The following is a 144,179-nucleotide window of genomic DNA, read 5'->3' on the forward strand; positions in this document are numbered from 1 at the left end:
ATCCAAAAACTAACCTACCATCAGGAGCAGACCCTTTAGGAAACATTGAACACACAACACCAGTTGAGGAAGTCACCATACAAGAATTAGAGGATAAACAAAAATCAGGGCAAAGACTCACACTCATCGAGAGGCAAATTCTATTAGCACACAAAGCACAAAAGAAACACTTCCCTGGATCCTCTATACAAGGAGAAAGTAGCACAGTGAGTCAACAATCTTTCTTTAATCTTCTCTTTGAAACAAGTGACACTGAACAAGAAACAGAGGAACCTATCAAAATGGCTGAGGAAGGAGATGGATCAGTACCAAATCAAGGTCAAAGAGACGAGGAAGAGTCAACCTTTAAATTTCCTATTCAAGAACCACAAGAAGATCATGAAATAAAAATGAAAAACATACCTCCATCTGTGCTACCAAACTTTTATGGCATGGCTTCAGAGACCCAGATTCATTCTTGTTTGAGTTTTACATTGTATGTCGAACATATGGTTACATAGATGATGCCCATAGGCTTAGACTCTTCCCAGCAACATTAAAAGCATCAGCAATAAGATGGTTCATGGGGCTTGGTGAACATGCGATAACTGATTGGGATGGCATGAGAAGAATATTCCTAAAGAAATACCAACCTTATTGTAGATCGAAAGATTCCAAAGATGATATCTTTAGGATGAACCAACAAGAGGATGAAAATTTAGAGGAATACTTAGAACGGTTTGTTTACAATTTACAAAAATCCAAACACCGAACCATATTCTTGAAAGGCATTCGAAAGGAATACTTAGATGATCTTAACTTGATGGGCAAAGGTGATATTTCTACTTTACCTTTTGAAGAAATTGCTGAGTTATGTGAAAAATATTCAAGGAGCAAAGCCAAAATTGGAAAAAGAACCATATCATCCAAAGCCACAAAATCTGCTTCAGCAAGTGTCACATGGGCTGAAATGGGGAACCTGTTAGAAGAATTCAAAACAGATCTGTTAAGTACCTTAGGAACCCAAATTGACACTCTAAAAGCTAAGAAGAGACAAGAAGAAGAAGATCAGATGATGGCTATCTTTTGCCCAAAATGCCGGAAGAAACATGCCTTAAAAGACTGCCCATTAGAAAACATTCAAGTTTGTGCCTTTTGTACTGAAAATCATGATATATTTCATTGCTCTAAAGTCAAGGTTTTGCAGAATTGTAATGTGGCAGCTAATGCAGATATGGAAAATATGTATTACATGGGCGCAAAGAGACTATGGCAGCCAAAACCAGCACCTCAAGGTATGTTCCCAAATTAGAATTTGCAATTTCTTGTACATGATCAGATGTATGCTCAGAATTCATGGAATGTACCCATGCCATGGCAGCACCAAAATTACCCCCAACAACAATGGAGACCATCTCAACAATACTCTCAACAATATCATTCATATCCTCAATCATACCAACCATACTCGCAGCCATATCAACAATATCATCAGCCATACTCGCCATATCCTCAATCATATCAGCAATATCCTCAGCAGCAAGTTGTTTACCCACATCAACCTCAACCCACTCAACAAGCATTGCCTACTCCTCCACCAATAAATCCACCACAATTAAAAATTCCATCTAACTCACAACCTCCCAGACCTACTCAAATCCCTGCTCAACCTGTACCAAATCCAAATAACAGAGCAAAGAGGCCAGCCTACAATGTAGATGAGGGAACCTCATATCCCACATTACCCTTGCAAAATATCAATTTGAGGTCTGGTAAGGTACTTCACAAAGAATCTCCAACAGCTGATAAACGAGAAGAAAACGAAGAAAATGAAAATGAAACTGCAAATCAAAGAAAACAAAACGATGACACCAAAAATAAACAAATGCAACCATTGCATCCACCACCTTTTCCAGACTGATTGGTCCAAACAAAACTTCCAATGTCTATACCACAGTTTGATGTTTTAGACGAGCTCAAGAATGTCTATATAAAAATTCCACTACTACAAGCCATAAAAGACATTCCCATATATACTAAAGCAATCAAAGAACTGTGCCTTAAGAAGCCCACTAGGAAAAGGGTTGATCCACAAACCATTCATGTTATTGGACATTTAGCTGGCCTTATGAAAAACACCATCTTAATGGAAAAGTATGTTGATCTCGGTATTCCCAGAGTCACTACAATCATTAACAACACACATATTTCAAACACCTTAATAGATCTTGGGGCCACAATAAATGTCATGACTCTTGAAACCATGAAAACACTCTAGCTCACAAATTTGCAACACACAAAAATTGTTCTAGAACTCGCTGATAGGTCTAAAGTGATTCCTGAAGGGATTTTGGAGGACATAATTGTTTCGTTGGACTCTTGGGAGTATCCAGTGGACTTTTTAGTTCTTCAACCCAAATCCAATTTAGGAGGGCACCCTATCATCCTTGGTAGACCATGGTTAGCAACTGCTGATGCATTCATAGGATGTCGATTGGGTAATATGATCATTTCACGAGGAACTGAAAGAAAACAACTCACTCTTTACCCATCAACACAACCACCAGCAGTAGCACACAATTTATGGCTTGACGATAAATACAATGACAAAGAAGAAGTACAATCTGTTTTTAGCATCAACCAAATCTATGATTTTCAAGAACATAATAATGATGATTTGGTAGAATTGTTCCTTTCTCAACCTGATATTTCCGAAAATTTGAGAAATGACCAATATCATGCTGCAGATGAACTTTTAGCCCAAAATTTTTTGGAAACATGCACCATTCAATCTTTGCAAACAACATTCCACAATGTTTTTCCCATTCAATCCATCACAAACACACAGAGTAAGACCATAAAGATTAGTCCAGGAAAAACTCTGAATATTGGCACTCACCTAGACTCATCTCAGCAAGAGAAATTGATTCAATTATTGAGAAAATACCAGAAATCATTTGCTTAGGACTACACCGATATGCACGGGATTCACCCTGAAACATGCACTCACCATATTTATACCGATACTACTATCAAACCAGTGAGGCAACTGCAAAGACGAATGAACCCCATGCTCCAGGATATTGTTAGAGAGGAATTACAAAAACTGTTGAAAGTTAATTTTATCTATCCTATCTCTGACAGTCAGTGGATATCCCCATTAGTAGTAGTGCCCAAGAAAAATGGTAAGTGGTGGATTTGTGTTGATTACAGATAATTGAACAAAGCAACGCTCAAAGATTATTTCCCACTACCATTTATTGACCAAGTGCTAGACACATTAGCTGGGAAATCATCATTCTCTTTTCTTGATGGTTTCAGTGGCTACAACCAGATCAGGATAGCCTTAGAGGACTAGGACAAAACCACTTTTACTTGTCCCTGGGGCACTTATTCTTATAATGTTTTTCCATTTGGACTTTGCAATGCTCCAGCTACATTTCAGAGAGCTGTATTAGCAATTTTTGCTGATTTAGTTCATGATTGCGTTGAAGTTTACATGGATGATTTTTCAGTGTATGGCGATTCATTTGAGCATGCATTAGAGGATCTTGAAAAAGTTTTGAAGAGATGTATTGAAACTAATCTGTCCCTGAGCAATGAAAAGTGCTTTATGATGTTAAATGAGGGGATAGTATTAGGCCACTATATTTCTTTTCAAGGCATTAAAGTTGATCCATCGAAAATCCAGATCATTGTCAATTTGCCAATTCCGAAGACTCAAAAAGAGGTAAGAAGTTTCCTTGGGTATGCAAGCTATTACAGAAGGTTTATTGTACATTTTAGTAAAATAGCTTCACCTTTGTTTAAGCTTCTAGCCAAAGATGTACTTTTCAATTGGAATGAGAATTGCCAGCAAGCATTTGAAACACTCAAAAAGAAGTTGTCAACCACACCAGTATTAAAAGGACCTAACTGGAACCTACAATTTCACATCTTTACAGATGCATCTGATACTGCAGTAGGTGCCTCATTGGGCCAAAAAGAGGAGTCTTGTCATTATGCCATCTATTTCATTAGCAAAAATCTAACACTTGCAGAATTAAACTACACAGTCACAGAAAAAGAAATGCTTGCCATCATATATGCTGTGAATAAATTCCGACATTATAGAACTAGTTATGAAGTTTTTGTACATACTGACCATTCTGCCATTAGGCATTTAATGAATAAACCAGTAACTAGTGGCAGAGTTACCAGATGGTTGTTATTGTTACAGGAATTTAACATCACAGTGTTAGATAGACCAGGTAAAGAGAATCAGGTGGCAGATTTTCTTTCTAGACTGCAAAATCAAGGTGAGGTTGTTCCGGTTGAAGATTCTTTTCTAGATGAAAATCTATTTGCAATTTCAATAGTGAATCCTTGGTATGCTGACTTGGCCAATTATTTGTCTACAGGAAGAACACCTCCATACTTTACTCCAAAGGAAAAGAAGAGGCTAGTCAAACAAAGTGCTCAATATTCATGGATTAATGAGGATTTATTTTACACTGGTTATGATATGATTATTGGACGATGTGTAAGAAATGATGAGATAATTGATATTTTAAAATCTTGCCATGATGAACCGTGTGGTGGGCATTTTGCAGCTAAGTGAACAACATTCAAGATTCTTAGTCTTGGATACTACTGGCCATCCATTTTTAAGGATTCCAAGAAGTACGTGAAGAGTTGTGATAGCTGCCAAAGAATGGGCAGGCCAATAGCTACAGATGAGATGCCACTTCAGCCCCAAGTGCACCTAGAGCCATTTGAAAAATGGGCTCTAGATTTCATAGGACCCATTAATCCAGCCTCCAATGGTAAGAAGTACATCTTAGTATGTACCGATTACGTAACAAAATGGGCTGAAGCAAAAGCACTAGTTAGAGAAACTGAACAAACAGTGGTAAACTTCCTTTTTGAAGAGATTTTTGTAAGGTATGGAGTACCAAGGGAGATAGTGACTGATCAAGGTACTCAGTTTACTTCAAAGTTAGTTAAGGACATCATAGAAAAATATCAAATCAAGCACAGAAAAAGTACACCTTACCATCCACAGGCCAATGGCTAGGTGGAATCCAAAAATAAAACTTCGGAAGGAATTATCACTAAGACGGTGGCAATGAACAGAAAGAATTGGGAAGAGAAGCTCAAAGATGCACTCTGGGCTTATAGAATCACGTGGAAGAATACTACAGGATTTACACCATATCAGTTGGTGTATGGCAAAGAGGTAATGCTTCCTATTGAGTTTCAAATACATACTTTTAAGATGGCTGCAGATTTGGAAATTGATCTGAATGAAGCAAAACAAGAAAGAATTCAGCAGTTGAACCAGCTGGATGAAATGAGGCAACAAGCAGAGGAAACAACAATCCTCATGCAAAAACAAAGGAAGCAGTGGCATGATGAACATATCAAGAAGAAGCAGTTCAAGGAAGGAGACTGGGCTTTACCCTTTGATTCTAAATTCAGAGATCATAAAGCCAAGTTTACCAAACATTGGGTGGGCCCATACGAAATCATTAAAGTTTATGACAATGGATCAGTCAAGCTCATTACTATTGACGGAGAAGGCCACTCCTTTACTGTCAATGGTCATCGCTTGAAACTTTACAATAAGCCCATCAGCGAGCAAAATTTTCTTCAAACTGTATCTCAACAGAGAGGTTTTGAGATATTGCAACCTTCAGCTGTAGTATCTCTGCCTTAGTTCATTTCATTTCAATTTAGAAATCCAAAAGAAATTAAAAAAAAAAATAATAATAATAAAAATGGGTTAGATGTGAAAACCAAACTCTGGCACATTCTAACCCAGAATTCTTACTTGAAAACCAATTCTTTGGCTGGTAAGAATTCCTTTTCTTTTTGTTTCCTGTTTGATTCATCACTTGAATAATGACTTGAGGACAAGTCATCGCTTTAGTGGGGGAGAAGCATCAGCATTTTGTTTTCTTATCTCATCTCCTCATTGTAAATTCTCAAAGATTTCTTATCTCATCTCCTCACTGTAAATTTCCAAAGAGTTTGTTTCAGCACTCCAGATTTCAATAAAGAAGTTGTTTTTGTCTTTGTTCTAATCAGAGGGACTTGTTTAAAAACACTATGCAGTGGGACCTGTTTTGTCCAGAAGACCATGTTACCAGCACCAACTAGTGGGACCTGTTCAACATATATAAAAGGGACCTGTTAAGAGACTGTTATCTCAAGTTACTTCAGCAAAGCTTCAACAAAGTTTCAACAGAGACTCAAAGGTTGCTTGTCATCGAGGCTTCATCAAACACCAAAGATCGAGGAACCTGCACACATATAATTCTTTTCTAGATTTCAAATAAGCTGCACAAACATTTTCCAGATCTCAGAGGGACCTGTTGCATTCATCTCAGAGGGACCTGTCATGAACAACAAAGATTAGTCAAGAACGACTAGTCCTACCTAACATGCCAATTCAACGCTTGATCAACCAATAAAAGTGTAATGTATTCTTTATTTTTAACATTTAAATTCTTAGATTAATTTTTAATGTTAATTATGATGATTATGACTGCTACGATCAATTTCAAAAACACCTACATACCTATCACCCCTTATCATATTCTTAATCGCTATCATCTCCCAACACTCTAGCCTATCCCATATTTATACGATTTTTAAAATCCCCATACTCTCCATACGATTTCTCAATCCCCTCTTATATCACCCTTCCAACCTTTGTTATTAACTCTTTATCGGCCAATCAAACCCTACTGCTGGTCCAACATCTCCCTATTCAACCAGGTACCAATGAACGAGGGACATGTGGTGAACTGTTTGAAAGCCAAATGTTATACGGTTTTGTTCATTATGTTTGAATCGGCCAAATTATAACATAACCACCCTACGAAGTCAAATGATGCCTCTAGCGTTCTCATGATGGTATTCATACGACCCAGTACAGCTACTCCTCTGTCATAAAATATGAATATGCTATGAATTGAGTCGGGTCGGTTATTAAAAAAATTTCATTTCATTCTCAGTTGTTCTATATTAGCAATTCGACTTCTGTGATTTCAACAGCAAAGACTGAGAGTAGCAAGTGATACGAAAGGAAAACACAGTCATTTGGGTTTACAAGTTTCGACCTCCACCATAATTACAAGACAATCATCTGGGCATCGCTTAAGTCACTGAAGGAGCTAGTTTCGAAGAACAGAGGGCGCCACCAGGTCAGTAGTGTGGAGCAAAAGACAAAGGTAACAAACCAAAATACCTTTATTGAATTCATAAGCATAAATGAAGAGGGTTAGAGCAAAATTTCTCTGTCAAAATGACTAATAGGGTAGAGCTAAGCACATTTGACAGTTCTCAGTACCACGATGACTGCATTGCAATTCTAAAAGAAAAATAATGGCTACCCTTCTTGGAGAAGTTTCATGGAAGCAATGAGGAAGTCACTAAACAATTTGCCTTTACATTCAATGGGGAGAAAGCCTTGATAGGTAATTTTTCATTCAGGGTTTCAGAAGACACCATAGCACAGTCCTTAGGGATCAGCCCAGAAGGGGAGAAATACTTCAAGACAAAACAATTCAAAGAAAAATCATGGACCCAATTCATGTCCAGATCGAGGGTCTCATCCGTTAACTGGAAGAAAGGTGTCCCTAGGAGCTGGTTGATGCATCCATGGGACGAAATGGTGTATATCATCCAAAAATTTGTAACTTGTGAGGGCCGCTACAACATCGTTTACTTATACCACATCAAACTATTGTTACATTTGAAAGGGAAGTGCACTATTAGCTTACCATATTTCCTCTTGCAGAGCCTAACCAAAATGTCGAAAACCATCCAAAAGCAAAAAGGTAACGAGGACAAGAGCTTATATCATTTCGGGCTAATTAAAATTCTTATTGAGTATGAATTACAGAGAAGGGGAAGAACGTGGAAGGAATTCTTGGCTGCCAACCAAATCAAAGATGAAGAGGATGAGCGAGAACAGCAAGAGCACTCAGGATTTATGCATGAAATTGATGAAGAGATTCCTGTGCACAAATCAAGAAATGTACCTCCACCCATTAGTAGTGTGAGGACGAGAAAAATGAGAAAAGAGGATGCCCAGAAAGCAGAGCAAGATAAAATTTTTACTACCTATACAAGAAGATCCGGGAGAGCACAAAAGACTCAGCTACAAGAAGACCAACTAGAATCGAATGCACCTGCAATGATGGACATTGAGAGCAGTGCTCACTCATAACCTGGACCAGAAGCTGAGATGGAGGTTGAGAGCAACAATAGGCAAGAAAAAGAGTCACCACCCGCCATTAAGAAACAAAGGAAGCTGGAAAAGCAAATTGAAAAGTTAAAAGAAGAACTGATGGAGGCCAACATGCTGGAAAAAGTCATCAAGAACGAGAATGAAATGCTAAGAGCACAAAGTAAAGAGACTCAACAGAAAAATGAGAAGTTGAGGGAGCAGATCAAGGAATTCAAGGCTGAACAAATTGACATTTGCAAGTGGGCAACCAAATGGTATAACCAAAAGAAAGCCCTCAAGGAGAAGTACAAGAGTTTAAAGCATGAGCTCCACAGTCAGAAAGATGCCCAAGCTAAGAAGAACATGGATGCATTGTTGAAAGCAGCAGAGGTGCAGGCAGGGACAAAGTTTAGAGGCAGCACATCAGGATTAGCATGAGGACATGCTAATTCATTAAGCTTGGGGGAGATGTTGGTACCATTCCATGACCTTCTTTTTCCTCTTGAAACACATCATTTGTCTACCTTTTTCCTCCATAGATCCCTTATATTCCTTGAAATTGATTAGTTAACAGTATTATAGTTGTTAGTTTGCATTAAAGTTAATTTATGAGTTTTTATGTTAGAAATTAGGAATTTTTAATAAAAAGGTTACAGGAAGTCACAACATCCTGTAAATGGTTCATCATCTGACACGTGGCATGACAGGCAAGCTAAAGCAAGGGATAGGAACGAAAACTAGAATGTACAAGCATGGAGAAACATCGATCCTACAGCGAATCCAACACTCCTTGTTATGCGGTCAACGCTGGTCAAAGCCCCAACCTTTTGGTGACAAACGCAGCAACAGCCATAGGTTTCCCAAACCGGTTTCGTTTTGTTTCTTTTTGGAAATCGGTTTAGAATGGAAATGACCCAAAAATCATTCCATAGTAAAAGCGGAAACAGCTGCATAGTGAATGTACATTCAATCCAAATGAAAGCCATGTATTAGTTGTTTTTAAAAACACGGATATAGTTACAGTTACATGGTTGTTGATCTCTGTATATCGTTTTGAGAACAGAGCTTTTGTATGATCTGCAGAACTTAATACCAGAACTCGATTATAGTCACGGTTTTATTATAACATTGTTCATGCATTAATACCTTAGTTGCTTGAGCGTATTCCAGTGTACCATTGAAACGCGGACGGGCCCTGCGTGGACGGGTATACTGTCATTTTCATTTCATTAGCAGCTTTTGAATATTGAATAGCATGCATAGTGATTAGAGTTATGCTTATAATTTTGTTGATTCAATTAGCAATCCTTATGAATGGTGTTTATGGTGATAGCTTAAAGGATTTATCATTAAGATCATTGAACCGTATCTTGTAAGAGATCTGATCCATCGTTATGTTTTTAAAGCATCCTCATAGACCCTGTTTGCATGTATTTAAATTTGTAGTATGCTTTTGATCTTTCATGAATGTTGAGTGTTAAATGCTGAGTGTTAACTAGACAAAGCTTTTACGCACAACATCCTTGTAAGGGGATTAAAATCTCGGTCTAGCAATACACATTGTCTTTAGGACAGTTAGATGAGTTGAGTGACCTGAGTGTTAAAGTGATAGGGAACATATTTTAGCCTTCCATAAAGAAGCACTGTAACCTACCACAATGAACACTTAGTTAGGAATCCTTTATGTCTATAGATTTTAGACGTATGCCTCGAAGTTTACTTACCCTGGTCGATAATAAATTTAGCCTAATCTAGCACCCTAGGTTGGTCACTATAAAAGGGGAGAAATGTATTTTCATTGGATACAGTGAGGAATCCAAGGCTTACAGGTTGTATAACCCATCCACCAAGAAGCTTATTGTGAGTAGAGATGTTCAATTCATTGAGGAGGAAGCTTGGGATGGAAGCATAGAGAAAACAGTGAATGTTAAAAACTCTTTGTCACATGATGAAAATGATGAGAAGATGGCTGAAATACATCCCCAAACAGCAGCACCAATACAAGGATAGCAAGAGACACCCTTGAGGAGAAATGAAAGTGCTTCTCCAAGCACACCACAAGGAAGAAATTCAAGTGCTTCTTCAAGCACTTGTACACGAAATGAAGGAGGTAAGAAATTCATAAATTTAAGTGACATTTATGAACAAGAGGCAGCAAATGAAGATATGGATTCTTTGTTTTCTTTATATTGTCATGTTGATGATCCTGTTCATTTCGAAGAAGCAATTAAGGATAGGAAATGGATAGAAGCTATGGATGAGGAGATCAATTCCATAGAAAGAAAAAAGACATGGGATTTGGTTGAACTACCAAAAGGAAAAGAAGTCATTGGAGTTAAATGGGTCTACAAGACCAAGAGTAATGCTGAAGGCAAAATAGAAAGACACAAGGCAAGACTGGTTGTCAAAGGATACAAGCAGCAGTATGGGAGAGACTATGAGGAAACTTTTGCACCGGTTGCTAGAATGGAAACAATGAGAGCAGTGTTGTCCATAGCAGCACAAAACAAGTGGAAAGTTTACCAAATGGACGTGAAGTCAGCATTCCTAAATGGAGTGTTAATGGAAGAGGTTTACATTGAGCAACCTCTAGGCTATGAAAAGAAAGGCCAAGAGCACAAAGTGTGCAGATTGAAGAAAGCTCTTTATGGGCTGAAGCAAGCACCAAGAGCATGGTACAGTAGGATAGATTCCTATCTATTGGAAAATGGATTTGAAAAATATGAGGGAGAACCCACTCTCTACATCAAAGAAAAGGATGGTAAAATACTAATTGTTGTGTTATATGTTGATGATATTATTTTCACAGGCAATGATGATTATCTTATTGAAAACTTCAAAACAGTCATGAAAGAAGAATTTGAAATGACTGACATGAGTTTGCTGAGATACTTCTTAGGAATAGAAGTAGAACAAAATTTAAATGGGATTTTTATCTCACAGGCGCAATATGTTAATGAAGTGTTGGAAAGATTTAATATGCAGGAGAGCAAAGCAACAATCACTCCCACAGTGATGGGATTAAAACTCAGCAAAGAGGACAGCAGCAAGGATTTTGATCCTAGTTTTTACAAGAGCATAGTTGGTAGCCTCATGTATTTGACTACAAGTAGGCCGGATATAATGCATGCTGTTAATTTGATTTCCAGATTCATGGAAAGGCCAAAAGAAGCAAATTGGCAGGCAACAAAAAGGATTCTGAGGTATGTTAAAGGTACTAAAAGGTTTGGCATTCTATATACTATCTCAGAATGTTTAGATTTAATAGGATACACTGATAGTGATTGGGCTGGAAGTGTAGATGATCGGAAAAGAACATCCGGTTATGTTTTTAATTTTATGGGCTTCTAAAAAATAACCTATTGTAGCATTGTCTACAACAGAGGCAGAATATGTGGTAGCTATAGGGGCAACATCTCAAGAAGTTTGGATGAGAAGGATGCTAAGGAGTTTATGCCAAGAACAAACAAAAGGAACTGTAATTCTTTGTGACAATAGATCAGCTATTGCATTATCTAAGAATGTTGTGTTTCATAAGAGAACGAAACACATTGACACAAAGTTTCATTACATCGGGGAATTGGTAAACAATGGAGAAATTGTTTTACAACACTGTAGAACACAGGAGCAGGTTGCAGACATTCTGACCAAACCATTGGGGCAGAAAAGTTTTGAGTTTTTGAGGAAATGTCTGGATATGACTGATAACCCAGCAGTTGAAATTAAAGGGGAGTGTTGAAATGCTAATTCCAACTGCAGCGCTTGCTGGAATCCACCATCAAACAGTGACTGCGAACAATTTATTTTTTTCCTCGCAATGTGATCTAATCGCAAATCGCACCCATATGTTAACGCTTCGCCCTGTGTTTTATGCCGATTGAAATTCCGCGATGCGATCTGATCGCTATCGCAGATCACACCTTTTTCAAATTGATCTCAGTCGTCCGATTGAAACCAAAGTTGATGTACAAGCTTGCAGGAAATTATGTGACGTGAAGTAAAAGTTTTGTTTGACCGCCAGTTTTCCAGTAAAGTAATTAATGGAATTTACAGCAGTTGGTAGAATGTAGGTAAATGTTTTAATTCTAATGTTTTTATTTTTATTTTACGAGAGTATGGCAACAAGTAAATGTAATGTCATTTTGTTTTTAGTTATGTTGTTCATTGAATATGTAATGAATGAGAAGAAAACAGTGCGCATATGAAATATTACACAACAGTGTAAATGTAATTTTTTCTTCTCAGTAATGCACAGCAGTGCAGAGAAGATTTCTGTTGGTGAAATGAAATATGCAGCAGCGTGAATGAAACGAGAAGATTTTTTTTTACAACAGTAAATGTATTGAAAATTTTACACACAGCAGTGTACTTTTGTGCAAGCTGAGACAAAGAAATTTTCTGGAGAGAGAGAGTAATTTTTTTTGTGGAACTGAAGTGTTCCTGGTGTAATCCCTTTGTTAGAGGAAGAATCTTTTGTAACAATAGTATTTTAATGAATACAAGTTTCTTTTTGTGTGTGGAAAACTCTGTTCTTCAGAAAACAATTTTAGCTCCCTTGTGCAAAAACAGAGCATTATTCTCTGTTCAGTTTTGTTTGGAATTATCAGAAATTCCCAACATGAAGCTCAGCCCAAAGACCAGAATAACTCATGCTCTAATGAAGTGAAGAACTCAATGAAATGAAAGGAGAAATCTCAGCCCTCTTATATGAATGCAACTCGACCCTCTCAGAAAGGGACTTCGACTCTCCAATACCATATAGCTTGAATCTCCTCTACAATTTTGTCAATATTCAGAAAAATGACTGCTGCCAAACTGTATTTCAGAAAAAATTGAGGCTTATGGAAGCGTGAAGGAATCTCTAAGAAATTAAAATTAAATTACACACTGAAAATTTGATATTCAAAAAACTAGCGGCCTATGGCCACTCTTTGAATCTCCTCTATAATTTTGTCAATATTCAACACAAATGTAAGGCTCTCTTAAGAAAACTCAGCCTTGCACTATCGAATTTTGACTCGCTGTAATGATTGGCAGGCTGTGGTCCATATTTGACTATGATTTCAACCTTGAAATTCCCTCACAACGATGATCAGTTGGGAAGTCATTTGACCATCAAACTTTCAAAGGCCATCGAATTTGAAAACACATCTGAAAATTGTGATATCTTTGGGGGCATAGGCGATATATGAAAATTGTGAAATTGAATTTGGCTTCTTTCACTCAACTGCTCAGAAAATACCCCTCATTTGTGAAAGATCCTCTTCTCTTTGAGATGATATTTCTTAATGGTCCCGTACCTTGCTCTGATACCAAATAAAGGAAATTAAAAACTAATAAAAACTAAAATTATGAGAGACAGGAGCCATGGTGAAAAAGAACTGTAGCCTCAATGTATATTGTGTCTCACTCACATAAAAATGATAATCATGCAATATATAAATACATCAAGAGTAAGTCTCAAGATAGTGCATCTATCTTGAACACAATCACTTTGGTGGAGTAAATATCTCAACCATACACTAATCTAGAAGCCTAACTAGCTGGAGAGAATCTCTCAACCAACTAGACCTAAACAAACTCCCAAGTTTGAGGAACAGTCTCATTCTAGAATAGGTAGGAATAAATCCAAGTTATAAATTTAATTATTTTGAATATTTTGGACCTATTGATTGTTTCATGTGAGAGTGTGGCTAACATAAAGTCAGTTAAACTAGTTCCAAAAAATGGAAGAACTAGTAGGAGGTCTAACAGTGGGGTGATGCTTCATGTGTTCACATGTATTCACAACCACTTTTAATATATTTCGTGGCTCATTTAAAAAAACACGCCCAAACATTCACCTATCAATCCACCCTTATACATTCGACTTGGCACACATAATTAAAAAGGTAAAACTATACCATTTTTTAATCACTTATGTCTCCCATAATGTGAACATACATTATCATGTTCCCCTTTTTTTTAACCACTCCCAAAATAAGTTTTTATGTGAAATGATCTTATATATATGGGTTTTATGTGGTAAATTTAATACTCCACTCAAAAGTTATTATAAAAAAATTTGATTATGCAAGAAAGCTCAAGCTATATCTGACTAGTAGAACAAGGCAAAATGAAATCTCGTTTATCTCCATGGATGATTACTCCAGAATGAAACACAACCTCCTCTACCATCCACTAACGTGGAGCCTATTACAAAAACATATTTTACATTCTTTGTATTGAGGGTTTGGAATTTAGTACGGAAACTGCATTTTGAGTGATCGGGTTTATATATTTTACAACCTGAACAAGTGCATTAAGGTCGTTTCTTACTAGGCATAGGTAGGATTCTCGGTTTTCAGTTGCAAGAAATTCATGTGAATTTATATGAAACAAAATATGCCAACTCTTTACCTCGCTCCTCACAACATATGCCTTTCGTCGCATATAAAAACCTTCGGCCGGTCTTCTCACACAAAACGCTCAGTATGGCTCCTCATGCCACATTCAACCAATCCTTCCATTTTGAGCGAGTTGGAAGAACATATCCAATAGTATATGTAAATGTGTTAGAAAACCTGCACAGATGAATCTAGCTAGTAAAGGTTGAACACACAGCTTTGCAGAGCAAAAACACTAAAAGAAAATCGAAAGAAGAAAAGGATGATGCATTCAAAAATATGTTACAATGCTCATGATATAGCATCACTGGGTGAAGATCCCAAGGTAATGCACTATAGTTGTTATAGACATTTTTGTGCCTCGTAACATGGAGCATGAAATGTCGATAATTTCAGGGATCCTCAGTCCCTAAACATGTTGTTCTTACCCCTAGAAGAACAAGGTCAGCAAACCACAGCACTTCCCATCAGTTCTCCACCTGAAAACACTCAAAAACAGGCTATTTTTGGATCATGTCAGCTGCTCCACTGAGCATCTGCGCTGGAATGCAACTGCTCCTCCTTGTACCTGCGCTGAAAGTCAAATCTAATGAAGGCTACCTGCGTTGGGCGAGATTGGCCAAGTGGCACAGTCATTCTGCAAGGTGTCAATTGCCCAGGAAGCTTCCAAACTGACACTTGGTTCATGGGATTCGCCCTGTGATGAGTAAGAGGTACTTGATCTCCATGTGTAAGCAAGGATCTCCAAGTGGACTCAATAACTGAAGTTTAACTGAAGAGGGAGAGGACACAAGGCAGCTTTATGTCAGTCTCAAGCTGACTCATCCTTTCTTCTTCTCTCCTATATATAGAGCTCTTCTATGAGGTCTAGGGAGGCTGGGAATTTTGTGCAAAGCAAGGAAGTGTTGTTGGTTTACAGTTAGAGCTATTGGGTGATTGCTTTTATAGAGGTGAAGAGGAGATTTCTTGCTGCTGGGGAGGTGCTGCTGGATTGGAGCCATTGATGGTTGTAACCTTCTCAGAACCCTGTTACTTTTATCAATAAAGCTTTGAATGTTCTCCTATATACTTGTATTGCATTGATGTATTGTATTTACTTGTATATTTGATTCACTCTAATCCATGCATCAGTTATGAGTACATGTATCTTGTAGTTTTCTTCTCTCTGTTGTGCAGGATCTGTGTGTAGCTGGACCGGCAAAGGGAGCAAGGAGCTGGGAACAAGAGACAAAGAGAGAGGATAAGGATCGACAAAAGCGAAAGACACCGGTTGGTTAATCTTTTCTTCCTTCTCTGTACTTTCATAAAGGAAAATATCAAAGCTTTACTTTCAGTTGTTGCTAAGGACTGTCACCCTTAGAGTAGGGATAGGGTCATCCGAGTCGGATACTTTTCCCCACAACAAACTGGCGACTCCGCTGGGGAGCCTAGTATCTTGTTGGTGTTTGTAGTATCTTTGCTATTCATTTCCTGAAGAAAAGAGTACCAAATCGAAAAGCTTTTGACTATATCAAAAGCGAAGTAGAGGGGCTGCTACTCTTGCTCATTTACTGAGCAGATTCATGATTTGAAGAGCTGATCTACAAAAGAATCTTGTACTCTTTGTGATAGCTTTTCATCCTCTTGATCATCCTTTAGCCTGTACTTGACCTATAGCTTTTTATTTCAGCAAAAACAGTGCATTTTTGAGCTTTTTATGACCCGGAAATCCTTGTAAACGCAACTCTCGTGTCTCAGTGCAGGCTGTCCACAGGCAGTCTGCATTTCAGCGCAGGTACTCCCTTCGGGAACTGCGCTGAGAGTCAATTTGACAGACCAGAGCTTGCGCTGACCCAGTTAGGCTATGTCTTCCTGAGGTTTCCCACTGTGTCTTAGCCCTGTTTTCACTGATTTTTGCTGCTGATTGCTGGTCATTGTACTTGCTGTAAACCAACTTTCCTTGACATTATTCCACCTCAGTTGTGTGATGAAACTGTGATTGTTCTTTCAGTATTTCTTGTTTCAGTTACAGTTTCCCATTGTGAAAAGCAAACCAGTATAGCTGTGACCTCTTAAATCCTGAACTGTAAAAGTGTCTTTGTGATCTTAAGAGCTAGTTTTATTACTGTTCATGGCTGTTTGAGTTTGTTTGTTTTTCATTTTATGGTTTGAATCTATACATTTCCAGTGTCTAAACAAGTCGATCTTAAGGTGTCTTTTGATTTTGGACAAGCTTGTTTATTTTTCGCTTGAAATTAGATTCAAAAGTCATACAACAGTTTTCCTTTCTGTCTTACATCAACATTAAGGATAACGAAAAGAAATACATGCATTGTGCATATTTTCATTTGACTGTGTGCTTGACGATTTAGGAAAATTTGCATTTTAGTGTGTGTTCTATGATCTGTGCGAAAAGTTGTGTCTTTCTTTTCCCTCAGTAGATTAAGGTTTTCAAAGTTGAAAGATTGAAAAGTTTTGCTTCTCATCTTAGATTGCATTTAGGAAGTTGTATATATACATCTCGTGGTGATCCTTAAAGGCAAACTGCTAAGCAAGATCAACATTAAAATAAATCCAATTTACATAACAACGCTTTGTAACATAACGCAAACATCTAGAGGTCTAGGTAGAGACGTGTTCCGGCGTCGTTAAACGTAGTGACTGTCGATCTCTACGAAGGTGGGTGATTCCTCCTGAGAGTCGGTGGCACTAATACGGACTTGTGCTCCCGCGTACCATCGCGTATATTGGGAGACCCCTATAGGCATTTATCCTTTATCCTTAGGAAGCCGTGTCGGCCGCCCTACTGATCGCGATGCAGTGAACACAGCATTCACGAAGATCGACCACCCGTACCGTAAAACGTATTCTGTGGTTTCGCGAAAGGTTTGGCACACCCTCTGCCTAGATCTCCAGAGCAGTTTCTTTTGGCCTTTTTCAAACTCTATAACTGAAAAAGTCCAACCGAGCATTTGTCACTTCGGGCTCGTTAATACATCGAAGTCGACTAGAGTCATCTTTAGCTTTTTCTCGACTCTTAAAACATGAAAAAGCAAGTTTGTGTCTAAAAGTGTCGTTAATAAAATTTATTTTAAGCGGAACATAATCACCTGTTATTCCCACGTTGATCTTTCAGTTGAAAAGTATGGAGCCCACCAACCAAGGAAGTAACCTTGGCGGAAGTCCAAATCCCTTCTCCTCTTGGGGAGATGTTGGTGCGCCTCATATGGCAACATTGTCACTTCCAGGATTGACAATCGGCCTACCTGTATGGCTCTTTTCAACTAATGTAGTCCAGATCGCCACTAATCCTGAGCAGTCGAATCAACAGTCAGAACAATCTAGAACTACCCACCAGCCTTCCACTTCTTACGATACTTCCTCTGATCCTTCATCTTCGCAAGGTAGAGCTGGCAAGAGTCAGCCTCCTAAGGAGAAGAAGGAAAAGAAGAAGAGAGAAAAGAAGCAGAAGGAGCCTCTGGCGAAGGCGGCTGGGGGCAAGCAGAAGAAAGCTGACAAAAACCCACACACTGCACCAACCGGGCCTAAATCGCCATGTGTCATTTGCAAAGGGATCCACTTCCATCGTGATTGTCCTTGTATTCCCCGGATACTAAGGGACTGGTCCCCAAGGTTGCACAATCCGGTAGCATCAACCTTTGGTTGTCATGTTGATTGCAGTCCGTCAACTAACGAGAGTGAAGGACGAAGAAGGGGACCAAGATCACCCTGTCTATTGTGTGAAGGCAATCATGCCATCCACAAATGTCCATTCTTAGATGAGGCAAAGAGAGTTTTGGAAGATCGCCCGGTTTCACCGTTGCGACTTCCTCCTGGATATCAAAAACTCGCGCCTAATCCCTCGATAGTTGAAAATCCAGTTGACCCGCTCAAGTGGTCAGCTGAAGTGTCGGTCATTGAGAATGAACCTACTGAATCCAGACCAGACGAAAGTCTAAAGGTCGAAACGGTAGTTGACCCGGTTCTTCCTTCAGAGGTTTCATCGTCCAATGACTCCGTCATTGAAGACCCGTCTTCAAATGACACTGTCGCCGAAGAGTCAGCTTCATGCGACACCCTCACTGAAGAGAATAAGGATGACACCATCCAGGTTCTTTTCATCAGCACCGACTCTGATGAGCGTCAGGGCAATGCGCCCATTCCTTTATCGCAGGAAGGAACATCATCAGGGTCATACCCGGCCGTATATTCGGTCCCACCACCAAGCAACCTGGTTGTATCCTTTGATTGGAATCAACTAGGCAGACCCCGGTTACCAGCCAGTATACCATTCAGAATCATTGTCCAGATCTATAGAATGATTATGGCTGGTACTATCATTGATGAAGGGGCGTCTGTGAGTATCCTTTCCTCTATTGCTTGGAAAGCACTGGGTTCCCCAGCGCTTTTACCTGAGTTAAGAAATCTCTCAGGTTTTGATAAAGGAACCAGTCGACCATTAGGAATCCTCCCCAATGTACCTGTTACATTGAAAGGGAAGACCGTCAATTTAAACGTGATGGTCGTCCAGGGACCCTTGGATTATAACCTACTCCTTGGACGTGACTATATTTATTGCATGGGAGCGATAGTCTCCTCACTCTTTAGAGTAATGTGTTTTCCACATGAAGGAAGGATGGTCAAGCTCGTAGACCAACTTTCATTTCCGGGATCTCGCATCGCAAATAGTCAAATACCAATCCTAAATGGTCTGTTCACTCAAGATTCGCCTCCACCCCCAGTCCTCCTTCCCGATGAGTGCGAGTGATTCGGAAAGAAAGACTGGAACCCAGGGGGCATGCACCCTGGTCTGCTTCGGGCAGAAGAAACCCTGGGTATAAGGAAGAATTTCCGCAGAAGAATGGACTAGTCCGTACCCCGTCCGGCGGTGGAAGAGGGGTTGTTCTAGAATAATATTCTTTTGTCAAAGTTATGCGAGTGAGATAATCAGCTTCTCGCTCCCCTTGTCTAGATAATCAGGATACCAAGGAAGGGGACCATTTGCGGTAGCAAGTAGTAACCATCTTTGAAGACAAGCCTCACCCATTAAAACATATGTTTTGAAGGATAAGTAGGGGCAGCCTCCAAAGAAAGAGATTCTATTGCTGCAACAGGTGGTCGCCATCTTTAGTAACCTGATGATAGACATCGCCGAAGAAAGAGATTGATTTGCGGCAGCAAATAGAACCCTCTTCGGATAATAAGAAAGAGGCAAGCCTCCCTCAATAATACCATTGTTTTGTCTTTGAGTAGTGTTCTTCTCTTGTCACAAATAGCTGTTCGTTAAAAGTCGGGCCGACGGGAAGCCTGAGTACCGCGTAAGACCCCTTAAAATAATGAGAAGACTAGTATCGTTAACATTAGATTGGCAAGATGACAAGTAGTTGTGAACACCCAAAGAAAAGCAGAGGTAGGGGAGAGGAGGGGCAGCCTCGAAATTCTATCCTATACCTGGGGGCATGCAAACTTTTGGAATGTGAGCGAGGGACGACTATTTATTTTTTTAAATTTTTAGGTCCTCCCTTTAAACCTGTAGGTCTAACCCTTTAAACTCGTAGGATTAGCCGATTCCGACCTTGCATGAAGAAAGTCTGTGGGGCAAAGGTAAAAACTTGCCAAAATTGGAGCATAGCTTCGTGAGATAAAGCTCCTTAAAAAATAGCTATCTCATAGGAGGCGTTCTTATTATGACTGGTATATCGAGCAGTTTTAGCACATAGTTCATGCTCGTTAAAAAATAAACGCAAGATCCGAGCAGTTTTAGCGCATAGTTCATGCTCGTTAAAAAATAAACATAAGTTTATGAGCAGGCTTTCCTTTAGAGTTCAAGCTCATTCAGAAAAAATGAACCGGTAAATACCCTTCTGAGATCGTAAATTCATCAGCCATAAAAGCCTTGGTCGTGTTTGTGCACCGTCACCTCCACCGTCATTTGGCCAATCATTCACTTCCATTTGTGTGTTTACCCTTTTTGAGGAACATCTGCGAAGAGTGATTTCACTTAGCCATCCTTGTGACACTGCCGTGATTGGAATATTCCAACTTGTACCTGGAATTAGTTGCTATCCCTGTTTATCACTCGTTCCTCAAAAGACGAGTCATCTTTGAGCTCTTTTCTGACTCGTAAAATATGAAAAGTTTGCCGAGTTTTGGCCTTCCAGCTCGTTAAAGCGACCGGAAGAGCTATCCCTCCTCTAGATTTTAATCTTTTTGGACTTGAGGGATTATTGCACAAAAAGATCGAGCGCTTGTTTTGTTCGGCTCGTTAAAAGTACCGAACACCCATCCCTTCTGTATTGTTTTATACTTTTTCGGACTTAAGGGATTAGATGACGAAAAAGGAATTTTGGAGTTGACTTTATGTACCTTTTCAGACTCTCTAAAAATGAAAAGGACCGAGTTTTCCTTGTCATTAGACTCGTTAAAATGATTAAATAGCGACAAACTTGTCTTTAGACGAGAACGAGTTTCCCTATCGCTAAGCTCGTTAAATCATAGCGATGGGCTTGCCCGAAGGGCAGGTTATAGAACAAGCATATGTTATCCTCCTCAAGCTTGACAAAAATAAAGAGGTACTGGTCAGAAATGACTGGGGAAAAATTGGGAGAACATCAAAGTTTAATGGTAGCAAGTCGCTCTTGAACATGACACTTTTCCTCCGTTCCACATCAGGTTGGGTTGTTTCATTCACCGGTCTCATCACCATGGTCTTCGCCAAACCATCCACATTTGGGGTAATGCTACCGATCCATCGCATCAGTGTCGTTATATGTTCAAGAGAGGTCATTCTGAAAGTGTCAACCGTGTCCCATCCACTGCCATACATTATCCTTCATCCATTCATGATCGCCACCCTGAATCATATATCACAGTTTGTTTTCACCTCCACTAAAATCATTAGCTCCGTTCCGTGTCATTGATGTGGGATTCATTAAGGCCCTCCTTTGACGGATCGCTTCTTGTCGACTTCGGCTCATTATCCAAGAAGTTGATCTAGGAACAACCCCATCAGTACTTTGAAGCTTGCATGCCTCAATGGAAAGTTTCTCACTTCCGGCGATAGGTATACATCAATGACCTTCGACCAGAAGATTTTGCGTGGCGTTCGACGCCAAGTCCTTTATTCACGCCACGTGAATTGTACTGCAGTACCTTGAGGGTCATTATCATTATCGGTGATTCCTCTCGCGCTTGTTAACGGTTTTCATTATTGGCCGGTAATCAAGCGAGGTCTTTCCATGTTCGACTTCAGCGAAATTCTCACATGGATCGACTTGCACTTAGAGTGAAGATCGAACGAGTTTGAAGACCCCGGATCTAGTTTCATCCATCCGGGATGCGATACATATTCAGGAAATATAAAAGCATTTGTCATGTACATCATTGTAGCAGATGATCATCCTACTCAAAGGATGATAATTTCAGCAGAAAATTATCAGTCTACCATCAGACGATCGTCTGTTCTATGTACCAAAATGTATTTATAAAGCTGAGCATGGGAATGCCCGCCTCAGCTAGATCATGAAAACAGAATGAAAAATAATGTATTGTATTGTATTGTATTACAGGGCACCTCTCAGCACTTGAATGAACTTCGGACCCTCTGGATAAAGCATTTCACCCGATAAACGGCCTCATACTTTAGGGGGCAACTGTTATAGACATTTTTGTGCCTCGTAACATGGAGCATGAAATGTCGATAATTACAGGGATCCTCAGTCCCTAAACATGTTGTTCTTACCCCTAGAAGAACAAGGTCAGCAAACCACAGCACTTCCCATCAGTTCTCCACCTGAAAACACTCAAAAACAGGCTATTTTTGGATCATGTCAGCTGCTCCACTGAGCATCTGCGCTGGAATGCAACTGCTCCTCCTTGTACCTGCGCTGAAAGTCAAATCTAATGAAGGCTACCTGCGCTGGGCGAGATTGGCCAAGTGGCACAGTCATTCTGCAAGGTGTCAATTGCCCAGGAAGCTTCCAAACTGACACTTGGTTCATGGGATTCGCCCTGTGATGAGTAAGAGGTACTTGATCTCCATGTGTAAGCAAGGATCTCCAAGTGGACTCAAGAACTGAAGTTTAACTGAAGAGGGAGAGGACACAAGGCAACTTTATGTCAGTCTCAAGCTGACTCATCCTTTCTTCTTCTCTCCTATATATAGAGCTCTTCTATGAGGTCTAGGGAGGCTGGGAATTTTGTGCAAAGCAAGGAAGTGCTATTGGTTTACAGTTAGAGCTATTGGGTGATTGCTTTTATAGAGGTGAAGAGGAGATTTCTTGCTGCTGGGGAGGTGCTGCTGGATTGGAGCCATTGATGGTTGTAACCTTCTCAGAACCCTGTTACTTTTATCAATAAAGCTTTGAATGTTCTCCTATATACTTGTATTGCATTGATGTATTGTATTTACTTGTATATTTGATTCACTCTAATCCATGCATCAGTTATGAGTACATGTATCTTGTAGTTTTCTTCTCTCTGTTGTGCAGGATCTGTGTGTAGCTGGACCGGCAAAGGGAGCAAGGAGCTGGGAACAAGAGACAAAGAGAGAGGATAAGGATCGACAAAAGCGAAAGACACCGGTTGGTTAATCTTTTCTTCCTTCTCTGTACTTTCATAAAGGAAAATATCAAAGCTTTACTTTCAGTTGTTGCTAAGGACTGTCACCCTTAGAGTAGGGATAGGGTCATCCGAGTCGGATACTTTTCCCCACAACAATAGTGGTGATCAATGAGAAGACTCAACACCTACAACAAGTTCCGGAGATAACTAGTCAGTTGCGGAGTTAAAGAAGGAGCAAATCAAGGAGCAAATCATGCAGAAGGAATCTTGCATGCAATCCCATGCTTTAACTAAGAGTCCGCATGTAGGTGTGTAGTAGTTCCAACATGCAAAAGGAATCTTGCATGCAGTCCTATGCTCTAACTAAGAGTCTGCATGTAGGTGTGTAGTAGTTCCAACACCCCCCCTGAACACCACTATGGGGAAAAATAGAAAATGGGCCTTGGCAACTAAGGCCAAAGGTCACCCAAAATACACTGCAACTTGTACTAAAATTGAGGAAAGAGGGAAAACCTCGTGGGAAAACCCCCCCCTCAAAATACAATGTAATCAAAAGAAAAGAGGAAGAAAAATACAGTTGCTAAGCAATCGTGTCCTTCACTCCAAGACGATCGCGCAAAGAGCGAAACTTCTGCTCAGTGAATGTCTTGGTGAAGATGTCTGCAGTCTGTTCTGCTGAAGGACAGAACTTCAAATCAATGACCCGATCATGTACTAAGTCTCTGATATAGTGCATATGGATCTCTATGTGCTTCGTCCGCTGTCGCTGTATCGGATCCCTGCAAAATTTGAGAGTGCTCTGGTTGTCACACCAGATGACAATGGGTTGGTGGAACTGGACGCCCAACTCAGTGAGGAAGTGCTATAGCCACAGAGCCTGAATGGTGATGTTGACTACTCCTCAGTACTCAGCCTGAGCTGAAGAGAGAGCAATAGCAGCCTGCTTCTTGCTCGACCAACAGATAGGGCCAGATCCTAGACTGAGTGAATATCCGGAGGTGGACTTGCGATTAATGTTGTCTCCCGCCCAATCAGAATCTATGAAGCCAAGGAGATTCAATGAAGTGCCTGCTACATAGTGAATCCCGAAGGTGATGGTGCCCTGCACATATCGGAGGATGCGCTTGGAAGCATTCCAGTGTAGCTCATGCGGCTCCTGCATGTATCTAGAAACTGCCCCTACTGCATATGAGAGATTTGGTCTGGAGTGGGTGAGGTACAATAAGCTCCCCACTAGCTGTCGGTAGGGAGTGCTGTCAACTAATGGAGTGTCACCTCCATCCTCAAGGCGGAACCCAGACAGAAAAGGAGTCGGTGCTGGCTTGCAGTCAGTCATGCAAAATCTCTCGAGGAGATCCCGTGCATACTTAGCCTGAGAGAGTTTGATGCCTGTGGCATTCTGGCTGATCTCAAGACCAAGAAAGAAGTGTAATGGACCCATGTCCGTCATCAAGAACCTACCATGCAAGGCCTTCTTGACTGTAGCAATGGCTGAAGCCGAGCTGCCAATGATTAGGAGATCATCTACATACAAAACTAAGATAAGAAGAGAATCATGTGTCCTAAGCATGTAAACATTCCGATCAGACTTACATCTTTCAAAGTTTTGTGATAAGAGAAAAGAATCCATCTTCGCTACCAAGCTCTCGGGGCTTGCTTAAGGCCGTAGAGAGATTTCTTTAGTCTACAGGCCAAAGATGAATCCTGAATGAAACCATGTGGCTACTCCATGTAGATCTCCTCAGATAGGTCTCCGTGAAGAAAGGCATTCTTCACATCCATCTGATGTACTTCCCACCGCTGGGCAGCCGCAATGGCAAGTGTAAGGCGTATGGAATCCATCTTTGCTACTAGAGCAAAGGTCTCATCATAATCAATGCCATGCACTTGTTGGAAGCCTTTGGCTACTAGCCTTGCTTTACGTATGGTGATTTGCCCATCTGCAGCACTCTTGGTCTTGTAGACCCATTTGCATCGGACAAGTTTCCTTCCTGAAGGAATGGGGACCAGATCCCAAGTCTGGTTCTCGAGGAGGGAGTTATACTCCTCCTCCATGGCGGACTCCCAAGATGGATGCCCAGCAGCCTCAGCATAAGACTGTGGATCAGAAGACTGAACCAAATGACAATGCCAGGAGGGCGATGGTTCAGTGGTAGTGAGGACAAGAGGAGGCTCAATAAACTCTGAGCTAGTCCTTTGTAGATCAGAGTTATCCCCCACAAGACCATTTCCAGCAGCTGGTTGGTCTTGTGCATATATCTCACTTAAGCTCCTTGTTCTCTGATTTATGACAGGGGAATATGATTCATTGCTGGAAGCCCGATCTGGGCTTGGATGTGGATCATCATTTGCATGCACTAGATTTGTATCTGAAGACTCTGTCTTTGCATCTGCATGCTCTTCCTCAGCATCTGCATGATCTGTATCTATATCTGAATGCACTGAGTCATCATCTCGGACATGAGGTAGATAAAAAGTGTCTGCATGCGGCGCTTGAGGTGCATGCGAGAGACTTTCCTCAAATTTGACACTTCGCTCAATGATGAGCTTGTCCGTAGAGGGAATCAGGAGTCAATATCCCTTCACACATCAGGGTATCCAACAAAGATGCACTCAATGCTCTGTGGATCAAGAGCTTTCCTCTTTTCAAAGGGGATCCGGGCCCATGCTCGAGAGCCGAAAACACGGAGGTGAGTGACCTCTGGTTTAGTGCCGCTCCAAGCCTCAAAGGGGGTCTGATCCTTGACAGACCTATGAGGAGATCTGTTCTGGATGTAGTTAGGACAATTAAGTGCTTCGGCCCAGAGCTTATGAGGCAGTGACTTGGCATGCAACATGCAGGAAGCCATCTCTTTGAGAGATCGGTTCTTTCTCTCAGCAACCCCGTTCTGCTGCGGAGTGTATGGAACTGTGTACTGCAACTGTATGTCAGACTGAAGGAAAAGGTTCTGAAGTGTTGTGTTAACATATTCCCCCGCATTGTCTGTACGGAGGGCTTTGATCTTTCTCTCTGACTGTGTCTCAACTAGTGCTTTGAAATCTTCAAAGTGCTCAAAAACTTCAGATTTGTTCCTGAGAAGATACACCCAAGTATACCGTGAGAAATCATCAATAAATGTAAGCACATACCTTGCTTTGTTGATGGAAGGATGAGGAAAAGGCCCCATGAGATCACTATGGATCAGATCTAGAGGAGAGGATGCTTTGTGAGTCTTGCCGGTGTCAAACTTTTCTCTGGGATGTTTGCCAAGAACACACCCTTCACAAACTCCTTTGGAGAAACTGATATTTGGCAAGCCTTCCACCATCTCATTCTTGCTTAGCTGCTGCATATACCTGTAATTTAAGTGACCAAACCTCTCGTGCCAAAGCCTACTACTATCATCAGCATGTGTAAGCAATAAGGGGGATTCAGATTCAATAAATTAAAAAAATGTATACAATCTGGCTCCATTGTTTACCTCACCAGTTGCAATTTTGGCATTGCTATGTAGATCATATATGTTCACTGCATCTGGAGTGAATTCCACTCTATTTCCGGTGCCGGAATGAGTGATCTGATAAACTGAAAGCAGGTTTACCGAAAGTTTTGGAACATGAAGCACATCTTCAAAGCTTCCGTGTAAAAGTTCCACTCTACCTTTTCCGGTGACCTCAATATGTGAGTCATCTCCCATGAGGATGGGAGGTCCTTTGCATGCATCCAAAGAGGAATAGACTTCCTTTATAGTAGCCATATGATGTGATGCACCAGAATCTATAATCCATGCATCAGGAGAAGAATTAATTGCAACTAAAGCATGAAAATTGTTACCTTTCCTGTGTGGCGGATCCTCAGTTTTCTTCTTGGCGCCCTGAGGGATGTGGTCCCCAAGGTTGTGCTTCTGAAGAATTTCTAGCCATTTGGTCAATTTGTTTCTTCATGCAAGAGGATTCTGGATGGAATCCTCTTTGACAGTAGGTGCATCTGTTTCCTTTCTTCCCTTTCTCATTTCTCGAGCCAGAGGAGTCATTGAAGGGCTTAGTGTACCCTTCCTTCTTTGGATGGGAATGTGCTTTTCCTTTGTCTTTTTGCTGCTGATTTTTCTGATTTGAATCAGATCTATGATTTTTATTGTGGTTGCCATCATGCACAGCAAGTGCATGTGCTTTTGGAGGTTTGATTTTCCCCATGCCAATGAGTTTATCTTGCTCAAAAATAAGGGACTCCATAAATTCTTTGAGAGAAGGCATAGTGTAGGATTTACCTGTTGCGAGCCTTACTGAATGAAATGTAGACACAAAGACGGAGTATTCTGGTCCGAGCTTTGACATAATAGAGAGAACTTGGCGACTCTCCTCGGATTTGTCAATTCCACAACCCTTGAGTTGCAGCAATAGATCATTATATTTGGTGAAGAAGTCTTGAATTCTGTCATAGTTCCGTGGATCCAATGATAGCAGCTCCACTTCGAGCAGATGTCCTTTCATCTCATCCTATTTCCCGTAGAGCTCTTCAACCTTTTTCCAAATCTCATTGGGAGTATTGCAGGCAGATAGATGAAACTGCAACTCGGGAGAGATGCACATGCATATGGATCCGTGGGCCTCATCCATACGGTTGAGGTACTTGGATTTCTCTATGGCTGAAGTGGGTTCCACTTCTGTAGCCATGGTAATCCTGTACAACCCTTTATGACGAAGGTATCGAGCCATTTGGTCCTTCCATTCATGATAGTTGTACGGTGTTAGGATCGATGCTTTGGGAAACTCCGTTTTTCTGTCAATCTTCGATCTCCAAGATGTAATACTTGCAAAATAAAGTACTAGTGCGCCTTTTATCTAGCAACCTGTGGGCTCTGATACCATGTAAATGTGTTAGAAAACCTGCATAGATGAATCTAGCTAGTAAAGGTTGAACACACAGCTTTGCAGAGCAAAAACACTAAAAGAAAATCGAAAGAAGAAAAGAATGATGCATTCAAAAATATGTTACAATGCTCATGATATAGCATCACTGGGTGAAGATCCCAAGGTAATGCACTATAGTGGTGATCAATGAGAAGACTCAACACCTACAACAAGTTCCGGAGATAACTAGTTAGTTGCAGAGTTAAAGAAGGAGCAAATCAAGGAGTAAATCATGCAAAAGGAATCTTGCATGCAATCCCATGCTCTAACTAAGAGTCCGCATGTAGGTGTGTAGTAGTTCCAACATGCAAAAGGAATCTTGCATGCAGTCCTATGCTCTAACTAAGAGTCTGCATGTAGGTGTGTAGTAGTTCCAACAGTATAAGCATTCGAAGACTCCATGGTGTATTTGCAAACATCTCCACGATCTCAATACTTATCCATCCAAGCTCCTAGACTGATAATAAGATACCCATTGTGTGCTCCCTTAGAGACTCAATGTAATACATTATCCAAAAGCCTAGAAAATGTCCAGCTTAAGGGTAAATTAACATAGCGAGCAATATCATGAGTTCAACCCTCTTTCAACCAAAGGAAATTCATTCCTTCTTATTTGTGAAGCTCAACCCAAAAACCAGAATAACTCGTGCTCTAATGAAGTGAAGAACTCAACGAGAGGAAAGGAGAAATCTCAGCCCTTTAATATGAATGCAACTCAACCCTTTGAGAAAGGGACTTCGACACTATAATACCATATAGCTTGAATCTCCTCTACGATTTTGTCAATATTTAGAAAAATGACTGCTGCCAAACTGCATTTTAGAAAAACTAGAGGCTTATGGAAGCGTGAAGCAATCTCTAAGAAAATAAAATTAAATTACACACTGAAAATTTGTTATTAAAAAACTAGCGGCCTATGACCACAGTTTGAATCTCCTCTACGATTTTGTCAATATTCAACACAAAATGTATGGCTCTCTTAAGAAAACTCAGCCTTGCACTATCGAATTTCGACTCGCTATAATGATCGGCAAGCTGTGGTCCATATTTGACTATGGTTTTCAACTTTGAAATTCCCTCACAACGATGATCGGTTGGGAAGTAATTTGACCATCAAACTTTCAAAGGCCATCGAATTTGAAAACACATCTGAAAATTGTGATATCTTCTGGGACATAGGCGATATATGAAAATTGCGATATTGAATTTGGCTTCTTTCACTCAACCACTCCGAAAATACCCATCATTTGTGACAGATCCTCTTCTCTTTGAGAGGATATTTCTCAATGGTCCCGTACCTTGCTCTGATACCAAATAAAGGAAATTAAAAACTAATAAAAACTAAAATTATGAGAAATAGGAGCCATGGTGGAAAAGGCCTGTAGCCTCAATGTATATTGTGTCTCACTCACATAAAAAATGATAATCATGCATTATATAAATACATCAAGAGTATGTCTCAAGATAGTGCATCTATCTTGAACACAATCACTTTGGTGGAGTAAATATTTCAACCATACACTAATCTAGAAGCCTAACTAGCTAGAGAGAATCTCTCAACCGACTAGACCTAAACAAACTCCCAAGTTTGAGGAACAGTCGCATTCTAGAATAGGTAGGAATAAATAAAAGTTTTATAATTTTAATTATTTTGAATATTTTGGACCTATTGATTGTTTTATGTGAGATTGTGGCTAACATAAAGTCGTTTAAACTAGTTCCAAATAATGGAGGAACTAGTATGAGGTCTAACAGTGGGGTGATGCTTCATGTGTTCAACCAGTTAACTGATAATTCAACCATAAATAACTCATGCATGTCAGATATGAGAGTTACCCAATTGATATTAGAGTTCAAGAGAAGTGTAATATCAATTGTATAATTATCCGAATTGTACGGATGGTGCATGTAGTCAGAGGAAGAGCCTAAAGGAACTTTGCAATCCAATGGAGGAAAATTCCTATTAAATAGGGGCATAATTCCTCATTGAACAGTGCAAGGAAATAGGAACTTGGGCAAACATAAAATTGGTTAAGTATTGGCTTAGGCTTGTCTAGGAAGCAGTGAGACAGATAGAGATAGTGCAACACTTACTCGGGCTTGAGCAAAGCATTGTAATCTTCTCATATTTTCTTACTAATGCAATATACAGATAGCAGGGGTTTTTAACTATGGATTTCCCCAAGAAATCATTATGTAATGTGTGATTGAATTCTTCCTTTTTTTGCTTCGTGATTTCATCGATCAATTATTGTTTCCACTGATGAGTAGAGTATATTCAAGCCAATTGTTTTAGCATATTACAATATGCAGTTTGAATCTACAAGAAATTTCTACATTGTATCAGATCAGGAATCAATATCGAAGTAGGATTCACATTAGATCAAGAATTTCGAATTGCAGATTGGTGGAGCTCTAGTTCAGGGCAGATCTAGAAGACCCTATGTGCAAAATTCGTAATGGAGCTAGAAGGTTGCTAGTGGGAAGATCAGTGAGCCAATGTTTAATGACACAAAATGGAGTTGTAATCATTGATATTGGTATATTGAGGAGCAGGTAGATTTCCCATAGGGAGATCGTGACTCAGACAGAGCCTAGTTTCCGATGGAGAATCCCTATGGAAGCTAGTACTTCAGGATATGGGGAGATCAAACTCATTATTGAAGTAGTAGTAGTAGCAGTACAGAAGCAGCAACAGAGCAGTAGTAGAAGCAGTATGAGTAGATCAGAGTGCGCTTTGCATACAATTATAACTCCTAGTGTGAGGTGGGGCGATGTGAAGAAATAGCCCCAAGAGTTGTAGAAATCTAATCAGGGTCCATTGACGTGTTTTTTTCCTCATGGATCATTACCTTGCTATGAGGGCCCACTGTATTCAGTAGCAGGAGGATCAATTTCAATCAGATATTGAAGATTGCAGAACAGAGTTGACAGCAGAGCACGAGGCTCAGTAGCAGATTCAACAAAACCACATTTTTCCTGGTAGATAATTGCAGACACAGTTGATTCAGTTTGTTTTTTTTTGTTTTATGCTTTTGAGTTGCATATGTTGCAATAGAAATAATAATAATGAGAATGTTAGGTCCCTATAATACTAGTGTAGCCCCCTTATTTTTTTCCCCTTGGACAAAATCGTAATTTTCATTATATTAAGGAAAATTACATGTTGTAAATGTTGTTCGCATATGCAGAAAATGAGGCCGTATGCATGTCAAGTAAAGAAAAACATAATATATAATTTCTCCATGCAGGGAGACTTTGTCTTCAGATGTGTTCATGTATTTTTTTCAAAAAATAAAATACTCTGAGCAGAGAGTATATGTGTTTGTAGTTGTAGCTGAAAAATATATAAACTTGATAATACTATATAAAAATGGGCACATCATTAAAAACAGGCTCCAGTTGAGCCTATACAGCATGGTCCATAAAAGGGCAATGATAAAATTGATAATGATCTCCATTCCTCTGCTCCTATATCATCCATGATTCACATGGCTTGACCACTGCCTCCTTGGAAAACTTGTCAGCAAGTGTGTTGCATTCCCCGTATATATGACGACAAGCGAAGTTGTCAAAATAAGAAATATTTCTATGGACCTCATCCAAGATAGGACTCAGAGTGTATTCATGATAGAATGATGTTTTATTGATCCAATTGCAAACAATTTTTGAGTCCCCAAACATTTGTAGGTTCCTGCAATGTTTTTCTATAGCAAACTGTATGAGGTGTTTGGCTGTAATGAGCTCTGCAAAATTATTTGTGCCCACTCCTAACCCCATTTGTATTTGAAAGTGATGGGAAGAAGTTAAATATAGTACGACTCCACCCCCACACCCTTCTTCTTGCACTGATCCGTCAAAATAAGCCCATGGCTGGGTGTGATCAATGGTCTTCGGAATGATGTGTTTGGACGGTGGATTTTCGTCATCTTCCGGTATGTTGCTGTAATCTTCTAGGAGTCAGGCATAGATGGTGGGCTAGTGAGGAGTGGTATCCTAAAAGATGAGGCGGTTGCGGGCAATCCAGATTTCCTATCGGATGAGGAGGGGAAGGTTCCTGGCTCTTGGCATGGATGCAGATGTCCACCAAGAGGTTCAAACATCCCTGATAGACTGTCCCCTCCATGTGGACTGAGAAGGAGTGATCGGGAGGTAAATTCTCCAAATATCAGCAGTGATGGGGCATGTGAGGAAAAGGTGGTCCACCGATTCTGAACTGTCTTTGCATAGGCAGCACTAGAAGGGCCCATGTTGTCCTCTCTTGATCAGATTGTCTCCCGTGGGAATCTTGCTTGTCAAAATTGACCACATGAGTAGTCAAGTTCTAGGTGGTTCATTGAGTTTCCACATGCCTTTCCACCATAAATCTATAGGTTGTGGTTTGTGTATGTTTGCAAGACATAGATATCCCTCTTTGGGTGAGTACCGTTGTTTTTTTCATATGCACAAATAATCTAATCCTCCCCTTCAATTATTCTGATATGAGATTCAGTTAAGGCAACAATGTAGTCTTCCCAATGATGATGCCATTGTTGAGGAATGAGCAGGCTATGGGCCGATTTCCATGATTGATGGAGAAAGGTGGATCTCTCCATGTCAGCAATGTGATTGATGTGTTTAATGCCAGAGTTTACAAGGTGGAGCTTGAGTTCTTCAGGTAACTTGTGGGAATTTCCACACCCAATCCAAGGATCAAGCCTGATGTGAACAAATGTGCCAGCTTGAATTCTCCAAGTGAGCACATCTCAAATAAGTGGCAAGGAATTTAGTACTGCTTTCCAAATGACCGAGATCCTAGTTTTGTTCCAGCTTGTCTGTCTCAGCCAGTCCATCATGTTAAGGGGAGCTATGTATTTGGAGGAGGCTACCATGGTCCAGAGGCTATTTGTAGTGATTAGTTTCCAGCCTAGCTTCACTTCCAATGCCGAGGAGAAGTCTTCTAGTTTTTTGATTCCCTAGGCTCCCCACTTCTTTGGGAGGGTGAGAAGATCCCATTTTGTGCATGCAAAATCCTCCCCGCTAGTTTGCCTTTCTAGAGGAACCTGCAGCAGAGGTTTTATATTCTAGAGAGGATTCCTCTATGTATCCGAGCTAGGGACATCCAGTACACCAGAGTGGCTTCGAGAACAGCTTTGATGAGAACTAGTCTTCCTGCCCTGGAAAGATACTTATGATAATAGATATCAAGTCTTCTTTCTAGCTTTGAGATTAACCATGTCCAATCAGCTATTTTGTAGCCATGTGGCTTCAGCCTGTAGCCCAAATATCTGAGGCCCTCTTCCAAATGTAACAGGGTGAAAGGAAACCTATGAAGGGAAAACTATATCTCATGTGGAGAGCAATCAGATACAGTGAGGGTGGATTTTGATTTATTTATGGCCATACCTGTTGCAGTTTGGAAAAGGGTGATAATATTCTGAAGAGCAGTCAAATCCCCAATTCCCCCATTGAAGAAGATCGACACATCATCCACAAAGAGGAGGTGTGTTATTACGCACCTACTAGTGATCCTGATTCCCAATAGTTGACCTCTAAGGTGCATATCTTTGATAAGTCTAGTGAGCCCTTCCATAGCCAGTAAAAAAATCAAGGGAGACAAGGAGCATCCTTGCCTGAGGCCCCTTTTAGAGTGAAATAAAGGAGATGCTGCTCCATTCATCAAGATACTAAAGGATATATTTGTGATCCAACACATTATCCATTTTATAACCCCCTATGGGAATCCTAAATGATTTAGGAGCATTCTGATATATATCCAACTTACCGGATCAAATGCTTTTGATAAATCTTCTTTGAGGATCATACCTTTAATCTTCTTTGTCTGGATAGAGTGCAACACCTCCTGAGCTGTACCAACTGCTTCATGAATCTGACGGTCTTGGAGAAAAGAAAATTGTTTTGGGGGGATGTGGGCAGAGAGAATGGGTCGGAGGCAGTTTTCAATGATTTTTGAAATGATTTTATATATGCAGTTGCATAGGGATATGGGCCAAAAGTCATCGAAGGAGGTCGGGTTGTCTGATTTGGGTATGAGGGTGGTGAAAGTGGAGTTGATGGCTCCATGCATACAACTAGATGATCTGCAGTCCTTAATGACCTTGATTAGATCATCTCCAAGGATTTTGAAAAAAGCCATATAAAACTCCATCGACCAATCATCTGGTCCAGGTCTCTTGTCCCGTTTGAACCATTTCAGAGTAGCCTCCAGTTCCCCTAGAGCGACTTCTCTTTTCAAATCCATAGCATTCTCCTAGTCGAAAAACCGAGGGAAAAGTTATGCTACTCTTATGACTTCCACCAAGGTAGCATTGGGGGGTGCCTAATAGATCTTCCTAAAGTGAGATGTGGCTAGAGAGGCCAGTGGTTGGAAAGTATCTACCTCATTTCCCTGCTCATTTGTCAGTTTCCAAATGGTATTGATTGCCTTTCGTCCATTTGAAAATTTATGGAAAAAATTTGTGTTGTCATCTCCCTCCATCAACCAAATTACTCTACTTCGCAATCGCCATGTTTCTTCCCGTTCTTTAAGAATTTTTCCTCTTTGATATTAAGGCAATGAGCTTATCCTTTTGTTCTCTTGATATAAAAACCCCTCCTTGCTTGTCCTCCAACATAGAAATTTTTGTTTCAAAGTCACTAAGGTTTTGTTCTTCTTGTTCTCTCTTATTATGAGCCCGGATTTTTGATAACCTCTTCAATTCTTTTAGATTGCTGACAAAACCTTCTGTAATGTTCCCTCCAGCAGCAGGAGTGTGGAACCTCCAGAAGTCTATGACCATCCGGGTATAGGTGGCATCCTTCAACCATGTGGAATTAAATTTGAAGGGGGCTCTAGGTTTTCTTATGCCTCCCCTAATATCCAGGAATATCAGCAAGTGATCAGATATCCCCCCTAAGCCTACCCATTGTCGGAAAGTGAGACCTCTCTCCATTAATCGTTCCTTGATGAGGAATCAATCTAACCTTCTTGCAAGATTTTCCTCTCCACACCTTCTGTTCCTCCATGTAGGTAGAATATTTGCAGATGGAATATCAATATAACTGTGGGTCTCTAGGATATTTTCAAAGAAGGCAGATAGAGGTTCGACCTGGGCATGGTGTCCCCAAGATTCCGAATAACCCATAGAGAAATTCAGGTCCCCTCCCAAGATGATGTTGTCAGGTTGCAGAAAGTCTGAGGACAGCAAGTGCTCCCATAAGTCTTCATGATGATGACAAGGACCATAAACATTTATCAGTCTGATATCAGTACCTAGTGCAGATGAGAAGATGTCTGCCCCTATGAATCCAATGCCTCCCCAAATGATGTATAGCTTGTAAGGTGAGGATTGTAACCCAAGGCAATGCCCCCTGGATGACCATTTACATCAATGGCTTGGAAGGTCCATCCGAGGAGCATGGATTCAAGGAGGTGAGATATGGAATCAACAAGACACAAGGTTTCTTGAAGGAAGACAACATCAATCAATTCAGACTTAAGGAGTCTTCGCAGAGCTAGTTTAATCTCAAGGCTAGCTATCCCTCGGCAGTTGAAGGAGAGCAGCTTCATGGGGGAGATGATCCCAGGGTATTATGTGCTCTAAGAACCCTGTCAAGAGTAAGTTGACGCCCCGTGATGATCTCCTCCAATGCCTGTTGTTTTGCTTTGGATAGGGAGGATGGTCAACCTCTAGGGAGCTTCGAAGGGATGGGGGAAGGTACTAGGCCAATGTTGATGGAATTAGAGGCCCAAGATCAAGAGAGGGAGAGGAGGTGGTATTTGTGGGTGAGGGAGCCAGGATCAGGGGCAGAGATTTCAGATGGCTCTGCCTCCAGGAAGGAAGGGGGAGTACAAGAGAAAATAGGGGGAGGGGGATGCAGAGGACAATCTAGGGTAATGGGGGTAGGTGGCATAAAATCAGAGCTCTGTTGTATACCCATGGATACATTCATGCAATTAGATGAATTTGAGAAATTTACAAAGCAAGGTTCAGAAGGTGACATACCCGAATATAACTTGGTATCTGTAGTTGCCCCTGACCTAGTCAGTGGTGGGGAGGGAGGCCGGAGAGATGATTTTTCGGGTTTCTTTGATGTCGCCGAGGCTGGGTAAGTTTCAGCTATTGCAAGGATTGTATGCTCTATTGCATCGATGAAGGGAGATATCGAGCCAGTGCCTAACGATCCATTGTGGGAATTGTCTTCCCCTTGTTCTTAGTCCTTGCTTTCCTCAATAGAGGGCAATCTTTGTAGAGGTGACCCACTTTATGACAACGCCTGCATCTAAATGGAACCTCCTCGTAATCGAGGATCTGTGTTCGCGAGTAGTTCCTCCAGCACAGAGTAATTTTCTCTTGTAACCCTTCTTTGATGTCTAAGTGGACTAAGATCCTTGTGAAGGCCATGATCCCAGTGGTGAGATACGATTTATCGTATTCCAGGTATGTGCCAAGTGTGTTTCCTACGCGCCTGAAGATGTCCTCAAACTAGAATTGTAGCAGAAAGCTGGGAAGGTGAACCCATAAAGGCCCCGCCCCGCGCTGTTCCCTATCTGGATCGAAAAGAGGGCTCCATCTCCTTAACAACACAGGTGCCTATTCAATATGCCAAAATGAGGACAAGACCCAATTTGTATGTTCAGCCCGAGAAAAACGCAGAGCGAACCAGCCGCAGACAAAGGTTTGTACAAAGGGCAATTCTGCTAGGTGTTGTCCCCATATTTTAGCAACCCATTGTTTTAATCGTGCCATCGAATAGTTCCTTCCCCGAACTCTCCCAACCAGGACTCGCTCAATCGTGTCCATGGTTTCTCCCCATTGAAAGTCTTCTTCCCAATTGATAATTACATCTTGCGCCCTTGATTTCACACACCTCTGTCGTTTTCTGGGCCTATGATCCACGGCAGTGGCATCCTCTTGTGATCCGCTGCAGGGAGGGTTTGTAGGGTTAGGGTTTTGGGGGTTCAGGTCAGGGCCTAAGGGGAAAGCATCCAGAAGAGGGGGGATTTTCGTGAAGCTACCAGAAAGTGGGAAAGATGTCGGTGTTGAGGAGGAGTGACCTTGATGGGGCGGAGTCACACCGAGAGATGAATGAGCGGGGTAGTGGGAACCTACAAATGGCTGGAGGGAAGGGTATCTAGAGGAGCAAGCGATGAGGTCAGGGCCAATGCACCAGACCACAAACTGCAAGGAGATCAACGATAGAGGAGGAGTAGCAAAAGGTGGCCAGGAGGGTGGCGCATCATGTAGGTTAATGACTAAGCAGGATGGTCCTGTGATCGAGGGTAGCAGAGCGATAGCTTCTGTCAGGTCGCTGATATAAGGAAAAAACCCCTCTGAGCTTTAGAGTCTACCAAATATGGAAGTACCCTTCAGAGGGTCTTCCGAATAATCAACTAATTCTGTGTCCATAACTACTCCGGGGGTTACATCACCTGCCACCATAATCAGAGATAATTGTCATTGTAGGGGAATAACAGCAGTAGATGGAGTAAACGGTAGAGCACAAACACGGTCGCGGGGAATGGGTTCAGGTTGATGAGTGGGTAAACCGATGAAGCTTGGAAATGACGTTTGGAGGACAACTTCAGATGGAAAATGGGCCTAGTCTAGGATACGAGGAAGATAGCTCCAGAAGACTGCAAAAAAAAACCTTACCTGGTGTCAGGGTTTGGTCGCAACGAAGTTCCCATCCTTCCTCCCATATAGGTCACCAAAACGACTCCCTGGAGTTCCTTCCATCCATATGTCTTGTTAGTAAACCTGTAGCCCCCTTTATTTTATTTCTATTGTAGCCCATTATTGTTATTGTTGTGCCCATGTAGCCCCCATATTGTTATTGTTGTTCCCCATAGAAGCCCACTATTGTTATTGTTGTGCCCTTATGTTATTATTGTTATGTAGGCTCAGGTTATATTGTGACCCCTTAGACTCTTATATATACAAAGGAGGCCTTGTCATTTGTATCATCCAAGAGTTGTTCATTTATGTAATGTAAACAAGGTTTCCCCCTTGAAGAGGATAACTTTTAAGTCGTTGATCTATCTATTTGTGAGTTGGTTGCATAATAGAAGCAGGTGGCTTGAATCCCTAGATCCAAGCCACATGTATCTATGTTAATTTTGGAAGGTATCAAACCAGGCTAAGGAGAGGTCGAATAAACTCAGAAGCCATAGGAGTAGGGTCGAGGTGTCTCATCTTAAGAAGGAGGTAAAGGAAAGTGGAATTTTATGAAGGAAGTTGGATTACTACGTGTATTTGTTGGGATTGCTTAGCAATGGAAGTATGAATAATTATTTTGAGGGATGATATATAGTGAATTGAAGGATTAACTCACTATGAGAAGTTGAAGCATTTTGAAGGTTGGAAACACAAAAGGTATAAAGGATTTGACTTATTGAGATCAATTGTGTATGGCATAGATATGATAGGAGAATGATCACTATGATCTGGGAGGAAAAGAACAACCAGAAGTAGGACATAAGGATTGAAAGCATTAAATACAAAGGATGGCCTTCAGTATGTAAGTCAAGACTTGTATCTGTGTTTTTATTGGGCAGATTGTATATCTGAAGAAGCAAATATCAAGCCCCAGTTTTGTATCTACTGATCTAAAGGGCCATGATCCCATGTACAAGAACCCCATTATAACTTTATTGATGGACTAATAAAAAACAAGATTTGGGTTAAAAATATATATTTACTTAATTCATTTCACTAGTGTAGATTCCTTTTTCTCAAAGTGCTTGTAAGTTGGGGGGTTCCTACTGTGTTTATGTGCCTAGTTAGCCACAAATTAGATCCAGGGCCTAAGGAAAACCCATCAGCAAAAGGTGCACAGGGGAATGATGTTAGGGGCTTGAGGCATATGCGATCTAGGTGGATATCAATGGCCACCCACTTCTTTCACTAACTCAATGGTTCTCTATCTTTTTAGCAATTTTACTATGGTTTTTCAAGTCCCAAGCTTCTTAGCAGCCATTTCAAGGCCCTAAATGATGTTTTTTTTTTTTTGAGGTGCAATGGGTTTCCATGGCATGCCCTAGCCCTAGCCAAAAGTTGTAATCCTTGGCCTTTTCATTGTAATGTGCCACTATCTGCCCCAAATGGACATTGTATGCAAAAGTTACACCCCTTGAAAGTTGATGTACCAACTAACCATCTAGGGGCCCACAAACCTTTTGGCGCTTCATCTTTTAGAATTAAGGTTTTAGACCTATAGGGTTATTTTTTATGTTAAAGGACCATTATTTTGGCCTCTTGTAATAAATTTTGTGAATATGTGTAGCTACCATCTCTCTTCCTTTAGAGATAACTACCACTATTCTGGCCAATTTGTGTTCTACAATATTCTGTTTTTTAATTCATTAATAGAAGTTGGATTTTCACTATATTATTGTGCTCTCTACTATGTTTCTGATCTAGGTGGATATTGATGGCCACTCTCCTATTCCACTTGGACCCCCAACACTGTCTCTCTCATTTTTTCAGTTTCCTTAATTGTAGCACAATTTACTATTTTTGGAAGTTTTTCCGAGTCTTGAACTTCGCGAGCCATTTTGAGGCCCTAAACGACGTTTTTAGGCAAAACAGAGAGACCAAAAATTTCCCAAATAGGGGACCTATTTTTTTTTAGTCTGCTCTTCGAGATCTTCGAAACGAGGTATTATGATAGCCAAACAAAGATCGTATTGCAAATTTATGATCCCAAGAAATTGATGTAGCAATTTACCCAAACGGGACCCACAATTTTGGCGCTTCATCTCCTAGAGTTAGGTTTCTAGATGTTTAGGGTTTTCCATTGTTTCTTAATAATAAATAGGCCTTGTAGCCTCATTGTAACATAGTTCAGAGACATGTAGTTGCCACATCTCTTCTTAGAGATAAGCTATTATCGCTCGAGCTAGTTTATTTCCATTCTGTTTATAAACATATTTCAACATTATAATATTAATGAAATGAAGTGTTATTTCTCTTGCATTTCTATATTTATGGTTATATCTGTAATTTGTTGTGTTCCTGTGTAAGTTTGGATCAGTGGTATCAGAGCAGTCTACTATTTCTCTGTTTTTGTTTGCATGTCCCTAACGAGGTCAAGGTATAAGGAGTTAGGGCTCAATCTGGTTGAACCTTTGAAAGACCAACTTCACAAACCCCGATGGACTCCCATAGCGGAAGAAAGGAAAGATGAGGGCGCAGAAGATCCTTTCAAAATATTTCTCGAGGAAGCCTTTGGGCAACAAAGGAATGCGATGATGGATAACTTTGCCCAGATCCTTCGATGACTACCTACAGGGGATGCATCTTCATCTAACAACCAATCTGGAGGCATCACTCCTTTTAAGGTACAAGTTAACATCGATATTCCCATATTTGAGGGCCAAATAGATGCAGACACTGTAGATGATGAGCCCCAATTTTGGTACAATTTGGGCTCATTTTTGGCCTACTTTGCTTGCTCAAACCATTCATTTTTATTGTTTATGCGTACACTTCTTAGTTTATTCATGTTGTTTGTAGGAGAAAGGATAGGCACTTTATCTACGTAGCTAATGCATTGTGATTCCAGGTTTTGGCATTAAAAGGGAGCAAAAGACAACGAAAAGGTGGCAAGGAGACAACGAGTTGGCATTGCTGACGTAAGGAGAGGTTGTCCACGGTTTTGGGGGACATTCCTCGTGATCCTCACCAAGAACTCCGAGCCCCACTCCATCCTCCCTCCGAGCTTAATACACGGCCAGCTGTTCTACAGGAACAGCAGTTCAAAACTGCTCTACAGGAAACAGCATTTATGATCATCCTACAGGATCAACAGTTAAACTATAGATTGAACAGCCGAGCTCCTAGAATCATGGATACTTGTTGGAGCATCGTTTTGTATAAGTATAGAGGCCTTAGCCTTGGTTAGGTTGTTGAAACTCTCGTATTACTATTGTAATTTTGGAGCACAGCTCAAGTTTCGTTCTCTTTTGTAAGCCAATTTGGCATGTTATCAGATCATGAATAAAGAAGGCCACTTTTGAGTTAGTTCTGAGTTTTCTCAAGGAGCTATAGCTCTCAGGTTAGGGCCCAACCTGAGAGCCATAGACCTCCTCAGTGTTGTAATGCATTTACCATTAGTTCCAGCACTTGAGTTTGTTTAGTTTTCTATGCAATTCCGATTTCCAGCTTGTTAGTTTAATTGTTTTCATTAGCATAGATAGGACTGGTATGATGCTTTGCTTTCAGTATTCAAGTTTGATAGGTTGGTAGAATAAATCTCTTGGAGCTCCAACAAAAACAGGTTGTAAAGGCTCACTGCCATCTCACTGTTTGGGATTGGGGTGTAGACCATGATCAGCCACCAAAAAGAACAGCAGTGGTTTCATCTCCACGCAAGCTGCCACATGAACGTTTTTATTGAAGATCCATTCATACATTCTCGACATTGATCCATACTGCACTCTCACGCATTAGTTTCATTTCTTGTTTTCCATTTCGGATTTATAGGTTTCATGGCATAATAGGTTAATGAATTTCTTGTTTTGATGCACAGGTCATTTGTTTCATTTACACTGCTCTTTCTCAAGCCACTTCCTTCGTCGTTTTCTCCATCCACCTGCAAGTTCTATTCACCCTCTATCTCACTCACTTGCCCTCCAACTCTCTCATTTCACGTACAGCTCCATCTCCTTCACTCTCGTTGATTCCACCTTTCCAAAACATCAACCCATTGCATGCACCCTTCCTTCGTCTGACTTTCCATTTCCTGAGACATCATCAGGTCCATCTCCATCTCCCTTAGCCTCCCACACCATTCCATTTCTCCTCCATCACTCCAACCACTCACGGTAGGACATCCTGTAGCCATTTGTAGACATCCTGTAGAAAACAGAGTATCCTGTAGGATCCTCCACAGCCATCCTGTAGGAGGCCACTCTCTTGGTTGCTGAGCATCTGAATGCGAGGAACCTCTGTGGATGGATGCTAAGGATCCTTAGGGACCTCCCCTAGCCTTCCCAACCTGTCCCACGCTTTCCTTCCTTCTCCATCCCATCTGCACAACCAAACCCTAATTAGCGCACAATCACAATCATTCCACACACTTAAAGGGAAAATACAAAAACATGTCTTTTATGATGCACACAGCTTAGATCCATGCATTTCCACTTATTAGAGGTAACAGCAGCATTGGTAGAAGTTTCCTTCACATTCCTTGCAGTATAGAGGTTAGACTAGTTAAATTAGGGTTTCATAGATTTACATGCTTTAAATTGCTTTTGATTCAGTTTGTCAAGTAGAGTAGCCTTCCTTTGAGTTAGCTTTCGTCCATCATTGATAAAGCTTCTTCTGTGAGCCTATAGAAGTTGGCTTAAGCCCTAGCGGACTTGTGCCAGCTGACCAAGTGACAGCTGCGACAAGGGCTAGTACTTGTGCATACAGCACCGTCGCTTCCAAGTTTGTACGAACTACCGGGTTGATAAAATTAAGAGACAGGAAGCCCCAGGAGTTGTAGCATTATTTCTGCAATACTGGAGCTCACCAGTAGATAAATGGTTGAATCTGTTGCAAGGATATTTTTCAGTTCATGAATTTTCCAATTGGGAAAAGATTACTTTTGCACTTCTCAAAGCCGCCCCACGTGTCAAGGATTGGTGGGAATGTAGGAATTTACAGGGTAGGTTCCTTAAACAGAACACCAAAGGACACCGCTCATAAACAGATCATAGATGAGTACACTAGTATTCTTGACATGGTTAAAACCCTCAAAGAGGGAAACAGTCCACGACCCAAGCCAACACGACTACTTCAAGCAATTTATTAATGTAAAAGAAAGTAAATTTACGTAAGCTTCCTTCATGAACGATCACATAAAAAATGACCCTCCATGCTATTTAAATAGAGATCATGGACCAATTGGATGTTAAACCACGAATTAAGTGTCGGTAACTGTCGGATCACTTCATGTCTAGAACATATCGTGATCGTCAGATTGTAAGTTACAAAAAATACATACTAAATAAACACACTTTACCTAACTATACACTAGGCAAAGTTATACTTAATTATTTCCTATGCGTCGGAATATCCTAACATCCCCCCTAAAGAACAACTTGGGATAGGATTGAAGGATGTACAAAGATGACACAATAGGAGAAGGAAGGAGGCATTAGAGCCTATCCCCCCTTAGTGATAAATTCCTAAACTCCAACCATAAATCGAAGTTTAGTAAACTTCACCTCTGTGAGAGCCTTTGTAAAGATGTCTGCAACTTGATCATCGGTTGAACAATATTTCACTTCAGGAACATGGTCATGAATGAGCTTTCTGATGAAGTGCATGTGTAGTTCAATGTGTTTTCTGCATTGATGTTGGATCTGAAACCTTGAATATTTGAATGGCACTTTGATTATCACACAAAAGTGTAGTCGGATGCTGCTGCTAAAAACCAAACTTTGACAGGATCTGACGAAGCCACAGGGCCTCCTTACTAGCTTCAAGGGCGCACGATACTCTACTTCTGCTGAAGAAAGAGAAATGACACTTTGTGTCTTGCAATCCCATGTAATAGGTCCAGAACCAAGAGTGAATACATAACTTGCAGTGGACTACTAATCATCAGGGTCACCAGCCCAATCAGAATCAGTGAAACCAACCAATAGAGGAGATGCTTCTGCACTATAATGAATCCTAAACAAAACGATACCTCGAACATAATGAAGTGTCCTTTTAGCTTCTTTCCAATGAATTTCATGTGGGTTTTGCATAAACGAGCAACAAGGTAAACAAAAAAAGAAATGTCAGGACGGGTATGGGTCAGATACAAAATGTTTCCAACAAGCTGACGGTATAAGGTAGCATCAACTTTAGAGGAAGTACAAGTGACTGAAAGTTTGGCTTCAGACTGAAAGGGAGAAGGGGTTGGCTTACAATCCTCCATGTGAAATTGGCGTAGAATATCACAGGCATACTTGGATTGGGAAAGGGAAATACCTTCTTTGGATTGCAAGACTTGAAGACCAATAAAATAATGCAAGTGTCGTAAGTCTGTCATTTCAAACTAATTTTTAAGGCTATACTTCACATGGTTTATAAAGTTGGGTTCACTACCAGTAAGGATAATATCATCAACATAAAGAACAAGAATGATAAGAGACTTACCTACTTTCTTGGTGTAGACAGTATTGTCAGAATGACACCTAGAAAATCTAGTATCTAAAAGAAAGCTATACATTTTAGCATACCAAGCTCGAGGGGCTTGCTTGAGACCATAAAGGGATTTCTTAAGCTGACATACAAGGCTAGAGTCTGTTCCATATAGATTTCTTCATGCAAGTCCTCATGCAATAAGGAAAATTTAACATCCATCTGATGGACTTCCCATTTGAAAGAGGTCGCAAGGGAAAGAATAAGGAGGATAGAGTTAATTTTGGCAACAGGGGAGAAGGTTTTAGTATAGTCAATTCCTTCAACTTGTGAAAAAACCTTAGCAAGAAGGCGATCTTTATGTTCATCAACTTTTCCATTCAATCCAAACTTGGTTCTGTAAACCCATTTGCATCTAACAAGTTTTCGTCCCTTTGGAAGAGGAACAAGCACCCATGTATCATTTGTCAATAATGAATGATATTCTTCATTCATAGTTGCATCCCAATATGGATGGCCTGAAGCTTCTACAAAGGTGTTGGGATCATAATTCGTTGAAGCTTGAGCCAATAAAGAAGAGGCTCTATCTAACTGAGAACGTGTATGACGCTGATTTGTAGGATCACCTGCAAGAGCACCTAATGCATCCTGAGTAGTGCAGACCAATTTTGGAAGCTGAGGAGCTGAAGGAGGATCCTGAGAAGGTGGGGGAGGATTGTCATCATCGCTATCATCATCTAAAGAAGAAATATTTTCAGAAGTAGAAGGGATAGAGAGAGGTGGCACATCCACCGAACTAGGCTTGTAGGCCGATATATTTTCAGCAAACTTTAATCTCTTCTAATGATAACATTTTTGGATTTAGGTTCAAGAAGTCTATATCCTTTCACATCTTCAAAATATCCAACAAAAATACTTTTTTTTTCACTCTTAGGTTCTAAGGCTTTATGTTTATCAGCTGGAATATGGGCCCATGCTTCACTTCCAAAAACACGAAATGACTTACATCTGGTTTAATTGAGCTTCATGCTTCTTCTGGAGTGATATTCTTTAAAACCTTAGTAGGAGTGCGATTTTCTATGTAATTTGCACAGTTAATTGCTTCTACCCAAAAATTAAGACTAAGTCCTTTAGATTGAAGCATACAATTAGCCACTTCCTTTAAGGTGTGATTCTTCCATTCAACTATACCATTTTGTTGTGGAATATATGGAACAGTACGGTGCAATTGAATTCCATGCAAAGTGTAAAAATTGATGAATTTGTTGTTAACATATTCTCCATCATTATCAGATCTTATCTTAAGAATTTGATGTCCAAATTCTTTCTCAACAAAGGCCTTAAAGGCCAAGAACATGTTAAAGACTTCACTCTTGAGTTTTAAGAAGTATACCCAAGTGCATCTGGAGAAATCATCAATGAAAGTTAAAAAATACTTGTAGCCAGAGAATGAAACCACTGGAAGTGGACCACATAAATCACTATGCACAAGTTGTAAAGGGGTTGAGGCGTGCCAAGAGGCACGTTTTTCAAAACTATCTTGATGATGTTTTCTGAGTACACATCTGGAACAAACACCATCTCTGCAAGATACCATAGGAAGACTTGTCACCATATTTTCTTTACATAGATTTTGAAGGGAGCGATAGTTTAAGTGACCAAATCTCTCATCCCAAAGTTTGCTCACTTCAAAGTTGTTAAACTTGTATAACCTTGTAATATCATTAGCACTTCCAGTAGCAAAAATCTATCTAGGATCTCTTAGGTCCTTAATTACAACATCATGAGGTGAAAATTCAACGGTTTTACCGTCACCTGAATGAGTTATCTGATATATAGATAGAAGGTTGCAGGATAATGTAGGAACACATAATACATCATTAAATTAACCATTTTCTAGATGAATAGTTCCATTCCATACAATACTAAGAGATCTATCATCACCAACATATATATTTTTGGCGTTACAATCATTTAAAGAAGAAACCATGGCTTTGTTTTTGGCCATGTGATAAGAAGCTCCAAAATCAATAAGCCACTCATGAGAATGAGAAGAAGAAGATACATTTAGTTCATAACCAAACCGAGATGCTTGACAACCACGTGCAAAAGTGTTATTCCTGAAGATGAGGTTGATGTTGAAGAGTGATCCAAATGGATGTTATGCTTCTTCATTGCTGCTTCCAAGGCTTCCATCTTCTTAAAGCATTGAATTCTAAGTGGTTATCACGATTACAAAAGTTGCAATGTCTATTAGTGTTCTTCCCTTTTTTTTTAGTTTCCTTATCATTTTGTTGAGTTTATTTTTCATTTTGAGACTGAAATGGCTTAGGACCGTTGTTTGGTTTAGGACCATTCTTTTTAGGATGCTGCTTCTTAGGATTCTTTGAAATTGGTTGTTGCTGGGCTACTACGGCTTTCTTAGAAGAGTTTCCTGTATTAAGAAGACCAATATGTAAGAGTTTTTCTTGTTCTCTTATTAAAAAATAACAAAAGGCATCAAAAGATGGGGACTCGTAGTCTTGTCCTTGAGAAATGAAGGCTTCTCTCGTAGAATGGAAGGTGGAAACAAACATAGAGTAGGCTGGTCCTAACTTAGTAAGAATGGAATAGATAAGGCTACCATCTTCTTTCTTAACCTTAACACCTTCCAAAAGAAGTCTAAGGGTCTTGAACTTGGACAAAAAATCTTCAATGGAAGAAAAATTAGTGGGATCGAACGTAAGCAACTCATTTTCGAGTTGATGGACTTTACTATAATTTTTAATTCCAAAAAATTTATTGAACTCTTTCATTGCTTCATCGAGGTTATCAATTTCTGTGATATGGAATCTAAAGTCTAGAGAAATAGACATCCATATCAACCGACATGCTTAATATTTCTTATCTTCCCATTTGGTTTACTTATTTCCATCTTGAGGTTTAGCCTCTTGGCCTGACAATATTTTATAAAGAGCTTTACTTCTAAGTCAATCCACCATGTAGGATAACCATTGGAAGTAGTTGGTGTTGTCAAGAATAAATAGGCATGGAATTTCAATTTTAAAAAAAGTTGAAGGTGTATATGCTGAAACTAAGTATTCAAATAGAAAGATCTTGAAAAATTAGGCCGATTAAAAAAATGGCTCTGAAAACAGCATCTGAATGAAGAAGTTATGGCTTTTTGAAGAAAAGTTGTTGAAGATGTCAACGAACCACATGAATGTTTGGAAGTTGATGATAATGTTATATTAAAAAAAAAAAAAAACCCCCCTTTGCAATCTTAATCTAATTAGCTCACTTTTAAAAAAAAGATTACTTTATGTGGCACACTTTTATAAATAAGTGAAAGCCACTTTTATAATGGTACTTTATGAACTATCCACTGAATTGTAACTTAAATAAAAGATAAAGTGATTTTAGAATTATAAGTGACGCACTTTTTATAATGGGTGAGAACATTTTTACATAAAGTAACTTTAAAACATAAGTTATAAGTTTCTTTTGAAAAAATAACTCAACAAAAAGAAAGACTTGAACCCAAGACCTCTATTCTCATAAAATAACTTTAAACCAAGTGAGATAGTTTAAAAAGTTAGTAATTTTTGGAAAGGAGACTAATTTTTTTTTTTTGGCTCACTAAAGCATTTTACTTGAAAAGCCCCTTTTTTCCTACAAAAAAAAAAACAACCACACAAACCAAACGAACAAACAAAAGTATCCAAGTCTTATGGCGTAAAGTTAGAATTGGCCATAAACTAAATATTTTCCTCAATGTTTATGATTTTCCGAGATCACATTAAAGCGCAACAGAAAAGAGTATACACATGAGAAAAATATTTTCTTTTTGTTTGTGGTTTGCCTTGATCACACAGACTCACGGAGCAAAGAGCATATGCATAAATGAAAGATATATATCCGGTAATAAACAAAAAAATTAAGACTATAAACCGAAATAAATAGAGAGATAAATAATTATAACTGCAAATAAAGACTGTATACCTGCAGATCTTAAAAATGGCGTAGCTAGGGCTACCAGAAACCTTTTCGCATGAAACAAAATGGGTCCCTCATTGATATAGATGCTCCTAACACAATAGAGTAGTCCTCTTGGCCTGAAACTGATCAGAAACAGTAGATCTAGGAAAAGACAGTCAGATGCAGTTGTACCGGCTTCGGATTTGGATCACCAACGGATGCAACCCTCGAATAGCTCTAATACCATGTAGGAATTTACAGGGTAAGTTCCTTAGATAGAACACCAAAAGAAACCACTCACAAATAGACCACAGATCAGTACAACAGTATTCTTGACATGGTTAAAACCCTCAAAGTGGGAAACAATCCACGGCTTGAGCCAATGCTACCACTTCAGGAAATTTATTAATGTAAAAGAAAAAAAAATTACATAAGCTTCTCTCATGAACAGTTACCTAAAAATGACTCTCCATGCTCTTTAAATAGAGATCATGGACCAATCGGGTGTTAAGCCATGGATCAAGTGTCGGTAATACTGAGGAGAGAATGAATCGTCGGATCACTTTATATCTAGAACATATCATGACCATCGGATTGTGAGTTACAAAAAGTACATACTAAAGAAACACACTTTACCTAACTATACGCTAGACCAAGTTATACTTAATTATTTCCTATGTGTTGGAATATCCTAACAGAGAAACCTATTGTGAAGAAAAGGATGAGAGCGAATCCTCACTGTTTTCAGCTGCACCCACTTGGGATTCTTTTCGAGACACCATCAAGGAACAATATTACCCTCTCGGGAGCTATGAAGATAAATACATAAAGTGGACCACACTACAGCGAGGAAGGGACCAAGATGCACTAGATTTCACAAATATTTTCCATTGCCTCTGCACTAATTTTGGTATTAAGGATTCTGAGTGGCATTTGGTACTCAAGTACCGCAACTGTCTACATAAGTACATCTAGGATGAGATAGAGTTCCTAGACATCTCCTCACTCGGAATGACATATCGATATGATTTCAAGATTCAATAGAAATTTAAACAAAAAAAGTGAGACTTTGGATCTGCGAATCCGGAGCAAGGAAAAGATGCCCCCAAACCATAGATCAACTGCCAAAGCCAAGGCGAGGCGGTTCAGGACAACTCGCTGAATCCAAAAAATAAAACACCTTAAGGACAAAGGACACGGGAAAATGGTGTGAGTTCCATAAGAGCTCCACTCAAAACACAAGTGAGTGTTGGGCTAAGCAATCATTAGTGATCAAGTTGAAGGCTTCTGAATCAGACGCATATTCTGACTCTGAATCGGAACTTGAAAAGGGGAATGAAAAAGGGAAGCAGATCATTGACGCGAAGCCCAGTCCCACTGTGGCCACCACCAAAATCTAGAAGAATGAGCCTGAAGATCCAGAGGAGGGGGAATGCCTCTTGCATTCACAGTTGTGGGTGAAAGGTTCTCTGTTGCGTTCATTATTGACAACAAGAGACAAAAGAACCTCATTTCAGCAAAGGTCATGAAGCGGTTGGGCCTACTGACAGCAGCACATCCGCACCCATACACCACCGGGTGGCTTCACCAAGGACGAGATCTTCATGTCTGTCAGTAGTGTTGTCTACCCTAAAACATCAAGCCCTTCATAGATGAGGTATTGTATGATGTTTCTCCTCTTGAAGTTTGTGATGTATTATTAGGACAACCATACTTGTGGAAATGACATGCTATATATGAGTCTAGACTCCTCTCCGTGATTATTACTTTGGGCAATAAGTTGTACAGGATACCGGAGACAGCCCCACCTACTACATTTCTTTGATCACTACAAAGAAATGGAGTAAGATAAATTCCCAGACCAGGAAATTTGTTTTCGTTATGATTTTCCCTCAGGGCACGAAGAAGGTTGTGGCCATGGCTTCCAAACAGAGCTCCTCTGCACAACAACAATAGATGGACAAGGTCATGGAGGAGTATAGGGAAATTTTTGCCTCACCTATAGGACTACCTATGCAATGTCAGGTCAAGAACTCCATCAATCTGACCCCAAATGCGCCTCTACCTAATGGACCGATCTATCGATGCTCTGTTCTGGAGAATGATGAGATAAAGAGGTAGATTCAAGATTTATTGCAGAAAGGGCACATCAGGACAAGCTCATCACCTTGTGGGAAACCAATTGTATTGGTACAGAAGAAAGACGGGACCTAGAGACTCTTTATTGACTATCGGGCACTGAACAAGATCACTGTCCAGAATAGGTACCCAATCCCATGGATTGATGACTTTCTGGACCAGCTCAAGGGGGCCAAATATTTCAGCAAGATTGACTTGAAGTCCGATTATCACCAGGTGCCTATCGAACCCTCCGATGTGTGGAATATTGCCTTCAAATCCAAGGAGGGCACTTTTGAATGGTTGTTCATTCCTTTCAAGTTGACGAATTCCCACGCAATGTTCATGATATTAATAGACGACATCTTGCAACCATTCACCACTGCATTCGTGGTGGTGTATTTAGATGACATCTTGATCTTCACCCAGATTTGGGAAGAGCACCTCCACCATATTTGATCCGAATTTAAATAGGAATGCAAAGAATTAAAGATATAACCATAAATACAGAGATGTAGCAGAAATAACACTTCATTTCATTAATATCAAATATTGAAGTATGCTTACAAACAAAATGGAAAGAAGACTAGCTTAGGTGATGATAACTTATCTCTTAGAAGAGATGTGGAAGCTACATGCCTCTGAACTGAGTTATAATGAGGCTCAAGGGCCTTTTTCTTATTAAACAATAAGAGAAAACCCTAAACAACCAAAACCTTAACCCAAGGAGATGTAACACTAAGAGTTTATGGGCCCCATTGGGGTTAGTTGGGCAGCCAACTTCCCAGGGTCGTAATTTGGTCATATTATCTTTGTTTGACGCGTATGATACCTTGTTGGAAAGATCTCCCTGAGGATTACAACTACTGACGTGATTTCAATTGCAATCGTTAGTTTCTATATTTTTCCAAAAAAAAACGTTGTTTAGGTCCTCAAAATGGCTCCGAAAGTTCAAGCCCTGAAAATTGCCAAAAATAGTAAAATGTGCTCAAATTAAGGACACTGAAAAAATGAAAGAAACAATGGTGAGGGTCTAAGTGGAATAGGTGGGTGGCCACCAAAATCGACCTGGATCAATATTCGACAGGTCCTTCAAACCCTGGGACAACACAAGTCGTGTGCTAATTTAGAGAAATACACTTTTGACATGACGAGGGTTCAATATCTAGGGTACATCATTGATGAACAGGGGGTGCATGTGGACCCATCCAAGATACAAGTCATTTGATATTGGCCAGCTCCAACCACTCTAACAGAGCTCCGTAGATTTCTAGGTCTTTCGAATTTCATTGCAGGTTCATGTTGGGGTTCTCTCATATCACCTGGCCTTTAAGTCAAGCCACCAAGGGCGGAGAAAAATGAAAATTTTTTGGTATGAAACCCAATAGAAGGTGTTTGCCAATTTGAAGCATCGTCTCTGCTCTACACCAATGCTTACATTACCAGACCTGTAGCAACCATTTGAGATTGAGACAAACGACTCTGACTATGCTATTGGTGCAGTTCTTACTCAGCTAGGTCATCTAGTGGCTTACCACATCGACACACTTTTAAACACAACCCATAAGTATCCCACTTACAACAAAGAAATGTTTTCCATTGTGCAGGCCTGTCATCAATGGAAGCATTACATTCTAGGGAAGGAAACGATCATCCACACAAACCACCGACCCTTGCAGTTTGTACAGACACAAGGGAAGTTGCAGAACGATTGCCATCAGAAATGGTCTACATACACGCAACAATTCCATTTGAAAATTAAGTACAAGAAAGGAAACACCAATCATGTTACAAACTGCCTCAGCCGACCACCATTCATGGTACTGTTCACTATGCTCGACTCCTATGGGCACGAGAACGATCCAAAATTCAACAACACATACCAGATTCTCCTGGAAGGTAAGCAAGTTCCAAATTTTCACCTCTAGGATGCACTATTATGCCACCTGGGACACATCTGTGTTCCTTCAAGCGAGAATGCCAAGATGATATGGGATGTGCACTATAGTTGGGTTGCTGGACATTTTGGAGTAGAGAAAATTGTGGCAGTACTACAAAAGTATTTTTATTGGCCAAACCTTCATCGGGATGTTGGGAGGTACATTAAATCCTACACTGCCTACGGCATTACCAAACCAACCATCAAGAAGAAAGGCCTATATACTCCTCTACCTACTCTTATTCGACCTTGGGAATCCATCTCCATGGATTACATGTCAAGCCTTCCTTCTACTAAACATGGTAGCGACTTCGTTTTCATGGTCGTCGACATATTCTCTAAGATGGCCATTATGGCAACTTGCAAGAAGAGTATCACAACATAGGCCATTTCCAAGCTCTTCTTTGAGTGAGTATGGGTACACTTTGGGATCCCACATTCCATTTTCCCTGATCAAGACAATAGATTCCTAAGTGAATTTTGGTCAAGTCTCTGGTTGATGTTGGATACCAAAATCACTAAGTCCACGACTTTCCTTCCCCAAACTGATGGCCAAACAAAAGTCGTCAACATGATGATCATACGCATTCTGTGCATGTACAACTCGAAGCATCCACGCACATGGGATGAAAGCCTCCCAAATGTCCAGCACAGCTACAAAAAAGCTCTGCACATCTCAACAAGCCAGATCCCCTTTTAGGTAGGGCTGGTATTTCAGCCATTATGTCCCATTGACATGGGCACACCAGTTGCAGCTACTCAGGAAAATTCATCTCATCTCCAACCTAAAACCGACAGGGCTAACAACTTCATTGAGTGCATTCAACACATTTTCCAATAGGTCCATGATATATTTGACAGAGCCAATGCTAATTACAAATAGTGCCATGATCAGCTCCAAGTGCCGCACAATTTCCAGGCGAACAACAAAGTTTAGGTACATTTGCAAAAGGAGCGCCTCGTTGGACCCCATCGCAAGCTTTTCCCACTATGATATGAGCCATACACCATCACGAAGGTTATAGGCGATAATTACTTCGAGTTCAACATTCCACCGTTCCTTGGTTTGCACCGAGTGTTCAATGTAAACCTCCTTCGACCATACTTTCCACCATTGCTAGACATATCCGACATTGCAGAACAACTCACACCAACAGTGCTAAACCCAAACTGCGTGGAACTTGCCACAACTGATCGAATCATGGACACACAGATCAAGAACACTCACTAGTAGAAGCTCCAACTATATCAGTTTGTCAAAGCTATCCAACTCCTGCACCAAGGCAAGTGGTTCACCAGGGACCAAGTTCAGTGGAAGTTTCCCCGTCTCATGGAGGCACTCAATGTAATGGGGACCATTTCTTCCTAAGGAGGGATGACTGATCTAGGTGGATATTGTTGGCCACCCTATTATCCCACTTAGATCCCAAAATTGTCTATTTCAGTTTTTTAGTTTCCTTAATTGTAGCACAATTTACTATTTTTGGTAGTTTTTTCAGGTCCAGAACTTCTGACACCGTTTTGAGGCCCTAAACGACATTTTTAGGGAAAACATAGAGACCATAAAAGTCTTCAATAAATTGTATAAGTTTTTTTTTGGCCTCTTCTTCATGATCTTCGAAACGAGGTATTATGATAGTCAAACGTAGATCATATGCAAAAGTTACAACCCAAGAAATTTATGTACCAATTTATCCAAATGGGCCCACAATTTTGGCGCTTCATCTCCTAGGGTTAGGTTTCTGGATGTTTAGGGTTTTCCACTATTTTTCAATAATAAATAGGTCTTGGAGACTCATTGTCACATAGTTCAGAGGGATGTAGCCACCACATCTCTTCTCAGAGATAAGCTACCATCTCCCAAACTAGTTTATTTCCATTATCTTTGTAAGCATATTTCAGTATTATGATATTAATGAAATGAAGTGTTATTTCTACTGTATTTATGTATTTATGGTTATATCTGTAATTTTTTTCATCCTTGCTTAAGTTCAGACCAATTTCTTTATGTGTTTTCCATTTCCTTTCCTACCTTTCATTTCATTCCTTGTATAACTTGAATAAATGACATCAAAGAAATTTGCTCCTTTTTTCTTCTTAATGCATGACCTCATTGATGTCAATGTATACAAATTTGAGTCTAGAGCTAGTTTCACTTGGGAATTATCGCTCTCCCAAACCAAAGGGCCTCCCATCATGGAAGAAAAGAGAGATGATGGAGTAGGATATTCTCCTAGAAACACTCGCATGATAGAGGAATGAGATGATGGACAATTTGTCCCAAATCCTTTGATGACTATCAACAACATCCAAGGCACCTTCAATAAGAGGTAATTTTGGAAGCGTGACACCCTTAAAGGTACAAGTTAACTTTGATATCCAGTTATTCAAAGGCCATGTAGATGCTTATGCTTTATAGATATGGTTAAATCTATTAGAGGGCTATAGTTCTATACAAAAGTTTACGATAATAAGAAGTTCACCTTCACACTCCTATAAGACATTCCCCATGTCAAATATTTGTGGGAAGGCTATTGGGAGAGAAACAATGAAGGCAAATGTGTAATATTCAATGCGAGACCCACTTGTGTCACTTTTGTTGATTCCTTGAATCTACCCTGTAGGGAAAAAATATGAATATTACATAAGATGGACAACCCTACAACAAGAGAGATATTGGATGGCGTTGGAGGACATCAACATTTTCCATACATTACACTCAAAGATGGGTATCAGAGACTTTAAGAAGCACTAGATTTTGAACTACCATAGTGGCATATCCAAATGGACATGATTTCCTAGACACCTCCTCATGAGGATCTAATTATAGATATGTTGTCAAAATTGAGTAAAAATTGAAGCAATAAAACAACAGGAGTTTGGATTTGCAAATTCATTGTAATAGAAGCCTAGAAAATGCGACCCTAACTCGCAAAACAAAGGACAAAAAAAGGAGAGCCAACCTCAAGACAACCAGCCCAAGTCACAAGAAAAGAAGGGTAATGGGAAGCCAGAAAAGGACATGAAAGTGATGTGAGCTCCAAAAAGTCCCTTGACACAACTCCGATGAATGTTGCACTAAAAAATCATTGTTCGATAAGCTTAAAGAAAAGAAGAAAACGTTTTCTCATATTTTGATTCAGAAGATGAAAAGGAAAGTGAATCATCAATATCGAACATAATTCTACCATCACAACCACAAAGATCCAACCATAAAAGTTAGGGGAGCCTAATGAGGGGGAGCACCTCTTCCATTCATAGATGCAGGTAAAGGGGACCCCACTACATTTTATCATTCATAGTAGGAGCTAGTAAAACCTTATCTCAATTGAGGTCATTAAGTGATTGAAGCTACCAATAGTGCCACGCCCAAACCATACACCATTGGTTGGTTGATCCATGGATGAGATATCTATGTTAGTTAGTAGTGTTGCCTATCCTAAAGCATCAAGCCCTTCAAATATGCGGTATAATGTTATGTTCCGCACTCAAAGTTTTTCATGTTATTTTAGGGCATCCTTATATGTAGAAATGTCATTCCATTTATGAGTCTCATCCATGTACTATCATTTTTACTCTAAGGGATAAACTTTATAGTGTACAAAGGTAGTTCAAACTATCGTAAGTTCATTGATCTAAGAAAAAATAGTGTGGAAAATCAATATCTCATAATGAAAATTTTGTTCTCTTCATGGTTCAATCAAAAGGTTAAAGGAAGGTAATTATCACCACCACAACCTTAACATAAGGGCTCTCTATAGAATATAAATAGGTGGATATGATTATAGAATAATATAGATATATATTCACTTCACTTATGGGGGTTAATCTACATTTCCACGTCAAACACTAAAGTGAAATGATACCTAGTTCCCCTTTACCTAATTTCCCAATATATATACACTCTCTCTTGGAGAATGAGAAAAATAAAACTTTAATTTCTTGAGCTCATCCAAAAGGGCCACATTTGGCCAAGCTCCTTACCATGTGGAAGCCCAAGTGAAGAAGTATGGACATGGAGAATCAATATTGACTATAGTGTCCTAAACAAAATCATTATCAAGAATAGATACCTGATCCGTCTAATTGATGATCTTCTTGATCAACTTAAGGGTTCCAATTTCTTTAGTAAGATTGATATGAAGCCATGGTACCACTAGGTTCCAATTGAGAAAAAATGATGTATGTAAAATAGCCTTCAAATCTAAAGAAGGAATTTTTGAAAGGTTGGTCGTGCCCTTTGGCTTGACTAATGCTATAACAATGTTCATGAGCATGATGGATGATATTATGTAGTTGTTCACAAACTATGTCTTGGTTGTATAATTGGATGACATCCTCATCTTTGGCAGAAACTGGGGACAAAAATTGCAACACATTCGAAACATTATATGCACCATGTGATAACATAAGTTATGTGACAATCTAGAGAAATACTCATTTGGCATGCGAGGATTTCAATATTTGGGATGCATCATGGATGAACATAGGATGCATGTCGACCTACCCAAGATCGAAGTCATTTGAGATTAGCCAACTGCGAAAAACCTAATAGAGATTTGTATATTCATGTGCCTTGTTAACTTCTCCTAAAGGTTTGTGTTGGGGTTCTTTCATATTGATTGGCCCTTAATTCAAGTGACCAAGGGTGGATCTAGAAAAGAAATTATTGGTTTGAATCGTAATGGAATGTGTTTGAGGATCTAAAAAATTGCCTCTACTCTACACCAATCCTCACCCTACCGTACCTATAACATCTATTTTAGATTGAGATAGACACATCTTACTATGCTATTAGTGTAGTCCTCACTCAATAAAAACATTTGCTGCCCTATCATAATGAAATGCTCTCTAATATTATCCAAAGATACCATGCCTATGATAAGGAGATGTACTCCATCATGTATGCATGCCAATAGTGGAAGAATTATGTTCTAGATAAGGAGATGATCATCCACATTGATAATAGGCTTGTGTAATTCATGCATACATTAGGAAAGTTACACAAATATCAGCACAAAAAATGGTCCACATACCTACAACAATTCCATTTGAACATCAAGTACAAAAAGTGAAACACCAACCATATTGCAAACTGTTAAGCCCTATATAAGCCCCATGTTAACCCATAAACACCTTAGTAAGCCTTAGATATTGAGTCATTACATTTCTATTATTATATTGTTATGTAGGCTAGAACCCCTCATGGTAACATTTTATTATAATTGTATCCTTTATCTCCTATTTATATTCTAAGAAGACTTGGTCTTAGGATCATTAAATATTGTTTTATTCATTGTATTTATTGTAAAATTTAGTTCCCTACTCTAATTTGATTGTAATTATTGGTTTCTTATCATTATTAAGGTGCAAGGATCATAAAATTTGGTATCAAAGCTCTTGATCCCAAGGTTTTGGTGCTTCAAACAAGTCATCGTGTACCTTTTGTTGTAAGCTTTTTCTAAGAGATTTTAGATGGTGACACCTAAATAATATTGAGAAGACATCCCCAGTAATATCTAGTTCAAGTTTCAGAAAATTTTGGCTTTTTTTCAAGATATGGTCCAAGTAATTTATGGTTTATGAATGCTCCTAAATTATATATCAAACTGATATATTTAGAAATTTCACTATAGTTTTTTTTTTTCTTTTCTATGAAGATTTAGACTGTGAAACTTGGATCACATTGAGAAAAAATCATGGTGACCATATGGTTCATGTAACATATCTTTTTTCACTATATTTTACAAGATATTCTCCAAGTAATTTAAGGTTTCTTTATGCTCCAGAATTCAGTATCAAACATGTCAGTTTGGAATTTGTGTTATAACATTTGTTTTGTAAGGCTTCATAAATTGAAAGTTGGACCATATTAAGGAGAAATATTGGGGAATATCTAGTTCCATTTTAAAATTTGGTTTGCTATACTTTGGGACTTATGCACTATGGAAGTTAAGGTTTGTGAATAGTCAAGAAATAAATTTCAAACCGTTCAACTTGTTATTTTTGTTATATCTTCTTGTTTGGAAATCTTCAGACTGTGAAACCTTCAAGAATCTCAGGAGACAGATAGAAGTACCTTACGTATAGGTTTCAGAATTATATTTCAATAATTGGACACATGGCATGCTATACAAGTTCGCTCATGGGAAGAGGCAAAAAAAATCATAAAGTTTTGGGAAAGTTACAATAAATTTGATTAGCACATTAGATTTAGTTAACACCTCTAGAATTGCAGAAAATACATATCAGAGTACTGTAGAATAAAGTTTTTGATCTGGAAGGCCTCAAATCTCATAGATATATCAATAAAGCTTCATCCATTATGATATTCTCCAAATTAAGGTACGTAAATTACTACTGACCTAACTATTCATTAGAAGATCCTTTTTTTTGTAATAAAGAGGAGGGTTGTTATTATTTTCTAACATACCTCCATATAAAGCTACTACACCAACTAAATATATTGAAGGCTCATCTTTAACTCATGAATAAATTGAAGACTTAAAATTTAGGTTATCTCAATTAGAGAAGAAATTTAATGAAATAGATGGTAGTATGCTGAAAAGGTGGATTTCTTAGGTTCTCAAAAAATGCTTAAAAGAGAATAGAAAAGATGAATGAAAATAAGGAAGAAATACAAAAAATCCATGATTGCAATGGAAAATATTTCTTGGAGAGGCTTCCTAAAACGAATGTCGAGATCCAAGGAAATTATGAACATAAGGAGAAGCACGTTGTTGAGAATCCATCTCATATGGGGAGTATGCTACCACAATTAGAGAGAACAAATTTTGAATCGCGAAACCATAATAATGAATTTTCAATCCAAGATCCACATCATCATGGCATCAAGTCAGCACCAAGGAACTACTAGCTTCCGAAGATTGATATGAGGAAATTTGATGTTAATGATCATGTAACATGGATATTTCAGATGAAACAATACTTTGATCTAGACCAAGTGGCATCATTACAAAAGGTAAATATTGCATCCACATTTTTACAACAAGTCCAACATGTATGGTATCAATGGTTTTGTGAAAGAAAAAAATATTATGTTATATCTTGGTCCATTATAACAAAGGAATTGATATCACATTATTGGGAGATTAAGAGCATCACATTCTTTAGTCAATTGGTAAATATTTGACAAAAAAGTCCAGTCATAGAGCACATTCAACAATTCCAAAAGTTGAGACTTAGAGTAAAGAATATTTCTAAGGATAACTTGTTACATGTATTTATGGGTACTTTAAAGGAAAGCATCCAACATGAGGTGTGTCTCTTTGAATCTAAATATCTAGAGCATTCTTTCATTTTGGAAAGGAAAGTTGAAAGTAAAAATATGGCCACTAAAAAATTGGTCACTAATAACTATAGAGAAAATAACTCTCCCTTTCCTAAAATTACAAGGTTGACTCCTCGGAAAATGGAGTGACTATGGACGAAAGAAAAAATATATATATTAAAGGACATAAATACAGTGAGAATAAATTATTCTACATAGACTATGAAGATAAAGAAGATCAAGAAGTGGAAACTTCATAAGATCTAGAGCTAGAAGAAACTACTCCAACAATCTCTTGTCATGCATTGGTCGACATTAGTACTCCACAAACCACCAATATAAAAGGATATATTAAAAGGCAAAGGGTCACAATATTAATTTATTTAGGTAGATTCATAACTTCATCAATTACAAATTGGGAAACTTCTTAATTGCTTTCTATATCTAACACCAGAATTTCAAGTGATGATTACAGATGGAGGTATAATAAATTGTTCAGGGAAGTGCAATAAGATTAAGTTGAATATGAGGGAGTATTTTTTGGTTAGTCCCATGATTGTAATCCAAATACGTGATTTTGATGTTGTATTAAGGGTCAAATGGTTACAATCACTAGGAATATTGACCCTTAATTTCCAATATATTTTCAAAATAATTTTCTTAGAAGGAAAGGAAATTGAGATTAAAGGTATCCAAAGGAAACTTGGTAAAGTGATAAGTTATAGTAACATGAAAAATTGCTAAAATGGGGACACCAAGGTGTAGTTACACAATTATGGTCATTAGATGTTCAAACATCTATATCCTATGCTCCAATGGATAATAAAAAAGTCATTAACAATCATGCCAAGGTATTTGGAGAAATTCCTAAGGGTCTTCCATCTGTTCGAGATCATGACCATTCTATTCATTTGCAACCTGGAAGTGTACCACCTAACATTAGGCCTTATACAAAAACCACATGAAAATTATTGTGAGATTGAACATATGGTTCAAGAAATGTTAGAGGCGGACATCATTCAACCTAGATAGAGTGCTTTCTCTTCACCAGTGGTGATGATTGTAAAAAAAGATGGTTCATGGTGTATGTGTCCAGATTATAAACAACTCAACAAAATGGAAATCAAAGATAAGTTTCCTATTCATATCATTGATGAATTGTTAGATGAATTGCATGGAGCATTTTTTTTTTACTAAATTGGATATTCGTTTTGGATACCGTAAAATTAGAATGAGGGAAGAAGACATTCACAAAATAGCCTTTAGAACACATGAATGACATTATGATTTTTTGGTTATGCCATTTGGACTTACAAATGCACCTTCAACATTTCAAAGCTTTATGAATTCTATTTTCAAACTCTTGGAAAATTTGTGCTACTATTTTTTGATGACATACTAATTTACAACAAATCTTGGAAAGAACATGTAAAACATCTTGGAAGGGTCTTGATACTTTTAGAAGAGCAACAAATATATGCAAAGCCTTCCACATGTGCCTTCGGGTTCAAGAAGTCAAATATTTGGGTCATATTGTATCAAATGATGGTGTCAAGGTGTATTCTAACAAAGTCAAAGCTATGAGGGAATGGCCAATCAAAAATACCTTGAAGAAATTCAGAGGGTTCTTAGTATTGACATGATATTACTATAATTTGGTCAAGAATTATGGTCAAATGGCAGCACCCCTAACAAAATTATTGAATAAGGAATCATTTTCTTGGACTAAAGAAGCAACTAGAGTGTTTAAAGAACTTAAAGAGGCTATATGTACCATTCCCATCTTGTGAAACCCGACTTCAAAAAATATTCATTGTGGAGTGTGATGCCTCATATCATGGCATTAGTGTAGTTTTGATGCAAGAAGGAAGACCCCTTTCCTTTGAAAATAACAAACTTAAAGGAAAGGACTTACTCAGAACCATTTATGAAAAATGAATATTGTCCATGCTATATGTAGTTAAGAAATGGCATCCACACCTAATAAGTAGACAGTTTAAAGTAAAATAGATCAAGATAGTCTGAAGTATCTCTTGGAGAAAATACGAGCTTCAAAAGAGAAACAAAAATGGTTCACAAATATGTTGGGTTATGACTTTGAAATTATATACAAAAGGGGAAAATTAAATATTGTGGTAGATGCACTCTTAAGGAAAGAGGAAGACAAAAATGGCTTTCTATGTGTTATTTCCATTCCACAATATGACTGGGTGGAAGAAGCAAGGATAGGATGGCAAAAAGATGAGAAGATATGCAAGATCGTTCAACAAATATAGGAGTACCCTAATGCAATAGAAAAATTTACATGGAAAAATGATTTTTTATGGTATCAAGATCGCTTATACTTATGTAATAATTATCAACTCAAACAGAAGGTCCTATTGGAATTATACACTTCTCCTATAGGAGGACATTCAAGGTTCTTGAAGACATACCATAGGATAAAGAAATATTTTTTTTGGGAAGGATTTAAAGAAAATGTGAAGACAATTTTTGTGGAATGTGTGGTATGCCTACAAAATAAAGGAGATACTATCAAGACCCCATGGCTCCTTCAGTCATCAGCCATACCAGGCCAACATTGGGAAGAAGTTTCAATGTATTTTGTTACAAATTTACCTAAATTTGAAGGAAAGAGTGTCATTGTGGAAGTGGTAGATCTAACGACAAATTATACCACTTTTTCTCCCTTGCTCATCCCTTTAAAGAAAGTATTTTGGCAAAATAATTAATGGAAACAATCCAAAAGCTACATGGAATAACAAATTTTATTGTAAGAGACAAAGATCAAATTTTCATGGGAAATTTTTGGACTAATTTCTTTTCTTGTTTAGGCACTCAATTGGCTCACAACTCATCTTACCATCTTCAATTTCATAGGAAAACTTAGATTTTCAATAAATGAAATATTGGGTGAAATGGATTGCCTCAGAAGAATGGTGGTACAACACATCCTTCCATAGTTCATAAAAAAGTGTCACCATTTATGGCACTTTATGGATATCATCCTCCATCCATCACATTACCCCTGAAAGGGACTATATAGGCTCAAGTAGTAGAGGACCACATCCAACACCAACAAGATATTCTCAAACTATTGAAGGAAAAATTGGTTATGGCACAAAATAGGATGAAATAACAACATATTAGTAATGCGGTGAAAGGGAATTTGAAGTGGGCGATTGGGTATTTTTTAGACTAAAGCCATATAAAAAAATGCCCCTAAAGCAACAAAATAGGGACAATAAATTAGCTCCGAGGTATTATGGCCCCTATAATGTGTTGTAGAGGACTGGAAGTATGGCCTACAAATTGGATTTTCCTGCATATTTACATGTACATCCAGTCTTCCATGTTTCTTGATTAAAGAAGGTATTCAATGATCAGATCCAATTGAAACTCTTCTTCCAGAGATTAATGAAGAAGGGGAAATAATATTAGAACCAATTTTTTTTTTGGAAACATGAACTAAGTAACTAAGAAATTAAGCAATTATTGGGTACCTCAACAAATGGAAGAACCTACCAGTGGAGCAAGGGACATTAAAAGATCATTTTTTCATGCATAAACACCCACATATAGTCAATTGTTGAGTAAAATGCTTATTTTAATAGGATGGGCATGTTAAGACCTCTATAAGCCCCATGCTAACCCAAAACCCTTATTAAGCCCTATATATTGAGTGATTACGTTTATATTGTTATATTGTTATGTAGGCTAGAACTCCTATAGATACACTAAGGAGACCTAGTCTTAGGATCATAAAATATAGTATTTCTCATTGTATTTATTGTAAAAGGAGGTTTCCCCATCGAAGTGGAGTATAATTGTTAGTTTCTTGTCATTTTTAAGGTGCAAGGGTCATAACACATATTGCCTCAATCAACCCCTTGTTGTAGCATTAACCATACTTCTTAATCTCTTCTGGGCATGAAACCTCTAGGCCATAATGATACAACATTGCCTCTAATGTTGCTACGCCATACCATATATTGATCACAGGTCAACAAGTTCCAAAGTTCCACCTCCATCATGTTCTCTTGTGCTACCTAGGCCACCTTGTTTTTCCTTCAAGCAAGCCTGCCCAACTACTTTTGAAGGAACATCTTGTGCCAAATAGATGGACAAATAAAAGTGGTCACTAGGATGATTGTGCGTATCTTTCACATGTACAACTCCAAGAGTCTACATACTTGTGATGAGATCCCTCCATATGTTCAATATAGTTGCAAAAGATCCCTACATAACTCTATTGGCCACAATATTTTTCATTTGTGCTTCAGGTTCCATCCATTAGCCATGATTGATGTAACACTCCCCAATCATATTCACTAGAAGAGTCCTCCCATGCTCAAGACGATGAATATAGAGAAATCACATTTGTGGAATGGATGTAACACCTCCAAAAATAGGTTCATGATATCCTACAAAAATTCAGTGCCAAGTACAAGCAACCACATGATCAACATTGGATTTCGCACAAGTTTCATGTTGGTCAAAATGTTGGTTTCATTTATAGAAAGAGCGCCTCAAAAGCACCCATATGAGGTTCAAACCACTTTGACGCGTACCTTATACAATCACAAAGGATGTGGATGATTTTCTTTTTATCTGATTATTCCCCCTTTCCTTGGCTTGCACCTAATATTTAACATGGAGTTTCTTTTACCATATTTCCACATTTATTGAACACCTCAAAGGTAGCCTGGAAATTGGCCACCATAAATCTTAATCCTAATTTCAATGAATAAGATATAGAAAATCATATCACAGACACCAAGTTGAAGGACACTCTAGAACATACATATCTATCAGATTGTTAAGGTAGGGCATCTTCTTCACTAAGGAAAGTGGCTCACCAAGACCCAAATTAAGCATAATTTTCCCCATTTGATAAGGGAACTTTGATGCAATGGTGATCTAGGTGGATATTGGTGGACACCTGCCAAGTCCACTTGGACCCCCACCATTGTTTCTTTTAGCTTTTCATTTTCCTTAATTGTAGCATAATTTACTATTTTTAGCAGTTTTTTGGGTCCTGGACTCCCAGAGCCGTTTTAAGGCCCTAAACATCGTTTTTTCAGAAAACAAGGAGCAACATGGGTCCATGGACCGATGTTGCTCTTCCCAAAGTTGTAGTTCCCATATAGATATTTCTAACGAGATATTGTGCGCATCAAATGGAGATCGTATGCCAAAGTTACGACCCCGGGAAGTTGATGTACCAAATTACACAAACGGGGCCCATAGTTTGGCGTTTCATCTTCTAGGGTTAGGTTTTTGGATGTTTATGGTTTTCCATTGTTTCGAAACAATAAATAGGCCTTCGAGCCTCATTGTAAGACAGTTTAGAGGCATGTAGCCACCACATCTCTTCTCAAAGATAACCTACTGTCGCCCTAGCTGGTTTATTTCCATTTATGTTTGTAAGCATATTTCAGTATTTTAAATTAATGAAATGAAGTATTATTTACGCTGCATCTATATGTTTATGGTTATCTCTATAATTTGTTGCGTTCATGTTTAAATCTGGATTAGTGGTATCAGAGCGGTCTGCTTTTTCTCTATTTTTATTTGCATGTCCCCAACGAGGTCGGGATATAAGGAGTTAGGGCTTGAAATGGTCAAACCTTTGCAAGACCAGCCACGCAAATCTCGACGGCCTCCCATGGTGGATGAAAAGAAAGATGAGGGGGCAGGAGATCCTATAAAAATCTTGCTCGAAGAAGCCCTCGAGTGACAAAGGAATGTGATGATGGACAACTTTTCCCAAATCCTTCAGCGGCTATCCAGGGGCGACGCATCGACTTCCAACAGATACTCTAGAAACGCCACACCATTTAAGGTACAAGTTAATTTTGAAATCACCATAGTCAAGGGTCAGATAGATGCAAATGTTGTCAATAAATGGTTAAATCTGTTAGAGGGTTATTTTTCTTTTCATGACTTTTCCAGTCAGGAAAAGATTATTTTCGCTCTTCTCAAAGCATCCCCCCACGTCAAGCACTGGTGGGAAACCTACTGTGAGTAGAAGGATGAAAGTATTAGCTCACTATTTTCGGCCACACCCACTTGGAATTCATTCTCGGATGCCATCAAGGAGTAGTACTACCCTATCGGAAGCTATGAGGATCAATACATAAAGTGGACCACGCTGCGGTAGGGAAGGGACCAAGATGTGCCGAAGTTTACCAATATCTTCCATACCCTTCGCACAAAGTTGGGTATCAAGGATTTAGGGTAGCATTTGATACTCAAATACCATGACTGCCTGCACAAATACATCTAGGAAGAAATATAATTCCTGAACATCTCCTTGCTCGGCACGACATACCAATATGTTGTCAAGGTCAAGCAAAAGTTTAAACAGAAGAAGCGAGACTTTGGATTTGCGAATCCAAAGCAAGGGAAAGGTGCCCCCAAACAGCAGAACAAAGGACAAAGCCAAGGTGAGGAGGCCCAAGACAACATGCCAAAGCTGCAAGCAAAGAACAGCGCCATGAAGCCAAAAAAGGACACGGGAAAGTGGTGTGAGTTACATAAGAGCTCCACTCACAACACAATTGAGTATCGGGTCAAGCAGTCACTGGTGGCCGAGCTAAAGGTTTCAGAATTAGATGCATGTTCTGACTCTGAGTCAGAACTCGACAAGGGGCATGACAAAGGGAAGCAGATTATCGATGCGGAGCCCAACACCACCATTGCCACCACGAAGATCCAGAAGGAGGAACCCGAAGATCCAAAGGAGGAAGAGCGTCTATTCCACTCTGAGATGTGGGTAAAGGGCTCCTCGCTATAGTTCATTATCGACAACGAGAGCCAAAAGAACCTAATTTCAGCAAAGGTTGTGAAGTGGCTGGGTTTACCTACCACAGCACATCCACAACCACACACCATCGAGTGGCTTCACCAAGGACGGGATCTCCCTTGAGCCAACAGTGTCGCCTTCCATACAACATCAAGCCCTTCACAGATGAGGTATTATGTGACATTGATCCCCTTGAAGTTTGTGATGTATTATTAGGACAACCATACTTGTGGAAGCGACATGCTATGTATGAATCAAGGCCTTGTGCTGTTATTGTTACTTTGGGAAATAAGTTGTACAAGATACCGGATGTAGCATTGCCTACTGCCATCTCTTTGGTTACTGCAAAACAATGCAGTAAGCTCATTTTTAAAAGTGGGAAATTTGTTTTCCTGATGATACGCCCTCAAGGAAAAAAGAAGGCGGTGGCCATGACCTCCAGATAGGCCCCCCCCACACGACAACTAGAGATGGACAAGGTCGTGGAGGAGTACGAGGACATCTTCACCTCCCCTGCAGGGGTTCCTCTACACTGTTAGGTCAAGCACTCCATCGAACTGACCCCAGGTGCGTCATTGCCCAATGGACCAATCTATCGGTGCTCCGTTCCAGAGAAAAATGAAATCAAGATGCAGATTTAGGAGCTGTTGCAGAAAGGTCACATCCGTTCGAGTTCATCACCCTGTGGGAGCTCGATCGTGTTGGTACAGAAGAAGGATGGGACTTGGAGACTCTGTATTGACTATCGGGTGCTAAACAATATCAATGTCTGTAATAGGTACCCGATCCCATGGATTAATGACCTCTGGACCAATTGAAGGGGGGCAAAATATTTCAGCAAGATCGATTTGAAATCAGGATATCACCAGGTACCACTGGAACCCTCCGATGTGTGGAAGACTACCTTCAAAGCCAAGGAGGGCCTTTTTGAATGGTTGGTTATGCCTTTCAGATTAACGAATGCTCCTGCAACCTTCATAAGGGTAATGGACAACATCTTGCGGCCATTCACCAACTCATTTGTAGTGGTATACTTGGATGACATCCTAATCCTCAGCCAAATTTGGGAAGAGCGCTTCCAACACATCCAACAAGTTCTCCAAACACTGCGGCAACACAAGTTATGTGCCAATTTGTAGAAATGCACTTTTGGCATGACCCAGGTTCAGTATCCAGGATACATTATTAATCTGAAAATCACTCGTGAGTGACCTCAGTTAATTAATTAATGAATAAAGGTATTACAGACTCATGTGTTGGTGTGCGTCTATGTTATTTTAGGCAATGGATCGATCAGATTGCAAAATACACACACACTGGAAAATGGAAAACAGTAAGGAAAGCACAGTAAGCAAATTCAAGAACACAACAATCAATAAGGAGTTCACCCTATTCTCTATGGCTACATCTCCGGTCCAGCTTTCAATGGTGGCCTTCTTTTATTGTGTCTTTAAAGCAGAGATTTACAATGAGGAGCTCAATTTGAGTCTCCTGAAACAGATAATGTTTGGTAGGGTGGTTCTTGGATCCCCCAAGCCACTAGAGTGCACAGACTCTTTTCCTTTCCAAGTCTTGACCCCTCTAGTCTTTAATGGGAGGAGCCCAACGTGGTACTCAATTCCTGACAAATCCTCTCAGGGATTGCTTGAACCTCTCAAGCTTTTTGTCTGCTCAATGTTGCCTAAGGTCAGCTCGGCTCTCTGTTTTTTGCTTCTTGCTTCACTGTCTTTTTTTTTTCGCCTTTTCTATCTTCTTTCTCTTCTCTGTCTCCTCTTTTCTATTCTATTCTTTGTCTTTTCATGGCTTAAAGCCAATTTGTCTTTGACTGTTCACTTCCTCTTCCACCACTTCGGTTCGCCTGCTGTTGTTCGCTTGGAGTTCCCTGCCTCTACGTCATCGCCAACGTCTCACAGGGAGGTGGCCACCTGTCCTCTCATGAACTGCGCCAGCTCTTCCTTGATGGTTCGGTTTTTCAGTTACATTGTGGAATGACTCATATGCCGACTCAATGGTCAAATCAGATGTCCAACTTTTCTATGTCGCGGCTTAATTCCCCTATCAAATTTGGTTTCTTCATCGGGCATAATCTCCGTTTCCAGATTTAGAACCCCCAGGTCCTACGGTGTTCGCTCATTTCGTGCGGTTGACTTGCTCGACCATTAGCGTGTGACAAGAGGCCGGTTTTCTCTCCCATCTACCGGACATGCATCGTGCACTGAATGGAATCACTCATTTTCTACCAAATCCGCTTACCGCCTGAGGATGCCTTCGATATTCCGCCAGTTTTGGAGCGCAGGACCCACCTTTCACCTTAGTACCTTCCCCACGATCCCCCGGCTTCCCATGCGATCGAGCGCTTCAGGGCTTTTCCTTCTCGAGGGGTTTTCCCCAACGATGCGCAATTAGAGCTAATCGTGCATCAGAAATGGCCTCTGTTTCCTGATCTGGGCTTCCCAGTGGCTAATTTTTGCCTCCTACACGGTCTCCATGGGCCTCGGTCAGCGCGCTTTGATTGAGGTCCTCGTCGTTCCTTGTTGGCTGCAAACTGCCACTTTCCAGAGGTCTCCCTGATCGCTCTTTGCATAAATTTTGAAGTCTGTCATGTTTTGATACAGTCATGGCACTTTGATAATCTTCATGGATTCAATTCAGATTAATTATTGATGAACAGGGGGTGCATGTGGATCCAGTCAAGATCCAAGTCATTCGTGATTGGCCATCTCCAACCACTCTAACAAAACTCCACAACTTTCTAGGTCTTTCCAACTTCTACCGCAGGTTCATGTTGGGATTTTCTGATATCACTTGGCACTTGAGTCAATTCACCAAGGGAGGAGCGAAAGCAAAATTCTTTTGGTCTAAATCTCAACAAAAGGCATTCAGAGAGTTGAAAGATCACCTCTGCTCGGCACCAGTGCTCGCATTACCAGACTTGCAACAACCATTTGAGGTTGAGACAAATGCCTCTGACTATGCTATTGGGGAAATCCTTACTCAACACGAGCATCCAATGGCATATCACAGTGAGACACTTTCAGACACAGTCTGGAAGTATCCCACTTATGACAAAGAGATGTATTCCATTGTGCAGGCCTGCCAACAATGGAAGCATTACATTTTGTGGAAGGAAACAGTCATCCACATAGACCACCAACCCCTGTAGTTTGTCTAGACCCAAGGGAAATTGTAAAATGATTGCCATCAGAAGTGGTCCACATACCTGCAACAGTTCCGTTTGAATATCAAGTATAAGAAGGGTAGCACCAATAATGTTGCAGATTGCCTCAGTCGACCACTGATCATGGCGTTAACCACCGTGCTCAACTCTTGTGGGCACGAGACTTCTGATTGGCCACTTCTATACAAAAGCAACCCAGAATTCGGCCACACATACTAGACACTCCTAGAGCATCAGCATGTTCCAAATTTTCACCTTTAGGATAGCCTGTTATGCCACCTAGGTCACCTTTGTGTTCCTTCAAGCGACCGTGCCAAGATGATTTGGGAAGCACACTACAGTCGGGCTGCTAGGCATTTCGGGGTCGAGAAAACGATGGCAGTACTGCAGAACTATTTCTATTGGTCGAATCTTTGATCGGATGTTGGGAAGTACATCAGATCATGCACTGCCTGCGCCATTGCCAAACCGACCATCAAGAAGCAAGGCCTTTATACCCCGCTGCCTACCCCTAGTCAACCTTGGGAATCCATCTCCATGGATTACATGACAGGCCTTCCTTCCACTAAGCATGGAAACTGTTAGCCTCCTATTGCAACAGGTGTTCATCTTTCATGATTGACATTTTTTACATGCCAAATACGTCATACTTTGCATGCTACAATGCTCCATATTTCCAGAAAGAGGTCAAAGAAGAGGCCATGAAAGTGTGCCAGTCTAAATGCCACTGCTGTATTCCAATTTTGATGACTTAACCATTTTTTGAAGAATGTTCTGTTAAGGGAAGTCCAAACAGCTTAATCTTGGCTTCCCTAGGTTTCAATTTCTTGCTTTAGAAATAGAGAATGAATATCTGTCCAAACAGCTTAATCTTGGCAGATTTGTAGATAGGTAGAGAATCAAAGGAGCCCAACTGCTTAATCTGGGCCCTTGGCAGAAATAAGTGCAGATTTAGATAGGAGGGCAGTCAAAAGAAAAATTGTAAAGCAGGGTCTACAAGTCTAAGTGCACCCAAACCAAAAGAAGAAAAAATGTTAGGTAAGTAGGCTGGGTAGGTAGTTTTGAGGTTGCAGAATGTTGATTTATGATCAATTTTGTGTTTCAAAGTGATATTTTACTACAGATCACAATTGTAAGGCAGTTTTTCATTTGGAGCAGGTCAAGCGAGGCATGTCTAACTCCCCCTCCTTCCAATTCCCTAAATCACTCACTAACTTCCCTAAAGAGGTCAATATCTACTTGAACCTCTTAGTTTCATCATGTTTCATAAAGCATTTGCCTAAGTAGAGATCTGCTTTACTTAGGAGTGCTGATATCTCTTCTACAAGTTCTATCCCCCCTAATAGCCTAAAGATTCACATACTTAGCGCTTTCTTCACACTTTCATATTAACTACTAATTCTTACTATGTAGCTCCCTATCTGTTCCCCCTTCCCCTACTAAAAATATGTTAATAAATCTCCCTATGTACATATTCCCATCCCCTGGCATTTTAGCCCTATAAATATCAGTTTGGGAAATGCCGAGTTCATCTGGGACTCAGCATTAGCCTACCGCATCCTAACCCTGGGATTAGCTTGACATCTGGTTAAGTTAAATAACCTTTTTCTCACCCCTTTACCCATAACGTTTCATCCCTTTTAACCCCTCGCGCTCACAGGTTCGGGCTTAGTTTAAAAAATATTTGATTAAATTATGATCCCGACGCTCAAACCCTGAAAAACCCACAAAAAACTCACTAAACCAAAGTCTAAACCCCCCCCACCGGCAACATTATACAAATTCAAATATTTGCGCGGGCCCCATCCATTATCCCTCCGCCGCCTCATCTGTTCCGCCAGCCGTCCAATCACCCGCGCCACAATCTACGGTGGGCGGGTCTTCTCATCTTCGAAGCCGCCAAGGGTTAACGCCTGGGAGATCAGTGGTTTTCCCGCCGTACTCCCGCCACGCATCGCCCTCCCGGCTGTGGTGGAGCCCCCTCTGCCGAAACCACCTACGCGGAAAGGCGGTGCGCCCGAAACCGGTTACCGCTCTCCCCCCTCCTGCGTCAGCGTGACGTCACCCTGCCACGTCACCATCCCGCGTCGGCCTCTTGCCACCGTGTCCTTGCCACGTAGCTGCCACCGTACTACCACATCACCTCCTCCTCCGTACCGCCACGTCACTCGACCGTACTACTGATGTCACCCCGCTGACGTCACCTTGCCACGTCACCGCCGTACTGGGACCCACCGCTGACATCATGCTGACGTCACCGTAAAAAAGTGCGAAAGGTGCAAATCGCAGCCTAGGAAGCCCAGAATCAGAATCTGAGGCAGTTTTTCATGCGCGATTAGCGCCTAATCGCACATGGCTACGGGAAATAGGCCGAAATGGAAAGCCCCTCACTGCTCGGCCTCCAGCAGGCCCAAAAGGCAAAAAATGACCAAAATTTCTTCGCGAGGCATAAAAAAAGGGGCAAACACAATTTTTAAAGCAACAGAGGGCCGAGCAGCATCCATAAAAGGTCGATAGGACAGTCTAAATCACTCAAAAGACATTAAATACGCCAGGTTCAGCGCCAAAGTGTATCAGAGGAAAGATGAAGCGGCAAAGAGTATCAGTTCAGCAACATCAAAGCAGGTGAAAATTAAAAGCCTCCATCAAAGTCAGCAGAGCAATTAAGGCCATTTAAAAACTTATTTGGTCGGGATTAGTGCACATTAAGGTCGGGATTAGTGCACATTAATGGCACCGAACAACAGCAGAATCAAGTTAGAGGTGGAGATAAAAGACAAATCACAGTTATTACAGAAAGATTGCACCAAGCCACCCAGGACAAACATTAACTCAGTTTGATACAGCTGCCCTCAGCACAGCTCAAAGATATTTTCATGCATTTATTTCTGGATAAGATTAGGTTAAAGTAATCATTTTCTTTTAGACCTGTTTAGGTAGGCTGTAATAGATTAATTTTGGATAATTTTCCCTATTTATACAACCCTCTGCATTGTAAAAATGGTTGGTTGGTTGATAATTTTCATTAGAGACACGCACTGGATATCTGAGAGGTTTTACTTAATCAAAGATTGCTGAAAAGCTTTGGAGGAATGACTGTCTGCTCTGTGTCTAATGGTTTGAAGAGTTGAATGTGGAATTCTTGTGCTGTAGTATGAATCAATAAGTGTTCCTTACCTCTGTTATTTCAATTTCACATATGCTCAAGTCACTGAACAAAGGATTGGTTTAGAATTTGCTTAGCTGCACTCTATGCTTAGTTTCTATGGCTTTTTAATGTTTTCCTCTTGATTTAGGCATAAATATGAATTCTGTTATGGCTCATGTTTGATCTATTTCACATATGAATGACTGTTATCTAGGAATTCTTAGCTGCTCCTAGATAGGGCTCATTAATCTTCCTTCTGCTAACCTGAATGAGAGATTCTTAATTGCCCCTCATTCCTTAGCCTTTAAATCCATCTCTTTTACCTTGAATGATTGTTTCATATGCAGCTGTCTTGCTCCATAATTCCCTCTTGTGACCAAGAAAACGCACTAGCAGTCCTACTCCTTGACTCCATGCCCAATGGTTCTAAAACTTTCATGCTATCTCTGCCTCTTTACTTGAAAGCATCATCCTTCCCACCAAAATCAAAACAAAACCCCTTGAACTCAATAACTAGCCTAAAAACCTTATCAACAAAGCTAAATCAGAAAGAGAGAGCCCTCTCTGATTGTAGGTGGGCTAGAACCTGCAGTCCAAAGATTGGTCTGTGGTTATCTCGGCCGTATCCTTTTGAGCTGACCAGAAGGACAACCTAAGTGATAACATAATGGTGACTCCGCTGGGGAACATCCTCAGTTAATTTCACAAATCAAGTTGGAAAAACTCCATGGGAACAAAAATCAGTTGTTCAAGTGCTGTCTATTCCTTAAAACTACAGATGAAGTCTGAATGTCGGCCAAGAAGCCTTTGAAACTATTCTTGCTTTGCATTTACAGGAGTAAATAAATGCTGCTTCAGTCAATCTTCATGTTAGTTTTAAACTGCAGATAGTTGTTCCAAAAATTTGATCAGTTCCTTGCTAATTCTAAAAAACATTCACAGAAAATACCAAAACAAATTAGAATCTGGCTCCCAAAAAGAATTCTCGTTATACTAGGTCAAATCCAGACCCAAATCCCCCGGCTGCTTTTGAAAATCCGAACTTAATCCCAAAGATCCTTAGGAAGCAAGAACAAAGAGAAGATTTTGCTGATAATAGTCCTGAAGCAGTTCACACAAGCAGTGTTCCAACCCCTGTCAAAGTTTTATTTCATTCAACCCCTGCTTCCCCTTGTTCATCATCTACTTCCCAAAGCACTCCTTCCACACCTCCATTCACTGCACATACTCTCATTACCACTACTGTTGTTACAGCTGTTCCAGTTGTCCCTGTTGTTCCTCTTGTTCCACCTATCCCTGTGAATATGGCTAATAGATATGCACCCCTGCAATTACCTACAAATACTGGGGCTATGCCTCAAGATTATCAAACTAAAATCACATATTTTGATGGAACTGGTACTTGCACAACCCTTCAGCATACCAAGAAGATGCAAGACTATTTTGAGAAATACGAAATAGATGATGATAGTGTGAGAATGAAATTTTTTGTTCAAAGTTTAACAGGTGATGTAAGAACTTGGTTCAGATCACTTGCTCCAAATTCTATAACCACTCCGGATGAGCTTTATCAATCCTTTACCAACAGATGGGAGAAAAATAAAGACCCCTTGCACATAGTAGCTGAATACGATACAATAAAAACAGGCCCTCAATAGTCTGTCCTAGATTACTGTGCAAGATTCAACAATGTCTATAATGCAATACCACAGAACCTAAGACCTCCACCTGACCTTGCCTTGTATAAATTCCCTGATGGATTCGACCCGGATATGGCATACCAGTTAAAAGAGAGATCCCCTCAAACCCTTGCAGACATGCAAAATGTTGCTGTTAGCGTAGAGTCTAACCTAATTGCCAAAAGAAACAAAGCTAGAATGGAGAGAAGAACCACCTTCAAAGAAGAACCCTCAGCCTTAGATCAGAAACTTGATGCTATTATCAGTGGCATGCAAAGGCTGGGAGATGGAGTGGAAAGTGTTGAGAGGAAATCATCATGGGAAGGACAATAGTCCAATACAATAAGGAACCCAAATTTTAGGAAAACGCAGAACACAAATGCTGGTAGGTCTAGCCCAGACCATGATATAAGACCCCCTTTTCATGAAAATTATGCGAAAGCATCTACATCTAGTGAGCCCACAGAGGACACTCACATGAACTTAGTGGATTCAAGGGCTGAGCAACAATTTTTCCTAACTCAACAAGACCAAGACGAGCATGACTTTAATCAATTTTAGACTAAGTCTGGTGAGCCTTTTGATTTTAAACAAGGCTATGATGCTGCTGTCTATGAGGTCTACAAACAATATAAGCTGAGAACTAGGACCATTGATATTTCTGAACATAGCAAACCAAAGGATGGCAAACAACCCAACAAGACTAAAGGCAAGGCCGTCATAACAGAACCAGCTGATATACCTGTCCCAAACCCACATCAAGTGACTGTAGAGGACATAACAGAAATGCAGCCTTCTATTGATCAGCCTTTGCCACCGTCTTCCACGAAAGAGAATTTGAACAGCATTCCAAAAAACCCTCCTAAAACAGAAAAACCGCAAGCAATTACTTCCCTTAACGCTGATAAACAAGACCAAATTGCTGATACTCCAATGGAAAAAGGGAAACTTGCCTCTCACAATACTAAAACCCAATCTGAAAAATCATTTGACTTAGAGGAAGAAATAGGTAAATTGAAGATATCCATCCCCTTGTCTGAACTTGCTAAACATGATGTGTATAGGCAACAAATTCAAAGATCACTTCTAATGCCAGAAGTCAAGGATGATGTCAATATTCTTGATGATCAGCCTGAGCTGTTGTTTGTTGAAAAGTGTGCAACAAGAAATGCTTGTTGAGAGTGCAACAAGATGATGGAGCTTAGTGAAAAGAGTCGCCTTCACTAAGTGGGCCCGCAGGCTATTTTTGGCGAAAGTCTATTTTTAGACTATGTCTATTTTTAGACATATGGATCATGTCTATGGATTGCAGGTTGTTGTTTATGGATGATTGGTCAAGTTCGGAAAAATAGATGGACTTCTATTTTTTATCAAAGTGTGAGTGATCAAAGTCTATTTTTAGACTGGTTGTCAAAAATAGAAAAGTCAAATATTATTGTCTCATAATAATATTTGGACTATAAACTTGATCTTATTCTCTTGGAGCACTTCAGTTTGAGCTACAAAGGTGGCACATGCAGCTTTCAGAAGGAAATACGCTTTTCTTATGAGTCAGTTGAGTTGTTGCATGCATGAATTCAGTTAGAACTCAATCAGTTGAGTTTGGTGGAGTTGATTGTGCAGTTGATGGAGTTGTGTTCAGTTTAGCTTTGTTAAACTAGTTGTATTTAGTCTAACTGATCAATAGACTAGAGATGAGTTGGGTGAATTAGTTATTAATTAAATCACAAGTTATTAACTCATAATGCAACTATAGAATACATCAGTTAACTCAGTTGCATGTCAGTGCATGTTCAGTTCAACAGGGACAAGTGGTAGAGAATCAGATTGTTATCAGTTGTGACTATAGTTGTGCACCAGATCTTGCACAATCAAGGGATTGAGTATGCCAATGAGTTTGCTCACGTATTTGCCCAGTATTGTAGCCTTTGCTCACGTCCAACAAAGTGTGAGTGATTATTTTGAGGTGAAATACGAGTTTGGTGAGCCATTCTCATCAGTTCTTGAGCAGGTATTGAGCTGGAGAGGCAGGCAAGCAGTGGAATAGATTTGGAGATCAGATCTGAGCTGTATTGTGTGTAACAGGTGGAGCTGGTACTGGATTTCTTGTGATAAGCATTGTACTTTGTAATGTTACATGATTCAATCAATATAATATACAGATAGTGTGGAGTTTTTAGCGAGATGCTTTCCCCGGGATACATACTGTGTTTATGAGTTTGATTGATGCTTCTATGTGTGCCTGTGAATGTTTCTGCTTCTATAAATTGATGATCAACGTAGAGGAGATTATGTATTATACATGTTCCGCTTATAATTGTATGATCAGGATAATCTCTGTGAATATGTGTTAAATTATTCAAAATTTCTACATGGTATCAGAGCTATATGATTTGTAGAAAAAATTTCTACACTGTTCGGTCCAGAAGTTAATGGAAAATCAACATATGGATCTGTCTTACCCTTTTATGTCAGTTTACATATACATGACAAAGTCTGCACAATGCTATGTTTGACTCAGGCGCCTCACACAACCTTATGCCCAAAGCTGTAATGGAAAAACTGAACCTTGATGTTACAAGACCCTACAAAGATCTATTCTCCTTTGACTCAAGTCAAGTCAAGTGTTTAGGCCTCATCAAAGACCTGTGTGTCTCCTTAGTCCAATTTCCTAACAAGAAAATCCTCATGGATGTGGTGGTTGCTGACATTCCACCAAAGTATGGCATGCTATTGTCAAGATCTTGGGGAGCAAAACTCCAAGGATCCCTCCAATTATATCTCTCTTATGCCACTATATCTATCTTTGGGCAACCAAAGAGACTATATAGAGAAACACTGATGAAGTATGTGGTAACCAGTGAGAGCAAGCCTGAAAATTTTCCCATTTACTCAATCCATTCTGATATGGATTCTTTTATTTTATTTAATGATGAAACAAATCCTCCCATTGATGGCCAGCCATTGGCTTTAGAACTGAACACACACATCAATGAAGAATTGGTTGCCCATACTGATGAAACTGTCAAAACAGTTAATGCAACCAGCATGCTAGAAGAACCTCCCAAAATAGAAAATTCAAATCTGTCCACTGCAAGAATGACTGAAACTCTTGACACTAACCACAAGCAAGAAATCACATGGTATTTAGAGTTTGATGGCTTTGTCAACAAGTTAGGAGTAGAGGTAGGTGTCTGGATTCACAATACACATAACAATCATGCAGAAGGCCATGCCTACAGACTAAATTTCAAATGCACCAATAACATGGCAGAGTATGAGGCTCTCCTCCTAGGCCTTAAACTGCTCAAAGCTCTAGGAGCTGAAAAAGTGTCCATTTTAGGTGACTCTGATTTAATCATACAATAGATGAAAGGTAACTTTGCTACCAATGACAATAGAATGAGGGCCTATAGGACTGCTGCCACTAGTATACTCAATGCATTCGCTGAATCCAAGCTTGCCAAGATTTCAAGAGAGCATAACATTCATGCACACAGCCTAGCCACTTTTGCTAGTACATGCAAGCTCCCCTTTGAGCCAAATCACCATTTTACTGCTAAGATAAAACATAGGCCTGTTGTCCCAAATAATGTTAAACATTGGCAAGTGTTCGAAAATGATGCCCAGATTAACAATTTCCTCACTCTTGAGCATGAGTTTTCAAAAATTAACATTGACATGGATGCTATGATGGATGAAAAACAACGAACAAATGAAGGTCAGCAGGCTGTAGCACCTATAACAGCCAAATGAATGCTAAAACCAACTATTTTTGATAATAAAAACATAGAAAAGCTGAAACAGATGCATTGGGAAGAAATAGCCGAAACAGAGGTTGAAATCGTTGATCTGAAAGATAACCTTCTCCCTGCTGGCCTCACTCCATTAGAAGATATGTTTGATGCTAATGATGTTCCCAAGAAGCCAAAAATCCAACCCCTAAACGCTGTTGTAGAGGAACATAACATCGGAACAGCAGAGAAGCCCAAAATGATCAAATTATCCAAAAATTTGCCACCTGATTAAAAGCCTAAATATGTTGATTTATTCAAAGAATTCCAAGATGTATTTGCTTGGAGTTATGAGGACTTGAAGTCCTATGACACCTCAGTAATCCAACACACCATTCCCTTAAAACCAAACCAAAAGCCCTTCAAGCAGAAACTGAAGAGAATCAATCCTATGCTTCTCCCTCTGATTGAAAAGGAAGTGAAAAGAATGTTTGAAGCAGGTATCATAGCACCCATCAGATTTTCCGAATGGGTATCCAATCTTGTTCCCACAAGAAAAAAGACAGGTGAGATTAGGCTATGTGTAGACCTAAGAAATTTAAACCAAGTCTCCGTAAAAGACCACTACCCCTTGCCCAAAATGGATCATATTCTGCAGAGAGTAGTGGGGTCATGTAGAATTTCTTTGCTAGATGGCTTTTCAGGTTTCAATCAAATACTGGTTCACCCAGATGACCAAGACAAGACTGCCTTTACCACACCGTGGGAACATTTAAGTATGTGAAGATGCCTTTCAGACTTAAAAATGCTGGTGATACCTTTCAAAGGGCAATGGACATTGCATTTTCCAAGGAAATACATGATTTCCTAGTTGTCTACCTTGATGACTTAACCCCCTTCTCCAAATCTGATCAAGAGCACCTAAAACATTTGAGGCAAATATTCATGACATGTAGGAAATATGGCATTTCCTTGAACCCCAAGAAGTCCCTCTTCGGCCTTGAAGAAGGCAATCTTCTTGGCCATATCATATCAAAAGATGGGATTAGAATTGATCCTGAAATAATCCAAGCCATCCTCCAAATCCCATATCCAAGGAACATAAAAGAGTTGCAAGCATTCCTTGGGAATATGAACTTCCTAAAGAGATTTATCCTAAATCTAGCTGAGCTGATAAGACTGTTAAGCAACATGTTGAAAAAGGATGCCAAGGTAATATGGTCTCTTGAAACCAAACAAGCCTTTGAGGGCATAAAATCTGCCTTAACCCAAGCCCCTATCCTCACAAGTCCACAATTTGATAGGGACTTTATCATATTTTCTTTTGCATCTGATCACACCATAGCTGTTGTCCTTTTGCAAAAGGATGATCAGGGAAATGAAAAGCCAATTGCATTTTTCAACCGAGCCTTAAGAGATGCCCCTTTGAACTACCAAATCATGAAAAAGAAAGCCTATGCCCTTGTTAAGGCCATCAAGGATTTCAGAGTCTACATTTTATTTTCACATGTGATTGCCTATGTCCCAAATGCTGTTGTAAAAGACATATTAACCCAAGAGGGATTAGAGGGCAAAAGAGGCAAATGGATTGCAAACATCCTTGAATATGACATAGAAATAAAACCAACCAAGCTCATAAAGGGACAAGGTTTAGCCAAACTGATGTCCGAAACAAACTTTCAAGCCTTAGACATTAACCAATTGGACAATGAACAGGAGCTGGCGACTCCACAGATCAGTGAAACCTTTTTGCAATCCCCATGGTATGCTGATATATGCTTTTTATTGTTAAACATGTTTGCTCCCCCAGGATTGTCCAGAAACAAGAAAAGATTTTTAAAGATGAAAGCTTCGAAGTTTTGTGTCATAGATGGTGCTTTATTTTGGAAAAATCATGAAGCTATATTGCTTAATTGTTTAACCATGAGTGAAACTAACAACGTCATGAAAGAATTCCATGCAGGTGACTGTGGAGGACATCTATATTGGAAGTCCACTGCTGATAAAATTTTAAGGGCTGGTTTCTATTGCCCCTCTCTTTTTGCAGATATAAAGAAATTTGCCATTTCATGTCACAAATGCCAAATCTTTGAGGGCAAAAGAAAGTTGTTGCCCCTGCCCCTTAAACCCATCTCAACTGGAAATCCTTTTCAACAATGGGGTCTTGACTTCATTAGAGAAATCCATCCCTCCTCCTCAGGCCAGCACAAATGGATTCTAATGGCCACCGACTATTTCACTAAGTGGGTTGAAGCCATCCCATGCAGGCAAGCTAATGACACCATCATTATCCAATTCCTTGAGTGCAATATCCTTTCTAGATTTGGCTGCCCTGAGAAGATCATTACTGACAATGCCGCTGCTTTCAAATCCAAAAAGATGATCAACTTTGCCATAAATTTCATATTACCTTGGGCCACTCTACGGCCTATTACCCTCAAGGTAATGGCCTATTACCCTCAAGGTAATGGCTTGGCCGAATCCTCAAATAAAAGTCTCATTAATATTATCAAGAAGATCTTAGAAGAAAACATGAAGAACTGGAATAAAAAGCTCACAAATGCCCTATGGGCAGACAAACTTTCAACCAAGAAATCCATTGGGATGAGCCCTTATGAGCTAGTATATGGCATGGAGGCCAGATTTCCTTCATCTTTGGGCATCCCTACTATCAAACTGTTACAGGAGATTCAGGCTGAACCAAATGACATTCAACGAAGAATCAATCAAACCATTCATCTTCAGCAAACCAGAGAGCAAGTCTATGACAGAGCTCAAATTTTGCAAGAAAAGCTCAAAAAGATGTTTGATAAGAGAGCTAAGGCTGAGGATTTTTACATCGGAGATAAAGTTCTAAGGTGGGATTCACGAAGAGAAGACAAGGAAAAACATGCAAAATTTGATTTTTTATGGAAAGGGCCATTTGTTATTTCTGCTGTTTAGGGGAATAACACATATTTTCTCAAATCTCTAGAAGGCAGCACTGCTGAAGAAGGCCCTGTTAATGGCCGAATGTTAAAACATTACCATGATCCCTTTTAAAGGGATACAATGCAGCTCTGTACATATTTCTTTGTACATTGATATTTGTATATATCAGCACTTTGTTTTTATTTTTTGTATAAGCAGTCTGAGTGTTAGAGGAGCAGCAACAAAGTTTGCGAAGACATAGTTAATGCAAGAATTCCATTTTTTTAAGGCTCTATCTCTGCATTAATCTCAGCAAAACAGCAAGAGTAGCACTGTCATATCACAGAAATTCATGGTAAAAGAAAAACAGTGTGCAGCTTACAGTCTTCAGTCAAACAGTATCAATAGGAGAGGAGCAATCTTTCAGCAACTGTTTCTAGACCAAAGCCAAAAGAAACACATCAGTTTTGATCTATATTTTTCAAAGGCACAATGCTCAAGCAATATTGTACATAACATTAAGCACACAGAAGAAAGCAGGTGATGCTATACAGTTCACAGTAATTCAGTTGAGGAGAGAGCTGTTCATATTTCAAAGTTTCACACTCTTAACAGCCAGCACAAAGAAGTTTTTTCAGTCTACAGCAACAATAGAAGATCAAGGCAGTCTGACCTACTGTTCTTGGCTTTTCACAAGGAAAAGCCATCCCCAAGTGGAGCCACTGTTAGCCTCCTGTTGCAACAAGTGTTCATCTTTCATGATTGCCATTTTTTACATGCCAAATATGTCATACTTTGCATGTTGCAATGCTCCATATTTCCAGAAAGAGGTCAAAGAAGAGGCCATGAAAGTGTGCCAGTCTAAATGCCACTGTTGTATTCCAATTTTGATGACTTAACTATTTTTTGAAGAATGTTCTGTTAAGGGAAGTCCAAACATCTTAATCTTGGCTTCCCTAGGTTTCAATTTCTTGCTTTAGAAATAGAGAATGAATATCTATCCAAACAGCTTAATCTTGGCAGATTTGTAGATAGGTAGAGAATCAAAGGAGCCCAACTGCTTAATTTGGGCCCTTGGCAGAAATAAGTGCAGATTTAGATAGGAGGGCAGTCAAAAGAAAAATTGTAAAGCAAGGTCTGCAAGTCTAAATGCACCCAAACCAAAAGAAGAAAAAATGTTAGGTAAGTAGGCTGGGTAGGTAGTTTTGAGGTTGCAGAATGTTGATTTATGATCAATTTTGTGTTTCAAAGTGATAGTTTACTATAGATCACAATTGTAAGGCAGTTTTTCATTTGGAGCAGGTCAAGCAAGGCATGTCTAACTCCCCCTCCTTCTAATTCCCTAAATCACTCACTAACTTCCCTAAAGAGGTCAAGATCTACTTGAGCCTCTTAGTTTCATCATGTTTCATAAAGCATTTGCCTAAGTAGAGATCTGCTTTACTTAGGAGTGCTGATATCTCTTCTACAAGTTCTATCCCCTCTAATAGCCTAAAGATTCACATACTTAGCACTTTCTTCACACTTTCATATTAACTACTAATTCTTACTATGTATCTCCCTATCTGTTCCCCCTTCTCCTACTAAAAATATGTTAATAAATCTCCCTATGTGCATATTCCCATCCCCTGGCATTTTAGCCCTATATATATCAGTTTGGGAAATGCCGAGTTCATCTGGGACTCAACATTAGCCTACTGCGTCCTAACCTTGGGATTAGCTTGACATCTGGTTAAGTTAAATAACCTTTTTCTCACCCATTTACCCATAACGTTTCATCCCTTTTAACCCCTCACGCTTACAGGTTCGGGCTTAGTTTAAAAATATATTTGATTAAATTATGATCCCGGCGCTCAAACCCTGAAAAACCCACAAAAAACCCACTAAACCAAAGTCTAACCCCCCACCGGCGGCATTATACAAATTCAAATATTCGCGCGGGCCCCGTCCATTATCCCTCCACCACCTCATCTGTTCTGCCAGCCGTCCGATCACCCACGCCACAGATCTACGGTGGGCAGGTCTTCTCATCTCCGAAGCCACCGAGGGTTAACGCCCGGGAGATCGGCGGTTTTCCCGCCGTACTCCCGCCACGCGTCACCTTCCCGGCTGTGGCGGAGCCCCCTCTGCCGAAACCACCTACACGGAAAGGCGGTGCGCCCGAAACCGGTTACCACTCTCCCCCCTCCTACGTCAGCGTGACGTCACCCTGCCACGTCACCATCCCGCGTCGGCCTCTTGCCACCATGTCCTTGCCACATAGCTGCCACCGTACTACCACGTCACCTCCTCCGCCATACCGCCACGTCACCCGGCCGTACTGTTGATGTCACCCCGCTGATGTCACCCTGCCACGTCACTGCCGTACTGGGACCCACCGCTGACGTCATGCTGACGTCACCGTCAAAAAGTGTGAAAGGCGCAAATCGCAGCCTAGGAAGCCCAGAATCAGAATCTGAGGCAGTTTTTCATGCGCGATTAGTGTCTAATCGCGCATGGCTATGGGAAATAGGCCGAAATGGAAAGCCCCTCACCGCTCAGCCTCCAGCAGGCCCAAAAGGCGCAAAATGACCAGAATTTCTTCGCGAGGCATATAGAAAGGGGCAAACACAATTTTTAAAGCAACAGAGGGCCGAGCAGCAGCCATAAAAGGTCGATAGGACAGTCTAAAGCACTCAGAAGACATTAAAGAGGCCAGGATCAGCGCCAAAGTGTATCAGAGGAAAGATGAAGCAGCAAAGAGTATCAGTTCAGCAACATCAAAGCAGGTGAAAATTAAAAGCCTCCATCAAAGTCCGCAGAGCAGTTAAGGCCATTTAAAAACTTATCTGGTCGAGATTAGTGCACATTAAGGTCGGGATTAGTGCACATTAATGGCACCGAACAGCAGCAAAAGCAAGTTAGAGGTGGAGATAAAAGACAAATCACAGTTATTACAGAAACACTGCACCAAGCCACCCAGGACAGACATTAACTCAGTTTGATACAGCTGCCCTTAGCGCAGCTCAAAGATATTTTTATGCATTTATTTTTGGGTAAGATTAGGTTAAAGTAATCATTTTCTTTTAGACCTGTTTAGGTCGGCTGTAATAGATTAATTTTGGATAATTTTCCCTATTTATATGACCCTCTGCATTGTAAAAAGGGTTGGTTGGTTGATAATTTTCATTAGAGACTTGCACTAGATATCTGAGAGGTTTTACTTAATCAAAGATTGCTGAAAAGCTTTGGAGGAATGACTGTCTGCTCTGTGTCTAATGGTTTGAAGAGTTGAATGTGGAATTCTTGTGCTGCAATATGAATCAATAAGTGTTCCTTACCTTTGTTATTTCAATTTCACATATGCTCAAGTCACTGAACAAAGGATTGGTTTAGAATTTGCTTAGTTGCACTCTATGCTCAGTTTATGTGGCTTTTTAATGTTTTCCTCTTGATTTAGGCATAAATATGAATTCTGTTATGGCTCATGTTTGATCTATTTCACATATGAATGACTGTTATCTAGGAATTCTTAGCTGCTCCTAGATAGGGCTCATTATCTTCCTTTTGCTAACTTGAATGAGAGATTCTTAATTGCCCCTCATTCCTTAGCCTTTAAATCCATCTCTTTTACCTTGAATGATTGTTTCATATGCAGCTGTCTTGCTCCATAATTCCCTCTTGTGACCAGGAAAACGCACCAGCAGTCCTACTCCTTGACTCCACGCCCAATGGTTCTAAAAATTTCATGCTATCTCTGCCTCTTTACTTGACAGTATCATCCTTCCCACCAAAATCAAAACAAAACCCCTTGAACTCAATAACTAGCCTAAAAACCTTATCAACAAAGCTAAATCAGAAAGAGAGAGCCCTCTCTGATTGCAGGTGGGCTAGAACCTGCAGTCCAAAGATTGGTCTGTGGTTACCTTGGCCGTATCCTTTTGAACTGACCAGAAGGACAACCTGAGTGATAACAGAAACGACTGTGTTTTTGTGGTCATCAACAGGTTCTCGAAGATGGCCATTATGGTGGCTTGCAAGAAGAATATCACAGAAGAAGCCACTGCTAAACTCTTCTTTGAACAAGTGTGTTTACACTTTGGGATCCCACAGTCTATCATTTTAGATCAGGACAATCGGTTCCTGAATACATTTTGGTCCAGTCTCTGGTCGATGCTGGACACCAAACTCACTAAGTCCACAACCTTCCATCCTCAAACTGATGGCCAGACAGAGGTTGTCAACAGGATGATCATACACATTATGTGCATGTACAACTCAAAGCATCCACGCACATGGGATGAGAGCCTCCCTTATGTTTAGCGCAACTACAACTGGGCACTCCATAGCTCGACTGACCACAACCCTTTTTAGGTGGGCTTGGGATTCAAGCCACTATGTCCCATTGATGTGGCCATGCCATTTGCAACTACTCACGCAAATCCAGCTCATGTATAGTCTGAAAAAGATAAGGAAAACAGCTTCATTGAGCACATCCAACATATTCGCCAGCAGGTCCATGACATTCTAGAGAAATCAAATGCCAAGTACAAGTAGTGACATGATCAACAGCAGGTGCCACACAAGTTTCAGGTGGGCGACAAAGTCTGGTTGCATATGTAAAAGGAACGCCTTACCAGAGCCTATCGGAAACTCAGACCACTCTGATATGGTCCTTCCACCATTACTAAGGTTGTGGGAGACAATGAATTTGAGCTCAACATTCCCCCATTCCTTGGCCTACACCCAGTGTTCAATGTGGATCGCCTTCGGTCATACTTTCCACCATTACTAGACACATCCGACATTGCATAACAACTCACACCCACAGAGTTAAATCCAGATTGCATGGAGCAAGTTGCAACTGATCAGATCATGGACACACAAATCAAGCACACTCGCTAGCAGAATATCCAACTGTATCGAGTTTTCAAAGAAGGCCAACTCCTTCACCAGGGCAAGTGGCTCACCAGGGACCAAGTTCAGCAGAAGTTTCCTCATCTCATGGAGGAACTCAACGTAATGGGGACCATTGCTTTCTAAGGGGGGAGGAATGATCCAGATGGATATTGGTGGCCACCTACCAAGTCCACTTGGACCCCCACCATTGTTTCTTTCAGCTTTTCAGTTTCCTTAATTGTAGCACAGTTTACTATTTTTAGCAGTTTTTCGAGTCTTGAACTTCTGGAGCCTTTTTTTGGGAAAACTAGGAGCAACATGGGTCCATGGACTGATGTTGCTCTTCCCAAAGTTGTAGTTCTCAGATATATCTTTCTAAGGAGATATTGTGTGCGTCAAATGGAGATTGTATGCCAAAGTTTCGACCCCAGGAAGTTGATGTACCAATTTACCCAAACGGGGCCCACAGTTTGGTGTTTCATCTTCTAGGGTTAGGTTTTTGGATGTTTAGGGTTTTCCATTGTTTCTCAACAATAAATAGGCCTTCGAGCCTCATTATAAGACAGTTCAGAGGCATGTAGCCACCACATCTCTTCTCAGAGATAAGCTATCATCGCCCTAGCTGGTTTATTTCCATTTATTTTTGTAAGCATACTTCAGTATTTTACATTAATGAAATGAAGTATTATTTCCGCTACATCTCTGTGTTTATGGTTATCTCTGTAATTTGTTGTGTTCCTATTTAAATCAAGATCAAATGGACTCCATTTATTCCTAAGTGGAGGAGGAATAATCCAGGTGGATATCAATGGCCACACACCTCTTCCACTTACTTAACAATTCATTATATGCTTGGTGTATTTCTATTCTTTTTTGGGTCTGAAACTTTTGGGGCCATTTTGAGGTCCTAAATGATTTTTTTGGTGATTCGGGGGTTTAGAGGTTTCCATGAAATTCCATAACCCTAGCCAAGAAATTTAATCCTCAGATAGTTCTTTCCAAAGGGCTAATGTGTGCCCCAAATTGACATTGTATGCAAAATTTGCACCCCCAAGAAGTTGATGTATCAACTAACCCAATTTGGGCCTACAAACCCTTTAGTGATTAATTTTCTAGGGTTAGGGTCTTGGACCCCCAGGGTTATTATTTATGTTTAAAGTTCATTATTTCAGCCTCTTATAATATATTTTGCAAATTTTTGTAGCCAACATTTCTCTCCCTTTAGAGATTTTTACGACCATTCTTGCCAGTTTTTGTTCTATAATATTTTGTATTTTATTTATCAATAGAAGTCAATATCTATTATATCTATTTGTGTTAGGCCCCTATACTACTAGTTTAACCCATTATTGTTATAAGTACAACCCCCTTATTATATTGATGTACCCATGTAGTGCCCATATTGTTACTATTGTGCCCCATAGAATCCCACTATTGTTATTATTGTGCCCTTACATTATTATTGTTATGTCGGCTCTGATTATATTATGACCCCTTGGACTCCTATATATAGAAAGGAGTTATATTCATTTGTATCATCCAAGAATTGTTCAGTTATGTAATGTAAAGGAGGTTTCCCCCTCGAAGAGGCTAAATTCTAAGGTGTTGATCTATCTTTTCTATCTTTTTGTGAGCTGGTTTCATAACATTTGGCATCAGAGCTTTGGATTCTAGGGTTTCGCTGCTCCAAATAGGTCATCGTGGAATTTTCGCTATAACCTTTTTTCTGTGATGTTTCAGAAGCAAAAAACAAAACTCAATTGAGATGAAATCACATTGAACCTCGAATCCAAATTTCAGAGCTTTTTGCACTATATTTGCAGAGACATGATCTGAGGAAGTTGGTCTTTTTGCAGACTCCTGAATTACATTCCAAACAGGTGACCTGGGGAAAATCGTCATAAATTTCTCTCTGAGCATCGGATTGAAATTTCGTAAGAAGGTACAAAAAGAGGACGGACTATAGTTTCTTGTATATATTTTTCAGAGCCAAAGGTCGAAACAGTGACACGTGGCACGTCGTACAAGTTCGCTCTACTGAACTAGTCTATAATCAGGTCACTGTGGGAGATTTCGCATAACTCTTCCTTGGAGAATCCAATTTGGATCAGACTGGTTGCATTGGAAAGAGGACATAGAGGGCTACTGCAAGTAGCAATTTCAGAACTTAAAGATCCGAAAATACAAAGTTACAGTCGTTTCAAGATCGAGCTCCTAAAATCAAGAAAAAGCAAGATGAGGAAGTTTGATGGCAAGGATCCGGTAAATTGGATACTTTAGATGGAGCAATATTTTGATCTACATGGTGTACCACTATTACAAAAGGTATGTATTGCATCTTCATATCTAGAACCGGATCAATTTTTACGGTATAAAGGAATTTGTTCTCGTAAACAACTTGTTACATGGTCAATTTTCGCAAAGGAAATGATAGCACATTATGAGGATACAAAGAGCAACAACTTCTTTAGAGCAACACCTCAACAATTGGAAAGAGTAAAAGGGCTTTGTGACATAGTGGAAAGTAAAATCATGGCAACAAGGAAGTCTACCCCTCACAACTATAAAGATGGAAGTGTTGTTTCTCCTAGCCTTCCACAACCTACAAGGGTTACACCACAACAATTGAAAGAAAAAAGAGAAAAAGGGTTTTGTTACAATTGTGATAGCAAATGCACTAAAGGTCATAAGTGTGCTGAGAAGAAATTATTTTACATAGAGTATGAAGAGGAGGAAGAAAAGGATCAAGAAACATCAAAAGAAGAGGATATACACCAGGACTCAACCCCAGAGAACGAAGAAATGAATCAGACCATATCTTGTAAAGCATTGGCAAGAATTACCACTCCTCAAACTCTCAAGATAGAAGGACATATCAAGAAGAAAAGGGTGTAGAAGTGAAAGATCACATCGAGAAAGAAGAAATGAATCCAACCATATCTTCTAATTCATTGGTTGGAATTACCACTCCTCAAACTATCAATATAGAAGGACATATCAAGAAGAAAAATGTTCAAGAAGTGAAAGATCACATCGAGCATCAAGAAATGAATCCGAGCATATCTTGTAAAGGATTAGAAGAAATTACCACTCCTCAAACTCTAAAGATAGAAAGACATATCAAGAAGAAAAAGGTTAAAGCAGTGAAAGATCACATCGAGCATCAACAACAAGTTCTCCAACTTTTAAAGGATAACGCCACTTTGGTGCAAAATCAAATGAAACAACAAGTAGATCAACATCATAGTGAAAAATGTTTTGATGTAGGTGATCGGGTATTTTTACTGCTACATCTCAAGCAAGCTATTTATGAGAAGGAAATGTTGGCAATACTACATGCACTTAAAAAATGGCGACCTTACCGAATGGGAAGACACTTCAAGGTAAAAATGGATCATGATAGTCTTAAATGCTTTTTAGAAAAACTATTATCTTTAGAAGAACAGAAAAAATGTGTCACAAATATGTTGGGTTATGACTTTGACATCATCTATAGAAAATGGAAGCATAATTTTGTTGCAAATGCACTCTCAAGAAAGGATGAGGATGTGGAAGCATTGTTTTGTGTTATTTCTATTATCCAACTAGATTGGATAAACGAAGCAAGGGATGAATGGAAGAAGGACGAAGAAGTATGGCCACTTATTCAAAAGTTGCAAAAGATCCCAATTCAAACAATATTGCTAGAAATTGAAGAGGAAGGAAAAATCATATTGGAACCTAGAGCAGTCACAAAAACAAGAAACTAATAGCTACGAAATCGATCAATTTCAGAGTATCTCATCAAGTGGAAGAACTTACCTGCTGAAGACTCCACATGGGAGGACAAGAATTTTATACAGAAGCATCAAGAACTACTCAAGCGTTGAGGACAACACTTTTTTAAGGAGAGGGGCATGTTAGGCCCCTATACTACTAGTGTAACCCCTTATTGTTATTAGTAAACCCCCTTATTATATTGATTTACCCATGTAGTGCCCATATTGTTACTATTGTGCCCCATAGAAGCCCACTATTGTTATTATTGTGCCCTTACATTATTATTGTTATGTCGGCTCTGATTATATTATGACCCCTTAGACTCCTATATATAGAAAGGAGGTCTTTTCATATCATCCAAGAATTTTTCAGTTATGTAATGTAAAGGAGGTTGCCCCCTCGAGGAGGCTGAATTCTAAGGCGTTGATCTATCTTTTCTATCTTTTTGTGAGCTGGTTTCATAACAATTTGTGTGTGTTACATTTCCTTTCCTACCATTCTTTTCATTCCATGTACAACTTGTATCAATCCAATTTCATTTTCTGCTTACCCTTATCATGTTTCTTTGTTGCAACGTGTTTCCCTTTTGAACTGTGTGATGCAATGGGAGTTTAGTCAAAGAATGGTGAGATTAGTTATACATAATAGTTAGTCATTGTTGTTTGGCATGTGGGACGTCGAAATTGGTGAAAAATATCACATGGGTGGAGCCAAAGCCATATTGTCTAGGGTTAGTGTCATCATCACTTGGTGTGATGCGAAGTCGAGCAATGGGTACAAGAAAGGGGCTTGAGTGATTGCATGAGGTATGTATGGTGTAGCACTTGTAGTCATGATGTCTAGCTCCACATTTGGTGGAGGAATCTATCACAATAGTTCTATGGGAGAAGTGGTTACTAAAAAATAGGGTCAAAGCTAGAATTAGGCATCACGGGAGGGTCTCCAGGGTATGTACAAAGGAATGAGAACTCTTTAAAGATTTCCAATTTGAATTTTGTGAAGGAAGGGACAATTTCATGTAATGATCCAACAAGTGGTAACACATTATCTATCGAGGGTGAGGACTAAGGTTTGTAATGTGTCATTTCGTATATAATGATGATATTTCCATTGTGGGGAAAGCTCATTATGCATAGTACTGAAGAGGTTATATCCTCCATGGTTTACATTAAATTCATCCAAACAAAATATTGTAATCCAAAGGGGCATGAAGGACCTCAATATATATAAGGATAGTTTTTCCTACAAGTTATACAAGTACATTTTGGTAGAAGCCAACTGACTGTGAAAGATGACTATCATATTCTCTCAAGGTTATGGATAAAATGATGAGTTCAAGGGATCCAATTTTCTGCCACATGGTTTTAGACATGATGCATGTGGATGCACACTCATCAATGATGCAATAGTTGATGGAAAAATTACAAATGCTAATAGGGATTTGGAAGGTGACTAGTGATGGGAGTTGTAGTTCTAAGTTATTTAATTCAAAATTTATTAGATGTGAATCATAAGGGTCTATTGTCCCCAAAGAAAAGAGTATAGCCTTCCATTATGTGGGGAAATTTTAAAGAACCTATAATGCTGACATGGAAACAAGGAATTGAGTTATGTCATTAATTAATTTATAGCTATGTGTTGCTTTAGAGTGAGAACTATGATTGGTGTGCCTTAGTGGTCCTTTAGTCAATTAGGGGATCAATTGTGGGATGTGGGATCCCTAAGGGTGTAGTAGAAACATATTTTTTAACATTAGTTAAATCAAGTTTGGGCTCTAGAGGCATGCCATAATATCGATGGTGTGTTTAGATGATGGCATCCGCATAACTCATATAAATATCCTGATTGGTGGCATATTGTAGGTTTACCATTGCATAAGTGTTAAAATGAGAATCACCATCCTCCTACTGGTTAGCTCTGAAGCCTTGTTGAGGAAGGGAAATCTATAACACATTAGGAGGTTGAGTGGTTCCTTGTTGGGCACTAGGGACATGACTACCCATAGCCTCTTTCATACATTAATTCAACAATTTTTGGGTAGATATGTGTGTAATGGCCATAGTCCCTACATAATGGACAAGGAAAGCTATTCTAGAGACCATTTTTCTTTCCTTGTTTATGTAGGTTTCCACTGCAACTAACAGTTTCCCCCTTGTCCTTAGTTCCTTTTTCCTTATTCCTTCTTTTATTCTTTTCATTCTTGTACTAGGATAAGGGTTTGGCCATATTCAAATTATCAAAGGCTTATTTTTATGCAAAAAAGGAAGGTTGGATGAAGTTAAAACTTGCATTTTACTAAGGATGTTGGTTTGTGGGATTAGGTTGGGTTGGGTCAGAGAAAGTGTAATCAAGGTTTCCTTGTGGTAGATTCCCATGTGTATTTTTGGATGTGGACACCTATTGAAAAGTAAAAATTACCTAACAATAGTCAAGGTGTTATCTTTGATATGAGGTCTCAATTATACCTCACACCATTTGGGGTAAGATACCCATCTTGATTCTGGCTCGATAATCGTTCTTGTTTTCGATAATTCTATAATATATGAGGGCTTGTTATGATAGGAGTATATATATTCTGAAAAATCCCAGCGATGGCGTAAAACGGAGCTAGGGTTTATCAATGGGAGAAAAGTTTCATGGGAACGGCCGCCAAATCTCTTTCGTAGGATGGCTTGCAGCATGAGCCAGGAATCCCTGATCGAAGGCAAGTTCGGTTGAATGGTAAAGATCTGGAAAAATGGTGCCTACCTCGGCTCCATATCCAAGTGACCAGAGGCACGGATTTACAACAGTTGTTGGGGTCACTGCGAACTCCCTGGGGCTCTACACTGATGTTGTGGTCGGGGATTTGTGGTGGGCGAATATCGGTGCATATGCTCGGCTGGGAGAAGGCTTTTTTGGGCAGGCACCCTCATTGCAGTGGGGCATGTACGTGATGCCTGATCAATACACTCTCGCCGGCATTGTAACGGCCAGTCCAAATACTAGTCTATCTGATGTGGAGCAGGGAAAGCAGGTCCATTCCCACATATTTATAATTGGGTTTTGTTCTGAAGTTGTTTTATGGAGTGCCCAAATCCATATGTATGTGAAATTGGGGTATCTGGATTATGCACATCAAGTTTTTGACATAATCCCTGAAAGATATGTGGCTTCATGGACCAGTATGATTGCGGGATATGTGAAATGCAGCAACTTGGAGGCTGCAAGACAGGGTTTTGATGAAATGCCTCAAAGAAATGTGGCCTTGTGGAATGCCATGATAGAAGGTTATGCTCAGCATGGGTTGGTGGCTAATGCCTTGAGGTTCTTAGTAGAGATGTAGAGGGCAAGCCTGCGGCCATGTTTGCTGACATCTGCTGGTGTTCTCAGTGCATGCTGTGGCATTGCAGCTCTGGAACAAGATGGAACGAACTGCATCGTCACTGCACAACAATCCATAGAACAGAGATGTAATGGAACAACATGGATTTTGGCGGCTAGGTTAGCCGTGCACGTACCTCTGTTAATGTCTTGGCCTGCAGCATGTTCCTCTGTTTCAGAGGCCCAAATAGCAGATGGATCTTGGTCAAGAACAACACTAGCCACCAAGGACTCCGGACAAGAATTGATACAAATTTTTATCAAGACCCTGTCAGGGAAAACGATATGCAAGCGAACCTGGAAGGGGAAACTGATCAAAGAAATAAAGTATGAAATACAAGCACATACAGGCATACCAGCAAACATGCAAAGCTTGCTTTATGCAGGACAAATTTTATAGGACTGTTGCACAAAATATTGTCACCATGGCATTCTACAATCAATGTGAGTCTATCACCACTAATTATTTCCTCCTTTGCAGGTCTTAAACCTCAACTCTTCATGTCAAGCCTTGAAAAATAAGAGAAAGCCCTTAAAAATCTCTAAAACTCTGGTTTCACACTTTCTCTTAGCATTACCTGCAGTCCCGCACCTATTGGTCATGTCCCCTGCGTACCTGGCCGCTCTGTTTCTGTGTAATGGGTGCGGACCCCTGTAAAAGTAAAAAATGCACAAGCATATTCTTAAAAACTCACTTTGGGTTATTTCTGGAAGCTTCTAGAGGGAATCTTGAGGTGGCAAGTTCGCTCCTTTAAGGTTCATGCATCCCACACCTTAAGGAGCTAACCCCTTGATGTGAGGAGCTTATCCCTTTGAAGGAGGACTCTATCCCTTCATAGGTGGACCTGTAACTTCCTTCCTCTACACTATAAAATGGGGCATTGCGCTGGTTATTGAGGAGGTTGAAAGCTGAATATTTTTGAGGTGAAATGTTGTTGGAATTTAGTCTTCCTAATTGAGCTTGAGAGGAGAGATTACATACCTTTTTTGATCTCATTGGGAAGAGTGTGAGGCTTGTCAAAGTAGAGGAGATTCTTTCTTGGACCCTGGGAGGAGCTTGTACAACATCAAGGCACAAAAGGTTGTAAAGTTCTTCTATTCTTAAAGTTAATACAATCAAGTTTATTTTTCTCAATAAGCTATGTTTTGTGGTTTATTTCATGGATTCCTTGATCACCATGATAAATATGATTTATTATATTAGCTATGCAGGTGTTATTTGATGTGTGCTTGTTTGTGATTGCAGGTTCTTGAAAGGAAACTCTTTTGGATGATCGGAGCGTGGCTGCCACAAACTAGCGTTGGACTTAAGGTAGGGTCTAAAACACCTCTTGGCCTTTATTTATAAATCGCAATATATTTAGAGAAAGGTAGATTTGCTTGTCCTGCTTATCGCTAGATATCTGTTGATACTAGGGAGATCGGTCTTGTCTGCAAGAACGATTTATCTGGCCGACAAATTGGCGACTCCGCTGGGGACTTGAATTTTGGTTTTTTGCCTTTACTTTTACTTTGACTTGAGAAACTTTTTCTTGTTTCTGGTTTTTGCTTAATGTGTGTGGGATTAGGTAGTTTTTTAGGATCTGGAGTATATTTTGTTTTTTTTTTCCGAAATTTTGAAGCGGACCGCACATTCTGTTTGTAACACAGTGCGGACATCCCCGCACTGTTACTTTACTACACAAAGCAGTACCGCATCTGGTTATACCAGAAGCCTGCGGACCCTGTCAAACTTTTTGAGAAACCTAAATTGTTTTCGTCCAGATCTGCATGTGTCCTGTCAAAAAATTCTTGTAAGTAAGTTCCATTGGCATTTTGGTTTTAGGTGATTTTCTAGAAGTTTTGCGTGCTTGGTTTGATTTTCGCTTGGTCTTTGTAGTAACTCAGAGATTAGAAGCCTAAGAAACCTCAGATTACTCTGGTCTTTTTGGTCTTCTTGATGAGTCTGATTGATTTGTGAAATCTACCCTTGTTGAGAAATAGATCTCGTTTTCTCTTAGCAAAGCTTTGAACAAACTTGTTGGAAAGTTTTTAATTTCATTTTCTTTAAAAAGAAAACATAGTTGGGTGTTTTTTGATTAATTTGTTATTCTGAACAAATTAGTCCTTAGTTTGCTGAATAACTAAGTAAAACGTCCTCAAAAAGAAATTTTAAAGCTTTTACTTCAATTAGGTTTTTAGAAATTTTTAGATCTCAAGCTTAGTTTTTTATAGTTTTGAGTGTTTTCTAGAAATTATAGAAACTCTTTTGAAAGAAGTTGTTTTCTGTAGTTTTTGAGTGTTGAAAAAGAAAGGGATTTTTCATGAGCATAATTAGTAGTATCATTTTTGAGTTTATTGAAAAAGATGAAAAATATTTTCTTTTCATTTATATGCTGAAGAAAGATTTGTTTTCCAAAGAATCGCATTCTCAACTCTTTCTTTAGCTAGAAATTCATTGAAGAAAAATAATTGTTTATCATCTTAGGTGCATTTTTAGTGTTTTGGAGTCGAGTCTTCACACCATAAAGTTTCATCTCCATTCCTTTTGACCTAAGAAGCAACCTATAAAAATATCGCTTAAAGTAAAATTGATCTAGCAATCTTTTTATTTCTAGGGCTCTCATCACCAACATAGCTTAGGCTAGTATCTTGGAGTAGGGAGTAATTAACTCTCCAAGATAGTTAAAACAAACAAGTAGCTATATCTTGCGGTAGGAAATAAATTCCAATTGTTACATGTATGCTCTAGGAAGCTCCTCTTAAAGGAGTCAAGCACGAGATCATATCTGAACTAGTGAGGTAATCAATCCTTCCTCATTGGGAACAATAGCAAATATACATGTATTAAAAACGGTAAACCTCGGATTGACCATTGTCGAGGAGCCTGGGGTCACTTGTTGATAAACCTTGGATTATGTCAAGGAGCCTTCAAGGGGATTGAGCTTTGTTACTCTGCCCTTGCATGTGTATCAGATCGTAGACTATTCCCCCAGATATATTTGTTTTTGTTGGTAACCATAGTGACCATAATCTATAGGATTCTTTCCTAAGGTGACGGTGGAGGGAAGATCCTACTGTACCTGGAGTAGACGTCGACTAGACTCACTTGGACTCTCTGGGGGGTTCTCTTCACTCGAGACAGTTTTGTGAAGAAACGTGTGCCAGTCTGTTTCATTAAGCAGGTTGTCGGGGTAACTGTTCCAACCGCCCTTTCTGTATTGAATTCTTCAACGTTGGATTTCATCACCAACTAGTGTTTTTGGTACGGAAAGTTACTGTTTGTGTGTGGTTTGAACTCTTAGATTTTTTAGGCGTGTGATTCAATTGTTTGTTTCTTTAGAGATTTTAGGTGGTTTTATTGAGATTTTCTTTGTTTGCGTCTGAAGTAATTAAAAATATTTAATCGTGGCTGAATTACCGAGACAATCCCGTAGACTTCGGGGGTAACCTCCCGAGTATTCACCAGGCCAGCTTGAAGGGCTACGAGCTCTTGTAACTCCTAGTGACAGTAGAGTTGGGTGACCGGAAGATATAGAATCTTCTTTAATTGTTCATCCTGATTATCAAGTTCAAGCAACAAAGTATATTTCTGAACCAATTTCATTTTCCGAAGTTATTGGTAGTATTTCTTCTACTGGTGAATTAGCTAAAGAACCTGAAATTTCTGAGCCTGAAACTAAACCTGCTGCTACTCCATCCTCAAGATTTGCTTCTCCAACTTCTAGTGGTCCTGGTTCACCCAAGGTAGGAAGGATCATTTCCATAATCTTCCTTCAGGACTTTTTTCTATTGAAGAACTTATTAGTCCAGAAGAAGATATAAGTCTCCCTAAAAATCAACCAACTTTAGAACTTAGGGAGCGTGAATCAATTTTCTACAGTCCACCTACGAGGGATGCTTGGTACATCTCATTGACCAACTTTTTAGAAAATCTGGGTCTTAGTTTTTCACCACCTCAAATTCCTTTTCATCCAACACCTAGAAGTTATTATCCTCCTTTGAATATGTCGAGGCAGTCATCCATGTTTTCCCAATCACCGGAAGCATTTTTATATGGCGGTCCTTCTGTTCCTTCTAGGTATCAGTCACTCACTGGTACTTTTTCAGGAGCATCTCCTCAACCCATTAAACATGGCATATCAACTGGTAATAACGGAACTCAACCATTGAGCGTAGAAGAAATTCTTATGATGTCTAGTACTATTCCAAATCCGCAACCTCAAGGTAGTCAGTTACCGCCTGGGGGGCAACCTCAAGGTACTCAATTATCGCTTGCGGGGCAACCTCAAGGTACTCAGTTACCGCCTAAGGGGCAACCTCAAGGACAGTACATACCTTCGGGATAGTACATTCCTCAAGGTCAACCCCAGACTCAGTACATACCTCAAGGTCAACCCCAGTATCAATATATACCTCAAGGTCAGTACCCAACTCAAGGTTTCCAACCACCTTCTGGTCAATCATTCGTACAAGGAGCTGGAAATGTACCTTTGAATTATCAGCCCTATGCTCAACCCGATTATGGTCCTCAATATGCTCAACCTTCTATGGGTCCATATCCCGGAATGAACATGGTGTGGGATCCATCTCAAACTCAATAGATTTTGCAACGTAATGTGCAGTTGTCATCTCAATCTGGACAACCTTTGGTTTCTGGTTCAACCTAGCAACCTATCCAGCCTACTATTCAAACTTCTGCACCTGGTGTAGCTCATCAGTCTAGGCCTAGTTCGCCTCGAACTCCGCCTCAAATGACTGCTGCAACTACTGCAGCTTCTGTTCAATCTACCCCACCTACTTCTGGAGTATCGACAGCTCCGGTTTCTACTGTTCCTGCATCAACTCCTCAAGCATATTTACCTCAGTCGGGACCTACAATTCAGACTTCGGTTCAGATGCCTGTAGGAAAACCTGGTCCAAGTATGGTTGTCACAAGTCAACTACAATTCACTTATCAACCGTACCAGGGACAATACCAATTCGGTCCTGCTGTGCAAAGCCCAGTTTACCAATATCAACCGTACCCTAGATACACTTATCAGCAACCTCAACAACCCTAGTTTGGTCCAGTTAATCCTGGTTTTCCGGGAGGATATAATATCCCAAATGCGATTCCAATTCCAAGTTATCCTGGATATCATCCTCCCGGGGCTGGTCTTATGACCCAGGGTTTTCGAGACCCTAACCGTCAGTTACCATTTATTGCAACTTTGGACTTGCCTGATTTGTCGCGCCTTATGAACGATCTGATTAATTATCTTCCGTTTTGGCCGCCAATGCCGAATAAGTTGCCCAGTTTGAAGGTAAATCAGGAGAGGATCCGTCAAACCATGTGATGACTTATCACCTCTGGTGTGCATCTAATTCCATTATAGATGATCCAATTCGCTTACGTATTTTTCAACGCACTCTGATTGGTCTTGCGCCAAGTGGTACATTGAGTTACCGTGGGCTTCTTTTTATAATTTTAGTCAGTTAGCCACTTCATTCTTAACTCATTTTCAGTTTGCTGTCAGATATGACAATGGCACGGAATTATTAACTTCATTAAAACAGTCAACGTCCACATATATTTCAAATCATATTCATGAATGGCGATGTCGACGACGTTTAGTGAAAGTTTTTATTCCGGATCAAATTTTAGCAGAATGGTTTGCTAAATCATTATTACCTAAAATCACTGAGGATGTAGCTAAGGCAGGAGTTGTTACTGAAGAGCAAGTAATTGCTCAAGCTCAATACCTTGACCTCGTTTATACGCAGTCAGGTACTTTACACAAAAAATCCCCGACCTCCCTAAACAAAATCAAATAACTGCAGCTCCTTCAGGGTCTCATGCCGTTGATGGTATGATTGGTTCAGTTAACACCAAAAGTAAGAAGAAATCTTCAAAGAATTCTTCTCCTATTATAACTTTACCAGATTCCCCGACAGGAGACTCTTCCGCTGAAATTCTTTCCGATATTCATGTCGTAGAATCATCTACGGCCAAATCAAAATCTGGCGGTAAAAAGAAAGGGAAGAAGAAAAATAAACAAAACTCAAAAGAGAGATCGGATAAAACAGAATCTACTGACGAGAAATGTAAACCTCAATACCCTTGTCTCATTTATGACGAAAAGCATTTTAAAGATACTTCCCACATCGCGCTGAGGTTGCGAAAATCGTCAAAGGTTCTCAAACGCCTGCTGTCTTAAAGGATCCTTTTCCTAGTCAAGATAGTAAGATGATTGGTTCTTCCTCAAATGCCTCAGAAGAGCCCAAAATGATGATGTCTCATGTCAGGATTGCGACGCGATCACAAGATTATGGCAGTAAAAGTCCTATTGGTGGTAAGGAAGCAGGATCTTCTAATTCAAACCCATCAACTTCAACTCCTTCCGGTTCTGATCCACTACAGATCGAGAAACCTAACCTAGACTTAGTAATCAAACCGCCTGCTAAAGGTATACTTCAGAAGTCAGCTTTCAATCCGCATGCGAGAGCTGCTTAGAATTATAACATTGTTGAAGATTTAGCTATTTCCCCTTCAGTAATGTCGGCTTTGGAGGTGCTGCAATCATGCCCAACACAGCATAAATTACTTTTGTCGACTATAGGAGCTGTTGATATTCAGGGCTCGAACCTTATAATCTTCGATTTAGAGAATAGTACACCTCGCTTACCTCATCAAATGGCTTTCTAGATTCCAGTGTTAGTCAAAAACAGACCTTGCTTTAGGACTGTAATTGATGAGGGAGCTTCTATGTGTATTATGTCGATCCAGTGTTGGAGATCGATTGGTTGTCCTACACTTAATCAATCCCCGACGATTCTAAAGGCTTTTGATGGCCATGGGTTCCATCCTTTTGGCATTCTACAGGATTTACCTATAGGGGTGAAGGAAAAACTGTTAATCTAGATGTGGAGGTGGTTGATGCCCCTCTAGATTACAACCTTCTTTTGGGTCGCAGCTGGTCTTACGCTATGACTGCTGTTGTTTCATCGGTCTTTCAGCTTATAAAGCTTCCTCATAATGGAAAGACATAACCATAGACCAGCTGACTTATTTTTCATCCGACCCAGCCTCTTCTGAAAGTATCCAACATGTCGGTAAAACAACTATCCCTTACAAGGATGTCGGGGTAGGATTGATTAAAGATTCTGGTTTACTAGGAACTTTTTCCTTTCCTGCTCCTAACTTATTGCCTTCTACTACAACCATTCATATGATTTCGACAAACACTATTGTTTTAGATGATCCTTGGATCGTACCTTCCGAATCTGAGGTGGATTCATTTGGTGATGCGATGCCTTTGAGTCCCTATGAAATTGCATATCAGGCTGTACAATCGTTTTCCGACCCTTCTTCAACTGAAATTGATCTAATGAATGTGGTCCATGGATAATCACTTTCAATATCAACCTCAGATTTAAAAACTTTTTCCGAGATTGTTCATACGGATGAGCAGATTCGTGAAATTTTATCTATTGATGATTTACCATGGGAAGATCTTCATCATCAATCTTCGTTTTTACCTGAGCTTGATCATTTTGAAAATGATTTTTCATCTATTTTTACTACTAATTATGTCAAAGAACCACAGAATCCATTACAACATCCTGATTCTGAGTTAAATTTGGGAAATATCTCTCGAACGGTTCCTATTGACATTTCAGTTAAACCTGGAATTGTTGAAAACATTCATATAGGTGCTTCCTGTACGGGCAATGAACTCCAAACTTATAAAGCCCTATTTCAAGAATTATGTGACGTGTTTCCCTGGTCATATGAAGAAATGCCAGGATTCGATCTAGCAATTGTTGTTCATGAAATCAAAACTTACTCGGATGCTAAACCTGTCCGGCAACGTTTGCGTCAGATACATCCGCGAAAAGCTGCTACTATTAAAGCAGAAGTTGAGAAATTACTTCGAGCAGGTTTCATTTATCCAATTCCCTTAACGGATTGGGTATCGAATATTGTTCCTGTTAACAAAAAGCAAGGAATGATAAGAATATGTATCGATTATAAGGATATTAATCGAGCTTGTCCTAAAGACAACTATCCAACTCCCTATATCAATCAAATCATTGATGATTGTGCCGGCAATGAAATTTTCTCCTTTATGGATGGTTTTTCCGATTACAATCAAATCAACATACTCCCTGCTGATCAACCAAAAACAGCTTTCATTTGTCCATGGGGGACATTTGCTTATTGCAAATTACCTTTTGGATTAAAGAATGCTGGAGCAACTTTTCAAAGAGCTATGTCTTATGCGTTTCATGACATCAAGCACATTGTGCAGCCATATCTCGATGATTTACCTGCCCATTCATTACGTAGAGCCGATCATCTCACTCATTTACGAGCAATATTTATGAGATGTAGGCATTATCGAATTAGGCTGAATCCACACAAATGTGTTTTCTATATAGAAACGGGTCGTTTACTGGGATTTGTTGTTTCAAAAGCCAGCATTCGTGTCGATCCCTCGAAGGTTGAAGCTATTGTCAAATTGCCTCCTCCTTCGACTCTTCGCCAACTCCAAAGTTTGCAAGGGAAAGAAAACTTTTACTAGATAACAAAAGGTTTTACCAGTTTGTTGAAACAAAATACTCCATTCTTTTGGGATGAGATAGTTGACAAATCTTTTGATGCACTTAAACACGCATTGACCCATGCACCGTTATTGCATCCTCCCACCTACAACCATGATTACTTCTTGTACCTCGCCGCTTCTCATTCCACCATTGGGATGGTTTTAGTTCAAGAAGATGAATTCAATAGTGAACATGTGATTTACTATCTTAGTCAAACTTTGAATCCGACTGAGCTTAAATATTCGCATGTGGAGAAATTGGCCTTGGCAGCTATTCAAGCTGTCCAAAGATTTCGTCATTACATCTTACTACGCAAAACTACCATAATTTCTGACTATAACCCTATGATCTATATTTTGACCAAACAATTGCTAGGGGGCAAGTATTCCAAATGGATTGTTATCCTACATGAATTTGACTTGGAATTTGAAAAATCCAAGGCAAAGAAATCTTTGGTATTTGCGGAACTGATGTGTGATTTCCCGCGTGCTGATACTGAAACTATGGCAGAAGAGCCCATTGCAGATGAATCCTTATTTCTTATCAGTACTCTTGATCCATGGTATGGAGATATCATTGTTTATCTCCAAACCCAATCTTTTCGGCCTAAAATTTCACGATCTCAGTGGCGGAAAATACATTTCCAATCCCAACAATACAAAATTATTGGAGATACACTCTATCGTCGTGGGGTAGATTCTGTTTTCCGACGTTGTTTAACTCATGAAGAAGCTGAAAAGGTTCTAAATGACTATCACTCTGGAGCATGTGGCGGTCATATGTCTGGGTATGCCACAGCCCAAAAGATATTGCACGCTGGTTATTTCTGGCCATCTTTATTTAAAGATTGTATCTATGTGGTCCGAAAATGCCACAATTGTCAAATTTTTGATCGAAAGATGCATGCTCCACCTGCTCCTCTCCACCCTATAATTGTCGTCGACCCTTTTGCAAAGTGGGGTATTGACTTTATTACATGTAACCCTCACTCGGCTGGGGGGCATGCGTATATCATCCTTGCGGTAGATTATTTTACTAAGTGGGCCGAGGCGATGCCTACATTTTCGACAAATGGAAAAACTGCTGCAATTTTCGTTTTCAATCATATAATTACTAGATTCGGTGTTCCTCAAGCGATTATCACTGATCATGGGAGTCATTTTCGAAACATCATGATGACTGAACTAACAGGTCAACTTGACCTGCGTCACGATAGTTCTACCCCATATTACCCACAGGCTAATGGTCTGGTTGAAGCCATCAACAAAGTTCTAGTCATTATGATCCGACGAATCATTGGTATTCATAGGTCGAATTGGCATAACATGTTATTTTTAGCGCTTTGGGCATATCGAACCTCAGTAAAAACATCAACTAGTTTCACTCCTTTTCAACTGGTTTACAGTTTGGAAGCTGTGTTACCCATTGAATGCGAAATTCCGTCATTGCAAATAGCCATAGAATTACTACCAACCACTTCCGAAGAGGAGAAACGTTTGTTGTACTTAGCTCAGCTAGATGAGAATCGACGTGATGTTGCGTTAGCAATCGAAACTCATGCCAAACGTATTAAAGCTCAGTACGATCAAAATGTTACACCTCGTAATTTTTCGGAAGGAGACCTAGTCTTACTATACGATCAAGCAAACGATAAGCTAGGGGCTGGAAAATTTGTACCTATGTGGCATGGTCCTTATGTTGTTAAGCGAAAGCTGGCAAAAGGGGCCTATGAATTGGTAGATTTTGACAATGTCTCTTTTGGTAAACCTAGAAATGGTATTTATCTGAAGAGATATTATGCTTAAATCTAGGTGTGGAGATTTTAGTTAGATTAGTTTCTTTCTAGCTAGTGTGTTTTAGATTAGAAAAGTGTGCTTAGTTTAGAGAGTGTTTTTATCATTATTCCTGCTTATCTTGATTTTACTCTTGATATTGCAGATGTCGACGTCTCTTCAAACATACATTGGTTTCGCTGATGGTGCTTGTCGTAATACACGGAACATTTCTTCCGCAGCTTGGGTCATCTATTCACCCTCTTATGAGTTGGTATCTATGCATGGGGTAAGCCTCGGTCAAACAACGAACAACATTGCAGAGTATAGTGCAGTGATTGAGTTATTATCTGAATCCATTTCATTTGGGATTCGGAGTTTGATTGTTAGGTTAGATTCTGAACTCATTGTATTGTAACTTAATAGCATTTATGCCATTAGAAATCCAGTGTTATTAAGATTATTTTTAAGAGTTCGTATCTTGGAACGTGAATTTGACTATATTGAATATCAGCATATTCCAAGATATTTAAATACATTAGCAGATGCAATTGCTTCTCGAATGTTAAATAGACATTTGCAATAATCAAACAGTAAATTTTAAAAACATTCCATAACATGTTATACAAGATAGCCAGTAATAGTGATATAGCATAGCATAGAAGTGTGTCAAATATACATCTTCTTCGATCATAGGTTGAAAAACACCTTTTGATCAACAAAAATGATAGTACAAAAAGCAAAAATGTCATATAAGTCTACAAAGGCGATCATCCTATCACTGGTGATGATCACGATAAGAAGCCACTGCTTGGGCCACCCTACAAAGGAACCTCCTGAAAGGTCCTGGGACCCTAATCACATAGCGCTGTAACCTAAGAGGAATATCATCTATGCTAGTCTCTGGAATATCTGTTGTCAAACGCTCTAGATGATTTTCCAATTCGGTCAGGGTCTCTATAGATTCGTCCCGTGGGGCTAGTACTGCTGCAGCTGGGTGTCTCCTCTCATAGGGCTAGATATTGGCTGGTCGCCGTGGACCCACATCTACATTTGAAACTTGTACTATCAGTTTTGGACGATTTAAAAACAAAAAAAAAATTATAAAACTTAGAAAATGTTGAGAATGATTTTACCTGAATCATCCCACTGCTCTCCTGGTGGAAGAGACATGTCTGGGTCACCACGATAATCCATCCCAGCATAAGGAAAATCCTGAATCATGAAAATTTGGTTCTCCAACCAACGAAAATACTCAGGCGGAAATCAAACAACCTCTGAACCCTCCCCAGGATGATAGGCCATAACTGTAACCCAGCACATTAGCTTAGGTTCTCGGGGAAGTCCAGCTCCAACGAAAAGATGTTGTGGGACCAACATCGGGACCCTCTCTAGACCAAATCTCACAACTAAGAAACCATATCCAAAGTTTTTTAGTTGTCTGTTCTTTGCTCTAGTTAGTTGGCCTTTTACATTCGCCAACACAACTTCGCACCAGTTGAAGATGGTGCCTTGATAACAGTCTACTGCCATTCGCATTTGGGATCCAATAGCTACATGGAGTGTTGTGCTTCCGTAGAGTCTGGTGACAGTAAATGCAATCACTTTAATTTCAGGATGGGAGATGGATTGATATCAATCCCTTTGTCCTTTGTTTGGTCATTACAAAACTCTAGCCGGAGACTATCGACAAACTGGCCACCTCGCCTAGTCAAGAATAGAGATAATCGTTCACCTCTCTTGGGCAAACCAGTCAAGAAGTAAATGTCCTCTAGCTCCATTTCGAGCCAGTGGCCACCAATAATGAAACACTGGTCCTGTATATTCCACCTATCCACCAGCCATTGCAAAAAGTCTACTTGGGCCCTCATGCCAGGTATGGCCCAGAATTTAAAAACCTGCATGATCTCAATGCATCTAATGAGGGTTGATGATTTACTGCGGCAAGGTCCACATCCTCGTGCTCCCGTTTCTGCCAAATGAGCATTGTGTATATCCTACATTGCAGAAACAACGGATTAGAACATTTTAGTTCAAAAAGTTTTGGGCGGAAATGGAAAAAATTGAAGTTTTAAAACCTATTCCGTGGGGTCCGCACCTGCTAGTTAGGGACAGTGCGTAGGTCCGCACTCTTCCCAAGCAGCAAGTGCGGGCCCCTGGCTCTTTCCTTTGTAGGAAAAATTCGGGGTCCGTAGGTTTCGCATGTTGGGCCTGCGGACCCTCGCAAGCAGTATTTTAAACTGATTTTTCCTAAAAAATCAAAGTGGAAACCTAAAAATGAAATTCAAATGGTTGAAATGCAAGATTAAGGTGATGTGGATTACCTGGAGCTGACGGTTTTCGTTTCCAACAGACGGATTTTCCGCAATCTTCACAGGAAGTTTCTTACCCAAAAGCTCTCTTTTCTCACTCTGAAGTCAAACGATAAAAATGAATTTACAAAAGCCCTTTTTATAAGCTTTTTTGAATAAATGAATTTTTAATTTGTTTATTTTTCACTTTAAAAAGGTAACTTTTTGATGCATTTTTATTTATTTTAAACAGGTATGAGTAATGTTTGAGTTTTTGTGCAGAATATCGGATTTTTCAAGGAAAATTGATCATTTTCAGCAAAAAACATTGGAGTCCTCTTTAAGCTCTTTTCTGACTCGTAAAATATGAAAAGATTGCTGAGTTTTTCTTTTTAAGCTCATTAAAACGAAATTAAAAAGACGGTCCACTTACAGCTCTTTTCTGACCGTATAAACATGAAAAGATTGGCGGGCTTTTGTCATTTCAAGTTCAACATTGGTTATAAAACGACGTGTCGTTGGTCGCTTTTTTACTTTTTCGGATCAGAGACACTAATTATGAAAAGTACTCCTTGATCGTAATGGTCAAGCGGTTCTCTCAAGTATTATTTTATACTTTTTCGGGCTTGGGAGACATAAATTTACGAAAAATGACATCCATGGAGTTTTCTTAAGTTTTTCTTCTGACACCCTAAAATTGAAAAACACCAAGTTTTTCCTATAATGGACTCGTTAAAATTTAACAGTAAAGGACCTGTTCAATTTTAAACAGGAACGAACCACTCCTTCTTAGGGTTCGAATTTTAAACTAAGTTGGACTCATCCGAAGGATGAGCTTATAACCAAGCAAATGTTATCCTCCTCAAGCTTGTCAAAAATAAAGAGGTACTTGCCAGAAATGGTGGGGGAAAAGAGAGAAAAATGAACCTGTTTGTTATACTTTGTGTCTTAGAAAAGAATTCAACCACTCTTGAACACGACACTTTTTGTTCACCTGGGTTGGGAAATCCTTTGCCTAACAGTTAATCAAACCATATTGAAAGTCTTCAGCCAGTTTCTGGGTATTAGCTTTGGGTCAATTGTCACCAAACCATCTGCAGTGTCGTTATGTGTTCAAGAGGTCAGTTCAAATAAACCATTCAACTACAAAATATTTGTCATCCATCATGACCATCCCTGAGTTAGTCCTTGCCAAATATATTTCGTCAAACTTGATCTATGATTTCGTGTTTTGGGCTTGCCTACGACGGATCTCTTTCTATCGACTTTAGCTGATTATCTAGAAAGATGATCTAGAAATCGTCACTACCTTGGAATTTGCATGCCTCAATGGCAGATTTCTCGCCTTCGACAATAGGTTGCGTCATTGACCTTCGATCAAAGGATTCTGTGACATGTTCGACATCAGCTCATCTATTCACATTTCATGGATTGTACTGAGTACTTTGAGAGCCATTGACATTATTGGTGGTTTCTCTCACACTTTTTAACAGTTCACATCATTGACTGGTAATCAAGTGGTCTCTACCATGTTTGGCTTCGACACATTCATTCACATGGATAGAATCGTACTAGTTCGAGAAGCAGAAATCAAGACCCTGAATCTAGTTTCCACCATCCAGGCTGCGAGGAATTTTGTTATTCATTGGTCTATTCATAAACAGATGGATGCGCCCATACTGTGTCTACATATGTCTATACTTGTGATGTATTACAAAATCATTCCTATATCAGAGCAGTTTAGTTAGTTTTTCTAGTCAGTTTTGATCTGAGTATGGGAATGCCTACCTCAGCGATGATATGTTCACATATATATATATATATATATATATATATTTTGTATTGAATGTTTTTACAAGTTCTGACCAGGCTGTCCACAAGATGATCCTTGAAATGATAAAGTACTTCACTCTTCTTAGATGACAAATGTTATCCTCATCTATTACAGACTTCGCACTTTAGGGGGCAATCTGTTGCACAAAATATTGTCACCATGACATTCTGCAACCAGTGTGAGTGTATCACCACTCATACTTTCCTCCTTTGCAAATCTTAAACCTCAGCTCTTCATGTCAAGCCTTGAAAAATAAGAGAAAGCCCTTAAAAATCTCTAAAACTCTAGTTCCGCACTTTCTCTTAGCATTACCTGTGGTCCCGCACCTATTGGTCATGTCCCCTGCGTACCTGACCGCTCTGTTTCTGTGTAATGGGTGCGGACCCCTGTAAAATTCAAAAAGGCGCAAGAATATTCTTAAAAACTCACTTTGGGTTATTTCTCATACATCAAAGATACACCAGTATATAGGAGAAACCAAGATAGCTTTATTGATGAATAACAAGGTTCAGGAAGAGATACAACCCAGAGGGCTCCAATCCAGCATCTCCTTCCCAGCAAATGGAATTCCTATCTTCACCCCCTTCAAAGCATTAAGCACCCAATGATTCTGATCTCAAACCAACAACAATTCTTTGCAATAACAAGATTCCAGCCTCTAGATCTCATGGAGGAGAGATCCATATATATATGTTTGGAGAGAGGATGAGTCAGCTTGAGATCTGACTAGTGTCCTCTCCCTCTGTCAGTTCTTGATTCCACTTGGAGGTTCTTGCTTCCACTTGGAGATTTGGAACCTCTTACTCATCACCAGTCGAATTCCCTGAGGCAAGTGTCATTTTGGAAGCTTCCTGGGTTTTGACACCTTGAGGAATGAACTTGCCACATGTCCAATCTCACTCAGCGCAGGTAGCCAGTGTTGGCTTTGACATTCAGCGTAGGTAGCTAGTGGAGCCACTGAATTGATCCTGAATTGACTTGTTTTTGAGCAGTTTCTGGTGGAGAACTTCTGTGAATTGCTGTGGTTTGTTAGCCTTGTTCCTCTAGGGGTAGGAACAACATGTTTAGGGACTTTGGATCCCTTAGATTATGGACATTTCACGCTCAATGCTGTAAGGCACAAAAATGTCTATAACAGTTGCCCCCTAAAGTATGAGGCCGTTTATCGGGTGAAATGCTTTATCAGGGGGATCCGAAGTTCATCCAATTCTGGGAGGAGACCTGTAATAAGATACAATACAATACATTATTTTTCATACTGCTTTCATGATCTAGCTGAGGCGGGCATTCCCATGCTCAGCTTTATAAATTCATTTTTCTGTACATAGAACAGACAATCGTCTGATGGTAGACTGATAATTTTGATGAAATTATCATCCTTTGAGTAGGATGATTATCTGCTGCAATGATGTACATGTCAATGTCTTTATCTTTCCTGAATATATATCGCAGCCCAGATGGATTAAACTAGATCCGAGGTCTTCAAACTCGTTCGATCTTCACTCTAAGTACAAGTCAATCCATGTGAGAAATGTTCTGAAGTCAAACATGGAAAGACATCGCTTGATTACCGGTCAATGGGATAAACCGTTAACAAGCGCGAGAGGAATCACCGATAATGATAATGACCCTCAAGGTACTGCAGTACAATTCACGTGGTGTGAATAAAGGACTTGGCATCGAACACCACGCAAAATCTTTCGGTCGAAGGTCATTGATGTATACCTATCGCCGGAAGTGAGAAACTTGCCATTGAGGCATGCAAGCTTCAAAGTACTGAAGGGGTTGTTCCTAGATCAACTTCTTGAGGGAATCTTGAGGTGGCAAGTTCGCTCCTTTAAGGTTCATGCATCCCACACCTTAAGGAGCTAACCCCTTGATGTGAGGAGCTTATCCCTTTGAAGGAGGACTCTATCCCTTCATAGGTGGACCTGTAACTTCCTTCCTCTGCACTATAAAATGGGGCATTGCGCTGGTTACTAAGGAGGTTGAAAGCTAAATATTTTTGAGGTGAAATGTTGTTTGAATTTAGTCTTCCTAATTGAGCTCGAGAGGAGAGATTACATACCTTTTTTGATCTCATTGGGAAGAGTGTGAGGCTTGTCAAAGTAGAGGAGATTCTTGCTTGGACCCTAGGAGGAGCTTGTACAACATCAAGGCACCAAAGGTTGTAAAGTTCTTCTATTCTGAAAGTTAATACAATCAAGTTTATTTTTCTCAATAAGTTATGTTTTGTGGTTTATTTCATGGATTCCTTGATCACCATGATGAATATGATTTATTATATTAGCTATGTAGGTGTTATTTGATGTGTGCTTGTTTGTGATTGCAGGTTCTTGAAAGGAAACTCTTTTGGACGATCGGAGCATGGCTGCGACAAACTAGCGTTGGACTTAAGGTAGGGTCTAAAACACCTCTTGGCCTTTATTTATAAATCGCAATATATTTAGAGAAAGGTAGATTTGCTTGTCCTTCTTGTCGCTAGATATCTGTTGATACTAGGGAGATCGATCTTGTCCGCAAGAATGATTTATCCAGCCGACAAGGACCAATACACAGTACATGACTATGAATTTGTGTGAGATTCAACCATCATACTAAGCACGAGGCTGAGAGGTGGAAGCACTAGATCCAGCTCAAAGGGTATAGCTTCTTTCAAGGATGTCTTCAAAGGGAAGGGGGAAGATAGCAACAAGCCAGCAACACCACAGGAACTACCTGGACCCTATATTGTGGAGCAAAAAATGCAGACCCCAGTACTGACAATCACTCTGCCTGAGGTAAACGAATTTTATACTGATTTCTCTACTAAGGCTGTCATATGCAGATTCAATGGCTTTTGGCCCAAAACAGATGCTTTACAATAATGGATCTACTCCACATGGACAACAAACTATGATATCCATTTATGCTCTAAAGGTTTCTTTATTGTCAGATTCGACACGGTCAAGGAAAGGGAATATGCCCTCCATGAGGGTCCATGGTTCTGGGGAAATGCAGGACTCTGCATGACTCCCTGGTTCCCAAGTTTTGACGCCAATACTATGGTGGTTTCCAAAATGTCGGTATGGGTTAGGCTACACAACCTCCCGCTACACTTCCGGCTTCCCAAAGTTTTCGAAGCAATGGGGAATGTGATAGGAAAATACCTCAAGCAAGACATGGAAATAATTACAAGAGGTATACATACTTTTGCCAGAATCTGTGTAGAAGTAGATCTTAGCCAAGGCCTACCTGACAGCATAATTCTGATCCATAATAACATATAGTGGAATCAACCACTAGACTATGAGAACACGGCCTTCAAGTGCCATGGCTATTAAAAAATAGGGCACCTCCTTAGTAACTGCCTACAAGCCAAAAAAGAAACCAGAAAAAATAGGAAACAAACACAAAAACCAAGAGGCTGGCAGCGCACAGTGAACCCATATGAAGCAGTAGAAGATGAGGAGATAACTATCCCTCCACCAGATCCTGATGATGTTCCTATAGAGGAGGAAGACACAGAAACCATACCCAAAGAGAACGTCCAGACACACAAGATGCCAAAAACAGAGAAATCTGTAGCACAGGAACTGATGGACTCTTTGCCAGAGAAGATACTAGACACATCGGACACTAGTGGAGCCAAAAGACAACATTCTCCAGAACACTCCGATTCTGACAAGGAAAATCCTCGCCCTGTGGAGGGCACTTCTCTCATACTTTACTCGTCCTCACCGACTCAAGGGGAATGGTGAAAGGTTGAGAAGAAAAAAGGGAGAAAAGCATGATTTTCTCCACATTTGTACATTATTTTTTCTGGTATTTCTTTTGATAGCAGTCTTTTGATCTGCTTTAGGCATATGCGCCTCAGCATCTACAAAATGTAATTTTTTTATCATTAATAAAATTACGATTTATCCTTATGGGAAAAAAAGGAGTATATATATTCTAAACTAAAAATAACTAAATGCACTAAGATGAAAATAATCTACACTAGTTAAAAGTTAAGAGATGGATAAGAAACATGAAGCAATTAACCAATAAATATAGAGCTACCTAGTTTAGGAAACAATTAGCTAAAATATACAACAACAATGAATGTCCAACTTACTAGAGCAACTCCAAAATATTTAGTATGTTGATATAATAAGTTCTCATGGAATTGAAGTTGTATAATTTTAACAATAATCATGTGAGAGAAACCATCTAATTTATATATTAGTATATAACCTGTGAAATTACCCCTCGAATTTATGGGGCACCCAAAAATTCATAAAGAAGGTGTCCCCCTCAAACCCATTGTCAATACTATTGGGGCACCCACATATGAATTAGATAAATATGTTGCAAGCACTTTGGCCCCACTCGTTGGAAAAACTAGTTCATACATTAAAGACTCTAATCATTATATGGAGCTTATAAAGAAAGAGAAGTTGGATTCTGGGGATAAGATTGTAAGTTTTGATGTTGTTCAACTCTTCACAAAGATTCCTTTAGATGAAGCTATTCAAGTGATAAAAGAGATCACAGACCCACAAACTACAAGGCTTGTGGAGATATGTCTTCGTTCCACATTCTTCACCTTCCAAGGTGAATTATTTGAGCAAACATCATGAGTAGCTATGGAGTCCCCATTATCCCCTATAGTAGCCAATACTTTTATGGAACAGTTTGAAAGGAATCCCTAAGAAACATTCTTTCTGAAACCTAAATTCTGGATCAGGTTTGTTGATGACACCGATGTAAATTGGCCTCATGGGGACAAGGAGTCAAGAAAATTTCCAAAACACCTCAACAAATTATCTAATGACATAAATTTTACTATGGAGGTTGAGGAAAATAATTGCATCCCTTTCCTTGACATTCTCATCCTTAGGAATGAAGATGGATCATTAGGGCACAAAGTGTTCAGGAAGAAAGCCCACACTGATAGCTACCTTCATGCAGAGTCACATCATCATCTAGCACAAAATATGGGAGTGCTCAAAACCCTCTTCACTAGAGCTTTAAGAATATCATACTTGGAACATGTAGAGGAGGAGATAAAATATCTAAAGAAAGTCTTTGCTAGCATTGGATATAAAAATAAAGACATCATAAAAACCATCAAAAGAGCTAGAACCAGAAATGGAACTAGACCCTCTTCAACAAACTCTCAACCTTCTAATAATAAGGCCTATCTACCATACATTCAAGGTATCACTGATAAGTTTGCTAGGGTTCTAAAAAAGAAAAACATTGATACCTCTTTCAAACCCTTAACTACCATCAAGAAGAAGATGAGATCAATAAAGGAAAGTCTTGATCACCTCCAACACAAGGGTGTTTATAAGGTCTTGTGTTCATGTGGAGAATTTTATATTGGAGAAACAGGAAGATATTTCAAAATTAGACTCAAAGAACATGATGTTGACATTAAAAATGGTAGAATTCTGATCTTATGCACTTGTAGAACACTCATCAAAGACATGTCACCATGTTTTCCTTGAAGACACGAAAATAACCGCCAAGGAAAAGCATCAATATAAGTGAAATATCCATGAATCCCTTGAAATTATTGAGCATTCCTGCAATATTAATAGAGATGGGGGTTTGGAAGTAAGTAGGAGTTGGATCCCCTTACTTACTCAAGAGCACAGGTCTTACAACCTTAACTAAAACCTCTATCCCTCAACCTCTTTCCCTTGATCCCTTCTGCACTTTAGCCTCATTTGGCCTTTCCTATGACCCTCTCCATCATATTCTTTACCCCCTGAATCTTCACACTGCTTCCCCCTTCTCCTTTTCTTCCATTCCAACCTCATTAGTTACTTGAATTATTAACTTAATAACATCTAAGATAATCTCTAATAATAAACCTAATTTTAACATTCCCTTATAAAATATTAATAATTATAATAATTAATACAAATAATAATCATTATTATTATTAACTTTATTAATAATTATTACTATTAACTCAATGAGTTTACAATAATTATTAACTTATAAAGTTAATAATAATGAATATTATCATTATTATTAATATTAATTAACTTTATTATTAGTATTAATTAAGAAATTAATACCAATAATAATAATTATAATTAACTTCATTATCAATTATTAATAATAAAATTAACATAAAAATTAGCATTAATATTGATTAATCTATTACTAACTTTGATATATATATATATATATATATATATATATATATATAATTTATTCTCCCTAACTATTAATATTCTTTGAAATTAGTTGGTCTGCCATTTCAAATTTCATTCATTCCATCCCATATTTATTCCCTTCATCTCCCTCTCTTCTCTACAGGAATTTGTCTTGATGATATCTTGTTGTAGACTCGAAACATTGACCCGAAAATGACTACTGTGGAATTAACTCCGAGCTCCAAAGATAATTAAGTATATAATCTACCAATATACAACTCACAAAGTACACACATATGAGTTGTTCAAGAGTAGTCTAAAACGAGGGCAAGGTGCATGTCAGAATATATCTCTAACAATGGCCTTCGAGGCTTCTTGATATTAACATAGTGAATGCAGAGGTACTAGCCTCCTAGCTCTAGTCTACATGTATATCAATAAAATTCCAAAATTTCCTCCCTTTCATATTAAGAGTTTTATGATATTTATATATTGAGTTAGTAACTGCCCCTTGGGTCTATTGAAATTCTTTGGGTTCTGTTATAACTTTTTAGCTTCTCACACTTTACAAATATGATAAATAAAAATATTTAAAACTCTTGAAACTTAGGCTAACAATTGCTTCAATATAATTGGATCTTTAATTGGGAATTTCATAATCCCTGAAGAAAAACCACCTAGACTTCACAATATGATGTAATTATTTTAATTCTATCAAGTCGCATGCTCTCCATGTTGACATGGTCTTCTAAGGTATTATAAGACAAGATTGACATGTTCTTTTTTCTTGAGACAAGACTTGAGTTCAAGACTTTCTATTGCTTAGTGGGATCTACAAGATGTTGCTTCAAGATATCTTTAGTGGGCTTACTAATGAAGGCACTAAATGAAATATCTTTTATATTTCACAACTCCTCTAATTCCCTACTTCCTTTACCATATGCTATATTGCCTAGATGACCTTAGTCTAGTGCTATAGCCTCACTTTATCTTTCCTAAGTTCATAATTTTCCTTTCTTGACCCTTGTAGCATCCCACTAAGTTTCATTTGAGCACTATAATGCATCATTGGCCCTCTTCCAATCCCTATAGAGCCTCATTTAGCCTTAATTCAAAATCATAATTCTCTCTTTATATCCACTTGCTCTCTCAAGATGGCTTCTCTCAGGTTTTCCTTATGTACACATGAATTTACTCAAGGTAAATGGAAATTTAAAGCAAGATAATTAGAGTAATTGATGTGCAAAAGATTAAAAACTCTTATCATGGTTTAATGACTCTCAATTTCTATTTTCTCAACTCCCTAGGGTTTATCTAGCTAGAAGGTGTATGGTTTCATGATAGAAGCCATTCTAGTGCTTTCTTCTCATTTATTGGAACAAATTTTTATTCGTCATCTACTTTCAAGACTAGGTACATGAACCAATGCTTTTATACATAAAAATCTAATTCTTTTTCTTAGTTGTATAAGGAAATTTTTACTTAGAAGAATACACAAACAACCCAACTAATATGTTGAACTTGTTTTAATTTTAATGATCAAAAGTACTTCTAGTTCACATCTATCAGTCTTCTCTTTCCCTCACCATTGAATCCAGTGCACGTACACAAGAACAAACATCTTGGAACCAAGCCTCTAAGTTCTCTACATAAAACATTTAAACTAATCCACAAACCTAGTTCCTATTGTTTCATTGTTATACTAAACAACCACATTTCTGTCCAAGAGGAAAGCATGCTAAACTTCAATGGTCGAGTCCTTTAAAGTGGGACCTAATAACTTAGCTAATCAAGAGTTATGGGATATACATAGTTAGAATCATATCATCTATTTTAGAGAGAGGATATTCTTGTGGAAGAACGAGACTAAAAAACATATAGGGTTGATAACATATATACATTAAAGAAGGAACCCTTAACTGGCTAAGGTTCCTTCATATTATCTAATGGAAAACCTTCAACAAGCTCATAAATCAAAGAAGAGATAGTTTAGTGTTATGGAGCCTCAAGGGACAAGAAAAGTTTTCTTGAAGACAAAATTATAGGGTTGTATCACTATACAAAGGCTTAGTGCAATGTTTTTTTTCTTCGTAAATACTAATTCTATTAAAAAAGGAAAAAAGATATATACAATGAGGTCAAGACCTCAGAGGAGGCCGAGGCCATTCCTCAACCAGAAACTCAGAGATATTACAGTTCAGGCTTTCTGCCAAATTCACAGTACAGACTTCAAAATTTTGTATTTGGGCCCTGACACACTGAAAGATTTTACCAGGACTAATTCCGTCATGCCCCCCATTGACCAAAAAAGCACAAAAGTAACTAGCATAGCCATAGTTATAACAAAAAACAGAACCCATATTGGCAGTTGCCACGTCCTGTAACAAGATCATGAACCAGACAGAGACACATAAACTCAGAAACAACGACACGAAATCAAAATTGCATAGCACATAGGCAAGAAGGCCACCCGGCAGTGAAGAGACAGGTTTAGTCTGCATGCTGCGGTGAATCCGGCGTGTCCCTCTCCACCTGGCTGGAAGAGGCTACCCAGGTAACGAAGCCGCTTTCATCTTGTCCTTCTGCTCCGCCTTCAGGAGTGGTCACCAGATTAAGAATGCAACCTGCACGCTGAGACGACCCACAGGCCAAAATTTCGCTCTCAGTCGGATCGACGGGCTGCTGAGGCACTTCAGAAACAGGGGTGTCCTCCTGCATATTGTCTGCATGGAATACCATCCTTGTCATATCCCCTTGCAGAACACTGTCTTCCTGAGAGTGGGAGGAAGTGGTTGGAGCTGAGCTGACATGATTATTCTCCTCCTCCGCGAGAATGATGGCGATGCTTCCTGTCAAAACGGGCCTGTTAAGCCTGCTATGAAAAGTAAACCTGGAGGTCTGGAAGGAATTATGCGGGAGAGACCCAGCTTGACCCAGGGGCGGAGAAGAAGGGGAAGCTGAGGCTATGGGGACAACATTCTGTGGAGTAGGACGAGAGGGGCGGCCTCTGTTCCCGGTGTGGCTACCTCTGCGCGGGATACCTCGGCGTCGAGGCATACTCAGAAGTGCTGATGGACTGAGAGAGGGATTGAGGCAAAGCAAGCTGATTACAGTTGGAGCGCAGAAGATTCCAGAGAGTTTCCAAACCCAGGCGAGCAACCAAATTCGAAAGACCAAGCAGGAGTGTGGGAGAGGTTCTGCTCCACGATAAATAGAACCAGTAACTAAGACATGAGCAATGAGCGGATCCATACAAATAAACCAACCTGTTTGCACATAAACCAGGCGCGCATTAATGCCTGACTGCAAGACCATCATTCCAGACTGTTCTGAATTAATTTCACCTGCCCTTAAACCAATTTGCCAGCCCGAGACGCATGTCGTGAGGACCGTCCGCCCGCCATCTGCCAGGCCAGCTGCCTGTATTGTGCGGCTCTTCATTAATAACGTTGAATGCCACCCGCATCCGGGTGTGTATCCTTCTTCTGAGGTTTATCCTGAATCACAATTTCCTGGAACTTAGAGAGTTGGTCCACGGAGGCTATACTGGAGATTGTCCCTTCAAAGTATCCTACCCCAGTTTCCACTCCGAGATTGGCAAGAAAGTCAGCAAGCTTGTTTCCTTCCCTTCTGGTGTGTCTGAATGAGATTGCTTGATGCTGAGAAAGCCATCTGTTTATTAGCTCAAGCCTTTGGGCCATCCTCCAACTGTTACTAACTTTGTGAATGGGGGATCCATGCATTAGATTTGTGATCATTCTAATTATAATTTGCGAATCCCCTTCTATAATGAGTGGAAAAAATCTTCTTTCGTGAGCCAGTTTGAGACCTCTCCATAATCCCTCCAATTCTGCTGAGTTATTGGTGTCCCAGCCTTTCGAGCCCATAAAAATACATTGAGGATTGCCATTGTGATCCCTGAAGACTCCCCCATACCCTGCTTTCCCTGGATTTCCTTTTGAGGCCCCATCGAAATTAAGTTGGAACATGTTAATGGGCGGCGGTGTCCATTTACTTGATTCCTTTTCCTGCATGGTGCGATTCTTTTTGATGATTGTCTGTTGGTTTATCTGGATCCTCCAATTATCCCACACTGTTTTTTCCTGCGGTGATGAGGGAAGATCTTCTGAGTACCATTCTCTAATTGATAGAGACTCCATGATATTCTGATGAAATTTAGTCCAAATCTGCTCTAAGGGCATAGTTTGATCCTTGAAAACTCTTCTATTTCGCTCTTTCCAGATGTTCCACATCAGTAAGCCAGGTATAAGTTGCCAAAGAGTGTTGAGGAGATTGCTTTGATATGGCTTTTGACTCCAGTTACGAATAGTGGCCTTTAGATCTCCTTGCACTCTACCTTCTTTTTGGCAGCGGAAGGCAACCTTCTCCCAAAGCTTTCTTCCAATTTGATAGGTCTGCATAAGATGTATAGTTGTTTCCTCCTCTTGCATACAGTTGAGACATATAGATGGGCCTGAGAAGCTTCTTTTCCGAAGATTATCCCAAGTTAGAATTTTATTGTGACATAGGAGGCATAGAAAAGTGGAAACCTTCGGCCAGTTGGAAGTGTGCCAAATTTTATCCCATAAAGTGTCTTTGTTTAGCTGATCTTGGACTATTATCTTATACGCTTCCTTTGTGGTAAATGTTCCTTTCTCTTCATAGCCCCATCTTAGAATGTCCGGTTCTTCTGAGATAGTGATTTGCCTCTTTTGTAATTCTGTAGAAAGATACTGCTGAGTTTGTTCATAGCTGTGCCTTAGAATTTGATTTGCATTTTTCCATTGTCTGTGTTCTTATGTTGTAGATGGGTTCCAGAACTGACTGACCTTGGCTAACTGATTGATATCCTGCTCTGATATTGGATGATTTTGGAGTACATCTCTTATTTTTGGGAATTGCTGCCAGGAGTCTTCCCAAAATCGAGCCGTGGACCCACTCTTGACTTCCCAAAAACTGTGCTTTTGTATGAGATTTCTATGTTGAATATCCGAATTCCAGATTACCGATCCTGTGCTTAACTCCGTCATTCGTATTCTCTCTTCCATAGGACAGTTGCTTGCATACTTAGTTGTCCAGAGGGAGGCCCAGGGGGTATTAGAATGGGCTAGCCATCTCCACCAGATTTTTGCTCCCATTGTTCTCTTGTTGTGCTCAGGATCTCTTAGCCCTGTACCCCCTGCTTTCTTTGGAAGACATACTTTATCCCATTTAACTAGAGCCCATTTTCGACTGTGGCCTGAGCTTCCCCATAAAAAATCGCGCTGGAGATTCTTAATTTCTTTGAGTACCCATTTTGGGGCTGCAAGGATGGAAAAGAGATACAAGGGCATGGAATGAAGGACAACCTTGATAAGAACAATTCTGCTAGCCATATTAAGGGCTCGGTGAGTCCATAGGGAGAGTCGAGCCTCCAGTTTTTCCAGCAGTTGTTTCCAAGAAGAGTGTTTGAGAGCTGAGGCAATTAAAGGGGCACCGAGGTATTTGGAGGGCAGGGAAGCAGTAGTGAATCCCAGAATTCGGCCTATAGCTTTTTGGGTGGGAACAGGGGTATTAAAGAAAAAAATTTGGGATTTGACTCGATTAATAAGGGCACCAGAAGCATCAGAGAAGTTCGAAAGGAGGGATTTGAGGAGGCGAGCTTCTTGCACCGAGGGATAACCGAAAAGCATATTGTCGTCCACAAATTGCTGGTGGGAGTAAGATGGGGAGTTATTGAATGAAAGGTCTTTTATATGCTGAGCCAGCCTGGCAGAGGTAAGACTTCTACCAAGTCCTTCTGCCATAATAACAAAAAGAAAGGGAGATAAGGGGTCTCCTTGCCTGATACCTCTGGAGGGACGGTATGTTGCCGAGGGGATACCATTGATTAGAACAGAGAAAAAAGCTGAAGACAAAAGATTAAAAATCCATCTGACCCATGATGGGGCAAAACCAAAGGCAGTAAGAATTTTTTGAATATAAACCCAACTGATACTATCAAAAGCTTTGCATAGATCTAGCTTAAGCAGCATACCTGGGTTTTTTGTCTGCTTTAAGGAATGGATTATCTCATGAGTTAAAATAATCCCATCCATTATTTGACGACCTTCTACATACCCAGACTGCTCGGGCGAGATTATAAGAGGGAGCAGCGGCTTTAGTCTGGTAGCTATGACTTTTGATATGATTTTATAGATGATATTACACAGGGCAATCGGTCTATACTTATCTGGAGTGTTGGATTCTTCCACCTTTGGAATTAAGGCAATGAATGTGGCATTTAACCCTGGATACATCCATCGTAGTGCACGGGATTCCTCCACTACTTGCCATACCTCATCTTTTATAAGGTCCCAAAACTTATGAAAAATTTTTGATGTAAAACCATCCGGGCTCGGCGCTTTTTCCTCCTTCAAGTGTTGTGCAGCTTCTTCAACTTCCTGTAAGTTGATGGGCTTGAGGAGGAGACTGTTATGTTCCTCTGTTATTATCTTTGGGATATCCTTTAGGAGCTTATTTATAGCCGGCATTCTATCTATACTGGGTTCCTGGTGTGCTTTCTTAAAGTATCTGAGAAATTCCTCTTCAATGCCTTCGTGTGTTTCTATTCTATTCCCCTGTTCATTTTTTACGTGAGTAATGCAATTGTTCATTCTGCGCTGTACCGTAGTTTTATGGAAAAATTTTGTGTTCTTTTCTCCATCTTTTAACCATCTAATCCTCGATTTCTGCCTCCATAATGTTTCCTCCTGTTTAGCCCTCTCTAATATTCGAGATTCTATGATTTGCTCCTGCTTGGTTAATTCATCCGAGCGTCCTTCAGTGATAATGCTTTGCTGGATCCTTTTCATTTCTAGATTGAGAGTGGCCTGAGCTTTAAAAATGTTGCCAAAAGTATTGTGATTCCATCGCTTGATTTCTCCTTTAAGATGCTTGAGTTTTTGCTGAAACCTGGACATTTTTGTACCTCCAGTAGAATTGAAGTTGAGCCAGGTTGATCTAACTAATTCATCAAAGTCCGGATGAGTTAGCCAAAATTCTTCAAATCGAAAGGGGCGCTTGAGGTTGTTGTCGGGCCTGTTCCATTGAAGTTCGATAGGCCAGTGGTCTGATCCTGAGATAGGTAGGATGGACGCTATAAATTCCCCTCCCAAGTGGGTTGCATTGTCTGAGATGAGAAATCTATCAAGACGCGAAGCAATCTGCTGCGATCCTTCTCTCTTATTGCTCCAAGTGAAGAGGCCATTGCTTGAGGGAACATCCACCAACCAGTTGGTGTGAATGAAGTTTTTTAGTAGGTTACCGTCATTATTTGCTCTGCTTCTACCCCCTTGTTTTTCCTCCATGCTTGCTATCATATTAAAATCACCTCCAGAAATCCAAAGTGGGTATGGCCTATCTGAGTTGAGGTCTGACAGAGTATTCAGGATTTGAACTTTTTGAGTAGTGTCCTGAGGGAAGTAGACATTAGTTATAAGTCCATAGGTGTTAGTACCTATTAGATGAAAAATTGCCTGAATGAAGCTTTTATTAGCATGTATGTTGTTTAGTTGAATGGCTCGCGCATCCCAGAGTTTTGCGAGTCCTCCCGAAGCTCCATGTGCATCAACAGCTATTACTAGCCCTCCTGGCCAGGCTTTCGCTGCTATTTTTTCCAAAATTGTTGATTTGCATTTAGTCTCCTGCAGAAAGAGTATGCTTGGTTTTTCTTGCATAAGCATATTTTTTAATAATCTGCCTTTCCTTGGGCCATTGAGCCCCCTTATATTCCATGATATTAGCTTCATTGAGAAGGATGGGGGTCAGTATTAAAATACTTGGTCAGCTTGGCATACCTCCCTGACTCCACTAATACCTCTCCTATCTTGATGGTTCTCTCAAGTGTTGTTTTTCTGCCTCTCTTCTTATTATCTTTGGTGATAAACTTGCCATCCCATGGACTTCCTGTCTGGACTCCTAGAGAGTATTTCTTCTGTGCCCTGTTTAGGACTTCTACTAGGTTGTCCACTTGCCGATCTGGTATTTTTTCAAAATTCCCTGTTTTGCATGCTTGTTCCATGCCTAGAATATCCAGATCCCCTATGTCTAAGGACTCCGGATCTTCTTCCATGATTTGAGGCTCTTGAGAGGTTTCCTCTCGTTCTTTTGATGATTTGGCGTTTGGTTCGGTGTTATCAACTTCCATTCCTTGGGAATGCCAGGATACAGATTTGGATTGCGATTGAAGGATTGATTGCTTAAGATCCATATCTCTTGATTGCAATGAAGTTTCTCCTAACTATTCTTTATTTGATTCCTTGTTCTTCTGCGTTTCCTTCTCCAGATCTTGCGTATCAGTCTTAGCTAGGGCTTCAAAACTATTGCTCGTTGTGGGTTTTGGCATGTTGACTGGATTTTCCTTGGGATTGACTGTTGTTCTTTTGTTCCCTCTCCTTCGATTTGTTACCTTAGTGAAACCATCAGATGTTTGGTTATCTGAACTTTCTTGAGAAGAGGGTTTCTTATTTAGTGGACAGTATCTATAGAGATGCCCTATATCATGGCATTTCCTGCATCTAAATGGTACATGCTCGTAATCTATAACTTGAATCCATTCAATATCTTCATGAAAGAAACTTACCGTGTCTGGCAGTGCTTGCTTGAGGTCCATGTAAACACAGATCCGAGCATAAGACGTGTATCTGCATGATTTTGTTTCTTCTGCAATCTTTACAAACTCGCCAAGTGTGTTCCCAATCTCCTGAAGAGATTTTTCTTCCCAGTATTCCCAAGGTAGCGAATACAGCCTTATCCACACAGGAGCGCAGCTAAGGTCTTCCTTGTCTGGATTGAATCTTTCGACCCACGCTTTGAGATATAATCCTGCAGAGTTGAAAAAATAGGGACCCCCATCCAGAATCCTATTGCGATCTTCCAGGCAGTTGAAGACTGCAGTGAAGAACCCCTTTGGCCCTAGGTGCAGAGTGATATGCCCTTTTGGATTCCATTTGGCGCTTATCCAGCTTCTCAGTGCTTTCTCCGTCGGCCATATTCCTATGAATTTGCCGATCAGCGCATGATCTCTCATATACTGTATTCTGGCATTGATACGATGACTGGGGAACTCCACTCGTGGCCTGTGAGTTGCTACTGGCTTGCATGTGGAGGAACTTGCCTTGTTTCTATCTTCCTGATCTGTTTCCTTGCCCTTCTGCTTGCTGCGTTCTGTATTACCTCCGCTCTGTTCATTTTCATTTTCCCTTTCTTCCGTTGGCTGCGTTTGAGTGTCCTTATTGTGGGGAGGCGCATCGCCCTCCCCCTGAGGGGGCTGCATTTTACTTTTTGCTTATGGCCAACTTACGCTGACCACCAATCCGCTTGATTGTTACAACGTTGTAATGTGCTTGGCAGGCCTGTCGTTGCAGGAGTTGCAGAAACCGTAGGATGGGTTGCAGAGGCCGTAGGTCATCCCAAATCGTCAATATTAACTAGTCTTCTGGGAACTTAATATTAACAGAAGGAGTAATGAGAAATTGAAAATTTGCCTCCACATACACTAAGGCTTAGTGCAATGTTAAGGCAGCTTGACAAGTCAATTTTGTTTATAGGAATGCTCAAGACAAGGCTTGTTATGAGGATGTAGCGTTGGGATGATGCTAAAGGGGGTGTTATAATGCTAAATTGAGGTCCAAGAGGGAACTAGATAGCATTATAAATTTTTATATTTGCAAGAAAAAATAAAGTGGAAACCCCTCTCTAAGAGTTACCTCAGTAGGCTCAAGCATGAAAAGTCACTTTCTGCTTCAAGATTTCCAACAAAGTTGTGTTAGGTTCACAAGTCTTCCTCCATTATCTCAAGTTATGATGGTTGATCATAGATCACAAGTGTTTGATTGGCTTGGAAAGGAAATATCTACATTTAATTGAATAATTGGGCCCCTTAATTCCCTCCAAGCATAGAGAACTAAGAGGAATTGAGGAGGGTTGTTACAAATACAACAATACCTCATCAAAATTGCAGGAGGTAGAGTAACCTATACCCTACATGGGAGGAGTCCTAGAGGAAGGAGGATGGTTTTGAAAATAGCCTCTTGTCATGAATGGAAGTGTAGGTGGTCCACTCATGTTTGGAAATTCAAGGGTTTTTCCTAAGTATGATTCCCAAAGGGATCATGGTTCCCTAAGCCTTGAGTATGTTGTAAAATGGATTCAATAATCCCATCTGTTGTATTATATTCCCTATGATTTTCTTTGTTGAAAGATTGAGATCAAGGAGAATCAGGGATAATCATATAAAGATACCTTGATTTCACATAGATTAGCTCAAATTGTTGAACCTTGGTGATAGATTGTTCCTTGTTCTAAGGCCTAATGGTTGCAACATATTTTGTTGTTAATGGAAAAAGGCACACGAGGAAAAATTCAGATAAAAGTTCAAGGGGGGATTTCAATCTTGAAAACATTATGGTTGTTATTCTATGCATGGATATGGTCCATGATATGGGTTGAGGATGTTTGTCTAAACTTCAAAAGTAGTTCCAATCCCGTGTCATGGCATACTAGTAATTGAAAAAATGTGACGAAGGATTTTGCCAAGGATTGGAAGATTTTGTGGGCCCAATATGACTTCTCACTACCATACCGTTTGGATGTAGGGCTAGTGAGAGCGCATTAAAAATTCCTCAGAAAAATTAAAGATTTTGTGATACTATTGGATGAACACCATAAAAATAAAAAATCATTATGTGTTTTGCAAGGTCCTCTCCAAGATTACCCTTGTATTTCGAAATATGATAAGGTAATTTGGTTGGCATAGCAGGCCGACCAACACCATGGGAAATGGGGTCAATTATTAGATCATAAGGTCCAGTAGGTTCAAAGAAGCCACAAATGGGAGGTGGGAGTGAGGTTCATCATCATGTGGATTTGACTAGCTTGTGAATGTGAGGAAATTTGAGGTATTGGGGTACTAACTAAGGTTTCTCCTAGGATTCATTAGCCTAACACTGTCAAATCAAGTGGTGATATCTAAGGTGAAGGTTGAGCAAGTGAAGTTGTGGGACCAAGAACACCTCCTACCAAAGGTGGAAGGCCTTGAAGGTGACAAGACTATCAAGAGACGATATCGTCCCCAATTCTTCCTAGTGATGTGTGTGAGATCTAAGGGAGGGTTTTGAATGTGTCTAAATTTGTGAATCAAAGCATTAAAAAAAGTAAGAAAAAAATATTTTTTTACTTTAACATATTCTTATGTGTTGATCAATCAATTTTTCAAGCATGGTGAAAAAGTATGACATGTGTGAATCTATACAATACCTAATGTCCTTCCAATCATAAAGTAACTAGGCCTTTTGAAAGTTTTTGAGGGCATGGATGAATACATTAAAAGAAAAATAGAAAAGGTTGAAAGGAGGGTTATAATGAGGGGTAAGAGGGCACGTCCCAAAGTGACTAATGACACTTCCAGCAGTCGTTTAAAATTAGCTCAAGGTGTAGTTTCTACCCACAACCACCACCTTGGGTAGATGCCCTAAGTTTGGCCACTAAGGTACTTGTTGGGCATGGAATCCCCCCAAGGCATGTTTTTGGGCTCAAAGCCCAAGTTTTGACCCGATATTGTTTTAAAGACTCCGCGAATTGTGGGAGCGGATTGCGAAATGTATGATAAAGTCATAGGGTTGTCGCCCTACTTTTGTAATGTAATGTTGGCTGGATAGACCTACCCATGGTCCGCAGACCATGGGATTGTATAAATAGAGCGAGGCTCTAAGTGTAAAAGATATCATAGCAAAGTAGGGAGAAGAACAAGAGTCTAAGTGACTAAGTGTGTCTTGGGGTCATAGAGTAGGAACTGGCTCTGCAGCTAAGTGCGTAAAGGCCTAGTAGTCCGCAACTGAGTGTGCGGACCCCTGCAGCTGAGTGCGCAGGGCAGAGTCGATTCTGTAACCGAGAAATGAATTGATAAAGAGAAGTTTGATATCATATTTGTGTATATGTTCTTGGGTTAATGCATGTTCGATATAAATTGCAAATATACTGTTTATTTACTCTGTGCACCTGTATGAATGGTTTATATTGTTAAGTATAACTTAAAACATGCAAGTAGGATAAGTTCATCAACTAACATTGGAATACTAGTAAGGACTTGGGTAATAACAGCGTTCGGACCCCGAGTAGGGCTGCGTGAAGGCAGCATCTCAGGCAGCGAGGTACGAGAAAGTGCGTGTAGCAACGCACGCGCAGGGTAGAACCGCGGACCACTTGAACTCCTCAGACATCTCCAGGATGTGGAAACCTGGTTCTAGCACCCTCCCATACTACTTCGGGTGAGACCTCAGTCCGTGCTCCATGGACTATTGCTAAAAGGGCCAATAGTACCAGGATTTGTTTGGCTAAATCAACTCTGAACCTAGGTCAGGCCCCAATAAGCCAACAAATGGTTCCGTTGTCAGGACCGGGATCTGCATAAGAAATGTCTAATGTCGTGTCACTAGAATCTGACAAAGAAATAAATTGAAGAGTGGTTGGACAGAAAGATTCACGAGTTCGCAGCGCAGGAAAACAAGAATCTATGAGTATCAAAGGAAGAGTGGTTAGAGTGCTACTTATATACGGAAATCCATAAAATTTTCTTTGCATCCTTCCCCTCTGAGTTGTACGAGTGGATCGCGAAGCTAGCAGACAGTCAGGGAAGGTGTAGGCTCGACAAACCTATTGTGTGGACTCCAAATTTAGTGCACAAACTTGAAGCCTCAGAAGAAAAGATCGCGTGTGCTGTGGATTATTGGCTCGATCGGATTATAGGAGGGTTTATCACCAAGTTCACGGTAGATACTTCAGTCAGCTACAGCGAGGTGGAATGACGCTTCCTCAAAGGACCGCAAGGTAAGTACATTAAATCTTTGAACACTTGGATTAAAATGCTACTATGTGAAAAGCAGGTTATGTGAATAAATTGATGTTTGGGGCTACACGAAGTGGGAGGATCTACAGAAATGAAGGTAGCAAAGAATTAGAGACTAGTCCCTTGATTTCACCTCCGCGGGAGAGCGAGGAGGAGCTCGCGAAAGTTTCACCAAGAAGTGCGATCAGTCTGATAAGACAGTGAATTCCACGCATACCACCCCCACCTACACCACCACCAGTTTCACCATCTTCACCCCCATCTTTGCCCACACCACCTCCGCCACCACCACAGTTCAATATGGTGAGCGCAATAAAATTGCCAGTGTTCAAAGGAGTAGGGAATGAAGATCCAGACCAATTTTGGTTCGTGGTAAAGGCTGTATGGGAAGCACAAGGGGTCACAGATGACAATATAAAGAAGGAAACGTTGGTGAGTGCATTCTAGGATCGCGCACTGACATGGTACATTAAGCATTCCAATGACAATCCAAACGTAGGGATCGCGGATATCCAAGCTGCGCTAAATAAGGAATTCAGCAGGCCAAAATCAAAGACATAGTTGATTATTGGATTTAAGGAAATCACAATGCTTCCAGGTGAGACCCCCTAGGAGCTAGATCAGAGACTCAAGGGTATGATTCGTGAAGCCAACATGACCTTGACGGATGAGCAACACCGCGCATGGTTTGTAGTTTCGCTAACACTGCATCTAAGGACCGCGCTGTCACAGCAGAAGCTTTCCACTCAGGCCAAGACCTTGGAGATTGCAATGAGATTGCATGAAACCTCGATACAAGTTCCTAACCTCGGAGTCCAACAGATCCACGTGCAGTTGAAAAACCTGGGTCTGGAGATGCAGAGCTTGAAGCAAGACAGGACAAATTGCCCAGAAGCGCGCGAGGAGGTATGTACATAAAGCGCAAAGGCCAGGGACGTGACAAGGACCATTGTCCAGTCTTCACGAACTACCTAGTGGGAGGAGGGCCAATGCCATTGAGACCCAAGGCACAAGTAGGACCGAGCGTAACACCTACATTATGGTGTGCAATTTATCAGATAGGAGGGAAGCATGCTACAGATAACTTCCATCTATTACAGAAGTATATGCAAGCGTCCCAACAGTTGTTCTCTAATTTCTGCAGATCAGTAGGCCGTGATGAGCGCACATGTAGAAGTTATGAACTGATGATGGATTGTACTCCTACCTACAGAGTTCAGACCGAAATGCGAGACCTCAATCAAAATGCAGGGATGGCACGCACTAAATTTCCGGGTTGCAGATGTGGTCGAGGTGGAATGTGACCAGGAAGGGGACGCGGACAGCTGATTTGTTACAATTGCGGAGGGCCAGGGCATTATGCCCATGATTTTACAAATACAACGAGAGCATCATGTTCATATTGTACCCAGTTTGATCATGAGACAGAGGACTGCCCCACACTGATAGCGAGGTTGTGCGATAAAGGAACACTCTAGCCTTCCCCGACTCAGAACCTGCAAATGATGAGGTCTGAGCCGCGTGAGGAGGACCTGAATGTAAACATTGTGCTTCAAAGTGGTATCACAATAGGAGATGACAAGGGAAAGTAGCCTAAAGAGAGTGCATGGGTTCGCAAGGCTCCAACAAAGGAACCGGAATTTGATTTGGAGCGCGCGAAGGAGACATTCATGGAAGCTAAGAATAGCTTCACAGAGGCCTCCACTTTAGGTAGTAAAGACAAAATGGAACCAGAAATGGACCCATCAATGCTCACTACCTTTTTGGATACATGCATGAAGTTGCTAAGTGACAACAAAGCGGTGAAGGGGCTGCAAGAACTCATTACTAGATGTGTCGGATGAGGAGAACCGCATGTAGTCCGGAAGCTAGGGAAGCACACAACACGAAGAAGAAGGGAGATGAGATTGACTGCGCAAATCGAGGAATATGAGATGGATCAAGTGATTTTGGATCTAGGAATGGACGCGAACATCCTACCAAAGTAGACATGGGATTGCATGGGCAGGCCCACGTTGCAATGGTATCCTATTCAATTGTGAATGGTGAACCAGCAAAAGATCCTATCGATGAGAAGATTGCAAGGAATCACGATGGATATTGAAGGTGCGAGCACGCTTGCAGATTTCGAGGTGATAGAGATTGTTGATGACAACAATCCCTATCTCGCGTTACTGGGAATAGATTGTGCCACTGACATGAATGGAGTGATAAATCTAACGAAGCACAAGATGATTTTTGAGAAAAAGTCACCACACATAGTGGTACCTTTAGACCCTGCAGAAGGATCGCGCTACACAAAGCCGATGCACGACTACGATAGCTATGATGATTTAGAATGTATCTACAAGATAACCGTGCGGGAGCAGGATTGGGTGAATCCAACAGTGGATGGCAGGATTTCGTGGGAGCACGAAAGCTCCTGCACCTCAGATTCAGACGAGGAAATAGAATGATGGTAGAATCGGTTACATGAGGTAACCACGCTCAACTGCAACATGATGATAAGGTCACTGCACTGCGTGACAACAGAGGTAAGAGATTTGCCTATGTATGATGGGTTGAGCAAGGTGGATGATTTCCTGAACAAATTTGAAAGCGAAGTACCCAAACAACAGCATTTCGACGCTCTGAAATGGGCACTACGCGCTACACCCGCAAGATGGTGGGGTATGCATCAAAGAAGTTTTGAGGACTGGCGTAAATGCAGAAGGATGATGCTCAGGTGGTTTGGAAAGCCTCAGATGTGGATGACCTGCGCGCCCACCTCTCCAGGTGGGTACAGGAGTATAATATGCAACTTGCATGAATGCACACAAGCAGGAGCAGGAAAAACGATGGCGTGAACGATGAAGTATGATAAGACCAAGCATGGCGTAGATTATCCACGTGGAAGCCTTTGACAAAGTATGAAAAGTACTGAACACGGTCCACTAGGTGAGACACACTGACTGGGACTTGTGCGTACCAGCGGTTCTATGGGCTTATAGCACCATGTGAAAAACCCTAACCACGCAGGCACTTCTGACACTGAAGTATGAAGCAGATGTTGTAATCCCTATGGACCATGCAAAGCCTAGTCCGCGCATGGCAGCACTCGTAGATACGATGGTTCGCAAAGCCCAGAAAGGAGGAATCACATAGCCATAAGAGACAGAACACATGAGACTTGAGGAATAAATCCAACAAGGAAACCCTAGACTTTGCGAACTCGAAAAAGAAAGGGTACGGTTAAGGAAGAAAAGTGCTTTGATAGATGCAAAGGTCAAGAAGCTGGAAGACGAGATAAAGGAAGAGTTTCTCACCGCAAAAAATAGGATGGTAAGGCAAGGTGCGTATGATCATACTGACAAGTTTGAGAACTATTGCCATGAATTGGTTAGTCTGATGCCTTGGCTTGGACCGCATATCACCAAGCGTAGTGACCAAGGTAGCGTGTTGCAAATGGTGAAGTGCGCGATGCCGACCACAACAATAGAAGGTGGGGATTCTCCAAGAACGTAATGGAGGACAGGATGGAGCTCTACATGGGTGGTGAAACCACCTAACTAACCAGGGGAAGAATAGTCTTAGCGCTCTAGGCAGTTGGAAGGGAGCATGGGACTATAAACTATTCTGCCCAAGAGTTGCGCAATATTGGAGATGCACGCAGAAGTAGAGAGACACAAGGTTCATGACCGCACAAGGGGGGCTGCGCTACTGCGTGAGTTGGCCAGAAAGTGACCATTGAAGTCACTATTCACGTTGGGATGCTCAACTTAAGGCCAAATGGAGTGGGCGGCAGGCATTTAAGATGCAATTTATGGGCAAGATTTGGGAAAATCTGTCGCCAAAAAAGCATTAATAAACCGAAATGGGGGGAACGGTCGGATTCAAATTTAAAAAGTAAAATAAAACACAAAGGGCTGTCCAGCAAACAACACTTGGTCATTTTCGAATTGAACGATTGAGCAGAGCCCTAAGCATTGTGAGCTGAGCATTGATTGAGCCCATGAATTCGCGAGTGACAGATTACAACCCAGATACAATGGCGGCAACCAAGGATGGTCTGGGAATAGAAGAGATGACTGCCAGTGAGGACGCAAAGGCCCTAACTATGGAGGATGTCCTAGAAGGTGCCAAGGTTGTGGCAGAGATCCCCAACTCACTGCATACACCAAGACCCAAGAAGGATGAACAAGTAATGACCCCTGTACACGTGTCCCCAAGGAACCCGTTGCGCAGCAAACTATCGATGGAATAAAAGGGGAAAGTTGTCATGATAGAAACAGATGAGGAATAAGAAGATTTGCAGGACTTATCATCACAAAGGAAGAAGACGAAGGCATGGAGGTGGATATTCAACCTACAAACTTTGCAAGAAAAATGCCCGCATATGTCCCCCTACGAAAAGGGAAGGCCAAAGTGCCCAAGGACCTGGATGAAACCAAGAGTTCACTCCAGACCCCGCTCCTCCCAAACGGCATTATGTTTGAAGGCATGCACCTGGGTCGCGTGCCAACCATGAAATTTGAAGATTGGGACCTCGCTGACCGTGAGAAGTTCCCTCACCTGGAGACCGGGAACCTCATGAAGCAGAACACCACGGGGGTGGTGACAACGTTAGAGCCGCGAAAATGGCTACGCAGAGTGGAAAAGGTCGGGCTACTGAACCTACTATGGGTGCTGCATTTCCACCACGCCCCAATAGCCATTTTCGTCATCAGGCAGCTGCTCTGCCTGGTGCATGATGGGTATCTATGGCTGGAGGAGCCCATCCCCATCACGACAAACCTAATTCATCACATTTCCTAGCTACCATACAAAGGAAAGGACCCCATGACCATATCGAAAGGGAAGGGTAGTGATTTGGCCCTCGCGGAGGCCATGAAGATGAAGTACAAACTAGAGAAGAAGAAGAGGGGCTACACCATCTCCAACATCAAGGACAAAGCGGTAAACATAGCAACCCAAATCATGGCAGGCAAAGTTATGCGAAAGTGTCGTGCAGATGAGGTACCTGCACCGGTGATCGCACTAGTCGAACAGTGCGCGGAGGGGGTCCAGTTTAACTGGGCTGAATTCCTCTGCACGAAATTCTTGAATTCCTCTGCACGGAATTCTTGAAGAATTGTCGCGAAGCCCAGGATCTAGGTAAAACCTTCCACTATGCATGGTTGTTGTTGTCTATAGTGCTCGTAGCAAGGGAATTAATGGAGGATAGTCAATTCCCCATAATTGACAGCTATTTACCGAAGGCCACAAAGTATGCTTCGCTCTGGGCCATGAAGGATGCGAAAAGGATACACGATGGCAAGATCTTCTGGGTGCTCATGGAGATGAACATCCACATGTGGATCAACCGTAAGCCGTGCTTATCGCCCACGGTGTACAACAGTCTACAAAGTTTTGCAAAATTCAAAGCAGACATGCATAATATATACATCAAGGCGTGAAAGGATCCAACGAAGCAGTGGAAAAAGCTACCCTTTGTAGCCACTGACGATGCCATTTTCAATGTTTTGGAGGCATGGCCACTGGAATGGCATGCCCCAAACATTGTGGAAATTGAGAGGTCGACAGCACAGAAGAAGAAGGATGATGCCAAGTTGCACATCGCACGTTGGCTAAGAAAAGGCGAAGGAAACAGCAGCAACTGAGGTACGAGCAGCGCGAGAAGTGACACAGAAAGCCGCCGAGCAGAAAAAGGTCACGGAAGTAGTAGTAGTAGCATAGGAAGCAATCGCAAAGGTGGGCGTGGGCCAAGCAATGCCCTTGTAGGGGTAGGAGGCAGAGGAAGCATAAACAGCAGAAGGAAGCGCAGACCTAGGCACCACATCCACACAGTGAAGTGCCCACACACGGCAAAGCGAGCAGGACTGAGGAAGAAGGTCAAGGCCTCGAAATTGGCCATTGACCCAATCACCCTAACCGAGGGTGATCTGCATGACATCGGCGGCACAATGTGCGATGTCACAAATGAGGCTCTTCAGGATTTCATGCAGGAGCACCAAACTATGTTGGGGGGCCTCAGAGCGCAGCTAAAGGAGTTACAGGTGCGCCCCCCTCAGGTTGGTACCCTTTTAACCCACCTCACAGCAAGATCCTCGGTAGTAGAGAAGATGTTGCGTGCATGGATGGAAAACACAATAGTGTTGCCAGAAGGGGCTCTAGTGACATTGAATGAGGCCAATAGATTTTCAATTAGCATGATGAAAGGCCTTGGCCTTAATCTGGTTTCCCTTCTGTGTGAGACACTATATCTGTTATGGTATGGGATAACGGTAGAGCTATGCGTTAGGGAGAGCTACGTGATCCAAGTCCTCAGCGAGCAAAAGATAAACATGGAACAACTCAGCTTGTAGCGCGATGAATTGGTGTCGCAAAATCGACAGTTGGTGCAGGTGGCAGATGACGCTTGCTGTAGCGTCCCGAAGTTGGCCATCCCAGCAGATATACCAGTGGAGGTGTGGATCCACAGGTTAGCAACAAGAGTCCGCGAAGCCAGGGAAGAAACAACCAAGGTTCAGCTGGAGCTGAATCTTCAGATCACTGAGTTGTGGTTAAAGGCATAGCCATCCACTCCCCCGAAAGTTAGAGAACAATGCGCTAGCACTATCACAGTAGGACTAGAGGAAATCGGAGATGCAGTGCGAGACTGTACCAGCATGTTAGAACAAGCGCTTGAGGTCCTCACAACGCTGTAGGAGGTCCCCAACATCCAGCGCTTAGATATAGAAGCGTGAGAACTACAACAAAAATATGACAATGTCCGAGGAACTGCACAGATAGTAGTCCTCACCAAGAGGCTTGCAAGGATGCAGCAAGCTAAAGCACTCAAGGAGCAGGTGGACGCAGCGCGACATAAGGAAGCAATTATCAAAGCACGCATTCAACCTTGGATCGACGAGGCCTTCACTATCATGACAAACATCAAAGAAAAGCTCGTGCACATATAAGGGATGCACACATTAATGTAGAGAAGCACCCCAGACATAGAGGTCTCGAAACAACAGATGCAGTAGATCCAACAAGCAGCAGCTCAGTGCGCTACTGACCTCAGCACAGTTCGAGAACAGTTGTAGGGACTCCGTGCAAATATCGCTGCACCAACAGAGTGACTCGAGGGCGAGTCACGATGTTTGTGTTGGGGGCTTGTTGGGCATGGAATCCCCCCAAGGCATGTTTTGGGGCTCAAAGCCCAAGTTTTGACCCGATATTGTTGTAAAGACTACGTGAATTGCAGGCACAGAGTGCGAAATGTATGATAAAGTCACAGGGTTGTCTGCCCTAGTTTTGTAATGTAATGTCAGCTGGATAGACCTGCCCATGGTCCACGGACCATGGGATTGTATAAATAGAGCGAGGCTCTAAGTGTAAAAGATAGCATAGCCAAGTAGGGAGAAGAACAAGAGTCTAAGTGACTAAGTGTGTCTTGGGGTCGTAGAGTAGGAAAAGGCTCTGCAGCTGAGTGTGCAGAGGCCTAGTAGTCCGCAACTGAGTGTGCGGACCCCTGCAGCTGAGTGCGCAGGGTGGAGTCGAGTCTGTAACCGAGAAAGGAATTAATAAAGAGAAGTTTGATATCATATTTGTGTATCTATTCTTGGGTTAATGCATGTTTGATATAAATTGCAAATATACTGTTTATTTACTCTGTGCACATGTATGAATGGTTTATATTGTTAAGTATAACTTAAAACATGCAAGTAGGCTAAGTTAATCAACTAACATTGGAATACTAGTAAGGACTTGGGTAATAACAATGTTCAGCCCCCAAGTAGGGTTGCGCGAAGGCATCATCTCAAGCTACGAGGTACGGGAAAGTGCACGTAGCGACGTGCACGCAGGGTCGAACTGTGGACCACTTGAACTCATCAGACATCTCCAGGGTGTGGAAACCTAGTTCTAGAACCCTCCCATACTACTTCAGGTGAGACCTCAGTTCGTGCTCCGCGGACTATTGTCGAAAGGGCTAGTATTACCGAGATTTGTTTGGCTAAATCAACTCTGAACCTGGGTCAGGCCCCAATAAGACAACAATACCTCTATCCTTTATGGATGAGAAAATACCAGCTTCTAGGTATCAACCACAAATTTAGAACCCTTACCAAGAGTTAGGAGACTCAAGGCAGACCGCAAGATGGTAGGCTTAGGCCTTACCCCCTTCACGGTTTTCTTCTTAGCAATAGATTTGTTTAGACTAGATTATGGAGGATTTAAAGTTCCATAGAAGTAGAAATTATATCTTTATAATGTAAAATGACTAAGGGGGATTATGTTTATGCCGACCCCAAAAGTCCTAAATTAGACTACAAAAATTATTTTGTGAACCCATGATGGGGGGAATTAATGTGTTAAGCTAGAGTGAATTTTAAGTGGCTCTGAGTTGAGAGTATGGCACAAACTCATTTAATAGGGTATGAAATGATGAAAAACCTCTTGATATTCAACCTATATTTATTATTCTCCCATATCACAAAGAGTGCAAGGGGAAGAGCACACTCATGTAAGGAAGACCTGAAAGAAGTTTAGTGTGTGAAGTGAGGTGTGTACATGGTGTCAAGTGTGTCAATCAAAATTGTTAAGAAACTATAAAGATGGTATCTTTTGATCCTTACTTTGAAAAATTGATCAATCTATGCGATATTGTCCCGTACAAAAATGAAAGCATGTGTGTATGTGTTGACACATACTTTCTCCTACGTAAACTATGTTATTTTTCTTTAATCTTAAGGAAGATGAAAATGTTTCCCAAATCTTTTCTAATTCCCCCAAATATTGAAGGGTGTAAGGGGAAAAGGATACTTGAAATAGGAGTTCCACTTCAAGTACTAATCTGATAATTGAAAATGAATTAGAAAGTAATAAAGGCCATTAATGTGGAAAAATAGAACTCCTGTTCTTTTATTAATGGTTAACTCTAATACAATCATCCTAAATACTAACCTGCAAAATATCAAGAGTGGGGATATATTATTATTATTTTCCACCCAATTCATGAATTAGTGAGAAAATATTGAAAAAAAAAAAAAAATACAAATCAACATAGGTAAGTAGTGGACAATCACATAATTTTGATTGTTCTATTAAAATGAATTATGAAATTAACACAACTATTTCTTCGATAGTTGTGCAATTTCCTACAAAATGAATAAACTCAAATTCCTTACTTGGAAAAACACTTGAAGGATATTTAGCATTGGCCAAGGCATCTAATGGGTTTTGGGATGGAAATTCATAGAAAGAAATGACCTACAAGAAAACAGAGGTGAGAAAAATTCCCCAATGGATTCACCAATATATATTGTGGATTTTTTTGACAAAGTGAGCCAATTCCCCTAAGTTGCAAGGCTATTGTGACCTACAACAACCACATAAATGGTTAGAATCAATAATAAGCCAAATGAAAATAATTGAAGTAAATTCATTCATCGGTATATGAGTAAATGAGTAAGAAACACAAATAGGAAAACAAAAAATATATGGGAAGCAAAGACTCTTTTATTTCCAATGAAATGAAGACAAAATGGTCTACTTACAAACAAAACAAATGTTTAACAATGTGATCCTTCTAAAATCTCCCAATGGAGGGCCTCTTTCTCCTTATGTTTACAGGAGTTCTCTCTCTCCAAGAAGTAGTGGACAATGCCAATGGTGAAAATCCATAATATGCAAAATGAATTATACCAAGCTTTCGAATTTCAAAGATATTTTGTAAGCATGAGTTTGCAATGCTCTTCTATGTTGAATTGATACCCCAAGACGAGTATTTATATAATTTTTCCAAGCTTTCATGATGGTTGGACCATTGAACAAAGGTGGTTGGTCATTCACATTTGGAATGAATATGATGGAGCCTCAGAGGCTCTAAGTACCTCTTCATATATTTCCTTAAGTCCTTAACCTTCCAGATTACATCTTGTACTTTCCATAATCTAGATTTAATGAGATTTACCATCCTTTTCAATGTGGATATGTCATGTCTACAAATATGCATGGTTGTTGAAGGAATAATCATGCAATTTCGTGCAAAATATCAACCATTAGTTTTTGTGGCTAGACAAAATCCCACTTTATAAACTCAAATATTTGGATTTTTCAATTGATGATCAATAGCCTTAGGAAACATTTATTTTGATGGATTAATTTTTCAGCTATCACCTATAACATTGTGTGAACAATTTTTGAATGATAACAATCCTTTTTTGCTTGATTTCAAGTTTTCTTATATATTGAGTAATCTAGAGTGTTCCTTCTTCTAGGTTATCTCACTATTAGGCTTGTCAAAGCAAAATTTTCCATGAGTAGTTGGAAAAGTCTTGTGTATTAGCACGAGGGGTCCCTTTTTGGTTTTCCTTTTCAAGTGGGTGGTTGTCATATTGGGTTTGGCACCTTCCCCTCATTCTCAATTACTTCTCTTTGCCCCTTACTATAGCCTACCCTCCATCACTCTTATCATATATTCTCAAGCCAATATGTTGAAATCAATGATAAATTTTGGTTGGAATCCAACAAATGTAGGGTCAACAAAGGACCAAAAAGTTTATTAGAGAACCTTTGCACTAGAATCTCTCCAATTATTTCACTCATGCCTAAGTGGATCCAAAGAAGGTGGTATCCTATTATCAATTTCCTTTTCCTACTACTATCAGTAAGAGGTTACCCACATTAAGAATTTAGTCAAGCAAATATGAAGGAACAGAATGAATGAATATGTTGAGGCAAAATTCAAGGACTAGGTTCCCGATATTGGGTTCTTTCACTCCAAAGATATTAATATTTTCAAACTTACAAATCTTTAGTGGCTAAACAAATCTTTCATAGCACAAGTTGTGGAAGAGAGCGGTCAACAAAAATAAGCAAATATCCACAAATTGGATATAATGGATAAAAAATTCCAAGCAGCTTATGACATTGACATCATAGTGATAAACCATAAGATATCAAGCACAACCCAATGGTAGCAACAAAACCTATTCAAGTATCTAAAATTACCCCTTCCAACCCCATCCTAATTAATAAAAATCTTGAGAAAAGGGAAGAGAGTCAATAATGGCAAAGATAGGCACATGACCTTTTGAGTTAGCAACAACTCTCTTTTGGATTTTTACATATAAGAACTAAGGTGCCCAATTTAATTCTATCAATTTTCTTTTATGCTATTAATATATAGCTCAGGTTAATACTAAAGATTTAGATATAAAAAACTTTGCCTTGCAATTATGTAAAATAAATATTGATATTTTGATTTATTTTGATTTTATTTATTTTTAAATAAATTGCATACTTAACTATACTTTTTATTTTATTTTATTAAAATAAATAACAACTAACTTTAAAAAATTATATTATTCATTTAAATTAATATTATATTTATTTTAAATTATCTCATTTACCAACTTCAAATTAATATTATATTTATCTTACATTATCTCCTATATTAGCTTTGTCTCATATAGTCTATAGACAATGCATTGTGGAAAAAATATGTTATCTAATTAAAAGGTAGACAACTTTATTCTTTAAACTATTGGTATACTTTTCCTTTAAGTTATTTTTTTAACAATCCCTTTGGAATTCCTTTTACAATTGCATTATTTTTTGGGACAACTTTCTTCCTTGAATTCTTGGCATGCTCTCTATAACTACTTTTAAACTTTTGTTTGGTCTTCTATACACATGAAAGTGTGTGAGAACAACATGCACACAAGAGAACAAAGGCATGCACCTTTTAAGTGAGAGAGAACATGGACACAATGAAGAAAAGACATGTGATTGGATATTTTTTTAATTAAATTATAAAAATATAATAATGAAAATTTGTTTGAAATATTAATGGTACAAAAATAGACGTGGAATGTAATTTTCTGTATCCCTCAATTAGTTGGTACAAAAGCAATTTCATTAAAATCAAATAAGGACCACATTTTCCTTAAAAAGAATTAAAATTATATTCATTTTCGTTGTTAAAAAATTATGAATATTATTATTATTAGTTGTATTCATTCGATGCTACTTCTTTTGAAAAAGAACGCGATAAGAGCGCGTTTTATATTGGATCATTTCCCACACCTTTTGACAATTAAAATATTATTCTTTAATAATATTTTAATATATTATACAGCCGCTCTAGTGCATTTAAATATTATCTTATAGTTAATAATCGCGATTTGTCGGAAATCCCATTTAGTGAGCTAAATAATAATATGGTGTATAAGTTGAAATTCCGTGTGGTTTCTAGGAAGCTAGGGATTCACCATATCTTTCCCCGTCGACTTTAAGAAATAAACCAATCAAAATTCTTCGTAGGCGGAGTGAGAAAGATGGTCCCCACCCAAAAACGTGTAACCCAATATTCGTGTAAAATTCTAACGATTTCTTCCACCTTGAAACTTTCCTTTCCTTACTTTGTGGTCAAGTTTCCTCCCTTTAATTTGCATTCAAGTTTACTCTTTTCACTTGAATAGGTGGTATTCAAGTAGATATGTATTAAGCAAAAATATAATATACACAAATTAAATATGCATGAGTCACAATATAACTTGAATATGTTTTTTCTCATATATAATGATTATATAAGTTTTATATATGAATGCCTTGAAGTTTATGTCTCTCTCTTTAAATACTTTATCTAAATATAAATCATATTTTTTTTGGTAAAATTATTTTATTTTTTATTTTATGTAAAATTTATCATTTATGTTATATTGATTATATTTTTTGTTTAGATATTTAGATATTTAGGAGTTAGTTAAATTTAACTGGGTATAATGCGTATAATGTGTTTATTAGGTAAAAGCATATTTTTTTAGTGTGTTTTGTAATGCATTAATTGTATTGTAATGTGATGGTCATGATATGTTCTAGACATAGAATGATCTGATGGCTCATATTCTCCTCAATACTAACAACTATTGATTTCTGGCTTAAAACCTGATTGATCCATGCTATCTATTTAAAGAGCATTAGATTATGAGAAGCCTATTTTGTTTATTTATTTTTTTTATATTAATGAAATTGTCTCAATGACCACTTTGGTTGGGGACATGGATCGTTTCTTTTGTAGAGGATTTTAACCACGTAAAAATATTGGTGTTACAATCTTTGATCTAGTTGTGTGACTGGTTATTGAAGGTGTTCATCCTGCATGAAATACTTTGTTTTCTTGAACATAGTATCAAAGCTAGTTTGAAGAGTTGCTCCCATTGTTGATCAAGATCTTGACTTGTGTTGCCACAATTTTGAGATCTACTATTTTTGCATAGTTTTGCCTGAAAGATTATTCCATTGTAGAACATTGTTTTCAATTAAAAAAACCTTTAATTTCATTTGAAAATGTGTATGTTTACCCAAAATATGATTTTTTCATCAAATTTGAAAGTATATAGTCTAAACACACAATTTTTTAATTTCTCTCATAAAGTTCATTTTTTGTTTTCTATTTATATTCTTAATTTGCTACTCTTTGGGTTTATGTATGTTCTTTGTCCTGCACTGTATGCAATCTTGAAAAAACATAATCAGAATGGAAAGTGTTTTCTTAACTGTGTATGTTCATTGTCATGCACTCTATGTAATCTTGACATAGTAGAAACAAAGAGAGAACTTTCAGTTTCTAGGTAAGCCATTAGAGATCTAACCTCATTGTTGTTGATATTTTGGATTTTTTCAAACTTTTGTTTATTTTTGGATGAACACATTTTGCTGGATAAGCAGGCACAAAGGGATAGAGCTCCAACAACAATGGAAACCACCGCCAAGCCCATACTCCTTCATTATTATTATTAAAATGTCTTTTGTATTAGTTGAGTTGGTTAAAAGTATTTTATTTATTATGAGATCTTGATTTCAAGTCCTTTTTTAAGTTACTTTTTGAAAATGTTCAGGCAAATTTAAATTATTTCATAACTTTATTGTAAAGTATATTTCACTTATATTATAAGGTGAATCACAATAAAATAATTATGATTTATTTTATTTTATTTTACATGCAACTCTCATTTATAAAGTAACTTCATTGTAAGAAAGTGAGTCACTTCATAAAATTAATTTATTTTATAAAAGTGGGCTTATGGGCAAAGCTAGTGAGGGAAAATATTTTGTTAGGAACATCCATCACTATGTGAATCAACTTCTACTTATCATGTGGCTCTTTGTTATTGTTAATGTCTTTTTTGGAAAGGGCATAACTTGAATCACATTCAAAGTCCTTTTTCGGTGCCATTTTTTTTAAGCAACTAATTGTCTGAGAGCTTTCCATCTAGCCAACCAATTTCAGCTCTTGAAACCATATTATTTACATACTTTAATATGGTCACTCTAAGTGAACTTTTTCTTACTAGTACCAACTACTTCTCGTGGAAATACCACATTGAGGATGTACTAAGAAGTAAAGGATTGTATCGGATTACCTTGGAAAATAAAAAACCCCTGTTGTTGCTTAAGCTAAATAGGATAATAGAAATGAGGAATCACATGGATTAATCGAAATTTCTATTTCTCCTAATTTGCAATTTTACATTCAAGGAATAGATGATCATGATGAAGTCTAAGAAAAGTTGAAAATGATATTTGGTGAACCTAATATTATTAGATCTCATCATCTTGAAAATAATATCACGACCTTAAGTCCTACTGATTCTCTTACATTGAGGTTTGTTTATCTAAGTTTAAAAGACTTAGACATTTACTTAAACACTTTAAGGTTGATCTAGAGGATGAATGTTGCTTATATATTCTTCTTTTGAATATTGGTCTACATATTTCATTTTTGTATGTTATACCACTAAAGAAGCTCTCGGGTCTACTATAAAAGACCTTCTCTCAAGTTTTTAAATGATTATGTGATTAGAGAACAAGACGAGCTCTTTCATGTTAGGGTGATCAACACTACATGTACATCTAACAAGGCCTCAATGGACCAAAAGAAATATAAAACCAAGAATCCAAAGAAGAAACATCTTTGCGACAACAAGAAAAATAAGTGTCCCAGACCCTATTAGCAATATTGTACTCTAATGGTGACAAAAAACAAAAATCAAGAGCAATAATATTGACAGACATTGTAATTATTGTAGGAAAGATGGTCACCTGGAATCTAAATGTTTTACAAAGATGGAACCCTAGGAAGTTGCAATGAAGAAGCACGACATCAATCTTGATTCTTCTTCTAGCACATCTTCTCATGGACAAGCACTTTCTGCTTTAGGTTTCTCCTTCAATGTAAACTCTACTTCTTCTTTTGATGAATGGCTTATTCATTCTAGAGCATATTATCATATGACTAAGGATAAAGACATTTTTTCTTCTCTTAATGATTGTAAGACCAAACAAATACTTGTACTTGATTATAGATCTCTTGGTGTTATAGGGTTTAAAATAGTTCAAGTAGATAATGATCATTTCAATATTGTATTTTGTGTTTTCAGTATTTCCTACAACCTTTTATTAGTATATTAGATCATGCATTTAGGTTAGGGTAAAACAATAGAGTTTTCACCTCACCAAGTTTTAATTAAAGATTTAAAAGATTCTGAATGTGTCTTTCCCATTGGAATAGTTGATGCTATTACCAAGTTGTACAATTTTGACAAATTTGGGTCATCACCTTTTCCCTCATTTTTTTTCTTATAGTGATAACTTCATAAAACTTTAGCATGATTTATTTAATCATATAATTATCACTCACTGCAGTAACTATGTAATAAAACTATGGTGATTACTCTTTCATTTGTTTCTTGTAGAGATGGTGTTTGTGTCAATTTTGCTTTTAACAAACATCATTGGGATAGTTTTGAAAAGCATGCTTCTTGGCATGCATCAACCCATTTATAGCTTGTTGATAGTTATTTATGTCATCCACTTTCTTCCCCTTCCTTCTTTGGGTTCAAGTACTTCTTAACTTTGATTGATGACTTCTCTAAACACACTTGGATTTATTTCTTAAAACTTAAGAGTGAAGTTTTTTACTTGTTCTTGGCCTACAAGGCCCTTGTAGAAAAATAATTTGGACATCAACTGCAAAGGTTAAGAATAGATAATGGAGGTGAATATGTCAACAACAAATTCATAACTTACTACACTGCATAGGTCATTTGAATGCAATGTATCCATATACAACACAAAAAAATGGTGTTGTTGAAAGAAGAAGTCATATGTTAAAGGAAATGGATAATTATATGATTCAATCTAAGTTATTAAGTCTTCATATTTCGAATTACCTCTATGGTGTACCGCTTGTATGTATAGGTTAGTTATTATTTAAGATAACTTTCATAAAATTTCATGGCTTCATGTCCAATTGTGAACTTTTTTCATTATGTAATTATAAGTTTTCAAATATTCATGCAACTTAAATGACAAGTATTCTAGGAATTGATCCAATGCATTCTTCTTATTCATCATGATTTAATGTATATGGCTTGTATAGCTTCAAATGTTTTACCTTTAATAATGGATGACTTCCTATAAGAAGTCACAATAAAACTTGAACATGTTCTCTCACATATATACATTGATGGTGTAAGCTATATATTTGAATGACTTGAGTTTTATGTCCTTTCCATTAAATACTCTTTCTAAATATAAACATCACCCCTATCTCTGATGAAAAAATTATTATTTGTTCAATTCTGATCATGCCTTCCTTTGTGCTTCTAGAAAACATTTTTTACATATCTTATTACACTTGATCATAAAGATTTCATATGTGGACAATAAATCTTTATAACTTTCCTAAGTGAAACAACTTCCTTCATTGCCAATATCTTGGGAATGGGAGCTAAAATAGTTAATGGATACCTAGGCATGAATATAGGGCACATGTTTCATGTTGTAACCACATGATTATAATGACGTTGCACATATTCTTAGATGTCCACATCCATGGTTTTGGATGTTTACAGTTGAAAATAAAAAAACCTTGAGTAATGGTGTAATCTACTATCTTTATGTACCCATATGTTTGTGGATGGAACTTAGTACTCTTTAGTTTAGCATCCATACATGCCATAATGCTTTCCAAAAGTAGATGAGGAATCTATTGTTGCAACCAAAAGTTATTGATAATGGAAAACCAATGTACACATAAACCTTCTTAAAGAACCAGTATGATGTTTTCTTTATTGAATCCATCTTGTTCCAAATTATCATAATAACCAATTTTTTTAAAGCCATCCATAACTACCATAATATATTTATTACCCCTACTAATGGTCAATAAATCTCAAACAAATACCATTAACATTGACTCCTATAATCTACCTGGAATGAGAAGAGAAATGTACCTGCCTAGTTTCGAGTGTGTTGGATTTGATATATTGTAGATATGATAATTGCAAATATCTTTGCCACACCATTTATGATTTTATGATCCATGATAAATACTTTTTCAAATTAGCTATTGCATTTTCCACTCCAATATTTTTGATATCTTAGAATAGTGCCTCTCATGCAATCAGTAATTTCCATGATCTCCCTTATGAACACTAATGAGTTGAAAAATCACAACAATAAACACTATTGAATCCTAAAGAAACACACTTAAATTATCAATTAAGGAAATCATATACTTGTGAATTTTTGTGCAAGATTTATGCAACCTTCAAAATTAAAAGGCTATAGAATTGATTTTATAAAACTTCCTTTTAAACAATATAAACTACATGTGTCCTATATTCATCTTTCCTATAATGGGTGTTATAATGTTTTACAACAAAATTCATTCAAGCATAAAATACTTTTGGCTCATCAACTAGAGCTACAATACCCTAAAACTCCTTAGATGATTTTGAAAGTGAAATAATTGCTCAAAACTAAATGCTATGGAAAATAAACTAAGTACTAGAGAGTAAATTCA

Source organism: Pinus tabuliformis, chromosome J (assembly GCF_031772625.1).
Source record: "Pinus tabuliformis cultivar Carrire ecotype Pingquan chromosome J, CPIR1, whole genome shotgun sequence".
Classification (NCBI taxonomy): Eukaryota; Viridiplantae; Streptophyta; class Pinopsida; order Pinales; family Pinaceae; genus Pinus; species Pinus tabuliformis.